This window comes from Nyctibius grandis, chromosome Z, assembly GCF_013368605.1.
Source record: "Nyctibius grandis isolate bNycGra1 chromosome Z, bNycGra1.pri, whole genome shotgun sequence".
NCBI lineage: Eukaryota > Metazoa > Chordata > Aves > Nyctibiiformes > Nyctibiidae > Nyctibius > Nyctibius grandis.
This window is the reverse complement of record NC_090695.1, coordinates 59,855,518-59,977,413: the sequence shown is the minus strand read 5'-3', so window position 1 is coordinate 59,977,413 and position 121,896 is coordinate 59,855,518. Positions and strand designations below refer to the sequence as shown.

General features: G+C 44.9%; 2 protein-coding genes across 5 annotated transcripts; one reads left to right on the top strand and one right to left on the bottom strand.

The window, feature by feature from the left end:
* Positions 1 to 1,014: 1,014 nt before the first annotated feature.
* ABCA1 (ATP binding cassette subfamily A member 1) lies at positions 1,015 to 98,400 on the top strand. 4 transcript variants are annotated; one of them, XM_068424121.1, is made up of 50 exons: positions 1,015 to 1,199; positions 17,368 to 17,514; positions 23,070 to 23,163; positions 26,883 to 27,024; positions 27,847 to 27,968; positions 47,921 to 48,042; positions 52,156 to 52,347; positions 59,642 to 59,728; positions 64,260 to 64,500; positions 65,091 to 65,230; positions 65,930 to 66,046; positions 68,796 to 68,984; positions 69,866 to 70,071; positions 70,164 to 70,340; positions 70,945 to 71,167; positions 71,524 to 71,745; positions 72,355 to 72,559; positions 73,106 to 73,219; positions 73,682 to 73,853; positions 74,406 to 74,537; positions 75,068 to 75,207; positions 76,245 to 76,382; positions 76,927 to 77,147; positions 77,616 to 77,688; positions 78,229 to 78,431; positions 79,475 to 79,523; positions 80,441 to 80,554; positions 80,910 to 81,058; positions 81,526 to 81,650; positions 82,047 to 82,145; positions 83,342 to 83,531; positions 83,683 to 83,777; positions 84,186 to 84,218; positions 84,805 to 84,910; positions 85,604 to 85,678; positions 86,102 to 86,271; positions 87,184 to 87,361; positions 87,915 to 88,030; positions 88,119 to 88,263; positions 89,522 to 89,645; positions 90,270 to 90,399; positions 90,532 to 90,652; positions 90,833 to 90,895; positions 91,368 to 91,474; positions 91,900 to 92,041; positions 93,329 to 93,463; positions 94,220 to 94,323; positions 94,451 to 94,543; positions 94,723 to 94,966; positions 95,151 to 98,400. In XM_068424121.1, the coding sequence occupies exons 2-50, from the start codon at positions 17,449 to 17,451 to the stop codon at positions 95,289 to 95,291; spliced, it is 6,786 nt and encodes a 2,261-aa protein (XP_068280222.1). In that variant the 5' UTR covers positions 1,015 to 1,199; positions 17,368 to 17,448; the 3' UTR covers positions 95,292 to 98,400. The 4 variants fall into 4 exon arrangements, 3 of the variants coding, with proteins under 3 accessions (XP_068280222.1, XP_068280221.1, XP_068280223.1); XM_068424120.1 differs by having other exon boundaries at positions 80,907 to 81,058; XM_068424122.1 differs by lacking the exons at positions 1,015 to 1,199; positions 17,368 to 17,514 and adding an exon at positions 23,733 to 23,920 and having other exon boundaries at positions 23,092 to 23,163; positions 80,907 to 81,058.
* Positions 98,401 to 100,689: 2,289 nt separating this feature from the next.
* NIPSNAP3A (nipsnap homolog 3A) lies at positions 100,690 to 107,505 on the bottom strand. The gene is made up of 6 exons (XM_068423637.1): positions 107,431 to 107,505; positions 105,433 to 105,640; positions 103,332 to 103,493; positions 101,629 to 101,778; positions 101,162 to 101,248; positions 100,690 to 101,052 (listed from the first exon to the last, which is right to left on the bottom strand). Exons 1-6 carry the CDS (start codon positions 107,503 to 107,505, stop codon positions 100,976 to 100,978), a joined length of 759 nt encoding a protein of 252 aa, XP_068279738.1. The 3' UTR covers positions 100,690 to 100,975.
* Positions 107,506 to 121,896: the final 14,391 nt, after the last annotated feature.

Genomic DNA, 121,896 nt, shown 5'->3' with positions numbered 1-121,896 from the left:
AAAAATTTGGAAGGGGTTGTGTGATGGGTGATGTTTCTAGGGGAGGAGCCCTTTTGGCAGGACAAGGAGCTGTGACACTCTCAGCCATCTGAGAATTTAATAATTGCCAAGATCAATAACACAGGCCATTTCTCAGGTAGCTAAAACACGCCATCATTTATGGATTTTGTGTTTGCAGCAAGTCAAGTTAGGCCCTGGGAAGCTTTAAAAATAAATTGAGGAGGGTGTTGTGTTTTTTTTTTAAAGTTTGTGAATGGTTGTCAATTTCTGCAAGAACTGGCTCAACTGAATTAGTCCTTATTTATAGGTAAGTATCAAAGCATTAGCTTTCACAGTTCCTTGCCTTTTCCTTACCGTAAGTGACATGGGGGACAAATTCTGGTCCCGTTGAAGTTGGTGATTATCGATTGATTCCTGCTGGGCCAGCGCTCTCGGTACACTCAGCAGCCGGACAGGTGAGGGTGTCTCCGTGCCCAGCTTGTGCCGGCTCCGCTCTGAAGATGCAGGGGGCGGAGCAGGCGTGGAGCTGAGGGCGGTGGGAGCGCAGTGGCTTCGCAGGTAACTCAGTGCCCGGCTTTCTGCTCTGTCTGCCCGCGGTCCTCAGGAAGGGCTGGCCGGGGGACAGGCGTGGGGGGCTGGCGTGCTTCTCACGCACCAGGGAGCGCGGAGTTCCTCAAAAAGCAAGGCAGCTAGCCCACGGCACCCGTGTCCCGCCGCGGGGGGCCGAGGAGGACGTGCACAGCGCCGCAGCTTGTTTTTGGCTGCAATGTGCACGCCCACATGCAAATCGCCGCGTCCCCGCCGCCCCCCCCCCCCAAAACAGCAGCGGCTGCAAGGGGAAAGGGGGGAAAAAAGGAGAGGGAGGAAGGAGAGAGGAAAAAGAAAAAGGGGAAGAGGAAAAAGAAAAAGGGAAAGAGGAAAAAGAGAAGGGAAAAAGGAGGGAGGACGCCAGAGGAGTGGGGAAGGGGAAAAGAAGGCTCCTGGGCGGCCCCGTCCGTGGAAGGGGCGGGCGCCCCCGCCGCGGGCAGCTCCGCGCCGCCCTATAAGAGGCGCGGCGGGGCGCGGACACACGGCAGCGGGAGTGAGGACGGCGCAGGGTTAAGCGGCACAGCGGTAATCGCGGAGCGGAGTAGACGCGGCGGCTCGGCTCGGCTCCCCGCGGCTCCCCGCGGGACCGACGGCGACCGCCGGCCGGGGAGGTAGGCAGCAGCGGGGAGGACGCGCCGCGGGCAGCTGTCGGGGGAGGCTTCCCCACACGTCCCCGCTCTTCCAGCAGCAGGCAGCGAGAAGAAGCGAGAGGGGGGGAAAAAAAAAAAGTGTGTTTTTTTTTTGTTTTGTTTTGGATTGGTTTTGTTTCCCGGCGTGCTGCCGCTCGCTGTGCCCAGTGTGTCCGGAGCGTGGCTCGGAGGATGGCTTGCGGGTGATCGGGAAGGGGCTAGTAGTGGGGCTTTTTTTGGTGTGTGGTTTTTTTTTTTTTTAATAATTATTTTATTTTAGCTTATCCTGAGTGAGGCGACTCTGACTTGGTAGCACTCGCGTAGGGTGGCTCACCTTACCGCCGCCTCTTCCAGCCCTGGTGGGTGCTTGAAAATAACGGGAGAGTTTTCATCCCCTACACTCCTATGGGAATCCTATGAAGTCGTGTGGGGAGAGGGGAGGGCTTTGGGATGAGGGGGAGTGTAAAAATAAAAGATCGATCCGGCCGCTTTTCTGGTGTGCAGGATGTTCAGCTGCGTGCAGCAAATCCTGGTTCTGCGTGCGGGGCTGCTGCGATACAGCCTGTCGTCAGTCTGTCACGAAATACTGCTGGAGATGCGCGGCTGCCCAGATGCTTAAAATGTATCGGGAGAGATATTCCAATCATAAATTAAAAGTTCATGTTAAGCAGTGTTTCTTGTCTGTTTTAAACATGAACCAGGAGCGCCCCCCCCCCCCCCCTCCCCGTGTCCGTGTCGTCCCGTCCCCCGTCCCCCCCCCCCGCCCCGCTGTTGGGCTTGGAGATTTTAAGGTTGTACAAATAACTTACTTGGAGGATCAAAGCTGATCTTTGGTGTGCTGGAATAGACCTTACTGAAGCCAGAGGGATGTGAACATGCGCTTACATACTTGTGTTAAACTGAAGCTTAAAGAGAAGTTGGACTTCTTGAAAGTTACTGATATGGATTAACACATTAAAATTCAGTTTGTAGAGGCCTTTGAAAATGAGTTGGTGCTTGTACAGCAGAGAACAGCCATGTCTTGGGGAGGTTCCATTAACAACAGATGGCCAAGCTTGCTGTTGAAAGGCTTTTGTAATTGAGCAGTCTCACTCAGTTTTGAAAGGGGGGCATGGTAGTAAAAATGCAGTGCAAGTGCTTTTTTGTGCTTGGCCCTTGTGGCACAGCTTGCCCCCCTGACAAGTGGGAATGGCAATGTGTGCTGAGGCTTTCCCATAACGCAGATCAGTGTGTGATTCTGTGATGCCCCTGCAGGGTCTTAAGCTAAATGGGTGCTACCTGGGACTCTGCAGTGTGTTACTGGTGTATCGGATACAAATCCTGTTGGTGGTCTTCACAGTTCCTTGTGCAAGTTTGAATTTTAATGTATGTAAGTGTGGTGTGGTACAGTCTGTGTCTGGACAAAGGAGGGCAGGAGTCTGACGCCTTTACTCGTGACGTGGAGCACCTTGTTTCTCATGTAATCATAATTTGGTAGGGTGGATTATGGTAAGAATTGGAAGTCAGCTCTTTACAAAGTGTGGGTTGAAGTTTGGTAGCATGGAACACAAGTGGGGCATGGTAGAATTTAAGCTGAACTTTTTAAATTGAGAATGCCTAGCTTTAAAAAATAATAAAAACTGATGCTTTTTAATGTTCACTGTAGGTGTTTTGAGGAGATATCTGCTGGCCTCTGGGTTGCAAGAGATCACAATTGCTGTCATCTGGGGTTAGAGAGTAATAATCAAGCAGCTAGCCCCTGTTCACAGTAACTTTCCCCTGATAAGTTGCTGATGAAGCACATTTGGCCATATAATACTTAAGTGAAAGAAACACACAGGGTGCAGCTATGTGGAAGATCTTGGCATTTGCAGGAGTAATGGTAATCTTTTGAATTTCAGTTCCAAATTTCCTCTGAATACAGCTGTGTAACAGTGCAAGCAGGTATGTTGAAAGTTGCTTAATGGTTTCTTCACCCAGCGAGGCTGAGGCGTGTTTATAAATCGCTTTGCCACAGGCAGCTGCTGGCAAACCTTTTTTGTAACCCTAAATTTGTTATCAAAAATGAGTGTAGCTCAATGCTATTGGTGTAAGCAGAGACTTGGTCTGGCACCAAATTCGACATCTACCATCATGGTGTGGATAAGAGCGACTCTTGGTGAAATGCTGAACTACAGAAAATGAAATGCCATGAGTTTAAAAGAAGGTCAGTAAAATTTTTTTGGCCTTTGTTTCTGGAGTAGCCTTTTCTCTATAGCATTTCCTGGTCTGAATGTCCCCCTGGCTGTGTGAGGGTAAAACAGCCTGCTGGGATTCAGAAATAAGCCTCAGTGGCTTGAGGAGAGCAGCTCTGGACCTTCTGTGCAGATTCTGGGCTGGAGCATGCAATGTCTCATGCATTAATCAAATGTAATATCCACAAATCAGAAAGCAAGTCTTCCCTTGCCTTCATCTCTGCAAGCCTGTTGTCTCACCAGTGAGCTCACCTGGCAGAGTTAGACCCACACAGAGCAGGAGGAGGATCAGTCCTGAACTCATCCATCTGTGGCCAAACGTGATCAGCTCTGCTAGTGCTTATCACGTGCATTGCACCATGCAGGCACAGTGTTTCTTAGGGTGTGGTTTCTTCAGAACTTGAGTCCAGACTAATTGAAGGTTGCTAGTAAACTAGTAATGGACCTGCTTCATTTTCCCCGAAGTGCCTGTTCTTTTTCTCTCCTTGTCCAGTTCATCCTCCTTGCTGGTGCCAGAGTTCAGCAACCCAGGATGAGTAAGTGAGAATGAACTCTCTTCTTTTTGCATGGTGGGTTTTTTTTTTTGACAGCCTGTGTTCAGAGTCTTCTCATGGCTTTGAGCACTTGTGCCAGCACAAAGATGATGACAGGAGCAGAGCAGAAAGGGAACCAGACTACCACTTTGTCTGAGTAACCTTGGAGCAAGCACCCTTGGTGTTTCTAGAGGTCTCCTACACTGGGCAACACACCAAATCCTGCAGTAAGTCCGGAGGCCATGGCTGACCAAACACCAGTGTGTTTCCATTAGGCTGGTCATTCTTGACTCCTGCTGCGACAGAGGCTGGAGTCAGAACCTACCGTTTAGTAAAATACATTTTATATCTGTGACATATTTTCCTTGTTCATCTGAGGCAGCTAGGACTCTACCCACTTTCTCCAGGTAGAAATTCGCTCTCTTTGAGATTGTCTCGTGTTTATGCTGGCTGAGGATTTGAATTCTGAATGCTTGAAATTTTCTGTGTAGTTAACCAGCACACACATCTGCAGTTACTCATATTAAGAGCATAGATTAAAAATACTATGGTGAGACTCTACTTGCAGTGTTCAAAAGGTGATCACCACAAAAAGTTAAAATATTTCATGTTCTGTAGCTACATGTATTGTATTTCTATTGGTCATACAAAAGTCTTATGGAGCAGCTCAGAAGAATTACCATGATGGGAACTACTGACTGGAGTACCCTGTTCTCTATTTTTTGGTCTGTTTCTCTATAATAGGTGGCAGCAAAGCTAGCCCTGTCTTTCTTAGCATTTGTCATTGGGGAAAAAACAAGTGAGCTTGCCTCAAGGATGTAGAGCGAGACGGAGTAGGATGGAAAACTGTTGATGCAGCTTTCCTGACACAACAGGCTAACACTGTAGGAAAAATGGGAGCATTCAGATCTTTACTCACTGGGTTATTAGTGAAAAAGCTTGATCACAGATTACAAGAATCACACAGTTTGAATGGCATAAGTATCTGTATACAAGCTGACCTTTTTCCTCTTCCGTTGTTTTCTGGAGGAGTGTTGCTTAGCAGAGCTCTATCTAATGCGGTAAGAGATTGGTTGGTGTTATGCAACTTTGTTAGGGAACAATTGATGTTAGACAGAAAAAGGAGAGCAAAAGAGCCTTTCCAAGACTGTTCTGATTTGGGCTACATAGCAAGGTCATTCTGTGGGAAAGAGCAAAGAAAGTCAGAGCCTCTGACTGCACAGTTCAGAGATCGTTCTGGAGGTCTGGTTTCCTTTTTAGCAAATGGCAGGCAGGGCTGCATGGAAGATAGAAGTGGCCGAAACCTGTTACCACCTGTATTTGCTTGGCTCCCTGAAACAGTCTGCAGTTGTGCTATCCCATTTACAAGTGAATGGTTGTTAACTGGGAGCAGGAAAGCAAACTGTGCAACTAATATTCATTAGCATTCTTGATTGTAAGCTTAGTAAAGGCCAAAATTAAGCCACGTGTAAGGTCTCAGAGCAGCAGTGGTGGTAGTGTAGGTGACAAGATCAGGACCAGGGACCAGGAGAACCTGGCTCCCAGCATCTGTGCCCATCTTCTTGTGGTGACTTGCCCCTGTTTCCTCTTAACCTGCTTTCACCATTGTTACGACAATGAGATGACAAAAGTTTATACTCTTCATGGTAGAAGTGAAAATGGTTTTTTTTTTCTCACCTGCGACAGGTAATACATTTTTAAAGACTGCAGGCTGTGTTACTAGTTTCAGCAACCTGAGTTTAAGTCCCAGGGTTTCAGATGTATGTTCTGTTTTTCCAGGTGAATTTTTGTGCCTTCAAAAGAAACAGGCAAATTACCATGCACGTTCTTTTGTCTGAGAGCTGTTCTCATGGGGAATATACTGATATTCTAGGGATCTGTTGATGGCTTTTTTTCCCCTCTTCCGCATATTGTAATTATGCTCCCATACCAAGAGTTTGGCTATTGCTGCCAGTTAAAGCAGAGTCAGGACCAAATTTGAATGTATTAAAAAAAACCCAAACCTCTCCTCATCCAAACAATAAAGCAGCACCAACCTTTTCTGAGTGTAGATGCACGGGCATTTCATTCTGGAGCAGTACTGGAGTCAAGAGTTGAAAGTCTACTCCTCTAAATGAAACATTCCTTTTTAATAAAGTAAATAGATCCTTCATTTGTATTTTTGTTTTACCAATGGGCAGTGTGCTTTTTATCTAATTTCTTTGTTTTAAAGTAGTCTAGATACTTTCATTTTTCTTTACCCTATTAAATCAGAGTGGCAATTCTTGCTGCTTTGTTTCTCAGCTATCTCAAACCTATATTTAAATATTCATCCCTAGAGCAAGCAACAGGAGTTTTTCTTCCGTCTTTGGAGATATCTGAACCCACTTCCTTCTAGCAAACTTGATACCATCACCTATACAGTATATGTTTCCATATTTCTTCAGATCCTGTTTTCCCAGGTTATTTTTTTGTTCCCCTGATCGCCATGTCTTCCAGAGCTTCATTCCCAGTTCTTGTGACATGCTTTTAATATTCTACACCACTACATCTGTCTTCCCAATTGTATTTATGTATCAAACCAGACATAACTGCAGTCAACTGGACTGTCTGTGGGAGTATGCTTTTACTCCAGTGGAACTTTCTCAGTGAGCACCATTAAGGATATCCTAAGCTTAACAAAAAAAAATGCATGCTTTGAATCCTATATCCATTAAAAACTTAGAAAACTTTTGTTTACATTTCTCTCTTCCAAGCTTATTGCTTTTCCTTTTGGCATTGCATGCCACTTCTGCATGTACCCGAAGTGTTTTCTGTTCTGAGTCATTTGATTGAAATTGAGCAGACCACAGCTCTTCACCTCGGTGCGTGGTCACTTGAAACTACTGGAGAAGACTTAACGAAGCTCTGTCCTGAATCCTTCTGCATAATGAGATGCGTCTTAGGACATGAACAAATTTTGTGATCCTTGTCTGTTTTAGGTCTGTGCGTGATGTTAAAATAGGCATATGTTAGCCTGCTTTGGATGTCTGTTAACTGTCATGCTGACCCTAAGAATTGAAGCTTTGGTATGGGTTATACAGCTGGAGCTAAAGAACATACAGTGTGTGGATCAACTGTTTCCTCTGTGGATCAGGCAGAGCGGGGAAGGTTGGCACATGCTTTCTGGCAGCACTCGCGGCTAGCTGCCCTGCGCCGCACCTGCCACCGCAGGCACGTGGGCTTCCTTCTTATCGTGTGTGCCAATAATTTTCATACTCTTCTATGAACAACTTTAGAGATAAGTGGTTATTGAACTCTGTATCAGTTGCCAGGAATGATCAGAAATTAATTCCGCTTCATAGCTGAAGCTCACTGCTTTCAGAAGTACTTGGACATCTGTTTGTCACTTCAGTGAATTACTAGCTTCCAAATCCATACAGTTAGATGGTAGCCATGTGGGAGCAGAGGTCTTCTTGTGGGCCTGTCTGTTGTAGGCTTTAAAGGATCAAACTCTGCTCAAGCTGACAATGGCTGCTGAATACTGCATTTGCTAGCTTGTTGCTTTTTTTTGACAATGCCATTTCCTTTCATTGTGCTAGAGGCCTTTTCTTGGCTGATGTTTTTCTGCATAGTTCAGGGATATCTTTTTGTTTCATCTGTTGTTACTTACACCTGTGCCACAGATATCAGTGCTGTTGTGTAGATATCAAGCTTGACAGACAGCTTATTCTTTATGCCAGTGAATCCCAAAGGCACCATTTGGATGTTTTCTACAGTATAAGCCATGTTGTGTTCTGCTCTGTACTCAACACATGCACTGCCTTATAGCATGATGGTCCCAAATGGTAAAGATCAAGCAGAAAATAATGGCAAAGTTTCTTTGGATGTTATAGGGCAGGCATACACCTCCAACTGCAGTTTAATCTTGTACTGGGCATAGTTTGTGTCCTTGTCTTCTCCTAAGATGGAGAGGAAGCTACAAAAACAAGATGTAGGAGAAGATGTTCCCTTCCAAAAAAAAATGCTTACGAACATGATGGCAAAGCTGCAAGGCTTGGTAACTTTGCTCAGTGGGAGATACAAGCACCGCGGCGATGCTCTAGCCACTCTGCAGTAGGACTGTGTAGCACCTACCCGTGTTACGCTTTGTTAAACCAGATCTGTGGCTCCTTTGTCTAAAGTGATTCAGTGATCAGAATATGCTGTGGAAGGGGTGCTCATCAAAAGTGTTTCTGGTCTAACACCCTCTGAGCTCTTGCATTTCTTTTCATAGAAGTTGATGAGGCTGATGACTTTCTTGGGGGAGCCCTGTCTTCCTTCTACCCCGGAGGCTGCGGCCAAGCAGAAGAGCACCTTTTGCAATGTGAAATGCTTTACCCCTTTTCCTAGTTGCAAAGATAACGTCCTTAAACAGGATGCGTTGTCAGCTGGAAAAAGTAACAGTGGGCTGTGTAACAGCTTTTTGCAGACTGTGTAGGGATGATACTATAGTTCCTCAGAGATCAAAGCTTAATGGCATGAATTGAGCTCAAATGTTGCAATTATTATTTTATCAGGGTCTTTTATTATTTCTAGATTTCACTAGAGGAGAGCTCATTCTTTGAGAGCCAAAAAAAAATCTGCTAATATGGACTATGGATTTTTGGACATTGGCCGTGATAAAGCAGATCAGTTTTGGTGTTTGCTTTTGCCAGAGAATGGCCTAGATTTTGGCTTTTTTTTGTTGTATGGGGAAAGTAGAGGACGTTCAGTGTAATGTTGAAAGCTGAAATGCTTCACGTATTTCACAACCTTCCAGTGGAAGCTGGGTTTTTTTGTAAAATAGATTACTGCATTTCATCTTGAGTGTTATACTTGACATTTAAGCAGTTCCTCTTGCTGCAGTGCATGTCACAGGCTCATGCACGTGCCTTTCTTTGGGTCAGTCCAGCTGTGGTGCATGCAAGCATGACTTCATTGCATTGGAGCTGCGCTTGTTTTCACCAGCAAGCCTTTTGAGCATGCTAGAAGTAACAAGAACCAGTTGTTGTGGTCATTTGGGTAGGCAGATGTTGCTCCCCTGGGACAGGTTTTCAGAACAGCTTTTGGCATGTTGTGTCACAAGGGAAGCTTGTAAAACAACACCTGTTTCTGAAAACGCAGCTTTGTGTAGATGTCTGAGGAGGCACTCAGGGCTTTGGAAAACATAGTCCAGTTCCTATAATGGAGTACTCTGTAAGCTAGTGCTTGACTCCATGGGAAGCTGTCCCATATGGTTTATTTCCTCATTGGTAGGGATGGGCACACCTGTGGTGCAGAAATGCATCTGAGGAGTTCGGCTTTGACAGAAGAGGGAAGACAGATACCCTGAAGAGTTCAGGGCCAGGGATTTCAGTGCTCATTATGTTAGTTCTGGGCCCAGTCTTTCAAAATGATCATCTGCTTAGCTGTTCATAGTGGAGCATTCAGAAAGGCTCAGCATGTAATAATATAGTGACTTTAGAAAAATCCATTTGCTCAGTGCTAGTGCTGAGGCTAGATACCTTTAGAAACCCCTTGTCATTTTGCCTAAATATTTGGGAAGCCAGATTTCTGCCCCTAACATCCTATTAACACTAGTTCCAACTCTTGCCAGAGCAAGGTCCAGGCTCCCTTCTCTGTGTTGTACCTAGTGCAGCAGGCAGAACCCGGTATTGGGCTGGGGTTATGTCACTGATAGTTTGAATAGCAGCAGTTACAGCAGGTCGTGAATAGGTGTTTTCTTGTCAACTTGTGCTAAAAGAAGTCCTTTTCCACTGGTTGTCTCCAGTCTTCTCTGACATTGGGCCCCCTTAGACAGCAAGGGAAAGTAACTTATTCAGTGTTTGTAGCTGTGTGCATGCTGCCTTAAGGACTCTGTGGATGGGTGAGATGCTTTGTGTCTCAGTTTGCTCTGGACCAGGTCACTAGAGGGGTTCCATGAGAATGTTTCATCATTCATGAGAATGAATGATTTCATCAGTTTCATGAGAACTGCCACCCAAATATTGTTGTTTGTGGTCCTAATTAAATTCTTACCTGCTGACCCAGAAGTGCTCCAGCCACACTGTTAGTAACAAGGAGTTGGTGTAAACCCTGTGATGTGACCTGGGTGATTTTGAAGAGGGAAGCACTTCTCACTGAGTGAATTTCCAGATGGAAGAGGGAAAGTGTCCAATATTCATTTGGCAAATGGGACAGAAATGGAAGTCCTCTGTGGGGAGGTTACGAAAGACTTGCTTTTAGTGCCTGTGTAGCTCCACTGATAATCCTGTGTCCCAGGCAGCAGGCTGTAGGTTCAAAGCTCATACCTCCGCTGCTGATCCTGCGTTGCTTGTGATTGCTGCAGAGTCCAGCAGTGCTTAAACCAGGAGACAGGCGCGTGGGATCTGGTGGTTATATTCTCATCTCTGCGTTTGCTTTGCTTGTGGCCCCAGGTGAGTTGCTTGAACTATCTTTGCTGCTAACACTTTTCATGGCACCTTTTTGTAACTTAATTAGGGCTCTTTGGGTTAAAAGATTACTTTAAAAGAGCAATACTGTTATTCTTATAAAAGAATCATTGTTTGGGTGGCAGTTTCCCTCTTTCTTAGAGCTCCAGTAGGTGTCATAAGTTTTTTGACTTCTTGAAAGTTTGAGAGATGGGAATGTCAGACTTGCTCCTACGGGTTTTTCAGGCTTTGTGTGAGTTGTTTTGATCACAGAGTGGACGTTACTCCTGATTCTTTATGCACTGGCTGTTTCTGCTGTGGATATTATCTCCAATTAGATCTCTAGCAGCAGGATAAAAAATTGATTGCATTTGTCCACAGCTGCTCTTTATCTAGCCTAACCTCAGGAGATTTGGGATTAATGCTGTTTTTCCTCCTCGTTTGGTCTTGTTTGAAGTTGCATAGATGCAGAGTGCTTTTCCCTTTCTGTGAATTGTTGAAGTTATGGTGAAGGTGTTCTCCAAATACTTGTGCCTTGAGAACCTCTTAACAGCCTTGCACAGTTGCAGGTTGCACAAAGTGGATGTAGTTGTGTAAGTCACTTGGTTTTAGCTACTATGCTGGAAGAAGAGAAATCCTACTGCTCTGCAGAGAAGTGGCCAAGATGCTAAACCTTGATTTGGGAGATGTGGATTTAATTTAATTCTGGACTCTTGGCTTAATCTGCACCTCTGTTACCCAAATGCCCATCCAGGCCACTGATTCTCTGATAGTTTGTCTTGTCTGAGTCAAAACATCAGTTCATGAGGCAGACACTTCTGTTGTGCCTTGGTGTTCACCGACCTCATAGGGACCTGCGCTCAACTGAGGGCACATGGACCACTGGGGGACTTTGGCCTTGGATCTGAGCTTTGCAGAGTTGACATGGCTCATGGTATTACTTGTGCCACAAAATGCAGCCTGACACTGCCTGAAGGAAATGAAATGTTGAGACATTTCTCAGCATTCCCAAAGAGGACTATATTTCTGCTGAAATCTGGTGTTTGTGCTTCAGTTGCCTCTTTTCTTCCGAAGTGTGTCTTGATACATACATAGGCAAAAGCTATTGGAGTTAAGCAGATGTACAATTTTTTGTCTGAGGCAGAAAGCATAAAGCGCTATACCATGTCAGCTTGTGGGAGAGGCACAGCACTGGCTCTAGTAGTTCAAACCCATGCGGAGTCCACCATATGCCTTTTTGCCCCCTCATAAGGGTGTCATCTCTAGCTATTAGATTGGTGCTCTCCCTGGCTGCTTGATCTGTGGAGAGCTGCCAGTGGTGGTAGCTTTTGTGATGTGGAAATCTGACCGAGAGAACAGGACAGAGGCCACTCACTGAGTTCATGGAGGAACCTTCATCAGCTAGTAAAAGCTTTTAGCTCTGCTGACCAGGACTGGGTTTAAGTCCTTGCTGGAGACATAAAGGGTCTATAGCCCATTGCCAGAATCCTGAAATGTTCCAGTCTCGTAAGGTTTGATAAGTTTGCTTTGTTCCCTGTCTAGCTAGTGATTTCTTTTCTAGGGGAAAGATTTTTTCGCCCCCAAAAGAAAGCAAACAGCTGCATTGTTTGCAGAAAGCTGCTTTTGAAGGCTGTTTTATGTTTGCTTAGTACAGACACCAGGCATGGGGGTGGGGAACTGATTCTCTGCCACTTGAGCTTTTTTCCTCTTTCAGTCTACAGCTGTAAAAATACATGGCTTTGCATTTAAGATAGTTTGGGTCTGGAGACTCTTGGCATACCAGCTAATGGACTTTTCAACAGGCATTCTATTTCCAGGTAGTGGGTAGTAGTGATCTAGAAAGAAAGGGTTGGTCAAAGTATGGGTGTCACTGTCAGCATTTTCAGAGATTGCACTGTAACCTAACTTTCTCTTAAGAGGAGTTTTCTGAATTGCACGTTGAGGTGGAATTGCAGCCCTATAGGTCTGGAGGCCATGCAAGGTTTCTGCTGGGGGTGGGGGTGGGGGAGGGGTCGGGGGGGCGGAATGTCATGTGCAGGGAGTCTTCTGCAAAGGCAGACCATGGGATAAGTGTGTGGACCCTGTGCATTAATTGTACTGGTGGGTGTTGTGGTTGCTGGTCTGAATGAGTAGAGAAGGTCCTGACCTGGTGTTAGAACTTTGTGAAGAGTGAAGCAGGAACCCCAGGCCAGATCAGAAGGTATGTGTAAATTGCTCTGCACGTCCTACCCTCCTCTGATGTCCACTGATTCTGCAGGCTGAAGAAGCTTTTCTGGAATTGTAAGGGTAAACTTCTCCCTAGGAAGAGACTGGAGAAACTCTGTCAAAAGATGTGGGGGAGTATTTGGATGTCTTTGTTACTTGATCTCTCCTGTGTGTTTTTTGTCTGGAATTGGAAAAACTTGAGATATCTAACAAATAGCACGTTAAGTGTGCACAAGTCTGAGTGGCATGTTGGTAGAGCATGCAGGGACCTCTGTGTACTGGATCCCCACCATTTGTTTCCTGGCTAAATACAAAATGTTGTCTTAATCCTTACTTTTTCTTGTCTGGCTGGTTAACTGCATGCTTATTGCTGTATCTGTTTGCATAGGGCATATGCCTGGATTCAGGATGTGATTCAAAACACACATTGCTTGCTCAATTATCAGACAGACCCTTCTGGTGATACCTGTTTATTTGTGGTAAGGTGGCAGCTTGAGTTTGCACTGGAGTTACTAGGCAGCTGCCAGGTGTACCCCAAAGTTGCAGGCCATTTGACTCTCCCTTGGTGTGCTCCATGTGGTCGAAGTTGTGCTGTTGTGTTGCATGCATGGGTGAAGAGGTGGAGAAACACTGAAGCAGAGCTAGACAAAAATAGATTTCTGAGTGATGAAGAGAAGTAAGCCTCATGCCTCTAGGCTCAAAACTGCTATATGTTGGTACCTACCTGTACTGGAAAACTCGCAGTGTTCACACAATGAAAAGACTGGATGTGTAAATTGGATGTCTTACACAAAGACCTTTCCACAGCTAGGTTGCACTATTTGTTGCAGTTGAGGGAATTCTTCCTACTTTCACAGAGTAAGTGCTTTATAAAAGCAGGAGATTGCACTTTAAAAAGGTGAGTCCAGGAGTCCAGTATTGGCAGGTATAAATCCCCATTCACTTCAGCAGAGCTGTGGTACTTTACATCACAGAAAACTTGAGCTATGGTGATGAATTCACGCAGCTTTTCTTCTTCTAGACAGAAACAGTCTTGCTGCTTTAGATGGTTCTGGGTAAGTGTCAGGAGTGACCATTGATACCTACTGTTGGCTCGCAACATTTTACTTAGGTGAGGCACAAAAGCCTGCATTGGAAGCTAGCTGGTATTTGTGTGTTTTAGCACTGCAGAGCTAAATGGCAAATTGGATTTCCCAGCTGTGTTGAACTTCTCAGGCTGGTCTGAAGTGGAAATACGGATGGACTTCAGCTCCAGCTGAGCTGGGAGTGTTGGGTCTGTCAGTTCTCTGCATCTCTAGCTTACAATTCTTGCCTCTTGTCAGCTGGAAGAACATCTGAAAGGGTGCTAACCCATTTTCCTCTGAGATTCTTAGTGTGCAGAACATTTTCTGATGCATTCATAATTCAAGTGGACCTAGTTAACTTGTATCAGCAGTGAACCAAATATGTCAGCCTCTGTGGATCAAAATCAGAGGCAGCTCTAGGCATCAACAAACCTGTTACCTAGTCTGTAACAAATACTGGGGCAGAATACATCTTCAAAGCAGTCACCCTGGCATGGCTGGAAGAATAACTGGGCACACTTCAGGTTCAAATTTGGTGCTCTTGGTGAATGATCCAGTGTTAGGCTCTGTTCCCTAGTTTAATGTAGGGACTTTACTGGTAGTGCCTACATCTGGGCCAGGTTTTCCAGTCTTCAGGTACAGTCCTTACAAATCAGTATTTTTACTTCGTTTGAAACATGTATCCAGGCAAACTGGCCTTATTTGAAGGCCAGCATATTTGCTTTGTTTCCAGTAAAGTTTAGATGGACTCCAGAGAGCTGGAGTACAAGCAGTTGGCCACAGCTGAGTCCTCCTGACTGCACAGGCTTCTGCTGATCAGCTGAGATGTGTTAAATTATCAGGTATGTGCCCTTATCTCACTACAGTTTGCTGGTGCAATGTGAACTGTACAACCTCTACAATGAAGTATTTCTGTGTTCTGCATCCTGTGGACTGACTGCAATTGCGAGGGACCAATGTCTGGATTTTCACTGGTGTGGGTTAAACCAGCTACCCTGTGATTAGCTCAAACATCCCACAGACTGCTTCAAATTTTATTCTGCCTTTGTGCAGGGTATTAAGGCACAGGAGCTAGTTTTATTTCCATTGATGAGCATGCCAAAGGCCTCTTTGGGTCTCCCTGGGATCCTTCCTGTGTTCTTCCTATGGTACTTTATATTTGTGGATTTTGGTCTTTATCTGTAATTGCTGGAAAGCATTGGAAAGTAGCTTGTTGCAGAGAGTTGACATTGTTGTAGAAGGGGGAATATGGAGTGGGTACTCTGAACACCCTTCTGAAGATAAAATCTGTTGCATAACTACTAGCGATTGTAGAAGGTTGTGCAGTCCCTTCCTGTCCTCTACTTCCGTCTGCCAAGCTTGTGCTGTGGCTGCAGGATTGGACTCAGGCAGAAAGGCTTATGTCGTGGGGCACACTAGAGACCACAGCAAAGCAGATGGAGGGCTGTGACCCACAGACCAGTATCCTTGCAGAAAAATGCTTGAAAAGAGCAATTCTGCTAGTGTTCTGTGAAGGATTTTTGCACCACATTGGTTACGGAGCACCGGTGCACTATGTGAGTAGCAATCCAGATTGCTCGGTAGGGCGAGTAAAAGCAGTGTTGCCAAATCCCCTGAATCCTGAGCAGAAATGGGTCAGTGAAGGGGTACAAAGGAGGGGTGATAATATTCCTTGCTTAGTTTCTTCTCTGGGTCACTTGTTAATTATATCTTTAAATGTGTAATCTTGATACACAGAGGAGATGCTGCAAAGCTCCTCTGTATCCAAGCCTGTAAGCAAAGGTGTGCTTTGAGTCCGTGAGCCTGCATGCACAGTCCTCAGCAGCCAGGGCTTGTCCTTTGAGATTGTCCACACAGGGCAGGTTTTTTCCCTTCTGTGAATGCGCTATTAGCCTGTCAAGTGCCTCACTCTGAGCATGTCTGGGAATTCGCTATCTACTAGCCAGATGTGCATGCAGATGGAATGTGTTAGGGTCAGGGTACTCCAACCAGCAGGAAGCTCTGGGCAGGGGAGGAAGGCTCTCCTGTCACATCAGTTGGGCATCCCTCTGTGAAGATGAGCATCTGCATTGGTTATGTCAGTGAATTACGGCATCACCTAGCAGAAGTTGATGAGCCCATGCTGATGGTATGCTCAGCTGCCTGTGTACTGGCATGAGGTTCAATTTGTAGGTTTTTGTAGGCATCTGTTATTGTTCGTTGTTTCCCTGTACTGGCATTAAGAAGCACTGCTGTCCAGTTGTGATACTACAGTGTAATTATCTGTAGAACTCGGCATAATGGGTTTAATTGTTTTTGTTAGTCACGTTAGGGAAATTTTTTTGTAACACAGACCTATATTATTAGTGACAAGTTTTTAATATGCAAGTCATTGTAATAATGGAATTTATTTTTGGATCAGACTTAAAGGCCACAAGTGTTCATTAACTCAAACCTGACATCCAGAATTGCCATTTATAATCTAGTCTACGCTGGTGTAGGACTGGTCACAGCATTTCCTGAGGAAGTCTTGTGTTCCTAGCACACTTATGGATTTTGGAAGCCTTTACAATGCAGTTTGCAATCAGGCGTGCAACTCTGAATCATTGGGCTAGGGTACTGGTATGTAGGACACTAGAATCAAAAACATGTGTGTTCCCAGCTTAACAGATGTTGGAGAGAATGATTGTCTCACTGTGTTTGAATAGGCTGCTCGCTGTCTGGTTAACACTGAGGCTGTCAACAGAGTGTATTTGAGTACATAAATCAGAACTAATTTGATGTGGATTATGTAAATTCCTGTGTAGACGCATACTTAGAATGAAAATACTCTTAATATGAAGTGTCTTTAACTCAAAAGTAAATTACGCTATGCCAAATTAATTCTGGAAAAAAAGGTTTAATGAACTTTAATGTACTATACGCTCACCTTTCCATTTGATTGAGTCTTCCCAGAAGTCTGTGTGTACCCAAGCCTATACCATGCTATTATCAATAGCCACCAAAGAGACAAATGTGTTTTTCAACCCTTTATACTTTCTCATACTCTCACAAGGTACATACTGAATGCAACCAATTCACAACAGTGTTGGAGGCCAGGTGGTTGCAAGACCTGACACTGACTCAACAGTTGTTTCCCATTCACTTTATCCAAATATGAATGCCTGCAGGGTCATTCTTAGTCACTTACCTTCAAGGAAATGATGTTTCTCCCTTGCTGGTTAAGTGCATAGCATTTTCTCCTACAAGCGGTAGTCTTGACTGGACTTCAAAAGAAGGGCTTTCCTAATTTGGCAGCAGTCTTCTCGCCATTATGAAAGTAAATATGAAAAGGAGCTTTTTTTTTTTTTTTAAAAAAAAAAAGGTTGAATTGTACAGTTCAGTCTCATTCGGGGGTCTCTAAATCAGCTTTCAAAGCCTATGATTTTTTTCCCCTTTCTGAGTTTTTCTTGCTCTTGGAATGTTTGGGCAGGAAGGAGGAAGATTGTTGCCCTGCGCGTATTGCATTCTTTTGTGCCTTGGAGCTCTGAGGTAAGAGACAGTGAGTCTAAATCTGAGCTTACTGAGACCCACAAGACTTGGCTGGAGTGCATGGGGTAAGAAGGCAGTGATGGGGAGTACCATGGAGGGCTGCGGGGTTACATGGGGTCACAGAGTGTAGCCTCTGCCTTTCCCTGTCTTGTTGCCTTTTCTGTTCTGCCTGACATGCTTTTTCCTTTTGACTAGTTTTTTTTTTTTCTCTTTGTGTTTTTTTTTTTTTTTTCTAGTTAATGCCCAGCCACAGCGTCTCTGCTGTGTACTGCTACTGCTGCTGCACAAAGGGAGCTCCTAGGCTTTTCTGAAGGAAGATGGCTTTCTGGACACAGCTGGGATTGCTGCTATGGAAGAACTTCACCTACAGAAGAAGACAGACTGTAAGTATTAGCCGAAGGCTTTTTGAGGTCTAAATTGTAGCTTTGTGGCTTAATTTTCGAGCAAAACAGGGAAAAATCCTGTGTCTTGATGTTTTATGTCTAGTGGTCCCTGGCAGAGCAACTGGTCTGCCTTTGGAAAGACCTGATTCAAATTGAAGAGAGTGGTGCATGGACAGAAACCAGAGGGCTTGGAGGTGCTGAAGACTTCTATCCTGAATCCCAGTGTGAGAGAGTGTCAGAATACCAAAACACTCATGTCGGACCAGGCAGAGAGGGTGCATGACTGCTGTGTGCAGCAAGGATGATGTAAATTGAAAACCTGTGCTACGATCTGCTCCACTCTGCAGGTGGTCTAAAAGCTTTTTCAATTCTGCAAGCTGCAACAGCAGCAATAAAATTCTGCCATTTCCTAATGCCAGAAGTGGTGGAGGCAATAGCAGGCATCTTCAGTCTCTTTAATACAAGCCTGTTGTGTAACTGTACAACAGGAGGTGTAGTTCAAGTGACAGGCATGAGACTTGTTCTCACATCAGCATGGAGACAAATCCAGGCAACTGCTCTTTTTCTACTGAGGTGGATTCTGATTAGTTTCAGTACTAGCCTTGCCATCTGTTAGCAGTGGGAGGATGTACCTGTTCAGGTAGATACTATGCAACGAGAGTTTCTCCTTGTGGTGACAAAGACACAGGAGTATGAATCCAGTACGGTGTTCTTAAGGTTTTTCTGCCTTTACATTAATGAGACCTCACAGGACGCTATAACTCCTGCAGACAGCTAAAAGCCAGAGAAAACATGCTATTTCCCCTCCAGGGATTTTGGGAATAACTGTGTTGGACAAGAGAATGTCCTATTCAACAAGCCTGTGCAGAAGATCTGTCCTGTTAGATCTGACCTTGAGGAGGTATGAGTAGGGAATGTGAAGGGAACATGAGTTACTGAGGTGGTGAGTGGAAAGTGGTCTCTCTGATAAGCTTTCTGAACCCTGCAAATGTCAGGGTGCTTGCCAGCTGGCTGGGGCTGGTAGTTTTAGAAACTCGGAGTCACAAGGGAGGAGAGGCTATCATATTCACCACTGGAGATGGAGACAGTCTCTGAAGTCTTTGCTCAGGTGTTTGAGGCTTGTTTTCATAGGACTTGTGTCCAGTGAATTCAGAGCTGGAATTAGTCCATTCTTAAATAAAACCAGACAAAGGGGGCTCATGGCATCTTTTGACTGTTCCTCTGTACCACTGTGGTTACAGAGCTGCCAGTGATGGCAGGAATTTCTGTGATTTGTATGTTTTTGTCCTTACTCCAGGAGCGTTATCTCCCAGGACAGGAGTGCTCAGCTGAGAGGCTGTGGGCTATGTCACTCACAAGGAGTGAGGCTGTCTGCTCTCTGAATGTATGGGCCAGCATCCTGACCTTGTGAACAACCTCATAATTTAGAAAGGTGTTGCAGTGGAGCTGGGGAAGGTAGTCTAAAAACTGACTACAGATCCTAAAAAAGATAGGCTGTTCTCAGCTGTTGCCTGTGTAACCTAGGCTCTTAGAGCTGAAAACAAGTCTTTTTCTCGCTTGCCACTCTTGATCTCTCCCAAAATGGCTTTGGTAACTAGGGGAACTCCAGGACACTGATGGATCCTCTGGAGCAATGCTTAAACTGGTTAAACTGGGAGATTTCAGAGGAGTTGAGTTTTACACTGAAGATTTTTTGTCAGGGCCTTCTGAAATTAATGCATCAGGTTTGAAGCTTACTTGAAGAGGTCTGAGTCTAGCATGACATGTCCTGTCAAGGTAGCTATAGGCTAGCTGGCTGGGCAGAAGAGGTGCATTCAGATCCTTTGATGATGCCACAAAAAACGCAGTAGGCTAGGCATGTGTCAGTGAAAAAGACCTTCCTGCTTGTACTTCTGTCATGATCTTGGATCTGCTCAGCTATTTCTTTGTACCTTCTGGCAGCTTCTGCATTGGCTTCCCATCAAGTAGTCCAAAGGGCATGAGACTGCTCATAGTCTGTTCCACACCAATATTATTAGTCAGTTCACAATGAAGGTCTGTTTTTGTGGGGTTCCTATATCTCTCGGGTTTTCTTCATTAACAGTTCCCATTTGGGCTTTACCTGAAGTCAGGAGGGGAAGACCACTTAACAGAAAATGGCAGAAAAGTAGCAAGAGCGTCTCACCACGCTGTTATCACGGCTGCACAGTCATTCATCTATTTGCTTCAGTGTTAGGAGACCAGTGTCCTTGAGCTGGGTGTGGTGATGACTCTCTGTTACTTGTACTTACTGAAGATGTAGCCCAGAAATAGTTTGATCCTTACTCTTCTTCCCAAAAGACGTGTGTGTTAGCCTTTGCTTCCTACTGAACCCTCTCCTCGGCTGCTGCGAGTTTGGGCTGTGTTGTGAAAGCTGGGTTCAAAGCTCAGCCTGACGTGTGCAATTCAAGCGTTACTTTGTACTGGATGACTTCCAACAGCACTGGAGTGGGGGGAAGGAGTTCACAGGGGGAGAGGAGGGAAGAAAAACCGTGTTCAGGGGTCACTGTTTGAAAACATTTCTCCCTCCCTGCTGTCTTGCAAATGAGGAGACACCTCAGACTCGCATGGAGAGACTGGTCAGGTGCTGGTAGCTCCCTGCATTGAAACTGGACTGTAAATGTGGGGAGCATGGTTGACAGTGAGATGGGGTGATAGTTTGGTTAGTTCTTCCTTAACACATTTCCTGTTGACACAGTGTAGATCTCAATATTTAATGGTATCCTGCATCATTGGCCAACTGCTATAAATTGTGCATGCTTTGGGGACTAGCCCCAGTAAAATTAGGAGCAGTTTGTTCTGGGCCAAGTGCTGCCTCTGAATTCACCTGCTGTGTGCAAATGGGATGTTGTTCCTTCAGCTCCAGATGGAGCAGGGGTGGCAGAGGGGGTTGGAGGTTTGAAGCTTCATTTCACTGTTTAGTAGGCTGGTCTAGTAGTTGCAGCACAGAAGTGAGTGAGGAGACTTGATTTTTTCAGTATCTACTTAGTATGAACCTTAGTGAGACATGTCCCCTTTAATGTCTCTGTGTCCTTCTCTGCAAAGTCCATAGCGGATGACAAGTGCTGTCATGGGAATGTCAGGAGGCAGTGTGGGAAGGAACCTACTGACCTTCAGGAGCAAAAGGAATAGAATTCAATTTTTGTTGAACAGCACAAGAGGCTGGCCAGGGAGTCCAGCCTCACTATTGAAATGCCACTGATGCATTGAGCTTGACCCCATGCAAGTCTCTGGTGCAGTGGTTGCCAGCTGCGTCTCACTAAGTAGCATTTCAGTGGCTGCCATGATGCAGCAGTCTTCAGTTATAAAGGTGCAGCTTAGTCCAAGGTGCATCCTTCCGTTCTCTGTCCTCCCTGAGCCTGTCAATCTGCAAAGTTAGACATGTTATATGTGCAGAGGCATACAGCACTGTGCATGCAGCCCTCCTGCGGTTACCTTTGTGATTGTGTAATTAACCATAATTGGGCATGCAAAAGAGGAGCTGTGTGTGCAGGTGGCCAGGCTCCTCCTTCAACAGGGCTGTTCAAGCACTACCATCCACCCCAGTGTGGGACAGCTGGGGCTGATGTTTCTTTGAGCAAGCCAGGACTTGCTCTCAAGGGCAGCGTTTTCTCTCTGATTCTGTAGCAGTCACAGGGCTGTAAGAGGCTATCTGTGCACCTTGGTCACCCTAAGAAGCCTCCATAAGCCCAGCTAACATTGCTCTATCCACAAGCTGCGTAGTAGCAGTTGCTTGGGGTGCATGCGCCTTGCCTCCCATCGGGGTGGCAGAGGGCCGTGATGTGTGCCAGGGCATGGCCATTGATGCTGGATTGTCCTGGTTTCACAGGTACCTTTCCATCAAGAGGAGGAAAAGTCCTTCTGCGCCATCCTGGCAGCAGCTCTCAGAGGATCTTGAAAAGGGAAGAGGTAGACAAGTCGTCTAGTGTCCTAGCTCTGACCATCTATGACCTCTGGGAGCCAGACCACTGTATAATGCAGAAGGCAGCAGGCTGTCACTGTTACTGGCTGTCTGTGTGCTGTCACTACATTGTTTGTTGTAAAAACAGAGACCAAAGATAGTGAGGCATCTTCCTGGCACCTTTGTTAGTGTGGTCTCAGTGGAGTTTATCCAGTAGTCATACAGTATGTGCTTGAAAATAATGCGTGGGAAACAAACTCATCCCGCAGAGCCTGATTCTGTTACCAGAAGTGCCTGTGAGACTCTGATGCTCAATTTTCATGTCTTTTGGATAGGGTTGCCATTTGGTTGGGTGTCAACCGTTAAGGGTATCTGTGAAGAGCCATCCTAGATGGTTTCCTCTGCTGGATCAAGTGGCATTTGTTTTAATGCACAGTTTTTACAGTGTGAGATTCTTTTGAGGTGCAGTAGTCAACCAGAAGTCTCACCTCAAAGTTTACCTGGAGTGTGTCGTGCTGAGTGTCCAGAGTGTAATTTTAGCTGTTAATGGTGTAACCTGGGAAAACACGTTTGTGGGGATTCTCTCTCCCAGTGGGGCTCAGGTCTTACCCTGTCTGTCTTGTAGTAAGAATGATGTAGACATTAGAAAAGATAGGATTTTCTAGGAAAGAAAAGGAAAAGATTTCTCTTTACATTCCGGTTTCCCTCTCCCAAGGGAGGAAAAACGTAAGTAGCAGCATAAAAAGATTTCAGTAAACCGGTCTCATGGGTTACTTAAAATGCATGTTTAGGCCACCTTTCTGGAGTGGGAAGGGAGGAGTGTGGCTGGTGAAGCTCAGGGCTGGGAAACCTCAGCTTGTGTCTCAGAAGTTCTAGGCTGTAGTGATGCTTTGTCCACATGCTTCTGTGAGATGTAGCACATCTCAGCAGATTTTTCTGTGCTTCAATTCCCTGTTTAAAAAATGCTTTACGCTTAATAGCAGGCCTTTCTTGTATTCTAGTCTAGTCCCTCTAAATAACTGAGTGCTTTATACCTTTACTGCCTGTCTGTAAGTACCCTGGACCAGTGGGTGCCTGCCATTGGAAGCAAATGTACATTAGAACAAAACAATAACTAGATATGAACTTGATCTTAGCAGCTCTGCTTTCCTGATGCCAATATACTTTTGCAGCAGTGAAACTGAAAGATTTGGGATTGCTGTGTGACAGCACAATTTCCATGCCCAGTGTGTTAGGGTAGAAGCTCAGTGGTTTACTATGAGAATGGGATGCAAGTACTTCCCACTACCTCTAAAAAATGAGGCCAAAAATTCAACTCATTGCTGGGAAGATTTATTGGGAGGTTTCTTTCAGTCGGGGGATGAAAAGAACTATAAAAAGAAGTCAGAAATAGCCCCTAAGCATATCCAGTTTAGTCCTGTAACTGGCACATATCAAGGAGAAAAGCCTGTAATTCTTTGCAGATTATCCTCTGAAGCTGGAGGAACAAACTTCTTGGTCCTGGAATGCATAGGCAAAGTGAAGTGAGGCAGTGCTTGCAAAACTGTCCTGGGTTACAAGTGGATTGTACTGGAACCTCTCTTCTGTCCTGTATTTTGAATATGATTTCTTAATACTTTGTCTTTATTGTTTCCAGTTCCAGCTGCTGATCGAAGTTACCTGGCCTCTGTTTATCTTCTTCATCCTGATCTCTGTAAGACTTTCATATCCGCCCTACGAGCAGCATGAATGTAAGTACCAAACAGAGCAGCTGCACCCAGAATGGCTGTTGTTTCATGGTTAGAAGGTAATAATGCAGCTGGTAAGATGCAGGGAGCAGGGGCAGTAGTTGCATATTTTGGTCAGAAATCTTCAGGGAAGTTTCAATGACTCCTTTCCTTCTACCTTGAGAACTGCAGTGTGTTCTTACATGTTAATGTTGCTCCAGGACTGTACACTGCAGCTGTTTTTCTTGCTGCTTGTCCGTTTTTGCATTTATAATGTATTAGTCAAGAGTTTGGTATGAAGCGTGACAAGTCTGCAAAACGCACACAGAACCCAAGTCTTATTTCTCATCCCTGATCTATATGTGACTTAGCATAAAATGAAAGCAGTGTTCAGATCTGTAGGAAAGCAGTCTCATTTTCAGGCAGTAATGTGGGTTAATGTATCACATAAGGAGCACAAGAGCAATTCCATTCCTTCTAATCATAGACAGCTCTGTATTCGGTAGGTTCAGCAGTCATACATCTGTTGTGGAAAACTATTCTGCTTTTCCTTTTATATCCTAAATGGGCACATTTCTGCTTTTCTTTCAAAGGAAGCTTATTCTTGCTCTGCAAATGACAGTGTTTAGGCCTCTGTGTTGGTTGCCATTTGATTTAGGAATCGTGACTTGTTTATTAGCGATATGCTTCATCTTACTGTGATTGGTGACAGCCTCATACTGCAATTAGCTGACTGTGGAAGAGCTCTTCATTTATCTTTCCTTTGCCTGATTACTGCAGGGTAAGTGGTTAAAGGTCAGCACAACATGATTCTGGATGGCACTCTGAAGTGTTTCATTCTTAAAACGGGGAAAGAACTAGCTCTCACAGCACTTACCCTGTGGTTCTTTGCAGTGGCTGGGGCATTTTATGCTGCTTGCTAGGCTTTCAAGCTAGCAAGGATCCTTTCAAAGCTGAAGTGTTAATGTCTGCAGTTTGCCATTACGCTTCAGATACTGCTGGTCCCATGTACAGCTTAACGTGCTTTCTACAGTGCTTGGCGGTTTAGCTGAAGCGTCCTTAAATTAAATCTCATCCTTTGCTGCATGGCATTTAAGTTGCGTTTTCTGACTGAGTGTTACAGTGGCGTTAGAAGAGGTACCTGTAATATGGACATAAAGTTGAAGAGAAGCAATAAGCAGTCTACTCATCTGGTGTAAATAACTAGCAGCCTCAATGATAATTCATTCCAGCTGTGGCAGTGCTGTATATAAACTGAAGCCTAGCAAGAGCTGCCTTTTCATAGAGCTGTTTAGATTGGGCTTGTTAGTCATTAGCCTCCTTGTAAATCCTTTGCTCTGGCTCCCTGGTGTCACAAGCAGAGTTTTCAGTCTTTCACCTACAGCCCTTTTTCTTTCCCATTTATGTTGACTGATGTTGTTTTGTCTGCCTTCTCCCTATGTTGTCATCAGGAATTGTAGAGTGTAGAGCATCTGGTAACTTTTTAATTCACTTTTTATGGTTAATTCCTCTCCATTTTTCTAAAAGCTTCTGAGAACAGGTAACTAAATTATTTAAATCTGGATTGGTCTCATTGAACATTCACTCATGTGCTGACGGATATGGATGTGTTCTATAGTGGAACATGTTTTGCTGAACTGTGAACAGAGATAGAAAGAAAGAAACCTTGAGTTCCTGGTGAACTCTGTGGCAACCTTGTGGATGCCTTGAGGGAAACAGGATTATTATCTGTAGCGGCAGTGCTGTATGCTGTTATGAAATGACTGGCAGGTAATGCCTGATGATAGCAGTAACAGAGCTGCATCCAAGTGCTTTGTAGCCTCCACATAGCCTCAGTATTTTAATAGTATAGTTTTTTTTCAACAAAGAGGTAAGATTTTCAGTTCTGTCTTCCTGTTTGAGGAAGACAAGAAGAAACAAGGACTGGGCTGTTTCTGTGATCAGACTTCCCAGTCAGGATTTTTTTTCCTAGCAGCTTGGCCTGTTGTGAGGAACCTTTTTCTGAAAACATGGAGGAAAATTTTGCTTGCTCTTAAATGATAGTTAAATGGCTTGCACCAGACCGGACAGAGGAGACGTCTTAGATTGCTATTGAGCAAGACTACTGACTTCAGTCTTGTAGAGCTTGATTTTCTTTTCTGTTCCTGTGACCCTTTAAGGTATTCAAAATGTATTTTATTTGGGGAAAAAAAATCTGACAAAAAGTGACTTTAATCTCTCCTGAAAAGCTAGATGTTTGCAGCAGTGTCACTGAAAATGGTGTGCTGTTATACTGTGTTTTCTGTGTAACTCAGCTAACTTAAAACTGGCTCATTCCTGCTTTACCCTTTGAGAAACTGCTGTTACATGCATCACTGTGTGTAAAAAAAGTTATCATTAATTCTTGTGCTCCCTTCCTCTTTTCATATGGCTTTTAATAGTTTCTTTGAGTTCTTAGCCATGTAAAATAAAAGGCATGGAAGGGAGAGAAAGTGCTTCTCTGAGAAGTTTTAGGAAAATAATCGGAAAGTCTCAGCATTTTTCCTGTTCCCCCCCACCCCCAAGCCCCTCTGCCAAGAAGATGAAAAACCAAAATGAAACAAGCCAGACAGCTCAGGTAAATAGCTTTTCTATTTTTGAAAGAGAACTAGGAACAAAGAGTCCCCTGGGTACTGGAAACAATGAACCTTCGGTTCTTTCACCTTTCTTCTGAACAGAGTCCTTGGCTTTCTCCAGGGAGGGCTGATAAGCTCCCAGTCTTTCTTCAGCCACCTACATTAACCAGCCTTGCTATACTTTGGCAGCTTTGACCTCTCTTCCTCCTTGGGGTTTGGTATCTCCATCACAGCTGTGGAGGTAGGGAGCTAGCCCACTGTGCTATTGCAGGCACGCTGTGTGGGCAAGGTGGGCACCAGAGGTCAAAGCCTTGAGTAGCTGTGAGAGGTATTGAGGAAAGGATGTAACTTCCCTCCCTGCTCTCCTGCTTAGCATGGGGGTGAGGAAGTGAGTTTGTTTGCAGAAAGCAGCCTGACGGCGTGTTTAATTTGCAGGATTATGTGAGGGAAGCTTTTCTTCCCCCATCTTTGGATGGTAAGGGATTTGCAAGTGTCAGAGTGGCGTACCAGTGGAGATCTGCCATGGGTAGTTTGTTACTGCTTTAGCACTTCACCAGAATGCAGAACATAAACAGGATGTGAACTCTGGGCTAAGTATTAAGTAGGTATTTAGTAGCCGGAGTTAGACTTCAGCGATAAGATTTGAAATATGGCAGCAGATGCCTAAATGTTTTAGGAACTCTGAAGTTTTAAGACTGTCTGGAAATCAAGCCAATATGGGAGAGTGATGTCAAAGTTATCGCAGGGAAACCACTGTAGACACCCACTCCACAACTGCTGACCCTTTGCTTGGTGTTTACGGTGCCTGTAATTGAGGTGTGAGGCTTCGGAGTTGCCTGCTGGTGGGCATTCCTCAGCAAGAAGTACTGTATCCTCGTCAGCATGGCCAAAAACAATGGTTCAAAGATGAGAGTAGCAAAGAGCCTCTCCTACAGGCTTAACAAGGTGTACTTTTTATGTGGAGGAGGCCAGAGTCATGTGGAGAACTTAAGATGAGCTCACCTCTTCTTAATGTTGGCTGTTCTGCACTCTCATAAGCGATTTGGGGCCGTAACCAGCGCTGGATTAGCATTGCCCTCCAAATGTGATGCTATGTAGCAGTAGCTTGTATCTTGTGTCTGTCTCCTAACTCTTGTGTTTCTGTTCTAGGTCACTTCCCAAACAAAGCTATGCCTTCAGCAGGAACCTTGCCATGGATACAGGGGATCATCTGTAATGCCAACAACCCTTGTTTCCGCTACCCAACTCCTGGGGAATCCCCTGGTATTGTTGGAAACTTCAATGCCTCCATGTGAGTCTACCTGCTTTTTCGTCATCTCTGTTCTTGGGGAAACATGTGGAAAAGGGGTATTTGGAAGTTGCAAGCTGGTTGGGTAACCCTGCACTATCGAGGGTTTTGCTGTTTCTGCTGCCGCTGAAGTAGCAAGCTCTCCACTTACCAAGTTCAGAGGGGCTAGCAGAGAGCTGGTAGGTGTGCAGTATCCCTGAGTCCAAGCAGCTGAAGCTCTTGGTGAATGAAAAGCTCTGCCTGGGCAAGGACTTGAGTCTGTTCTCTTATCGGTTGCTCAGAATTTGGTCCACAAAAAGGCAAGGTGTAAGCTTTTTTTCAGGGAGCCTCTTTTTCTGCTTAAGGAACCCCTGAGATGGACAGTGTAGAGTGAAAGGCAGGTGAAGAGGCCAGCTTCCTTATACTGTGCCCTGCTTGCCACATTTGTACTGTCAGGCCAGTTAGACTTAATGCAGAGTAAAATGTGTCTGCAAACTGGAGAAGCATTTGAAAAGGAGCAAGGGCATATTTAAATTATTGAGCTTCTAAGAGGAAGCATTTTACAGGCATCAGGAGGCCCTTTCCATCCCAGTCTTAAATAACCGCTTTCAAATGCATGACGGTTCCCAGTGTAACTTTGTTTGACCTTGCGTTAGCAGCCATCTCTTATTAGGCTCCTTGGATTGTCCCGGGGTGGTGACTGAAGAAAGGGCTCATTGTACTGGAGAGGGCCGTGGCATAACTGAAAGTGACTGAAGTTTGGAATTGGGATGTAAAACTGTATCTGTGGATGCTGGCTCACAGAGCTGATGACTGCTGCTTGTTGTTGTGTTTTCCCGTCACCAGTGTTTCCCGCCTGTTCTCAGATGCCAAGAGGTTACTCTTGTACAGCCAACAGGACACGAGTATAAAGGATGTCCAGAAGGTCCTGGGAAAACTGCACAAGTTGGGAAACTCCTCTGGCTCAGGTAACGGCACGGTAGAAAGAGCCTCCTGCATCTGGCATTTCTGATCTGGCTAATTCTGCATGTGTATAAATTTCTCAAATGTACCATAATGGGAAGGTGCATGGTTATAACTTACAGCTCATCAAACCCTTTCCAATCGTGCAGAAGTATCTTAAGCCTCTTCTATATCAGAGCTTTGTGTGCTCTTTAGCTTCTTTGGTGAAAGAGAAAGGGGATGGCCTGTACTGCCAAGAATAGCAGCTGGTTTGGATGTCAAATTACAGTCCTCAGCCCACTGAAGTCAGTTAAAATGCTGACTTTCTCAAAGGAGTCTAAGTAGTGTGTGTTTTTGGAAAGCACTAGTTATTTTGCTATTTTGTCAGTGGAGCAGTGAATGCAATATGGCTACAATTTAGTGCTCTACCCCCTAAGCTCCAGAGGGAAGTGTGCTGGAAGGAAGGAGATGAGGAAAAATTGATGTTGGCCTCCAGTTTACAAACTGAAAGCTGATTATTATCTGACAGTGAAGTCTCCACTTCCCTTCTTGTTGGTGTTTTTTTTTTTTCTGTTGTTTCCTTGTGACTGACCTGTGTAGGATACTTCATCCTCTGTTATTGTCTGGCAGGATTTCAAATGGCAGGGTCCAAAAGAAAGTATTTTGTCTTGGGGGCTCGCACAGGCCCATTTGCTGTGAAAACTGAGAATCCTTCCATTTTTAGCTAGTGCAGGAAGGTCTGGTGTGTCTTCCTCTCCCATGCAGATGAATAAGTGAGTAGTGTGAGATGACGTGGGAAGCTTGCAGCAGAGCTGGGACATGAAACAGCTCTGCCTGGTCTCAGGAAACTGGCAGGTCTCTCATTGTTGCTAGGTTTCTCTTGCATGGCAACTTTGTTAGAGTTCTTTTGGGTACTCCTCTCTGAAAGGTTATTTCTCTTGGCTGCTGTATTAGTGCTGCATGCTTCTGTTGGAAGTGATGGAAAGTAATGGTTTAGAAAGAAGTACGTCAGGGAAATAAAGCAGGGAACACAGCCATTGAGTGTCTTCACCTACAGCCCCTGTCCAGGCACGTGGAGCTCTTTGAATGTGGATATTTTAGTGTTTTGTGAAAGCTGTCCCTCGTTTTACAGTTGTGGTTCTTCATAGCTCTCCATTTGTGTGGCTCAGGCAGGCTCCAGAAAAAAATATCTGACCTGGTGTGATGTGAATAGTTTCATGTCTGGTGTGTCGTAAGCATACTTGTAAAGCAGAGGTGGTGTTTTTGCATCCTTTCCTATGTTGCTCAGAACATTGAAGGTCACTTTAAATTAATCATCTGTATTGTTAGTGACAGGTTGGCAGGTATGTTGTGGCTGTATGTACAAACATGAACTGTGCAAGGGATTGGTCTTGGATATAAAACCCTCCTCTTTCCCCTTCAGGGCTGTGTAGAATCCTGATGTGATCAGATCTGCAGGTGTTACTGTGGTCTACTGACTTTCAGTATTAATTATTTGACACTTGTCTTCGTGTATAAGGGATGCCCTTCCTTGCTGGGCTCAATAACCATATCTTCAGGCTCTTTTTACTCTGAGAACTGGTAAGTGACATCGTCATGCTTTTACCTGATGCTGCAGCAGTTGACTATTTCTCAAGGACAGATTTAATACTGTTTTTAATGGAGCATTTCAAACCCTAGTTTGACTTGGTGGTCTTGTGGGAACAAGCACTCTCTGTCAGAATGACGGATGCTGCTGTTACTGGGTTTTACACTGTGTGCCCACAGTAGTATCTGCAACTTAACTTCCAAAGAGAGTAGATACTGGTGTTTTGTATTGAAACATGCAGTGAACATCAGACATGGGCATTTACAAGAAAACTATCAAAGCCATAAGCTGAAGCTGCCACTGCTGGGAAGGTTTGAGGAGGAGGAGTGATTCCAAGCAGCATTTCACGTAGGAAGCATTGTACAAGTCGAAAGTCAGAAGGCTCAGGTTTCCCTATACTATAAAGGCTAGCGGACTTACTGCAAAAATAAGCCTCAGACCAGTCATGAAAGATCATGTTTCAATAATAAAATATTTCAAATGTGTAATAAGAAATCAAGCTTCTGTGTCATTAGAATGACAAGACTGCCCATTGTTGGTAGGGCTTGTAGGGAACAAAGCCTGTTTGTCCTCATGATGTGCTCATTTACAAAGCCTCCAGCTTGGGGGTCCCTACTGCCTACTCCTTGGCTACCTGATTCATTCTCTGACAGCATGCATAAAACAGCATCCTCTAATGTTACAAGTACTTGTGTTTTTTTGCTTAGCAGTGCTTAGATCCCTGTGCAAGGAAGGGAACTACAGGTCAACCCTTCAGCTGCTGTTGACAATGAGGTGTGAGATGCTTAAATCCTTTCCTCTCTAGGGCATTTCCTCCAGTGACTCTGGGCACCTAAGAAGACAGTAGGAGTGGATGTCAAGATGTAAGCACACCTCCAAACCTGAAAGCACTGCCTTTATAGATGTATTTCCCCAATTAGCAGGAGGGCTTATTACCTGATGAGCTAATAATTGAAAACATTTGTAATATTTCCTCTGTTACAGCTCTGGCCTGGATCTGAAGCCATGTGAATCAGAGAGAAGCAGTTTTGTGGCTCATGTTTCCCCAGTGGGAGTGACTGTATGCTCCCTACTATGTGATGTGGGCTCTGCTGAGGTTTCTACAGCTCCCTTATCCTCTGTCACACTGGTGTGCTGTCCTGCTTCCACCCATGCTTCCCACTGCTGTCTGATGGCTTTGAAACAGGCTTTAGGAGGTGATCTTCCATTATTACCATACAAATTGGAGCTGTGGTGTAGATCTTGTTCTAATGCTAGTCATGCAGAGCATGCATGTCTGTTTTTGGCTTCAGACATTTGAATCTGTTTAGAAAGCAGCTGCCAAAGTTCTTTCACTTCAAACTTCTTTAAAACAGCCATCACAAGTTAATGTTCAAGGTGGGACTTAGTGCTGTCTGATCTGAAATTAGGCACTGCTGAACCTTGGGGAAGGGAGACTTGCTTAAGATGGCAGGGTGCTTACACAGGTGCCTGCAAGTCTGCGTCTGGGTTACAGACAAGGTAGGACACTAAGATTTTGTTCAGGCAGTGCTGTGTGCTCATGCCAACAGGCTTTGTATCTTCTGTTCTTCGAGGAGTTCAAGGAGTGGCTCCTGATCTCTGCTGCTCTGAGCTATGGCAGAGAGAGGGGAAGGTGTGATCATTAGGGGACAGCCCAGCCTTGCTTCACGTAGCAGCTTTTCTGGTCAGGATGAAGCACTAGCTGGTGACGTGAGGGAGTTCAGCGCAGGCAGCTGTTGTGCTGTATGGGCACTGCTATTCTGTGGCCATTTTCAGCAAGCCCTGAGCAGTGAAATCTGTGTGCAGGCACACACATACCTCAATACAATCAATTTTGCAGGTAGGTGCCAGGTGCCTTCTCCTTCCCAGCACTTGTTACATCTCTGTCCAGCAGTGTCACCAAGGTCTTCAACACTCATGATAAGGCAGAGTACAAATCAGAACAGAGAGTCAAAGACCTTAGTGACGGCACTTTGAAGAGCATGACATGGCTGCTGGGATTGCCACCTGCAAAGGTTTGGCTCACTGCTTGCAGGTACTGCCTTTGTAACTGGCCTCAATGCCATATTAGCAGAGGATAAAGTGTTCGCAAGAAATAAGCTTTCTTTCTCTTTTGAAAGGTGGAGATACAGCTTGCTGTTGGCTCTGAGACGTGCTTTGTTTCTTCTTTCTCTCTGCAGAGCTCCCAGATACTTTATTTTGCAGTGCCATAGGGTAATAAGTCAACGGGTAAAATTAAAGCTACCTTCTTCGGTTGTTGCTAACAGTTGCACATATAAGCCAGTCTAGCTGGTATTTACTTCATTGCTCTTAGTTTTCAGTGAACCCAAAGGGTATATTTCTATTTTCTTGAAACCAACCCAACTAAACAAAAATGGAGCAATGGCAGAGGGAAACAAACATCACCTGAGAATTGCATCACATCTCAGGCTATTATTCAACACATGCCCTGCCTTTCCCAGTTGTTTGCTGGATTAGTATTGTTCACGGTCTAGGAGGAGCATCGTCTGGGTGGCATCCTCTGCTGATGCTGCACCCTGCTGCTCAGACAGATGTTGGGACCAAAGGAGTTGACAGCCTGTCTGGTCAGTGCTAATAGTGCTACTTCTATTTGAACAGGTAAAGGGTGATAGAGGGCTTGGGCTGAAGAGCGAGCAGCCTTGGGAGAGGCTTTCTGGTGGTGTGTGTCCTGCTGTATGATTGTCAGGGTGCTTACTGTCAGGGGAACAGGATGCTGTATATTATCTGCTAGATGATGTTAAGGTGATAGCTAACCTCCTTCTCAATGTCTTCTCCTTAACAAAAGCGAGCTCATGCTCTCAAGCTAAATATTTGAATTGATTCTTATACATGCCTATGTCTCCCTAATTAAGCTGGTTTTCTCCTTGACTTCCCTTGGGTAGGATCCTAGCAAGAACCAGTCAGGTTAGAATGAGGACTAACAAACCATATGTTCAGGTGGCCTTCACCCTCAGAAACACCTGCAGACACCAACTGGGGCAGGGTGGTATTCCTGCCATTGCATGGTTGCATGTAAATACATGACTGGGTTCTCTGGTACTGCCATCCATAGTGAGGCACAAGTCCTTGCTTTCCTTTAGGCCAGGGAAAATGTCACCAAAAACACTGCCCTGTAGTGTCAGTAGAGAGAGATTGACTTGTAGGGGCAGCTAAGAAGGCTGCTTTACCTTTGATGTGTTTCCAGTAGGGGTTACTTTGCCTTAGCTCTTGGCAGAACTCCCCAGGGCATTCCTGGCCACTGCTGCCTCCCAGCCCAAAGCATCCAGACGGGAAGGGGAGCCTGGGACTGTGTACGAACTGGTGTAATTACTGCTTTGGCCGGGTGCAGTCTGTTGGGATGCAGCAAGTGGAACAAGCTGCCCATACTGGGTGCTTGGGTTGCACAAAGGGTTTTGCAGTGTGCCATGTTGATCAGGCAGTTAGGAGATTCAGCTACACATGGCAGTTTTCCCACATTTGCCTAATTAACCTTTTGTTTAAATCAGTGGGTCTCTGAGCAGGCACAGAGCTGAGTGTCCTTAGATTTACTCTTTTTTTCCACGTGTAAGTGAATAGGCATTGTGAAGGCAACTGTAGATCTATTGGAAAAATCTTTCCAAAACATTGTTAGAAGGGCACTTGTAAGTCTCTTACTACAGATTTTATTAGTGAGGTGGCATGTAATTCAGCATGTATGTGCTGAATTACACATTTGCACAGTTACCGCTTTCCATAGTCTACTTCTTTCCTTAATATTTTGAAGCTAAAGATGAGATAAAGTAATAAAATGTTGACAGAGGTTTAGGCACAAAGGGCTACTGCAGCATTAAATCTGTTACCGGGAAAATCACACTTGCTTCCCATGGGGCTGTCCATGAACTTCCAGAGGTTTCTTTGTCTGCAGGAGCATTACATGACTGTGCTTAAGAGGTTGAGATGTGTAAACAGATACAGCATAACGTGCATCGCTGTCTTCTGATTCTGCAGCACTGGACTTCGGTGCCTGGTTTTGGTCTGAACTTCCCTTCTGCGGAGATGCTTTTGAAGTGAGAGGTTTAGAGTTATGCCAGCATGGATTCTAGGTAGAAGGAGTATGTGTGGATGTGGGAGGAAGAAACTGAAATACCTTTGAAAGTGGAATTCAAAAAACACATTCAGTTTTTTGTTAAATCTGGCCTTGCTGTAGTGTCTGCACTACAGTAGGTGACAGGAGCTTGAAAAAAACATATCTGAGGATCCTGTCACAGAAGACTGTATGAACCCTGTTAAAAACACATGAGGAGAATCACAAGCATGTCAGCATTGGTCTTTATTGACGAAGGACTGCATTGGCTATTTGGTTAAAGACCGGCTAACCTGATGATGCCAGCTAATGGTTTGACTGTGTGCAGGGAAGCCAACAGTGCCCATATTTACAAGTAGCAACACCAGCTATTCCAACAGATACCAAATTACTGTACCTTAAAGGCACTGTCTTTATCTTGCTGTTAACTTGTCAAGATAAAGAGATAATGATAAAGAAAACAAGAATTGTTCACTGTGCCTGTCACAGTTGTGAGTAATACCAGCATGTGCTGCAGAAGCAGGACAGTATTAAGTTCTGGGTGCTTTCTTTAGTCTTCTAAAACTCTTCAGCCTGGTCTGTCAACACTGGCTTTTATTCTGAACCAGCAAATAAAATGGAGAATGTTAAATAAACAATTACACCTTTCACACTCTGCTATTGTCTCCCTCTTTTTGCATGCAACCTTATCAGCAAAGCTTGCTAATACCAGCATTATGTGACTGAAAAGTTATGCTCAGTATTAAGTTCAACTTGCATTTATTTTCTGTGTTTTCCACTCTGACACAATTTCTGAATTTGTTCTCGGTGACTTCTGATCTCTGAATCTCAAACTGCCTGATTTGTGGAAGATTGCATTTGGTTTATTTAAGCTGCAGTCTGAGGTTGGTTGAGAGAGCAGGATAGAGACTTTTCACATTGAGCTTGGTGTTAGTAGTGAAATTTGTACTGCTGCCATCTGGTGAAAAGTTAAGCTTTCTCGGGGGGATTCCTGTGGGGCTGAGATCTCATGAGCGTGGCTGTTACGAAATTGACACAGCTGGAAAAAGTCCTGTCCACATCTGCGTCGGACTTGGTACTGAGGCTGAAGTGCCTAATTTGGATCTGACCTCCTGTATCTCTCAAGTTAATATTCAGCTTTGGAGCATTCTTTAGTAATAATACATTACTTCTTCAGTGTGCGTTACAAACAGTTATTACCTCATTTTTACAGCATTCCTGTGAGCTAAATAAACAGCTGCCAAGGAACTGGAGCTCTCATTCTGAAACACAGTAGGATGTGGCAGTTTTCAGTGTAGTCAGGATGCAACAAAAGGTGATGGCTTTGAAATGCTCTGATGTTGAATCAAAGTTCATTTTTACCCAGGCAAGAGGATGAAGCACTGCTTTACCAAAGTTTTTGAAAATCCATGAAAGTTCAATTTTTGTAGGCAGCATTTTTCATGGGAAACAGATGCTGTTCTGTTTAAACATTCTGGTCGTAAAATAAGTGAGTGTAAATGCCAGGATACTGACTAAAAATCAAATAACATATTCTACCTCCTGTTACTAAATTTCTTTGCAGCTTCACCAAACTGCAGCATTCTTCACTTCCAACCATGCGTGTTTTTTCAATGTTGTCATATTTTATCAAGTAGTAGTTGTGCCTTGTTTGAGATGAATTTTAGTTAGGGTTACAGGTTTTATGCTTGTATCATACTTTACCTGTGTTTGGTTTCCAAAATTGTGGAGACATCCTTTGAAATTAAATGCAAAAGCTGCAGAATTAAATAATATACATATTAAAAATCAACTGATTATTAATAATTGAGTTTGTTAAAACTACATTTGTTTATGCCTGTGTGATATGAGAGCCTCAGCTGCTGATGAAAAATTGATGTAGCTCTGAAAATTTAGTGGAATCTGGCTCATCTATTAGCGGAAGATCTTGCCCTAGCTTTTTTTTTTTGTGCTGACCTGGCAGCCCTAAGCTGTATGTGAAGGAGATTCAGGCTGATCTGTGACACGTCCTCTGTAAACAGCTGACGTTTCCTTCCCCTTCTAATTTAGTTTTAGTTTTAAGGATGGTGCAATAAAAGACCATTTTAAGGGATTTTAAATAAAGACCCTTTCCTGTGGGATGTGTTTTTCCTCCCTGAACCTTTCTGTTCTTCTAAAGGTATCTTTTTAGAGGCAAATACTACCTGAGGTACTTCTTGGATGCATTTTTGGTTGACACTGGCAGAAGGTTTGCGTGACTACAGACAGCTAGAACTTAATAAGCATAACCTATTATATCTCAGCAGGTCCTTTCCTTGTAGTTCTCCATCTATTTTAGCAAGAGCAGCTGAAACATAACTGGACCATATCTGAGGCGCTGACTGAGCACACATGCCAGAAGGGGATTTGCTGATGGGGCAAAGACAGCTTACTGCAAAGATAGCAATACTTCAAGTCTGAGTGCTTGTTCTGCCTTGTGCCAACCAGCTGGTTAGGAAGGCACCAGCTGCTGTCTGCCCAACAAAATGCTACTTCAGAACAGTAGGAAAAAAAAGTGCTTTGACACTTGAGGCAAGATGTGGACATGAAAACACATTGTCCCAACAACTTCCCTCATAACAAAGGCACAGCTGTGTGATGACCTGGTCGGCAACCAGCAGATATCCTTGCTCACCTGTGCTATTACTGTACTCTGTTCACATACTTGTCCACTGCCCAGCAGCTGGGGAAAAGTGTTATGTAAAGCCAGAGAACAGAAATCAAGACAACAGAGGTAGCTCTTTAAGATCACAAGTGTCTTCACCTATGTGGTCCATTTCCTTTCTTTTCATGTTATCTCTTGCTGCTACCTGAAGAAAGTACAAAGAATTTTACCAGAGCATACATATAAATAATGCAAAAGACCTCTCCAGCAATATAAGCTCAGTTTTCTTCAGGTAACTGCTTTGGGACTCTGGTACACAGGACCAGGTTCCTAAAGCAAAAAGAGGCATTGCTCTTTTCTGTGTCTGCTAGTGACGTTCCTGTCCTTGGTATAAAATACAGTGGACACTGGTGTTGGTGCAAGGTACTCCAAGCTACTTTCAGTCAGGAAGTTATGTCAGTAGTGAAGGAAAGGAATGGTTAGTATATTGCTAGTCCAGAAGGACACCAAATTGAAGGATAAGCTCCTCAGAGTATCAAGGTAGGGTGTGCTTGGGAGCATCCTGGTGTGAACAGCAGTGTAGTGTCGCCCTTGGGATACAAGAGATGATATCTAGCCAAGATTTCATGGGGATTTGGGAAATCTGTACTAAGCACACCCTTTTCAATCTTTCCCAAAGACAGAGAAACTTATTTTAACTATCTCGAAGTGCTGTTGCTCAACAGTCTGATTTATACTAGTGAAGAGGCTGAGCGGTTGCAAAGGTTTCCCTAAACTGGTCAGAGAGAAGATAATCTCTTGTTTCAGTGCTGAAGTTTGAGGGGGTTTTTTTCCTTCTTTCAGACTTGAGTCTCAAAAGCAAAACCAAACTACGTTATGGATAACTTTCCAGTGTCCAACTAAATTGAAACATATAGAGCAGTCATGAGCAATTGAAATAGTGTAGATAAAGGTATGTTCTCAGCGTAAGGAGGCAGTGTGCCTGCTTAAACTAATTGAACTATAATGATTCTTACCCTTGTTAATCTTCAGCATTTTTTTGCTACCTTTTGAATTGGATTGACCCTTTGTTCTGGAGGTGGCTTCTGCTGTTGTGTGGTAGATGAGGGGCATTAGGACTTGGCACTAAATCCAGAAGTGACATGCCTTCCTGAACGTAGGGGAAGCAAGAGCCACTGGGATCTGCTGACTGCAGGCTCGGTATCTTGTTAAACTTTAAAAGAAGTCTGATGTGAGTCAGGTTCCCTGAGTCTGTGATGAGTGAGAGGAAGGGTGTTTTGTGGGGGAAGCCTTTCAAACTGGATTGCTAGTGCTTGCTTACATAGCCAGCTCATGAAAACCCTTCTGCTGTTACTAATGGTCATTTCATTAAATTATTCAGTCCTGCTTTTTCCTGTGACCTGATTTTCCACTGAATTTAAGGTCACTTGCCCAAGTACAAGGAATTCTGGACTGGGTCCTCCTTGGTCATGGCTCATACTTTCAACTTCTGTTTAGCTCCATGCTTTTTAACAGCATAATGTCATTCCTTGTATGCTTACACCAGTGTTTGCCATTAGAAAAGTGGTGTGTGTCTGGATGTGACTATAGCGTTCATTTTCCAGTGTGTCTTTATTGATTTTTTTTTTTAATGTATTTTACCGTATCTGAGTTGATGGTTTGAAACATCTAAAATCTGCATATTATCTAGGGCATAATGTTCCTAGTGCAGTCAAAATCAATGTGATTTTTTTAACAGCAAACCTTTATCTTCTGCCTCTTTAAATGCACTTATCTTTTTCTGAGCTGGATTTGACCTTGAGACCTTCTCCACAACCTCTTCCAGCCCTAAATGTGTTCTAAATACCACTCGTGAAAATGATTTTGTTGTAATAATGAAGTATTATATCTGGTCACATCTGAGGTCTGTCATCTCTGTGGCTGACAAACCAATTCAAAGTCTGAGAGATTTGCCGTTTGTCCTCATTTTGTGAAAATTAGCAGAACTTTCAGCCAGTTATAACTGCCATGCAGTTTGGAGCTCTGCTTGGGATTTGCTGCTTAAACCATAACAGTGAAGATACTTAGGATGTTTCCTTTAAGCCTGCTTCATTTTTTATCACTGTTAGAAGCCCCAACAAATTTTTTTTTTTTTTCTAATTTTTCATTGGCAAGCTGTATTTCACAGTTGTCTCTGCGGATAAGAGAATTTGGCTTGCAGCAGGGGAAGAGGTGAGAACGTCTCTTCCATGGTGTTACACAGGGCCCAGGGAGGTGATTGGGTGAGTCCCTTCGTAGGCAGAAGCTCTGCAAGCCATGTTTGCTGGCAGGACTGCTGGTGACTAGCCTGTGGCTTTCACTTCTGTGTCTTGTATCTTCGCTTTCTGATGCGGAGTCTTTCTGTTGGCATGTTTGTCATGCAGGAGGGGGTCTGATGGCATCTGGGACTTAAGGTACTAGCCAAGGAGATGTATGAGCCTTGTGTTTGTTCCTGACTTTCCATGCAGGTTGAAGGTGGGATCTCAGCTGGCTTAGATGGGCTCTGCATCCCTGAAGCCGACATACTCTCAGTAAAGGCTAGCCGAGGATTGGTCTCTCGTATGTGCACCCATACACCGTGTCAGCTGTGCTCATGTGAGTGCTGGCTGCTATTTTTAAAGCTCTTATAAGCAAAAATGGTCACTTGTAGAGGAATGGAGATGGTCCCAGTGCCTGCAGGCCCATGATGAGAGGGAAGACATGGGCCTGTTGCACAACATTTCCCTTTCTCCGGGGAGAAATCCTAGCTGCTGGAGGTGGACAACAGGCTCCTCTCTACCCATATCACCATTTCATGTAAGCTGTGATTGAGTGGGTGCTCACTTGGGTATTATTTAGTGTCTGGAGAGGCAGTGCTGTTACATGTCTGACGGACACAAAGCAGAGAGCTGTAGCCTACCACAAAAAACAGGCCAAGCTGTGGCTGCGGAAGGAACAGCACTTTGACTGCGAGCAAATTAGGCTTGTGTTTTCACACTAGCTGATCCTGCACAACAGGCCTGCTGAGCTGCTTGTTTTCTTGTCAGCAAATCAGGGTATGGCCATCCAGGTTGTTCAGAGGACGGTTTTAGCTCCTGTCAGTATCAGCAGGGATACAGGCAGCTCTGAGAGCCATTTCCACCACATGGGGAAGAGTGCCTTATAGGAAAAGGGAAATGAAAACATCGTAATTGCTTGAAAAAAATATTTTGAAAATGATATTTTATCATGTTGTTCAAAGTTAGGAATATAGCGAGGGCAGATGAAAATTTGCCAGCTTGCCAAGCCCAGCACTGGGCAGTCTGAAAGGTTTGCTTTTCACATTGTAGATCTGGGTCATTGGCTCAGTAGGGTACAACACTGTAACAGGCTTCAACATAGAATCATAGAATGGTTTGGGTTGGAAGGGGCCTTTTAAAGGTCACCTAGTCCAATCCCCCTGCAATAAGCAGGGACATCTTCAACTAGATCAGGTTTCTCAGAGCCCAGTCCAACCTGACTTTGAATGTTTCCAGGGATGAGGCACCTGCCACCTCTCTGGGCAACCTGTTCCAGTGTTTCACTGTCCTCATAGTAAAAAATTTCTTTCTTGTGTCTAGTCTGAATCTACCCTCTTTTAGTTTAAAACCGTTACCCCTTGTCATATAGCTACAGGCCCTACTAAAAAGTCTGCCGCATCTCTCTTATAAGACCCCTTTCAGTACTGAAAGGCCACAATAAGGTCTCCCCAGAGCCTTCTCTTCTCCAGGCTGAACAGCCCCAACTCTCTCAGCCTCCTCCTCACAGGAGATAATTTTTGCGGCCCTCCTCTGTCTTTCCTGTGCTGATGACCCCAGAGCTGGATGCAGTACTCCAGGTGGGGTCTCACCAGAGCAGAGTAGCGGGGGAGAATCACTTCCCTCGACCTGCTGACCGCACTTCTTTTGATGCAGCCCAGGATATGGTTGACCTTCTGGGCTGCGCGTGCACATTGCCGGCTCATGTCCAGTTTTTCATCCACCAGCTCCCCCAAGCCCTTCTCCACGGGCTGTTCTCAATCCCTTCATCCCCCAGCCTGTATCAATACCAGAGGTTGCCCAGACCCAGGTGCAGGACCTTGCACTTCGCCTTGTTCAGCCTCATGAGGTTCACATGGGACCACTTCTCAAGCTTGTCCAGGTCCCTCTGGATGGCATCCTGTCCCTCAGGCATGTCAACTGCAACACTCCGCTTGGTGTCATCTGCAGACTTGCTGAGGGTGTATTCAATTCCACTGTCTGTGTCATTAATGAAGATGTTAAACAGTACTGGCCCAAATATGGACCCCTAAGGGACACCATTTGCCACCAGACTCCATCTGGACATTGAGCTGTTGACCACTACCCTCTGGATGTGACCATCCAGCCAGTTCCTCATCCACCGAACAGTCCACCCATCAAATCTGTATCTCTCTAATTTAGAGAGAAGGAAGTTGTGGGGGACCGTGTCAAAGGCCTTACAGAAGTCCAGATAGACAACATCCATATCTCTTCCCTTGTCCACTGGTGTAGTCAATCCATCATAGAAGGCCACTAGGTTGGTCAGGCAAGACTTGCCCTTGGTGAAGCCATGCTGGCTGTCTCAAATCACCTCCCTGTCCTCCATGTGCCTTAGCATAGCTTGTAGGAGGATCTGTTCTGTGATCTTCCCAGGCACAGAGGTGAGGCTGACAGGTCAGTAGTTCTCAGAGCCCTCTTTTCTACCCTTTTTAAAAATGTGTGCAACGTGTCCCTTTTTACAGTCATCAAGGACTTCACCTGACTGCCATGCCTTTTCAAATAGCATGGAGAGTGGCCTGACAGTTGCATCAGCCAATTTGCTGAGGACTCTGGAATGCATCTTGTCAGATCACATAGACTTATGTGTGTTAGGTTCCTCAGGTGGTCATGAACCTGATATTCTATTATGGTGGGAGGGACTTTGCTCCCCCAGTACCCATCTTGTGGTCCATCCACTCAAGAGGTGGGGAAAGAGAGATTGCCAGTGAAGACTGAGGCAAAGAAGTTGAGTACCTCAGCCTTCTCCTCATCTGTTATTACCAGTTTGCCAGTCATGTTCATTGGGGAGGTACGCTTTCTTTGACCTTCCTTTTCTAGCTGACATACCTATAGAAGCTCTTATTATTCTTTGTATCTCTTGCCAAGTTCAGCTCTAGCTGCACCTTGGCCTTCCTGACCCCATCCATACACAACCAGGTAGAGTCCCTGTACTCTTCCCAGGATACCTGTCCCTGCTTCCACTGTCTGTGCATTTCTTTCTTGCCCTTTAGTTTGACCTGCAGGTCTCCACTCATCCGTGCTGGTCTCTTACCTTCCTTTCCTGATTTCTTACACCTAGGGATTGACAGCTCTTGAGCTCTATGGAAAGCATCCTTAAAGATCTGCCCGCTCTGTTCTGCTCCCTTGGCCCTGAGGGCAGTTTCCCAGGGGGTCCTATTGACTAACTCCTTGATCAGCTGGAAGTTTGCTTTCCTAAAATTCAGGGTCCTGACTTTATTCTTCACCTGATCCATACCCCTCAGGACTGCAAACTCCACCAGCGCATGACCACTGCAGCCCAGGAGAGATTGCTGTTTTTCCTCTAGATGATTGTCAGTTCAGAAGTCCTTCAGTCTTTGGTTCCGCTGTTGAACTTGTTTGAAAGCCCATTTTTGTCTTTATGGGAAGTAGCTTTGGACCTCTTTTGTCTGTAAATCAGAGTCATGGGTAACGAGCATGAAAATCAGTTGAACTGTTCAAGTGCACCCTTCGTGTGTTCCTGAGGAATACTTCCCAGATACTTTACTGAAAAATTAATACAAAATTGTGATGTGTGAGGTAATTCTGCAGCAGCACTTGGTTTTCCTGTCCTGGTCCTCTCACTGTGTGAGGGTTTGCTGAATGCTAAGGCAAGTTTCTAGCCAGAGTCCTCATGGTGGTCACATGCACTACCGGTAAATGCTTTTGAGTGCTGGAGCTGGAGCTCCAGCTCTTGGTCTCAGCTCCAGCCCTTTCATGTGCTTGTGTCTTGCAAAAACAGGTGAAGCAGGCCTGTGTGACCAGGGAGCCTTGTGACCTTGACCTCTGGTCATGCCTGGGTGCTGTGGAGTGGTGTTGCTCAGGCTTGACAGTCAGCTGTGCGATCAGGCTGGTGTGGGTGAGTTACTGCCCTCATGTGAGAGCGCTGCGGAGGTTCCACACACCCACCCACCTTGCTGTAAAAGTATGGTTTTACCTGAGTGGGGAACCGGGAGCCATGAATCTGAACTCTTTGTGCTCACTTTCAGCTCTTCCTTGCTCTGCTCCTTCTGTTAACTGGTGGAGACAGGTGCCTCTGACTGCATTGTGCTGGGAACCCACTTACCACTCATCTCTTTTGGGCACTTACAGAATCCTGCTGACTCCAAAGAACAAAGCTAAAGCTTCTCATGCCCTGTCCTGTCTCACTATTTCACCTTGCTTTGATGCCTCAATAATGCTGTTATAGAAATGGTTGGGTTGCCCTATGAGCAGTCTCTGTGATGAGAAATAAAGGGTCATAATTTAATACCAGCTTTTCTGTTGCCTTGATGCTTGGCTGTGGGGAACACAGGCTTAACCAAAGACTAGTAAATCCTCCAACCACAATGGCTATACAGAAAATAACATAATTGTTTTCTGCCTTGACTGTTCCATCAGTAGAGACTGAAATACCCTGAAGATAAATAGTAGTGTTTGTAGAGGGGACACACTGCCCTGCTTTCCTCTTAGCTTCTGACTTAAATGATGGCATGAATCCCCTTCTCCCCCTTCCTTTACCCAGTGCTTTCTAGGGATTTATGGCATGTGAAGCTGGGAAGTAAACAGTAGATCCGCCTGTCACATTGTTTTCACTGAGCTTGTTATTTTTAAACTGGCTGAAAATCTGGTTTATTGTAGATTGTGGGCACAAACCCTTTGGGCACAAACCCCACAAATTGAAGTCAGACCTGGTGAGCTTTGTACTCTACGGTGTATTGAGATATGTTGAAATACCACTTGTGTGCCTTTTATTTTTAGAAGGCAGTGTTCAGGATATGAAAAATGTAGCCACAGTTTCCGTGGGGTTTTGTTTTTGTACCCTATTGTTTCATTTCACCATTAAGCTTCTGCAGGAAGGTATGAGCCCTCTGTGCTTCCAAGTGAAGCCAGAAAGAACGGGAGAAAAGTTTTAAGAGGAGAACAGTCTCCTGTAACCTGTCCCCACAGGCTTTCTTGTCCTGCTTGTCTGTAGATCTTCCCAGTATTGCTGGAAATGGTCACTGCTTACTGTAGAACCTCTCACGGTCATACTTGTAGTAAGATCAGCAAATTAAAACTGGTTCCTGGCTGTGTGTTCTCTTGTTCTTTCCTGCATTGAGTCACCTTTTGAGCTTGTGAGAGTAACTGGGTATGTGATTCCAGAATGAGGACACTAGAAACTTCTGGCTGTAGAGAATGTATGGACCATGGACACTTTCTTCACTGCACAGTGCTTCAGTTCTGATTTGCGTGGAATTGAAACCCCACATAGCAGTGACTTGGTATTTTTTGTAATGAACATTTTTTGTTCTGCTGTTCAATTTAACCAATAATGTAGCAAGTGTGCAGGTTCTTTTTTTTCTTTGCTAATTCATGTGGATGTCTTTAGCCCCTTGATTAGATTTTTTTTTTTTTCTGTTGTCACAACGATTTGATTCTCAAGCAAGGAATGACCAGCCTAGCTCTGTGCTCGGGCATGAAGGTGCTGGAAAAGGTTGAGCTGTCAGGAAGCTGCAAATCTTAAAAAGATTTAAAACAGCATTTCAGTTCTGTAGGAGATGCTCTGCAATCTGAAAATCATGATTTCTGGTTTCCATGCCCAGAATTAAGCCCGCAGTGTCAGTTTGAACTGCGTGGAAATGAAGGACAGCCATGCCTTTCATGAAGTCAGTATCCATGAAATGCTGCCATGTGCGATTGTCTCATCCTGACCTGTGACTTCAGAGAGGAAGGGTGGTTTGTGGTTAAGGCACAAGACTGCCAGCTCCGGGAGCTCTCAGTTCTGCTGGAGGCTTCCTTATGTGATTGTAGGGAGGACCTTTCTCCCTGCCCCACCTGGGAAATGGACTTCTCCTGCTTGTTTCCTGTGGATGGGGACTGTCTCCTGCTTTGTTGCTGTACAGTGCCCAAGTGGAGCTAGGCAGAATAAAAAGCATTTCTGACCCACTGGGCCTGCTGGTGGTGGGGGATAATATGCAAGGTTTATAAGCCTGTGTACATTCTCTGCTGTTCTGTTCCTCTCTTGGGGTCAAGACTGAAACTGTAAAAGTAGTCTACCATGAGGACAAGCTACCTCAGTATTTCTTCTGTAGACATGCGTCCCATCGCTGAATCACAGAGATGGTTTACATTAAATCTGACTGTTTTTGAGCATGGTGGCTCAGTCTGACCTCAGGTTCATCTCCACATTTGTGCCTGGGGCTTGTCTTGGTTCCTGGGACCTGAGGTTTTGACCAGGAAGCTGTACCATGTGGTGGTGGTGAAGGGGAGCCTGTGGGACTGCGGCTTCCCTGGTTTTCTGTTTAAGATGAAGGGGAGAGGGGAGGAGAGGCTGCACATCCACGTCAACAAAAGTACATGGAGGGACTTTTCTCTGATGTGCCGTCTGGATGCTGCAGCTGCATTGCTCTCTGCCAGCCAGCTTGCCATAGTTGACCATACCAATGCTTTTGGTCAGTCTCAAGTGTGAGAAGAGATCTGCGAGTTTAATCACATTTGAGCTGGGCTTACTTTGCCTCACGTTTTTTGAGTAATTTGATAGTGCGTCTGAGCTTTTATGGCAGGAAAATATTGCAGTAGTTGGCCTCTGGTTGTGAAATGTGTTTTTCCATTCCAAATGTTTGCGTTATTAGGTGAGCTTGGTATTAGTCTTCAAAAGACTTGCTTGTTTCTTTTGTTTTTTATTTTTGGAGGAGTTCTTTTAGCTAAAGCTCTCTGATTTCCTTAGACACTAGTGGGCAAGCAGTTGTGGAGGAGAATGGCTGTTTTCAAGAGGAAACCTCGATTAAGTCTCATCTTTTTTCAAGTATCTAGGGCAGGAATTTCAACTGATTGCAGTGTTCAGTGCTTCTCTGTGGTTTCACGTGTAACTCATTATGCCTGCCTCCATCATTGAGGGGGATTGCGTGAGACACTGAGCCACAAGTGCTGGAAGTAGGACCAGAGCGGGTGGGGAAGAAAATGCATGGTAAGAAAGGCTGTCTTTTTGCTTGGGGTGTTGCAGCAGGACCATGGTGTTGGGATTTGGTCCCTTGGTCTCACAGAGCTTCCATGTGTGGTCTTGGGCGGCTAAGGGTTATGACTAGTGAGCATGGGTTCATGCCAAGTTGGCTGGAAGCCAAGCATTGTCCCACAAGCAGTTTTGGTAACATCACGTGTTGGTAACTTTAAGTTCTGTTCCCTTCGTATTTTCCTCCAAACGATGATGAAAACTCCTTCAGATGTTTGTAAGAGTTGCCTTGGAAGGCAGCTTCCATTTTCAGCAAATTCTAGTGCTGAGCAAGTCTGGAAATGCTCCTCATGACAAAAAGGCAGGGGAGAAATGCCCTGTTAATACTGGACTGGTTAATTTCTGCCATGGAAGATGGCAGGCTCTTTGTTACTCCCTGTCACGATCACCGACAGGCCAGCAGGAATCCCATTGTAGTTCAGGTTGCTTTCCTGCAATTACCTATAGAATATGTCCTTGACCAAGAAAATTCTGCTTCTGCATGGCAAAAAACCCTCAAACCAAACCCACAAACAAAAAAGCCTAGGCAAACTGAAAAGCAAAGCAACAATGAGGAAACAGAGAAAAATAGGAGAATTATTGCTTGGTTACGTTTTTTTAAAAGGTGTATGGCTCCTCGTTTAAGAGGAGCTTGAAAAATATTTCACTGGGGACAGACTAAATGAAAAATCTTGCAAATATCTGATTTCTGCATGTCAGTGTGCTTTCAGCCAGCTACCCCTTTGTGCATCTGAGTTTCTGAACTGTTGATGATCTCACCAAAAAATAAACCAGCTGCGGAAGTGTTTAGGGAGTTCAGTGTGTTTAGGAAGTAGCCAAGGAATCAGGGTGGGGGAAATTTTTCCTGCAGTTGCAGTGAAGCGGGGTTCTTTAGCCTCCGCTGGGAAGAAAAGGACGTTTTTATGTTATTGCAGGAGCTGACCCTTTTCCCAGCCTTTCTCCTGTCTGGGAGAGGTGACGGCGGTTGGTTTCGGTGATGGGGTGCAGCAGGGCATTTGCACGGCATGATCAAAACCAGAGTATCGCTGAGTGAGTGGTCTCGCTGGAGGGGGGAGAGGAGGGCGAGGGAGAAGCTTTCGTCCTGAAGTAACCTCCGCGTCGCCTCGGTGGAGGGTGGTGATTACTCTTGCGCGCGGAACAAAAAGGCGACAGGGAATTTGTAACTGGATATGTAGACGAGAGAGCAATGACCGTCAGTAACCCCCGCGTGCTTCGCTTAGTGCCGCAATTGCAAAGCGCGTGGCTTCCTCCCCTGGCCGGCCGCCCTGCCGGGCACAGGCCCCGCGAGCAGAAGTGGCACCCGGACCGGCAGCACATGGTGGACATTGCACGCCGAGCTAAGCAAAAAACACAAAAGAGGAAAAAAAAAATATTCTGTTACTGCTGTTCCTTATAGGAGGGGGAAGATACAAACTCTTGGGGCTCCCTTGTGTTACTTTCCCTTTAGAACTCATTGTTTTCCAGTGTTTGCTGTGGGCTGCGGCATCCTCTCTTCCTAGAGTAGAAAAAGCAGCATGACACTTAGCTGGTTGACTTGATTTATCCTGAAAGTCTTCACCCGAGTAAATTCCATTGAGACCTGCTCTCTCAGCTCTGCCTGGCGTAGCTGCTTTCCTCATCACTGCTTATTTAAGCATAGTAAAGATAGACTTGTTCTCTCCCTCTCTCAAAAAAACTCCAACTCCAAAACATGTCGTGAGAGTCAGTTGCTTAAGCTCCAGGTTTGTGAACTTTATTAGTGTACATGGATTATAATTTCCAGATGGTTCCCTTGTGCTGTGACGGAGATACAGATTTGTTTTAAAGCCATGAGCTGGAACACCAATGGCTTCATAAGGTAAAGCTTTTGGGAAAGAAAATGGAATTAAAAAGCATTTGCAGAAATTTTGCCAACTCATTGCTTCCTAAATCTGCCTGCGAGTCTGTGTCGTATCTATGTGTCTGCATATGTCAGACTTAAAAATATTTTATGATGGAGTACATCTACTATTAACATAAATACAGGCTAGTAAATCCCTCAGTGGTCCACGCACCAGCTCAGTCCCGTGTTCAGTAACAACACAGGGATTAAGTGAAGCTGAGTCTTCGTGTAAGGCTAACCTTGGAGTATGTTTCATCCCAGAAAAAGGGAGCAATTTGGTCTGCATTGCTGCTTCTGTGTATGTATGTGCAAATTGGGCTGAAGTAATGATGTTAAAGGGAGTTGTTTTTAAAGGTTCTTCCTTTTTTTTTTTTTTGAGATCGAGACATCATGGATTGATACCTCTGAAAGATGCCAAGTTTCAGAGCACTTTGCCAGCAGCTCCTGTTTTCCCTTTGTGCTATTGTTTTGTAATTCTCTCTCCTCCATTTGTCAGCGTTGCTTTTCCTGTTCAGAGCTCTCACATGAGTTTCCTTTTGGCTTTGCCCTGACCAGAATGTTGCTTGTTTTGTCACTTTCCAGACTTGAAACTTCGGGATTTCCTGGTTGACAATGAGACGCTCTCAGATTTCCTCCATCATAATGTATCCATGCCATCAGCTGCAGTAGAGGAGCTACTGGATGCAGAGGTCAACCTCCAGCAGGTGAAGAGCACTTTCAACCACTAACATAGTGCTTGTCTATTGTTTGTTTAACCATACTGCCAAGATCCACAGTGCAGGACCGCTCTGTGCTAGATGTAGTACAAACACAGAGGAAAATGTAATCCCTGCTTCTCTCTTCCCTCTTGCCCTCAATTTACTGTCTTACTTGGTTGTGAACTGTAAAAGGACTTTGAAACCCACATGCAAATGTGTTGATCTGCATAAGAAAACAGCCTAGTACCCTTCAGGCTAAATCAAATTTCTTCTTTACTTTTTTTTTTACCAAAGTAAAACGTTAATTAGGTTGCTAGCAGTGTTCAAACTGTTCTGCTTTGATGAGAAAAAAAAATGGGGTGGGTGGTTGGTCACTCAGCATGGACTGGAAGAGGGTTTCTGGGTGTTGCTCTGGCTTAGATTCGTGTGCAGTAGGAGGAGGCATGCTTTTCGGCCTGTGGCCAGCTCTTCAAGACAGTAAACTTGGACATTATGTGGTACAAGAGAGTCCTGATCTCAGATGAAACTCTTGAGTGCTGCCATGATTGTCTTCATAAACATAGGCAGTGGTGGCAGTGGGCTGGAGCCTCTGTCCTGGGCTGGCTATCTGCCATTGTCAAGCTCGGAACATGTTTTTTCTAGGCTGGATGAATTAGTCCACCTTCTGCATCCTTTCTAATGCTGAAGTCAGAACTGATTGCTTCAGACGTCAAAAGAAGACCTGTGGTTCTCTTAAGGTGGTACAAAAGGTGATGTGCAAAAGGAGGAGGAAATTGATTCTGCTTCCCAGCTCCAGATCAGATCTTTTCTTTGAAGTGGAGTTGATTAATAGTCCTTTCAGACTTTGTTTTCATGTAGTTACAGATGCTGTCCCCCTTTGCACACTTTTCCCATTCTTCAGTGAATTCTGTCAAGCCATCTGTTTCAGTGCAGTCTGATAGTTAATCCTACAGGTTAAGGATATGTTCTACTAGAAAAAGTAAAGTGGAAAATAAATTCTTACCCATTTTAAGCTGCAAGTTTTATTTTACTTGAAACTAATTTGCCTGAAATTTCATGCTAGATTAAAACAGAATCATACTATGGATGGTTCTGCAAGGATAACCAGAAGGCGTCAGCAACAACAACATAGTAATTTTCCCTAAGCTGATAGAAAGGCAGAAGGATTTTGAAGGAGTCAGAAAAACTATGTCTGACCTTATGTCATGTGACTACCATGTTAAATCGGTTGTATGTAGCAAAGCCAGTGGAAGGAGACAAAAAGTTTAGCTTTTATCTACGTAACGTATCTGAATGGTGGTGAAGGGGTAACCAGTTAGCTAGTTCTTGCTTGAATGCTTTAAGCTTTGTTCTTGTTTGTGGACATCTTGTGCTGTTTCTGCCAGGACACTGGGAGTGATTTTGTTTAGTCTTAACAGCAGTTTGTGCTTTGGGATGGCAGGAAGGGCTAATCTAAGCAGCAGGGCAGTAGGCTGCAGAGGAGGGCACTGGCCCACCAAATCTTTCTCCAAGTACTTTTCTAATACAGATGATAACTGAGAGGCAGAGCTCTCTCTTTCTGCAGGATGACTTTGTCTAACTTGAAAAATAGACCCCTTTGATTTTGCTGGAGATCTGACCTCACTACTGAGCTGCATAGTGACTGAAATATTAATAGGCAATAGTTGTGTGGTCTCTGACTGTATGAGTGGGTCACAGCTTCATTCACAGGGTCATATAGAAGGCCTATTCAGAGCATGCAAACCTCTCACAGCAAATACAGCTTTCCCATGCAGTCCGTTAGTGTGCCATGGTTGTTCAGCAAGCCCAAAAGTTATCATTTGCAAGCAAGTAGGGAACTGAGATCACCAAGGAGATGAGACTGTTGGTCACTAGTGTTACTGTAGTGACAGTACTCCAACCTGCCAAGCAGGGTCATGTATCAAGCATACCGAGTACAGTGCCAATACCTAAAAATGGCCAACGTCTTGTCTTGATGGGCACATTGCTTCCTGAGGCTGGGAGGTTCAACCTGTGTTTCTCTGACTGTAGCAGGCATGCTCAGGAAGGTGTGGGGTTCGGAAGGAGCCTGGATCAGCAGTGGATCTGATCAAGCCTTGGATGCTGCTGTTTTCCAGCGTGGCCACACAGCTATAATATGGCTTCAGGGGGACACAGTGAGTTCCTGGGCTGGGGCTGCAGCATGACCCGTTGAATGGCAGTGAGAAGTAAATAGTAATGGCCAGGGTGTATGCTCCCTGGAACAAATTGCCCTGTTTTGTACAGCAAGGACAGTCCTAGGAGAGAACTATGCGACCTGTGAGCACAAAATAGCCACCTGTGACTGCTTTCAGACATAAGCCTGGCGTTTTGAGGGTCCTTGGGAGACTTAACCTGTCATTTAGAATATATTTGCCAGTTGAAGACGCCATGGTTTCACATTACCTGAAATACTTGCAGAGAATTGGCTTTATGCGAGAGGGTGTTTTAGTTTGGGCAGTAGGCAGAGCCTTTATTCTAGGGTTACATGCTATGGACCTCAGTGTGTTTGGAAAGATGAGCTTTTCTCCAAAAGACCTTAAAATCTGAGTGAAGATGATGGACAGACACAGGGGATGGTGGAAGGATTGTTCACCCTCACTTTTTTGTGTGAGCACCAAGGCACTGGCAGACACTGGTTTTCTGTATGTCCACCCAGGGATGCTGCTTTAGACTGATCTCAGGTCTCCTGAGTGTCATTGCAGTGCCACAGGAATATCCCCTTTTCAGCATGGCTACAGTGGTGGTAGTATCTCTGCTGGCAAAAACCCCACCCAAACTTTTTCAAAAGGCGGGCCTTTTTGATGTGAGAGCTATCCCATTTATTTGGCTGAGTGTACATCAAGGAAACACACCCTATCTTTGGTATATGCATGCAGGCTAAAGTTAAAGGTTTGCACAAGTGTTGCATTATAAATCTCTTCCTTCTCCTATCAGTTGCATCTGCTTGTTTTCTGAACACAGTGAGCTTTTTCCCCCCAGATTATTGATGTCCTTTTGTTTTTGAAAGATGAGAAAATTTTCAAACTTACCAGCGTGATTCAGGAACCATTAACTCTTCTGGGATGTAGATCAATTGTCTAGTTGTTGCTGGAGATTGGGCAATGCATGTTTAGTATTACAAAAGAACAGAAAAAAGAAATGAAGTATAAAGCTGTTGTTCACTGTACATTTACAATAAAATTGTTGCCTCCATCTAGCCCCAAGGCAAACAAAACATTCTTTCCAACAGAAGACTCTGGATTTTCCTTGTGTTTATCACCTTTATGAAGTCTGCACCTGTTTGACATGTACCTGTTCGTTGTTCAGCAAACCTAAATCCTGTACTGACCTTATCAAAAAGAAACTACCCCATCAGGTCTGAAAGGGACTGGTGATAATTCAGAGGGATTTATGCATTTCTTTCATGAATAAGGTGGTTGCTTGTGGATTAGGGAACTTTATTGACAAGCAAACCATCACCTTAAGTAAAATATGCCTGTGAAAGGAGACTCTGGGATCTTATCTCTTCTTTGTTGCAGCCAGTAAGGTAATTTTTTTTCCACTGATACAGTATCTGCCCCAAAACACTGCAAAACATTTCTCTCAGCGGTTAATAAAAAGATACTTCAGAGCTAAGGGAGAAGGTGATCCTGATCCAGAACAGCACAGAAAATGTTTCTGGGAGATATATCTAAGGAGTCTGGGACATAGGTCTTTTGCCCTTCACATACATTTGCCAGACTTATGTCTGGTCACAAGCCTTGTTTTGTCTCTGTGGCTCAGTTCCCAGAAGACTGAAGATTGGGCAATGCTTGTACCCTTGACTGAAAGAAATGACTGCTGTGGAGGACGGGATCACTGCTGCTCTGTGCATGTGTGTGGAAAAGTGGAGAGAGATGTGCCTCTCCCAGGACTTCTCCCCCACGTACTCAGCAGGGAAACGTGTTTTTCCTGGAACTGAGTTGCACATGGGTCAGGGCCATGCAGCTTGTAGAGAAAAATGCCCTCTTACCTCTATCTGAAAATGTTATGAATAGTTAGTTTTGTCTAGCTGATAACCAGTTTTGTGCTATGAAGCTTACATGAAGGGAGACTTAAATGCCTTCCCCACTTTTCCAGGTCATTGTGTCTGGTTACCGAATGCGACTGCGAGATCTATGCAATAGCTCAACACTATCTGAATTTCTTACAATCCAAAATCAGACGGTGGCCATGGACTCTGAAGCCTTCATTTGCACCTTGCCAAAGGAAAAACTCCATGCAGCTGAACAAGCCTTCCGTGCTAACCTGAATCCTTTCAAGCCCCTTCAGGTGAGTCTGCTGGTGCTGCCTGTGAGAGGCTATCATCATTGACACTGTGACATTTTCTAGGGTTTTCAATCTAGGAACTCATCCCTGCATTTCCAGAGTGAACTGTTCATTGGCAGTAAGAAAGAAGACAGATGGTCTTATCACTGGAGTATGAACAACGTGGTTTCTTCCTGCCGTTCTTACCCTTCCTGTTGCAGTGTGTTACTTGCAGAGCATAAATGTGTGTGGGCCGCAGCTCAGTTTGTCAAGAGGAAAGTATTTATGCTGCATAGTAACAAACAGGTTTTTGGTTCTCCCTGTGTTTTGGTCAGAAGTTGTGTCTTTGCTGGAATGAGCCCAGATGTTAGACCGGCCCATGCTGAGTGCTAAAACCATCACCCTCTGCCCTTACCATGAGGCCACTGAGTGCAGAAGTTTCTAGTTGGTGGCAAGCCACAACCTTTGAGCAGGTTTAATTCATACAAAGAGGAAGCAAATTTTGAAGCCCTGTTTGAAAGACTGACCAATTAAATGAGTTTTGAAGCAAGAGTTCATTGAAATTCAGAAAATATATTATTTAAGGGGTGATTGGAGACTGGAGCAGACTTAGCTGTTTATCTAGGAAACCCCAGTGATGCCTTGTTATAGGTCTGCAATATCTGGTAAAATACAAAAGTCTGAGGAAGTTAGTGCTGGAAAAATCAGTAGAGAGCAGAAAGGACCACAGAACCCACTCTGTTACCCACTAAAACAAACACTGTATTGTCTGCTGTGGAAGAAGTAAACACTTTGGCTGTGTGAGTTGCCAGATTTGATGAGCCTTTCAGGACAGAAAGTCATGTACCACTTGCTTGGCTTTGTCCCCAGTCAAAGAGGGTCATTATCAAGTACAGGGATCATATTACTCTTCTGCACAGTAGATAGTGGTCAGCTACTTCTCTCCACAGCTCATCTTCTGTTTTCCACATGTCCTCCATCTGCATTTTTTCTTTCCTGCTGTAAGAGCAAGATAATCGTAAGTGTTAAGAGGTGAGGTAACAGCACTTAAATTGTCCCCATAACAAAGATGGGCTGTTTGAAAAGGAGTGGCTATAAGCAGTTTCTTGTGTTCAGTTAGATCTATATGCATTCATTTACTTTAAATCATTCAGAGATGCTAGAATTTTGGGGACTGAAGGGGATGAAAATTGGCAGCAATGCTAGAACTCAGTATCGTTCTTCTGGGTCCTCTGGAGACAGAGTCTTGCTTTTCTTGTTTATGGAAGTCTCCACAAATTAGCTGACAGAAGCAGCTTCTGAGTGTACCTGTGTTGTTACTTCTATGTTATTTGGTGAAAGAAAGCAGTAATAAGCCACTCTGTGCCACTTGGCAACAGCAAAGTAGATTAAGATATTATGTGCAATTTTGGGGGACTTCTGAGAAGCTGGCTCGTGATCTTGTCTGCAGAGGGGAAAAAAGCTTGAGTCCAAAAGCCAGCAATTCTAAACCTACTGCTTATTGTACACTGTCTTGTAAAGGTCCACAGTTTTCCTCAGAAAGATGTCACAGGCTATCCTCTATTACAGCACAGGCTGCTGTAATGCATCAATGAATGAAATAAAAAACAATTGGTTTCAATGTGGCCAGGCAAAATTAATAAATTAACTCTAGGATCATGACCAGCACATTTGAAACACTGTCTTTAAAGGCTAAAATGTGCTTTGACCTGCAGTAACATCTTAGAACAAAGAGGGAACTTTCTGTTGGTTAACAAAGGAGGCTGTTGACTAATAGCTTAACATTAAAGGCGCTGTGGGTCAAATCTTGGACATGCACACTGAAGCTAGCATGCACCGTATCTACTACAGAGCCTGTAAACCAATGCCAACATTTTTCCCAGAGTTTTATTTTTAATTTTTTTGCTTAATCCCCTTGATGTGCTTAACAGCATGGCATTTCAGTGAGTAAAAGTAAGGGCCAAATCAAGTGCAGGTACGAGAGCAATTCAGAGGTTTTTGGCTCATGTAATGTGACCTGGGCTCCACTGGTTGCAGCATTCTGTGATTTATGGAGGCGCAGCATCTTAATATGACTAGGTCAATACAAGTGGGGTGAAAAGGACTTGCAGGTGTGTGCAAACACTGTGTAAATTCAACACCAAGGGCTTGAATAGTAAAACAGGAGGTCTTGGCACTCAAGTATGTGGGCACTAGAGTGGCTATAGCTTCTTGAACTATCTTAATCCACAAGACTCAGACCAGCATCCACCTGCTTCTTCCTGCCCCTGTGCATTCCTGTTTGTTGTTCCCTCTGCAAGATGATGCAGTGAATTGCATCACAGAATTGATCCATATTAAAAGTGACTGACCTGATTGTGTGCTAACACAAAACATTTGTGCTGAAAAATGAAGGGGAGGGTGCAAGACTTGAGAACCCAGTGGTCAGGGCATGTGTGTGGGGCTGAGATCCCTATGTCAACACCTGCTTCTGCCAGCTTAAAGTGCATGTGCATTTGCAGCCTGAGGAAAATGATAAAGTGTTCTTTCTGGGTAACTCACAACAAAACAGTAATTATTAGCAAATTATGTACAGGGCACAGTTTTAAAAAGGAAATTAAAGTGCATGCATACTGAAATGCATAAGCTCTAAATATCACAGCACTGTTAAGGGAGTTTTTTTTAAAAAGGAAGACAAAAAAATAAACAATTCTCTTTACATAAGCTCATCTGTTATATCCGGAGCACCTTGAGTGTTGCCCAAAGTGGAAGAGTACAGTTAAGACAAAGAAGGACTAGTAGTTATAATTTTGCAGTAGGATTTTTAGCTCTGCCACTGATCCTTTGTACGACTTAATTTAGCCTGCTCTGTAGGGTGAGAAAACAGAGCCAAGCACATAGAAGCATGGTGGAGAGGTTAAAGTGTGTCTCCTTGTTGTTTCTTATGTAAGAACCTATTTGGGGTGGGCTGTTTGGATCAAAACTCGAGAGAATCTCTGGGAGTGATCACACTGTGCCAAGGCGAAGGATCAGCTTTCCTTCTTGACTGAGTATTCACTCCACTAGAAACAACAAGTGTTTCAAAAAGTCAAATTCCCTTTTCCCGGAGCCACATCTTAATCCTCATCCATTCTCTGAAGCCTTTTGGCCGACAGTAAGTACTGTGGGGCATAGGACATCTTATACAAGCCCCTTGTGGACACATCTTCTCTTCTTGAGATTTGCCTTGCACAGGGTATAGTCAGTGAGACACTGAGGCAGGAGAAGTGGTTTGAGAACAACAGTGAAACAGTATGTCTAATTGCGCTCACACAAATTTCCTTTTTAGCTTTCTCCTTGCTAGGCAAGCAGTTGTCCCATGGAAGAACTGCACTGTTTGGGAAAGGTTACAGGCACCCCTGGTTAGCAAAAGCAAAGGCAGTAAGTTAGAGGTGTCCCACTGGACTGGTGTTGTGATGGCTGGGGATTGTCTTATATCATAAAAATACCTGTTCTGGGACAGGTGCAAATCTCCCCAGTTTTGAAAATGATTTGGGGGGAAGGTTAAATGACAAAGACAATACAAATTGGTCCTGTGGGATTTCATCTCTTCAGCGCTGCCTAAGAAGGGGTTTGCCACACTCACTTCCAGTGGTGTGGGTCTGTAATAAGCCATAAATGTGTTGTGGCTTCTGTACTATAGTGGTCCTTGAAAGAGTGTGGGTGAGCACATGAAAATCGCGTTGTTTTTTCTACCTTCTTAATACAGGTGGTATTTTGTCATATGGTTAGCATGAACTAAGCATTGAATAATAAATGCATTCCAGCTGAAAACTGATTTTTAGAAAAGGTCTCTTAATGTAAATACATGTTGCAACTGCACTTGTGGCTTTCCTTGCTCTTTTGAGAGTGTTTTCAGGCAAGCACAATGATACCATGCTTTTAAGCAGCTGTACTTTGGGACTTCCACTCCCAGGAAACAAAAGCAAGAAGCTTAAAGCATGTGATTTTTCTGCAAAGTTCAGTGTAAAGTTGTAATAACTATTTCAAGCAAACGTGGCAGAGTGTTCTCATTAAGCAGAAAATTAGCTGTATGATGCAGACAGTGGCTGAATTTTGTTATGACCTCCCAACACTTCAAACATGTGCCTTCTCCTGCATGTTAAAGAGTTGTGCATCCCCTTCTAGCAGGAGCTGACAGGTGGACTGATTCAAGGCTTGCCTTGACTGTGCAGTCAACTCTAGTCACCTCAAGTATTTGTCTCTGTTTAAAGTCTCGCGGCATGCACGTACAAGCACACAGAGTCCACTCAGTGCAGTCTGTACCTCACGAGAATTATGATGTTGGCTGCCCCAAAAGACAAGTCTAAATGAAGGCATGACTTGCAAGCCAGTAACGCAGTAATTGTACGGGGCAGTTCTGTTCAAAACCTGCCAGAACTTTGTCTTTCCACAGTGTGCCTACACAGGACAGGTGATGTTTTTGCTGCATTTCACTGGAAGATGAGTCCTTGCCCCTGCCCAAGGTGTAGTGCAGGCACCTACTAAAGACACTTATAGTGGGACCAACCTTACTGGAACTGCCCTGAATCTAGAGGGCTCTTATGAATGTAATGAACTGCTTTACTTAATGAGCCACTGCAAAGAGTTATTTTCCAGGGAAATTCATGACATGCTTATCTGTACAAAGACAACTGGCCACTTGTGACTGATTTTTGTTATTGTCTCGGGAGATACGACTTGTGAGAGGCTCCCTGAGTGGGCTATAGGCTGCAAATGGTGGTGGTAAAGAAAGCAAAATTCCCTCAATAGCAATGGCACCATTGCAAGTTCTGGTGAGAAATGAACTTGGAGTGCTGTGAATTTGTTAGGGAAGAAAGGTCAGGGTGGTGGGGTGTGAAAGGATAGGTGGGTTCTCCTCGCTTTTCAGGGTAAGGCTTGCAAGCTTCTTCAATCACCTAAGACTTGCGTACTGGGTCAGACCAAAGTCCTGTTCAGCTCGGTGTCCCCTGAGTGCTAATCCAGCAGTGGCCCATAATGGAGGCATGTGAAAGAATGCAGTCATGGGGTGAGTGTATAGTAACATTTCCTCAATCTAATGTCCTGTTCTTTAGTAGCTTGCAACTCAGACTTTCTCAGCTGCTGCCGGGATCTTTGTGTTTAATAGCACTTGATAAGCTTTTTTTTTTTTCTTTAATGAATTCTTCTAAGCCTTTCTCAAACCCACATTAACTTTCTGTACCTTCAGCATTGCATAGTATCTACAGAATTTCTCCATTTTGACTAAATTGCGTGTGCAGCAGCTCCTTCGGTTTGTTTTAAACTGATCTTTTCACTAGAAGCCCTCTAGTCCTGTATGATGAAATGCACTGAGCAATCATCCTGTGTTCCTATTCTCTATCCCACTTGTAATTCTACAGACTTCTGTTGTAACCTCTATTTGTCACTACAGGTCCCATTGGAAGAACTGTGGTCTGTTGTTCTTTCTTCAGAAGCCATTCTTATCTTGAATCATACTAGTGGCCTTTTTCTGTATTTGTGTTCCTTCAGAGATGGAGGACACAAAATTTCACATAGTACTTGAGAACCAGGATTGCACTGTGGGTTTATATTGATGTTAATCTGTTTTATCACTGTAATTCCAAGATCTCCCTTTCTGAGTGGCAGTAGCTAGTTCAGAAACATCAAAGTGTATCTTAAGGTAGAACTGTCTTTGCCCTGTGTACTTTATTTTGCAGCACTGAATTTCATCTGGCACTTTATAACAGAGTGTCAGCATGAGGCCTTTCACTAATCCTTTGCAACTGGGTTTTGACTTTTCACTGTTTTGAATCAATTAGTATCATCAGAAAACTCTTCCTCATCCACCCTGTCCCTGAATCACCTCTGAATACAGTGAACATCACAAATCTGTGTAGAGCTTGATGAGGTGTATGGAGCTGAACAAGCACATCTACTGTTATGCATGAACCTGAGAGTTTCTACCTTGTCTTGTTGCTGAAGTGGTAGTGCAGCTGTGTAGCTTTGATATTTTCTGACTATATTCTTTAAATATGTCTTGAAGGTCTTAGCCTATGGGGAGTTTGAATTGCTTTTCTTTTAGCCCTAATGATGTGTTTTGGTTTATCCAAACCTTAAGGACTGTGTTTAGTAGAACTCCATAGAAGTTACAGAGACCTTTCCCTGAATTTGCAACTGCCTTTGGAGCAGGCACTAACTATGCACTCAGAAAAGTTAGCTGGGTCTTAAATGCACTGGCAGATGAGTGGAACGGTGCCCGTTTACACCAGCTGGCACTGACCAGGTCTTATCACCCTACAGCAAATCAGCTAGAACATCTGAAAGCCTCCAGACTTTGCTTCCAGAAATGACTCCAGGAAAGATGTGAAAATTAAAAGCTTCAGGCCAAACGATGTGTGCTAAAATCAAGGGCCTTGGCTGTTCCTCTGTGTGTCACAATGCTGTAACTTTAGCATGCTTTCAAATGCTGCAACATGTAGCTGCTAACGTGAAATCTTAGGAAATTATTTTAATCTTCATTCCCTTGAAAGAAGAATTGTCCAAATGTTTCCCGTGTGAGATATTCCAGATATGTGGACAGAAGGGAAAAAGAACACTGCAAACCAAAACGCAGGCCCACCAGTTACATGTAGAGCAACTGGAAACAAGTCGTTGTCTTCAGTGTGACTCCCTGCCTGGAGCAAATAGTTTCCTGAAAGCTATGCCTTCCACTTCTGGAAACCTGTCAGTCTTTCTCTTGCGATGATGGTGAATGTCAGCTGCTTCATGGAAGCTCGTTGTTTTAAAATATACCCTTGGTTTAGATAAAAAAATGTCAAGGCCTGATGGGAGGACTTAAGTGGTGAAGATGATGTACACTGCAGCAGTTGTTCTCCATATCTGAGCTGCTACCTGTGTGGAGTCCCACTGAAAGTTTGTGTCTACCAACTGGTCTTTTCCTCCCTTGTGTAGACTTTTCATTCCCTTCCTAGCACTGACTTGCAGGATTTCAGGTCTGTCCACATGCTGTCCTGTAGGCTGTGCTTGTTTTGTGACCTGGAATGCAAGCCATCCTTTGCACTGTAAGTGTACGTGCATGCATTAATCATTTTATTGGGATGGTTCTGGTTATGGCATCTGCATACCTAACCTGTGAGGAAGGAAAAGGGTGTCCCCATTGCATTGTGGGGCACTGCAGCCCAGGGTGTTTTAAGCTCACGGTTGCACAGAATGCCAGTTCTGTCTTCCCCATCAAGCACTTTGCCATGTAAACAGTCCTTACTACTGTTCTTTACAAGAATGTTTACAAGTTTATTTTCTTTGTTTGTGACTTCTAGTTTCCTTTTCTCTCTTCCTGCAGAGACGAATTTCTTTCAATTCCTCGTTGCATGATCTGTCAGAAACTGTGGAAGCTTTGAGAGAGAGCCTTGGGAAGCTTCTTAAAGAGGTAAGGAGCACCTTCGTGTCAGGAGAACACATCACCGTGGTTGCTGTCTTAGCCTGCAATCGAGTATAAGAAGCACAAGTCTCCTTGGTGCAACTCAATGTAAAATCCCTGGCTTGTTTTGAAACTTCCCTCCCATCCTACAGCCATTCTCCCAGCATGAGTAGAGGCAGCAAACACTTTGCAACCCTTTGGCACTTTGAGTTACAGACACCATAGGAGTTGGATCAGATATGTGGCTAAAGGTTGGGTGCTCATGGGAGGATCAGGAATTAAGACGTTTTCCATGGGATTTGCCTTCTCAGCAGTGGCACAACTGTTGGGCTTGCAATACATCTCCTGACTAGTGGTGCCTTGCAAACTTCATGTGGAGGTTTGCCTCTTTTCTAGCTTTTTTCACTCAGTTGCCAGCCATGTTAGTGTTGTTACTTGGTTGTATCTACAGGTCTCTGCGTGCCGTGAGGGTATGGCATGTGGAAGAGGTGTTGTGGCTGCTGTGATCTAAATTAGTAGCTATAGTCTACTGTTTGCTTTCTGTCTATCTAGCTTTTTGGGGCAGAGATTGTTTTCCCATCTTTGTGGGGCACTCAGTGCAATGGCATCTCAATACTGGCTGAAGGACTCTGGCAAAACATAAATAGTGATTTGCAGAGACAAAGTGACATTCTAGAGACTTGAAGTATTTGTTTTTGCAGGTGAAACGATGGATTAAGGAAAAAGCCCTGCATGTCTAGCGTGAGTCAGAAGTCCAAAACCGGGGGGTTTTTGTGAGCCAGAAACTTACCTTAGTTGCTTTTTGGCTGGCTCTGACTTTGAAGTGCTGCTACTAGGCAAAAACATTCTCTCTCTGAAGCAGAAATCGCAACCATCTAAACTAAACAATGCCTCCTCCTCCCCTTCGCCAGTCTTCCGCGTTTGCATCAGAGCAAGAGAACTCAGAGCCGTGACCGGCAGTAACCTCCTAGAGCATGCACAAGAGCGGGTCACTTCAGGTTAGCATGCGCTCCACTCCCGCGGAGGGGCGGCTGCCGGGAGCCAGCGCCATGCCAGCCAACAATTCCTGGCACGCATCCCTCCCCGAGTCCCACAGCCTGCCGCCGAGCCCCGTGTACAGTGAAATTAAAGATGATTCCCGGATCAGCCTCAGCTAAGACCGTGGCAGAGCTCTTGCTGCTAGCAGGGAGGCTGCCCTTCAGAGTTCGGTTACAGCTGTTTCCCCTTACGTCACCTAAGCTCGCCTTTTTTTCTGGTCTGGGATAAAAATAATTGAAACCATGTGATATTCAGTTTGCTGATGTGGCCGAAAATGTCCCAGGGTAATGTGTCTTTTGCTTGGCAGCTGTTTTGGGGTAGGAGTACCTTTAATTCTGCCCTATTGCTGTGCAAACAAAGGCAGCTTTTTCCTCTGTGTACAGCATGAACTGCTCCAGATGGCTTGACCGAAAGTTACTTATTGTCTGGCAGGCTGATTTCTGTGTGAAAAGGAGGGACTTGCTCCCTTGTTTCGAAGGGCAGCAGCTTGAGGGGGTGGAGAGAACTATTGTTTGTGCCATGTCTAGGAGCCTTTCTAGCAAGGAATTTTAATTAGAGAATGGCCTGAACAAAGTATTTATCTCTGAGTATGGGGATTGATTGGATCTGTGTCCCTGGGCTCTTTAAATCAACCTAGGAGGGCAGATTAAACACCGAGAGCAAGGGCAATTATTAAGAAACACTTAAAAGAGAGACAGGTCTGATGTCTGAGAGAAAAAATAGCTCAGTAACCCTTCAGACGTGAGATACTTGCTTCCAGTGAGGTGAACAGAGCAGCTCTGCATGTCAGTTGTAAAGTTCCTGGTGCCAAAGATGAAACAAAGCTCCTTGTTCAAATTGTTTTAAAATTATGTGTAAAAATTTATTTGCTAATGCAGTCCGTCTGCAAAACGGATAACACCTCATACATTCATGGGAATTAGCTGCGGTTCCTTTGCTCATGTTAGGGAGTTTGATACTTCAGCAAAAAGTCAACTGCTTTAGCTAAGGAAGAATCAGCTGTTTTACCTGAGGTACCAAAAACTCCCTGAGGGGTCCCTTTGAATTGGACCCTCAAACTTTCACACCTGAAATGCAGCCTTGGCCTTTTGGGTGAGGAATCATCAAATCCCAAAATCCACATGAGCATATATAACCAACAAAAGCTGTTGTGTGACATTTTTTTCATTCATGTCCCATGATGCTAATGTCCTGTCAGTCACCCTGAACCTGTGGAGCCAGATTGAGTGGCACCAGGGTGCAGACAAAGGCAGTAGTGAGGAAATGAAGGTACACTTGAAGCAGTCACTCTGGACACGTGTACTGAATCCCCAGGCTTTAGCTGTTCTCACAGCTGTCTTCCATCATATCACAGTGTCATGTGTTTTCAAGCAGCTAAAAATAGAGGCTCCTTGTGTATGTGACACACAGTAGCTGTTGTTTAGCATCAAGAATTTTTGTCCAGATGTTGGCACATCAAAGCACACCCAGCGCTACAGATGAACAGAAAGGGTCAGGTTTGCCTCCCAGTGTAAGGACACAGACTCCCTGTGTGCTTTCCTTGGGTGAATTTGGATTGAACTCTTCCAGCATACCATCGCTTTCTACATTGTTGCTGGCTGGCTTTGCCAGCTCTCTTAGACTTTAATTATCTGCGTTTTATTTAAACAAAGGTGACAAAACCAATACACAGCGAGCAAAACTTGCAGATGGTCTTCGACTGTTATTGTCTCTGAAAACAAGGTAGTTTGGCCACAGCATCTAAAGTTGTTTCTGAGATGCAGCTGATGAGCTGTTCCAAATAGGTGTCTCAGCAGCTCCCCTTGCCCTTATTAGTGCATGTTGCTGTTCTGGGCAGCACAGCAAGAACATAGAAGTTAATGTCACCTGATTTTTCAGTAGCAGTCAAGAAATGAGATCGAATGCTAGAAAAGATATAAAAAGGGATAGAGAACCAGCTGTAAGATGTTACCATGATGCTATATAAAACCATGGATTGCCCCTCTGTTTGATATGGAATACAGATCTAGGCTCTTCCTCCCCAAAAAGGGGTAGCAGAACTGGAAAAAGTTCCGAGAAGGGCAATTAGGACATTTAGAAGTGGAATGACTTTCACACAAGGAACAAGGGAGTAGTCTGGGGCTTGTCATATTGGAAAAGAGATGAGTTTGGGATATGACAGAGGTCTATAGAGTTGAGTGGCTCAGAAAAAAGAGATAGGGATTGAATGTTCACTGTCTCTTCTAGTGTAAATAACATGGCATCAAATGGAGCTAACCATAGCTATGTTAAGGAGAGGGGAGAAGAAGTTCTTTCCAGTGATGTGTTGGATGTTAAATACTTATGGATGTTCGAAACTCTATGAGTTTGCCATGGAAGAAATTCATGGAGAGTTAGGAAATAGAAGTTCCCTGAGCTGAAAATAAATGGAAGCTGGAAGTTTACTTGGGCGAAGTATCCTGCGTTCTTGCCCTTGCCTTATTTTTTTCCTAACATCCACTTACTGTCACCATCATAGAGGTTACTGAAATAAACAGTCTTCTAGTCTGTGTGGACACACCTCCGCTGATGTTCTTACATCTCCAGACAGAGAGTCTGAGAGCAATGATGGAGTGTAGTGTGAAACCAGTGCTCATGGAAGCGCATTTCTTTTTCCATTGTGGTGAGCTTGGTCATGCCTCTTGAGTACAGTGACATTAATGCAATGAGTGTCTGAGGCTGAGCACCTGGTGCTTTTGTTCATGACCTATTGCTTATGCTAGGCAAATGAGTCTGGAGGTACCAATCGTCCAAGTCAGTTGCGTGTTGTCACCTTGAGCCTGCTGTCAGGCTGGCTGGGCAGGAGAAGGCTCCTTGCTGTGGCCGGCTGCATGCACAGCTCATGCTGTGATCAGGCTGCAGCTGGGCTTGTTTTCAAGGGGTTTCTGGGAATGCTCTTGACAATGGGGCAGGGAGGTGCTGGGGCAGGGGTAAGCGATACTCATCCAGGAGATCAAACTGGCTGCCTGGTGTAAATCAGTGGAGGCTTCCTGACCTTGGTGGAATTGTGCCAGGTGACACTGCTGGGGCCTGCAGCTTGTCCAGCCTGTGTCCTGTGAGCTGCACTCACTTTGTGGTGTTCCTTACTCCCTCTTCTGACTCAATGCACCCCACTCCACATGGCATTAGGGGACTCCACTGGAATGTAAGCCATTGTGCAACCGGGAGGAGAAGCAGCTTCCACGTGAGAGGGCAGGGCGGGCAGGAGCCACCCACAGCACTGGAGGAAAAAACTTAAAAGAGTAAAGAGCTTGGCAAGGGCACATTCCTTGTGCATGCACAGAAGAGACTTCCCTCTATGTTCTTGCACTGTGGCGGGGGAAAACATGCTTTCCCTGGTCTTTACTGTTGAAGTTGCATTCAAGGCGATTCTCATCTGTTCAAAAACAGATGTATGATTTGATGGAGAGTGGCAAGATCCTCTCCTCTTGCTAATCCTGTTCCTATCCCTGCTTCCACTCTCTTCTCCCACCTCCCCCTCCAGTTGCTGAGCATGAAGAGCTGGAGTGACATGAGGCAAGAGGTGATGTTCCTGACCAATGTGAATGCCTCAAACTCCTCTACACAGATCTACCAGGCTGTGTCGCGCATTGTGTGCGGCCATCCAGAAGGTGGAGGGCTCAAAATTAAATCCCTCAACTGGTATGAGGATAACAACTACAAAGCACTGTTTGGAGGCAACAGCACTGAAGACGATGTAACGAACTTCTATGATAACTCCACAAGTAAGTGTAACCGTGGCATGGCCTAAGGTCCCATCTACTTCATGGGTGTCATTGCTAGCGTTTCCCAAACTTCCACAGATGAAAGCAGGGGGTCCTGAGGGACAGCATACCTACCACTGTTTCAGAAAGGCATGCACTTGCTGCCTCCTGCACATGCCTTTAAGGCCAGCAAGGATATTGACATGCAAGGGATTCCCAAGGGCCTTGTGCAGAGTCCACAGAAGACTTCGTAGTGGATCTCCTTCAGAGGGAGAGGGAGCAGAGTCATATGCAGCCTTTGGAAATCTGTCCTTCTCTAGACAAATTTTGCTAGTGCCATGCACTAACAGTAGCGAGAGTGGTGCAGAACTAACAGTGTGGCTCTTAATGCTGGAGGCTACCTGGGTGCTCCGTGTTTGCTGGGCAGATCGTGGAGACTTGGACTGAAAGGGGCTTTTTGTGAAGCTTTGCAGTAGAGGAGGGTTTTTGTTGTCTGACAAATGCTGTGCTTTCAGCTGTGACTGTCCTTAAAGCCCACACAAGTGGAGCATATGCCTTCTGCAATTGTCATCGTGCTGTGCAGCCGCTCACCCTTGTCCTCTCCTCCTCAGCACCCTACTGCAATGAGCTGATGAAGAGCCTGGAATCCAGCCCGCTTTCCAGGATTATCTGGAGGGCTTTGAAACCCTTGCTGATTGGGAAGATCTTGTACACTCCAGACACACCAGCCATAAGGAAGGTCATGACTGAGGTAACTCTAGCCCTGTCCTCTGATATGTAGAATGAGGTGTGTCCTCTGGTTGTGCAGCTTAGCTGCTCTGTGTTAAACTGGGCCCAAACACAAGCCTAGAAAGGATTGCCTGCAAAGCACAGCCTCCCTAGTCTCTCACCTCCCATGCCCTTGCTGTTGAAGGCCCAAGGAGAAAAGGCCAGGCCGAACTCTTTTTCTAGACTTGGCTGGAAGCTTTCCTGGTGATGCCTTTTGATTATCCACAGGCTTTGCATCTCTGATGTGGGATGTGGGAGTGGGGAAGACCTTGGTAAGCCTTCAGGTGTCCTTCCTCTCCTCCGCTGCTGGTTGGTCAGCAGATTCTTGATCATTTCCGATTGTGGTTTACCTAATGTTTTCTCTAATTCCCCAGGCTCCCTCAGAAAGACTCTTCTAGCATATGGGGAGGGTCTGCCTCTGTGTGCACTTAATCTCCAAGGCAGAGTCATTCTCTACCAAGCCTTGAAAGGCAGTGCTCAGCCACAGGCATCCACACTCCCTGTTGTTCTTTTCCTTCCAAGTGCACTTGATTTTCCCTATTCTGGTCCTTGCAGAAGCTGAGCTGCTGTTCGAATATAAGCAGCACTCAATACTTTGCTTGACGGGTCAATGCACCCTCTCAGCCCACAGTGGATCTCTGCCAGCTTTTGGAAATAACCTTTCTCTCCTCTTTGCCAACAGGTGAACAGGACATTCCAGGAGCTGGGTGTGTTCCGTGACCTCGGGGGGATGTGGGAGGAGATAAGCCCAAAGATTTGGACGTTTATGGAAAGCAGTCAGGAAATGGATCTCGTTCGGGTCAGTATGCTGTCCTTGCCAGAACCACCACTGGTATCTTCTGCAATAAGCTATGAAATATTTATTTTAGATGGTGCTTCAGCGCTGAGCTGAGCAGATAAATAGTATGGGTGGGACCCCTTCTTGAAACACAATGTGATTGTACCAATCTTGTATTATGCTTGGCATTCCTTCCTTCAAGTAACAACCTGCTGCAAGCAGGAGCAGTGCGTGTTTTAACACCAGTTTCTAATCTGCCTCTGTGGGGCAATGGGCTGTTTCTTCCACAGTGTTGCCCTAATGGGGTATGAATATCTGGCTTGGGGTATTTTGGTAAACTGGGGACCTGTGGGGTTGGTGACATGTTCAGCTCCCTGTGCAGTGCACTTCTCCACAAGAGTGCTCTCATGGTAGCAGCAGAGTGAGCGGTCATACACCTGCATCGGATCCTGGGAGGTGCCAGGTAGCCTCAGGCCCCATTTAGTACAGTAGGAATTGAATGGTTATCATGCTAGAGCTGAACCTAGATGCCTGGCAGTAATCTGGCACAAATCTTGTAAAAACTTAATTTGGAGTTGCATGGTACGCTTAATTTAGTAATACTTGGGTGCTCGTGGGAGAAGAGCAAACATCACCCTGCAGCTGATGGGTACATAATGTGCCATGCATACTAGACCGTGAAGAAGGGGCTGGGAGTCTTGTTTGGATTTGACATGGTTTCTGCTAGCCTGTTGGCTCCCTGTAGCGATGTGCCAGATGTTAGACCTGCATTACCGGGGTATTATCTACTTAAGTGGCTTAGTTCACTGTTGCTTCCCTCAGGTGCAGTTCCGAGGGGTGGATCTTTGAACCCTGTGCTGATGTCTTTGGAAGCACAGTGATCTAAACCTGTGATCGTGCAACAGAGGAACACTTGTAGAGTAGCTTTTCCAGCTGTCTTTGCACGGCAGCTGGTTGTGTGTCATAGTGCAGCTGTTATACAGAGACTTCCCCAGGTCTTCTAAGCCTTGAAGTTCATTCATTGTTTACTGCAGTGTAATGCTCTGCTGAATAGTCTCTGACCTGCTCTGTTGCACTTCCCCATCAACATGACATACTAGAGGGACAGAGATCACTTCCATCATTTCTGGGTCTCTGTTGGCTTAATGAAAGTTAGTTCTGTAGATGCTGGTACCAGGAAGGTGAGAATTGGGGCCACCAATTGTAAATGGAACCGTTCGCTGCAGAGAGTGCAGACAGGAAGTCAAGGTTTGGATATTGGTTTGCAGTTGTGTCCTTTGAAAAGTTGAATGTTGCTGCATTTTTTTTTTTTAAATGAACCCTGGGCTGTTCTGGTTTTGTATTTTATGCTTCTTGTTAACCTTGCTGGCTCTGGTAGTTAGTTCTTGATCTTCCTGACAGTCTGGTCTCCTCCTCTGTATTGGCACGGTAGCAGGGGTTCATTTGTTGTCACCTGTTGCAGTTCACACAAGCAGAAGTACTTCACTGTCAGTGCCTGGGCAGCTCCAAGGCAGCATCCCATTCAGTTTAGAGGTGCAGCATGGATTGCTTGCACATGAGTACACTGAAACATACTCGTTTGTGGCTGCTTTCACAGGGGAGATCAGTCCTTTGCTGTTTGTTAACCACTGAGGCTGCCATGCTGCTGGGTGACTGATCATCACCTGCCAGCTCTCTGGGTTGTGCAGTCTGTTTGGCATACTGCTTCCTGCGGAAGGAGAGAAAAGTGCTTTGCTTGCCCATCTCTGGCACTTCCAGCCTGATGCTAATGCAGCTGCTAACCTTAGGGGGGACAACATGTGCCCCTGGAGTTAAGGAGCTTTAGTGTTGCTGCTGAGCGTGATGAGGCTGAGCCCCTTCCCTCCAGGCACGGTGCCCTTCCTGCTGGGGAGGGTTTTTGCAGTTTTCTCTCTTGTGCAGGGTTGTTTTGTTTTGTTTTGTTTTTTTTTTCTTGCCTGCTTCAGTTCAGCTGTGTCCTTTACAATTAATGCTCCCCTCCTGCTTGCCCTCATATTGTCTGCCCAGAGGACTGGTTTGTGCTTCAATGCCAGGTGCTTCTACCTGGACAACACTTGCATGGGGTGTTAGGCATACACGTAGTGGGGCAATAGCCTGTCCTCAGAAAGCTAACAGTTAAACCAGGTGAAAAAAAGCACTGTCCCAGACAGGAGAACAGAGGCAGGACATCATGGCTGTACAGGGCTGCTTCAGCCAGCCCTGGTGGCGCAATAGCAAAATATGTGAGAAAAGCTACTCGGCCTCTGGTGCTGGTATTTCCGCTCAGCACTATGACAGTTCAGCCTCCAGCCGTGCCACAGCCCCTCTCCATCCCAGCCGGGAGCAGAGCTTTGTTCAGGGGAGGTGGGCAGAGCTTGGCAACTGACACCAGCCGTATGTGTTTCTCCTGAACACACTCTTCCCCTGCTTTGCTGGTGCAAGACATGGTTTGCATGTGCAGGGTGCAGAGCTGTGCATGGCTCTCTGCTGCCCTCTCCTTGGGAAACGGGGTGGCAGGACATGGAGGCAGACAGCCAGCCTGCAAAGCACACACAAAGCACACAAAAATGGTGTAGCTATACCGGGGGAAGGCACATCCTTTGCAATGGGAGGAAGGACCCCACCGTGTAGATCTTCTAAGTACAGCAGAGGACCTCTCCCTGCACGTTTTAAAAAGGTATTTTCCTTGGTAGTACTATTTTTCATGATGAGAGAGAAGATCTAACATTAATTCTCAACAACTATTTCTCCTTTGAAAACAAAATATCCGCAGACGCTGCTGAAAGGCAAAGCTCTTTGGGACCTGCACTTGCCGGCTTCCAACTGGACAGTGGAGGACGTTGCCCGTTTCCTGTCAAACCGTCCAGAGGACTTTGAGACAGCAAATGGCTCAACATATACCTGGGTGGATGCCTTCAATGAGACAGACCGGGCTATCCAGACCATCTCCCGCTTCATGGAGGTGAGATCCTGCTAGTGTGGGCAAGGAGCTGGGGGAGGGAAGCAGCTTGGTGTGTCCCTCCACTCACATGGTGGTGTGTCCCTGGAAAGGAAAGATAGATGTTCCTCAGTCCGTTTTCTGTAAATGACCAGGCTTTACCAGTGCTGAGTGCACAGCACGTTAGAAAATGTCATTTATTCAGGTACCTAAATATAGATGTAGGAACCTAACTGTAGGCCTTGCTCTTGAAGCTCTCACTTTGGCCGTTGCATGTGGTTTCTCACCCTGTTGTTACTGGGCGACTGAGAGCTGCTGCCTGCTTTGGCAGTGTAACAGCTCATATTTCTGGGGTTTTAGCTGGGGACTATGGTGAAGGTAACAGCTGCTTTAAGCTGAGGAAGACATGGAGAATAATGAAATTTGTTCTACTTGTTATGTGGTCATCTTGGCAGATGGGTGCAAACAGAAACAGACCTTGGCTTGTCAGAGGCCTGGTCCAAAGCCTTTGGTCTCTCTGCTGATTTTTAGAGGCTTTGAAGCAGACGTAGTTTATTGATAACAGAGAAAATAAAACTAACTATGGAAATTGATGCTTGGATGAGATCCTATAGCTACTATTACAATGCCACCTAACCTCTTGTCCAGAAAGTACTTTTGCTGGGTCATTTCTCAGTGATATATGTTTGACTGGCAAGTGACCATCAAGCAGGAGAAAAATGACATCTCTAGCAACTTGTGGGACTACTATGAGCCATTGCAAAGTAGTCCAGTGCTGCAGCCTTTTCTTGGGCGTGGCTTTACCATTGCAGAGTTCTTCTTTTTGCTCCCTCCTAAACGTAAACAAAGTACGTTGTGGTTTGGTAGCTTTTCCTGTGAACACTTCCAAATCTGTCCCTGTCTAGTGTGTCAACTTGGACAAACTGGAGCCTGTGGCTACAGAAGTCCGGCTTATAAACAAGTCGTTGGAGCTTCTGGATGAAAGGAGGTTCTGGGCTGGCATAGTCTTCACTGAAATAGCTCCTAACAGCATAGAGCTTCCTCAACATGTGAAATACAAGATACGCATGGACATTGATAATGTGGAAAGGACCAACAAGATCAAGGACGGGTAAGTCCTGACATGCTGCCTTATGAACAGTTTCTTATGGGGGATGCAGTGATGAGGATTTCTAATGGAAAGGTCTTGTTCCCTCGGTGCAGGTACTGGGATCCTGGTCCCCGTGCTGATCCCTTTGAGGACATGCGCTATGTTTGGGGAGGCTTTGCCTACCTACAGGATGTGGTGGAACAGGCCATCATTAGGGTGCAGACAGGCGTGGAGAAGAAGACAGGAGTTTATGTGCAGCAGATGCCTTATCCGTGTTATGTGGATGACATGTATGTATGCAGGCTGCTTTGAAATCTCCCAGGAGGATTGTGGCTTGGGAGGCCTGGGCTCTTGTCACTCCTTGGGCATGGTTTACGTCCCTACTATTAGTGGGGGAGCGATCTCCTTAGTCTTCCTAATCCATGGAATTAGGGCACCTGCATGGAGGATTTATGATATGGAATGACTTGCAAGAGTCCTTCCCAGGAGAAGGACTGTCTGTACAGGACTTTCACATACCAAGTGCATTCCTGATATGTGCCCATATTCCCAAACCCGAAATATGCAAAATAGCACTGGGGAAAAAGCACTCTCCAGGGGAGAGTGGAAAAAGGATCGTTGAGAGCAGTCCCCAGGAAGGGCGGGTTGCTGCACCCCCTCTTCCACTGAGTGACAGTTGCAACTCCAGCTCCCACTCTGGGCTGGTGATGTGCTCTAGACCCATCAGCCTCACCCCATGGTGAGACACTGATCCTGTGTCATGCTCTGCATGTGGGTTGCTTTGTGCAGTGAAGCCTTAGCTGTCGCCATGCTCTGCTAGTCCTTGAGTGGTACCTGAAGTTGCACTGATGTTTCTCACTCTGTTCTCCTGGCTCCTTTTCTTCCTTCTTTCAGATTTCTACGTGTCATGAGCCGCTCCATGCCTCTCTTCATGACTCTAGCCTGGATCTACTCAGTGGCTGTGATAATTAAGGGTATTGTGTATGAGAAGGAAGCACGGCTGAAGGAGACTATGAGGATTATGGGTCTTGACAACGGCATCCTTTGGCTAAGCTGGTTCATTAGCAGTCTTATCCCTCTCCTGATGAGTGCAGGCCTGCTAGTACTGATCCTTAAGGTGAGTTGACTGGTTTGGTCTGTGGCAGCAGAATCTAGAGCCTTGAGAGCCTGCTAAGCAGTGGTCTGCACTGATACACTGGGGAGGAGTTAGTGAGTATGGGTTGACCAGCAGCTTCTTGGGAACAGGGTTTTGGAACAAAGCAGGGCTGAGTGGCTGAAAACAGTGTGAGGGACTGTAGTAGATTTGGTGCTGTTGAAAAGGCGCCTCTGGTACTGCCCCACTTCTGGGAAGGCTATTGTACAGATTGCTGCCAGCCCAGCCTTCCCTGAGCTGCAGCTCTGCAGACCTGCTTGTTCTAGAGCCACCTTGGAGAGCCCTTTCAAAGCCTGATGCACTTCTTGTTTTCCTGCCAGATGGGGAATCTGCTGCCCTACAGTGACCCTAGTGTGGTATTTGTTTTCCTCTCGATCTTCGGTGTTGTGACCATCCTCCAGTGCTTCCTCATCAGCACTGTGTTCTCCAGGGCCAACCTGGCAGCTGCCTGTGGGGGCATTGTCTATTTCACGCTGTACCTGCCTTATGTGCTGTGTGTTGCCTGGCAGGACTATGTCAGCTTCCCACTCAAGATCTTTGCGGTGAGTCTTTAGGAAACTGCCCTGGGTACTGGGCCTCCACCAGCACGGCATTCAGCAGCTCTCTGTCTGGACACTGATAACAAGGTGGGGAGGTGGCAATGGGATAATAATTTTCCAGTGTAAGAGGCTATCAGGGCTGGGCTTGGTGAAGAGGTTGACTGAACCTGCTAGGAGCTGCTGCGAGGGTTTTGTTGGCTTTGGTAGTAGAAGTAATTCAGCCAGACTAAGCTGCCTTGATCTCTATATGCTGTGATGCTATACCACCAGATATGCAGGCTGAAGGAGCCAGCTGTCTTTCCTCTGCACAGCACTTCCTACCTGTCTGGAGAGGGTAGCTGTTAGTGGTCTCTTCCCTCACATGAGAGTCCAAAGAGCAAGGGGAAAGAATTCTGGGTGGTGGTCCAGCAGAGACGTGAGGCATTGCTTGCTTGTTGGAACCAAGACAGAGTCTGCCACTCCCTCTGTGCAAATACAGTTATACTGCTTGGACCTTTGACTTTTCCTATAAAGTTTCTGGACCATGTCCCTTAGCCTTGTGCTAGACCTGAGCTGCCCAGTTGGAGAACAGCTGTGAAAAACTGAATGCATGTTCATGCCTCCCATTTGCAGAGCCTGCTGTCTCCAGTAGCCTTTGGCTTTGGTTGTGAGTACTTTGCACTGTTTGAGGAGCAGGGAGTTGGTGTTCAGTGGGACAACTTCTTTGAGAGCCCATTGGAAGAAGATGGCTTTAGCATCACCACGTCTGCTGTCATGATGTTGTTCGACACCTTCCTGTACGGAGTCATGACCTGGTACATTGAGTCCGTCTTCCCAGGTGAGGTCTGCTTCTGAGGGAAGATCATGTCTTCACACTTTGTATTGATCCTTTCACCCTACTCATTTGCCAAGGTGCAAATTGGGCCTATTTTTAAGCAGAGCTGCAGAAAGGTCATGGAGGAAAACCACAGACCAACATCACAGTAAGGCTGTTGCTGCTAATAGCAGGGACTGTTGCCCAGCATAGATACTGTGCCCCATTTTGGTGATGGCTGAGCTAGTCCTAGAAGCTTTGCTGCACTTCAGCTATTCCCTTCTCTGAACTGCTAAGTACACAGACTTTGCTGCAGGGGAGGAGTTGAGAGTATCGGCAATGTGGCTGCTTAGCACCTTCCAGCACAGGGCTTTTAACTCTAAAGTGACGTTTGGGAAAGAGATGTCTCTTACCCTAAAGTCTGGCAGTGTCTTTGTCACAAAAGATCCTTTCTTAGTCCTGCCTAACTTAGAGGCTTACTGGGGGTGGACTACTACCTTTATTGTCCTGAAAGCTAGTATGAGAAAAGGGACAGATGCAGTCAGGCTCATGTAATGATTTTCTCTTTAGGCCAGTACGGGATTCCCAGGCCCTGGTACTTTCCTTTCACAAAATCGTATTGGTTTGGTGAGGAACCACAGGACAGGCAGCACCCCCATCCTGACCAGAAGGGACCTTCAGAAGGTAAGTGCTGGACACAAAGCCTTTCCGCAGTGAAGTGTTACAGTCTGCCTTTTTGAAAGGAGAGTCCAAGAACAGCAGGAATAGCATGGCTAAGGTGAAATTGGTCCATCCCCTTTTTTATCACAGTTTGGGTATGCTGATCAGGTGCGTGTATCCAGATAAACCCAAGGTACTTTGCCCATTTGAGTTGCAGGTAGGTGCTCCAGCCTCATGAGTTCAGAATTCCTCCCATTTTTGCTGACCCTGGTGACACTGGAGATCTCCAACTCCCAGATGTGCCCAGTAGAGAGAAAAGAGCTAAGGGACAACTTCTGTGGAAGGTTCCTGTCCCTGAGGAAGAAATATGGTCTCTTCTTCATATAGCTCATTTCTCCCTGGATCTCCACAGACTGGGGGGAATGGGATGTTTGTTATAACTCACACACAGTTATCTCTCTCCCTACTTGCTCTGTTTTCTTCCAGTTTGCAAGGAGGAAGAGCCTATGCATCTGAGCCTTGGTGTTTCCATCCAGAACCTGGTCAAGGTTTATCGTGATGGCAAGAAGGTTGCTGTAGATGGTCTCACACTGAACTTCTATGAAGGACAAATCACCTCCTTTCTGGGACATAATGGAGCAGGGAAAACCACTACCATGTGAGAACAAAATAATGCTTTAAGACGGTGGGAGAAATGACTCTGAATACTGTGGTTCCTATCAATATGATAGAGGTAGCTGTACGACTGCAATGTGCAAGCTGGTGCAGACTAGAGTGTTCCACTGATTTCAGTGGAGCTGATTTACCCTGCTTGTGCAGCTGCCTCAGAAGATGAACAGATACAAGGGACTGAAACTGGTGGTTGTTCAGGCGGAGGCTGTGCCAAATGAATTTGCTGGCAGCTCTTTTTAGTAATGCCATATGTGATTCTGACTTACCAGGGTAAGGAAATGAGTTGCAACTGAAAGGATGAGAAGCTTTTAGAGGAAAAATATTTCCTCCAAGCAGAGTCATGTGGGTGCGCTTTGATCACTGTTAAAACCATTGGAGCTGATTTTTCTTTTATCCGTTAGTGGGACGTTTCTCAGACTACTTTCCTGATGTGGGAGTTCCTCAGGGCTTCCACCCACTCTTCATTCATCCATCCTAGCATATGCAGCAGCCATTTCCTAGTGGTGGAACTTGCTTATCTATTGTGTTTGTTGTTCAGGTCCATCTTGACTGGCTTGTTCCCCCCAACCTCCGGTACAGCCTTCATCCTGGGAAAAGATATCCGCTCTGAGCTCAGCACCATCAGGCAGAACCTGGGTGTCTGTCCGCAACACAATGTGCTGTTTGACTTGTGAGTAGCATCTTCAAGATGCAGGGCTGGTGTTATCCCATAGATGTCTGGGTCCTTTAGGAGGCAGTAGTGTGCTTTCAGCTAGGGACGGTCCTATCTTTATTTGTGTGCATGGTGTGAGACAGCAGGGTGGTGTGAGATTGGTACAAGGACGTTCTGTTCATTAGCACGTTCGTACATGCTTGTGAATTATCAGCACGAGCCTACACTTTCATCTTTCGTCCCTCTTTAAACAAACGTACACCATTAAACTTAAGTAGGCCAGATGTTTCCCCAGTGCCTATGATTTGGGATGTTTGGGGTACTCTGTCAAGCACCCTTGAAGGAGGATTATTTACATTGGTGCTGAATAGCCACACCCTGAAATCAGGCCCAAGCTGAGCACACACAGTCTGTAGCTCCTTCCTGAAACCTTGACCTTAAAAGATATTTTCCCAAGCAAACAAACATGCTTGCTGTAATGTTAAGGCAAGGGATGAATCCCAGCATGGTGTTATCAGATGTGCCCTGAGCCTGGTTCTGTTCCCTAGATTGACTGTGGAGGAGCACATCTGGTTCTATGCACGGCTCAAAGGGCTGCCAGAAAAGAAGGTGAAAGAGGAGATGGAGCAGATGGCAATGGATGTTGGTTTGCCTCACAAACTGAAAGCTAGGACAAGCAAACTCTCTGGTAGGTTCAGCTGCTTTTACATTTCTCAACTGCTTCCTCAGCCCCAGAAAGACTCTCTTGAGTTTCACAGAGGCTGCATCATGAACCTTGGTTGGATCGTCCAGTTAAATATAGACTGCCACACAATTAAGCACTTAAGGAAATAAGTTATTTATTTAGTACCTAATCAGTATATCTTTGTAAACATAACAATCGTATACTATCTTATGCTATCTAATGGCCATAACAAGTCACTTGCTTTCTCTGAATATTTTGTACTTGATTCCATCATGACGTAGTCGAGCTACATGTGATATGTGTTCTCCAAATGCTTACTAATATGTTTGGGTTTTATGGGCTTAGGTGAGAGTGGCTGAGACCATAATTTCCAAGTCCGTTGCTGTTTGTAAACCATATGTGCATTTCTTATGTTGACTTCTGCTTGTTCAGTTGGCATCCTGGAGCATCCTTCCCCTTTGTTCAGGAACAGCAGGATTCCTGCATCAGTCTGTACCAGATAGTTGCGGGACAGAGACTCCTTTGTTTCTGACTCAACTGTCAGCACAGACTGTGCATTTGACCTTGGGAAGGGAGAGCAGACAGCCACAGGTTGGCTTTAGTATTGAAGAGTGTAATATAATTCCTTGCTGCTGCCTCGGGCACACTTCCACAGGAGAGTTGTCTCTTGGGGATCTATTTCTGCACCTCAAGCTCTGAAGAACTGTGCTTCAGATCCTCAAATATGGTTAGGCCTCCAAGCTGGTGACTTGCTACTGCAGGTGTTGAGATAGTATGATTCACTTATGGAAGGGTTTGCAAGGTGTGGTTTCCTGCAGTAGGAGGAGAGTTGGACTCACTGAGGGAAGACCATCAGATGAATTATCCCCTGTCCTGAAGGTGATGGGACCCTGAAGGCCTGGAACCGTAGCAGTGCGTGGTCTTCTCAGTATGCAATTCTGCATTCTCCCTGAGAGCGCATTATCCACTGTGCTGCAGCTATTGCTGTTCCCCTCATCTCTGCCTCAGCCTGAACACCACTTCCTTTTTGTGCCTGTCAGGTGGCATGCAGAGGAAGCTCTCAGTTGCCTTAGCCTTTGTTGGTGGCTCCAAGGTTGTCATTCTAGATGAGCCTACAGCTGGGGTGGATCCTTATTCTCGCAGAGGGATTTGGGAGTTGCTCCTGAAGTATCGGCAAGGTATGTGGTCTTTTTCTCTACTCTCAATGAATGTGTCATAGAAAGCAAGAGAAAATCAATCTGATAAATGACTGTTCCCAAAACAGCAACGTGGCTTTGCAAATCTGTTGTTGCTTGCATGGAGGAAGGAACAAAGACCATGCAGGACAAAGGTGTTCTAATCTCTCATCTGTCCTCCTTTCTCATCCTATTTGTGTCAGAGCTCATGAACAAAGTTCCTCAGTGGGTTGTGAGGGCAGTTAAAGTCAGAAATTCACCCTTGGTGTGCAGCAGTGTCCTGTTCTGCTCTGTGTAACCAGCCTTGCTGACACGAAATCAACCTGCCTTTGCTGAGCGTGACAAGGGCCTGCAGATAGTGGGGAGAATAAACACATGGCAGCAGTTTTGAACCTTTTCCATACTGCTAGCCTTGTTCAAGGGAGCCTGGACTTGCAGCATCAACTTCCCAGCCAACTTCATGGCAAGATCCAGATGATTGTGGCTTTGGCTTGGGAACACGGGTATGGTTGGCGTACCAGCAGTATCTTCCCTTGCTTTCTTCCAGGCCGCACTATCATTCTCTCCACGCATCACATGGATGAGGCAGACATTCTGGGGGACCGGATTGCCATCATTTCTCATGGCAAGCTCTGCTGTGTTGGCTCTTCTCTCTTCCTGAAGAACCAGCTGGGAACAGGCTATTATTTGACCCTGGTCAAGAAGGATGTGGATTCCTCTCTGAGCTCCTGCCGAAACAGCAGCAGCACAGTATCCTATCTGAAAAAGGTACAGCTGACCCCTCCTGCTCATGTGCATTCTTCCTTCATGAAATCTTAGGCTTATGGGAAGCAGCAGCTAAGGTTTTACATGGATTCTCAAAGAGAAAAAAATCCCTTACTCTTCGAAAGAAGTGTTACTTGCTTTTATCCATGCTATGCCAGATCATGTCTGGTTAAACTGTTGCATGGGACGTACATCTCCATTATAGTTTCTTTCAAGGCTGGTGATCCAAAGCTGATCGGAGAAATACAGAATAGATGAAGTGCACACTTTGTAACACTCACTTCTACAACTGTGACCTCTCGCTTTTATTTCAACCTTTTGCAGTGCTATGTCACCATTACTTTCTGACTCCCCTGAGGAGTATCCAGCATGTTGCAGCATCTGGTTGGAGTTACCTAGAGTGTAGCATCCGGTGGGCCTCTTTTTGATTTAACAGCAGGAAACAATGGTTGTCTTTTCTTTTGTGACCAGGATGACAGTGTCTCCCAGAGCAGCTCTGATGCTGGCCTTGGCAGTGACCATGAAAGTGACACATTGACAATAGGTGAGGCTTGGAAAAGAACATAAGATTCAGTCCCAGTGCTGATATTGCTCTGTCTTTGACCTTGGACAACAACCTTAACCATGTGCCCCTGTGTAGCTACAGTCTTGAGACAATTATTAAATTCACAGAGATGGTATTTTTAAATCCATAAATATTGGAACGTTTTTCTTTAGTGAGCCATTCTGGGTTCAAACTGTCCTGAGATTTAATAACCAAAGATTATATAGTTGCTAGGTCTGTTAGCAATATGTAGTGCTTGCTGGTGAACCGTACATCAGTGACTTGCAAGGCTGCCAGCAGCATGTAAAATCTCTCCCAGATTCTGCAAATAGAAAGAATAGCCAGGCTTGGGTCCAGGGCTTCCTTCAAGCTTGTGTTGAATGTAAAAAGAAACCAGATTTTCCATGGAAATGAGCTGCTTTCCAGAGATGTCCCATTTTCTCTGCTTTCCTTCCGGCAAGGTTTTTCAGACTGAGCTCTTCTTTCCACATAATGAGAAGTAACAAGATGAAAACTGTCTTTTCCTTTTGGTTCTTCTAGATGTGTCTGCAATTTCAAATCTCATTACAAAACATGTTCCTGAGGCTAGGCTGGTGGAGGACATTGGCCACGAATTAACCTATGTCTTGCCATACAAGGCTGCTAAAGAGGGAGCTTTTGTGGAGCTGTTCCATGAAATTGATGACCGTCTCTCTGATCTTGGCATTTCCAGCTATGGGATTTCTGAAACCACCCTGGAGGAAGTGAGTGAGATGAAGATTCTCTTTTTGACTTATACTAGGCAAAATTAGTCATAGCAGAAACAAGAATGAGACGGAGTCTTGTCTCTTCCTGTAAACATATATTGTGGAACATGGCAGCTTTGCATTCCTCTCCAAAATGGATCGTTTTCTGCCCTGTTTAAGTGTATACTCATAGAAGCGTGCATTAAAAACTGAAATGTAGTACAGTCAAGCATAGACAGGTCCTTTGTACTCAGTCGCACTTTGCTGAGATGTCATGAAAAGGTTGGCCGCCAATTTTGCTTCTAATGACTGTGTAGACACCTTTGAGGTATTTTTAGGGATGATTTGTGCTGCATTTAACTGAAAACATACATTTTAGTACTGGAGACCGTACTTTACAGAAACCACTTAGACATATGCTCGTCAGGGATGTTTTTAGGGTTTGTTCCTTGTGGCTGTGTTCCAACTGACAGGTCTCCCTTTCTTTTGTCATAGAGGTGTCATGCACTTTATCCAGTGTTTGTCGTCTTTTTCTTTTTTTTTTTCTTTTTTAAATAATATAAGGGAAACTGAAACCATGGTGTTGTCACTTATTGAGGTTGTCCTCTAGGTCCTCCCACAGCTATGAAGGCCTTGGCTGCTGTCTGCAATTTGAAAATGAATGTGTTCTGGTTTAGGAGAGTCCATGGGACAAGCTCCCCAAAGGTGCCTATTCAAGCACGAGCAGGAGTGTGAGCACTGTCAGACTAGGAGGAAGATGAGATTCCCCAAATTTAGTAACTAGGTCTTTATCTGAGACATAGGAAAGAGCTTGTATTTGAGACGAGCTGAGAACTTAAATTGGAAAGGAGGAATGGCTGGTATGTGGTTACAGGCTGGCTCCTGGAAGCTGGATGGAAGCCACAAAATCCGTGTCCCCATCATGCAGGGGATAAACCCTGTATCCTCCTCTTCTCGTGCTGCATCTGCCAGTCTTGTGCTCTCTCTCAGCATCTCCTGAAGCATTCCCCACAATAGCACTCCTGTTTTAGTTTTCACTGACACTTACTATTGCTTTTCAGATCTTCCTGAAAGTGGCTGATGATAGCGGTGTGGATGCAGAAACCTCAGGTGGGCGTAGTTGTCTCCTACAGTGTTGAAGGGGACTTCAGGGGAGGTACCCTTTCTTTACGGTATTTGTGCTGTTCAAGCACAAGGCTGACTAAGCCTAGATATTTCAGGAGTAAAATCTCGGTGCAGGGCTTAGCTCCCAGGGGAATAAAGGGTCTAGTGGGTATCTCAAATGAGGAGTGTTCCTGGTCTCAGCAGCCTTGGGTAAGTGAGTGACCTTTGTGTATGGCAGCATGTCCAGCTATACAGTGACACATAGCAAGGTGTGACAAGCCCTGTTTCAGACTGAACTGGAATTCTGCTGTGCTAATATTTTTTATGACCTAAAATAGCTGTTCTTCATATACTTAATGCATGCTTTTATATACTGTTAACTTCTATTAACTCAGTGGTAGCATGTTTATTTTCTAATAGCAGAGAGTTTCTTGTGTTTGAGTGTATTGTGAACTACTTGACTGACACTGTTGTCTACTCTGAGGAACAGTAAAAACTCTTGACAGGGTCAGACCGCAGTAGGGACCAAATGACTTTCTGAGAGCAGCTCACTGCACTAAGTGCTTCTGCCAGCATTTCCTGATAAACTAGTCCTAGCAAATTGCACTGGAGTCATGCATATTAAGTGAGAATTTCTTACAGTGAGAGCAGCCTGCAGTTTCCATGGCTAAATGAAAAAAAAAGTGTCCAGTGCACTAGAAGAAGCTTCCAGGACAGCACACAAAAAATAGTGCGTAAAACATGTGACGCTTGCAGAGTGACAGTCTTGGTTTTACTTTTACTGCACTGGAGACACTCCAGATCAGCTCCTTAGTTTGCAAATGGAAAACATGTAAAATGAAAATGATACTGCTTTGTTTTTTCTGGGGCTGACTGGAGATAAACTGAAGTAGTTCAGCTAATCATAACTGCATTATTTTCAGATGGGACATTGCCAGCCAGAAGGAACAGGCGTGTGTTTGGAGACAGACAGAGCTGCCTTCGTCCATTCACAGAAGATGATGCATTTGAACCTAATGATTCAGACATAGATCCAGGTATTGCTGGGGCTCAAGCCCGTTTTCTTTTTGTGGACAGTCTTTCATACTATAAATACTACAGATCAGAAGGCTGAGACAGCCAAAGTAGTGGTGGTTTATTTGCCTTTGGGAATAGTGGACAGTATGGTATCCACAGCCTGCTCGATCCTCCGGAGCATCAAGGCTCAGAGAGATAAGAGTGAAGATGCATTCATGTGAATTTCTGTTACTATCCTTGCTCACCACTCTTTTCTTTTTTTTTTTGGTGAGTGAGAGTAGTTGCTCCAGCTGTCACCCTGTGTCTCCAACACAGAAGTGCCCAGAGAACATCTCTGTGAGCTTTTGAATGAGGGTCATTTCTTCTTGCTAGCAGAATCCAGAGAGACAGACCTTCTCAGTGGCATGGATGGGAAAGGATCCTACCAGATGAAGGGCTGGAAGCTTACCCGGCAGCAGTTCATGGCTCTGTTGTGGAAGAGGCTGCTTATTGCCAAGAGAAGCCAGAAGGGCTTCTTTGCTCAGGTGAGAGCACCCAACATGTTCAGGGTCCCTCAGCAGGGACAGCTCTGGACCATGCATTGTATTCAGAGTTGAAAGGTGGGCAGAAAACCTCAAGGGAATATAGATAACCAAAACTGGTCTTCCCTGTACATCTGAGCAAAAGGGTGCCTGTGCAAGTGAAAGGAGTTACATGATAACCAAGCGGTTGCAGTATTCTTGCACGGCAAGGGTACAACTGAGATTCAAATCCTGATGTGGCCTTGAGAGCAGTATTTGGAGGCTGAATCCTCTGCATCACAAGTGAGTGCCCTGACTGAATGCCAGAATAGGTTTTGTATTGGTGTCTAGCAGTGTCTTGGTGTAAACAGCAAAGACCTTCCTAGGAAACTTTGAAAAAGTTTTGATCCGTTAAGTAACTCATATGTAGCTCCTGATGCCTCTGGGAACATTCACTTTAAAAAGGGCTTGCTCTTTCCTTGCAATTTCAGATTGTGCTGCCAGCTGTCTTTGTGTGTATTGCTCTCATGTTCAGCCTGATCGTTCCTCCCTTTGGGAAGTATCCCAGCCTGGAATTACAGCCCTGGATGTATGATGAGCAGTACACTTTTATTAGGTATGTTTCTTGTGGCCTAAGAATGGTGCTAAATCCTACAATTCTATTCTTCTCTGCAAACGTCAGATACTGCGTTCCTTACCAGGTTGTTTAAATTTGTTTAGCTCAAAAGCACATTTTAAGAGTCCTGGTATTTTCTTTTTAGGCCTTTAAATGCCAACTCTAACTACTGGCAAGGCCATATCCATTTCTGAATGGTGCTATACTCTAGTAATACTATGCACAAAGAGCATGAGTGTATGTGTGCTCCTAGGCCAAGCATTCTTCAAAGGGAAATCTCCACCCATATCCTTTTTCTGAGCTCTTTCACTGTGCTCTCAGCCTTGTTCTGCTGCTGCTTTTGCTGTGTGTCTGTTATCCCACTGGCCTGATAGTGTTTCTCTGCTGTACCCATAGCAATGATGCTCCAGAAGATGAAGGCACTCAGACGCTTTTGGATGCCCTTCTCAATAAGCCTGGTTTTGGGACACGCTGTATGCAGGGACACTCCATCCCGTAAGTAGAACTCTGGGCTGGGAAGAGGAAGCCCATCTCCAGCTTCCAGTCACCCAGTAGATGTAGCCGGCATTAGGAAGTGATAGTCATGCATGGCCAGAGTAGGATTTAAGGCAAAAGAGTTGCAATTACATTCAGTTTTTCTGCTGAGGACCTTTTAGACAGTTACCAACCTTCAGCATGGTGAGGGAATGAGGTTTGAGTGCAAGTCCTTAGTGACAGAGATGGAAAGGAGACAGTAGTCTCTCCCTCAGATTACTGTTTGGCCCTGAACATGGAAAAGTACCTAGTCATGTTGCTCTATGTGGTCATCTGTAGCTATTCCCATTCCACAATCCTCTGTTTCTAGCTGCACTAGAAACCTAGGTTAGCACGCCCACAAACACCAGCAGAAAGAGTGGAGAGCCAGACAGCATTGGTGATCTGTCCTGGCTCTGCCACTGACTAGCTGCATGGCCTTGGGCAAATCACTGAAGATGCAGGCTGCGAGTGCAGAAGGGGTGGGTATACAGAGTCTGGGATGGCGTGTCTCTAGCCTAGAAGAACTGCAGGTCACGTTCACGGGATGATGGAGAGGGGTCAAGGGGCCCTATATGCTGGCCAGTGGTGGAAAGTAATCTGAATCCTGCAAAACAGACACAGGCGCTGGGTTACTCTGCCCATGGGGTGTGGGGAGGAGGCTGCCCACTGATGCTGCCTTGGGGAAGAGCAGTATTTTGGTGCCTCAAAGACACAAATGTCATTCAAGAAATAGCTGTCTGCCATGATCTTAGAATATCTCAAGTTGGAGGAGACCCATAGGGATAATAGAGTCCAACTCCATGCTCCTTGCAGGACTATTTAAAATTAAACCATATGACTGAGAGCATCGTCCAGACACTCCTTGAACTCTGGATGCTGTGCATGCTGGAACTGACTGAAATAAAGCACTCGGGTGCTGCAGAGTGAATGAGAATAAGGGAATGTCTGGCACTACTCACTGTTGGCAAACCTCAGTCTCTTTGGCACTGGGATCTGTTAGAAGCTGCAGAGCGTGCTCTGTTGCTCTGAGCTGTTTTTCTCAGTGAGGTCAGACTCTTTGAAAAACAGCCTGCCTCTTCTGGGGACTGTGGTATCTGTTACTTAAATGGCTTGTAAGCAAAGGCCATCGTTGTTGTTTTAAAAACTGCATTTGTCTTGCCTCTTTCCTGACACAGAGACACTCCTTGCACCATGGGGCAGAGGGAATGGACCACCACTTCAGTCCCAGACTCAGTCCTGGACATCTTCTTGAAAGGCAACTGGAGCATGGAGAACCCTTCCCCATCTTGCGAGTGCAGCAATGAGAAGATCAAGAAGATGCTGCCTGTGTGCCCCCCTGGTGCAGGCGGGCTGCCACCCCCACAGGTAGGAGGGAGGTCAGGGGTGCTGCGATGAGGGGTGCTCCTGGAGAGCAGAGCGACTGGGTGTGATTTTTGTGTGCAGCACTGCACACAGTTTGGCTCAGCATTTGTGTTTTCTGATGGGCTTTTATCTCTGTTTTCCCCGGTGATGCCAGCGCGAGCAAGACACTGCTGACATCCTCCAGAATCTGACGGGCCGCAATATATCAGACTACCTAGTGAAGACCTATGCGCAGATCATTGGGAAAAGGTAGCTGTTGAACACACCCTCTCTCTTCCCTCCCCACCAAATGCTGCTTGCTGGATGGGGGATGCTGCACAGATCAGGCGAAGAGGCCTGGGCAACCCAAACTCTTCAGCAGTGGGCCAGACCCGCTCGGCTCCTTAGACTGTCCTGATCCACAGCTCAAGTGGTGTTTCTGCTTTATTAGTGATGCTGTGGCAGCTCTGAGGGGGCTGTCCTGAGCCTTGTAGGCAGAGCATGGGGAAAGTCTGTGCACCAACCCGAGGGATTACGCTGAAGAGAAGTGGTAGAATATATGCCAGATGTGAAGGGCTGTTTCACTCTTTTCCCTGGCCATGTGCCTGCAGCACTGGTACATCTGTCTCTCTCCTTTTTTCACGTATTATACATGGGCTTTCTTTTCTGTCTCTACAGCTTAAAGAATAAGATCTGGGTGAATGAGTTCAGGTGAGTTACTGCCTTTTCTCTAGCTTGTATGTGTCCACTAACCCTTGAGCACTGGGTTGAGCACTGTCTTAAGCAGGTCAGACCCACTCTGCTGTGCAGGTTTTTTTTATATGACTCAAACTGCCAGATGTTGAGGGAGCATGTTTAAGGATAAACTGGGACAACCCCAGAGCACATCACTGGAAAGCATGCCTGCCTTATGTGGAGAGCAGTATTGGCTTGAAAAGATTTGCAGGACAAGCCTACTGATACTCCATCCCAGGAGGTGCTATTCTTCCAAGGAAGGGAAGCAGGGAGATGTCCCGCTTTGCCTGCACTGGCAGCAGAGGATGGCTGTATTCGTTAAATGGAACAGCACACTGAGCAGTTGTAAGATGGGTATTTAACCCCAGAAGCAAAGAGTAGGAGACATCATGGCTAAGCAGCAGTGTAGGAGGATCAAAGTCATCCCTTCATGTAAGAGTGGAGACACTTGCCTTGGATATAGTGCAGGAAGAGGAGGCATCTGGGGAGGGAGGAGGAGTGGCATTTTCTGGAGGTCAGTGAGTAATCAGGTGTTAGTATTACTTTCTGTCTGAACTTTCAGGTATGGCGGCTTTTCTGTGGGAGCCAGCAGTTCACTTATGCTTCGTCCAAGCCATGAAGTCACTGATGCCATTAAACAGGTGAAGAAAATCTTGGAGCTAGCACAGGTGAGCAGCAGTCCTCCATAAACCCAGGATGCGCTAACATCAGAGTCCTGTTACTTGAGGGATGACTTGGAAGCCATAAAATGAGGAGCATGTGTATGCTAGCGGTGTACCTTGGCTTCTCCCTATTGCCTCTGAGCTGAGGTCTCCCAGGGTGGTGTCTGGGAACAGCAGAAGGCTTGGAGACATGCTTAGCTGAGGTTTATGCAGCCGACATTGCTGATGTGGGTTCTACCCAACACCAGTTGCAAGCCAGTGGGGATTACAAACACCTCTGAGTGTTTTGTGGCAGGACAGGGCAGACTGTCTCAGGGAATTAACAAGTGGTTGCCATTTCCTTCAAAACCCCGGTAGAGCCCTACTGTGCTGAGTCTGTCTTGGCTCAGAAGAGAATTTGGGCCACTGCTTTCTTCTGAGACTGTGTGGGCTGCAATGTCTCTGAAGGTTGCCTGCAACCTTGGTAAACACTCTTGCTGGGGAAAAAAGGCCGATCTCTCTTACCGGTGGGACTGCAGAAAGGAAAACGGGAGGAAAGTGCAGTTTCTCAGCCTTACCAGCTCTGGCTTGGTTGATACAGGCTGCAGAATGGAAAGAAAGCTGTCAGAGCTGTGAAAAACATAGTGACCCGCACTGGACTCCAGGACGTGAATAAAGGTGTTCTCAGAGGGGAACTAACTATCTCTTCACTGTTTGCAGGGGAGTTCTGGAGATCGGTTTCTCAACAGCTTGTCAAGTTTCATGAAAGGCCTGGATACAAAGAACAACGTGAAGGTAAATTAACCAGTCCTCACTGCTGTGTCTGCTATTGGAAGCTCTGGTAACCTGGAGTTACTTTTAGTTAGCAAAGTCCCATCAGTTTGCCTTGGACAAGTGTGCAGACCAGAGCTCTCTGTATTTCATAGTGGAGCAAATGCAGCTTGTCTTCTTACGTGGGTTTCCCCAAAATATGTTTCTCCCCTGGAGTCTAGGCCTAAGACGCAGAAGGAGTTCAGTGCTGGATCATTGCTAGCTTCCAGCAGCCTCTTGTGGTTATTGATCAAACTGTATGTTCTGTCCGTGAGCAAACTTAGCTGGAAGGATGTGGAAAGAAATTATATGCCCTCAAGAAAGGAAGGGGTGTTCTGCAGGGTTCAGGAGTCTGTTGGGTAGCTGAAGTACCTGGTGCCTTTCTGATGCTGATGTGATCTCTTGCAGGTGTGGTTCAACAACAAGGGCTGGCATGCCATCGCCTCCTTCCTGAACGTGATCAACAACGCCATCCTTCGGGCCAACCTGCAACAGGGCAAAAACCCTAGTGCTTACGGGATCACTGCCTTCAATCACCCACTCAACCTCACCAAGCAGCAGCTCTCTGAAGTGGCCCTGTAAGTCCTGACGTGAACGCAGATGGGCTTGTGCTCATCAGCTGTTGATTACTGGAAACAGGCAACGTGGGAGGTGTTAGCCTTACTGGTGGACACTCACTGGCCTGTGGCGTTTAGGCTCTAATGTACTGGCCTTATTTTCTGTGGTCTGGGCAAGTGGCAACGTGCTGTTGAGCACTTGCTGTTGAACAGCACTGCTGTTCAAGCTTTCTACGTCTGAGTCGCTGGAAGCTGCAGTTTCTAAGAACCAGACCTTCTGCTTCTTGGGAAATTTCTCTTAGCCGTATCTCCAGAAAGGCAGCTCACCATGAATATGGTCATTATTTTGTCCCAAGGTGCCACCATTTTACTAGGAACCATTGACTGATCCTGTTCAGTTTTGCCCACTGTCTCAGCCTGGGGGGTACACAGTAATGTACAGGGCTTACTCCACTGAGGAACTGACGAGTCCACTACTACCACAACCAGAGTCAGGACTCATGAGCTGTCTGCAGATACATCCTTCAAATCTTAGAGCAGCAGCAGATGATAGTCAGATACTTCTGAACTTTAAAACAACACAAAAAAAAAAAGACAAACCACCAATAACCCCAATAAATGCTTTAAGTGGGAAACAAAGTGGTGGTGATAAGGAAGGCAGAAAGCAGTCTGTTATGCTGAAGTTACCAACCAGTCTCCAGGTTGTGGTGCTGTCCTTGAGATGCCAACAGGCTGTGTATGTTCTCTTTGTTACATGGCTGGAAAAAAACCTGTGCAGTTAAGACACCCTGGTGTGGTCATCTTTTACCCTGCAAAACAAGGACAGCAGAAGGAGAAACAGTTTCTGCACTGTCCTCTATGAGCTGCCTCATTTCATCTCAAAGGAGCCAGCACAAGCATACAAACACTTTGCTCTCTCCTTTTTTTGTCCAGGATGACCACCTCTGTGGATGTCCTAGTCTCCATCTGTGTGATTTTTGCGATGTCCTTTGTTCCTGCCAGCTTTGTGGTTTTCCTTATCCAAGAACGTGTCAGCAAGGCTAAACACTTGCAGTTCATCAGTGGTGTGAAGCCTGTGATCTACTGGCTGGCCAACTTTGTCTGGGATATGGTAAGGGCTTTGTGACTCTGCTAAACTGTCCTCCATTCTGTGTTTGCAGGGTGTCCGTTGCACTGAAGTGCAAAGTGCAGTTGGGGCCAGTGGGCATCACATCAATTCAGTGAATAACAACTGTGCCTGTGACTTCTGTGTTTACTCTCTTGGGGTGGTGGTTCACCTCAGTGGGACAAGAACACTGAACCCACTGAGGATGGGAGGGCAACCATAAGCTCAATCATCAGCATTTATTATGTCACTTTAAAATACCTGCCCCAGAATGTTTGCTTGTGTAGCCCCTTGTTCTGCTCTGTTCAAAGCAGGTTTTTTCAACCAGTGGTGTCCAGAACCTCTCAGAGTCTCTTTACTACTTCTAGAGGGGCCAAGAAATGTAAATTCATGTGTTCTACATTGTAGTTCACACATGTGACACTCCTAAGAGTCTCCCATTGGAAACAGCTTTGGGAGCACTGAAGAGTGTTGAAAACCATTTGTTCAGAGCAGAAAGGCACCTTTCATTTTTTTATCATCTGGAAACAAATCTAAAGCCATATTTTTCGCCTTCCAGTGCAACTACATTGTTCCAGCCACACTAGTCATCATCATCTTCATCTGCTTCCAGCAGAAGTCCTATGTATCCTCCTCCAACTTGCCTGTGCTGGCTCTCCTTCTGTTTCTCTATGGGTAAGGGTTTTCTCATCAGAAGGATGACTGGGAAGGCTCTTAGACTCACAAGGTGCTTACCTGATGTTGCTGCCTTTCCTCTTGCCAGGTGGTCCATCACCCCTCTCATGTATCCAGCCTCCTTCGTGTTCAAAATCCCCAGCACAGCATATGTTGTACTGACCAGCGTGAACCTGTTCATTGGCATCAATGGTAGTGTGGCCACCTTTGTCCTGGAGCTCTTCACCAACAATGTATGTTTCTCCAGAAGCTGCTCACTGTCTTGTGCTTTTATGATCTAGTTTCTTGTTGGTGCCATGTTGCCTTTAGCAACCAGTTGTCCAGAGAGGCTAGCCCCCAGTCTGTACCCATTAGCTGCTGCAGCGGTTTGAACACAGGTTCTGGTGCAAATGGGTTAAAGCCCACTTCAGCAATGTTCACAGAATAGTTAGGGTGGGAAGGAAGCTCTTGAGATTGTCTAGTACAACTGCTGAGCAGGGTCAGCTAAAGCAAGTTGCTCAGGGCCATCAGGTTTTGAACATTTCCAGAGATGGAGACTCCACAGTCTCTCTGGGCAACCTCTTCCAGTTCTCAAGCACCTTTACAGTAAAAAAAAATACATTTTCTTCTGTTCAAATGGAATTTCCTGTAAGTTCTTCATAGGGGGCAGTTGCTGTCTACTACAGGACATTTCAAGCACTCAAGCATTCAGTTGCCCTCATTTTTGCCTCCTGTGGTACATACCTCTCTAACTGTATTGGGAACTTAACCTCACTTCAGTTTTTCCAAAGCCATATGCCTACTGGGGAAGGTGGAAGTTCCTCTCATGCCTGTATGCAACACAAGATGACTTAACAGGCCCCATCTGACCCTCACTGATGTGAAGTGTTCCTTGTGGGAGGAGGTTGAGGCGACCCTGTGGGAGTTACCTGTTGATTGTACCACTGCCTGTGGGCATGAGAAGGCAGTCCTTGGTGATGGTCACTTTCATTACAAGACCCATTTTAGGTCAGTAAAAACATGTCCATGCTTGAAGATAAGTGCCTGGCAGAAGAAGAACAACTTCTCAGGTTGTCCTCAGTGCAACCCGTGGGCTAAGCCAAATGGAAGACAGCAAAGGAAAAGGCTTAGAGCCTCCAGTCTGGGATAGGGAGGGGCTACCCATAGCCTCTAAGATAACCAGTCTGTGCAAGCACAAGTTTCCTGTCTTCTCAACCTGTAGCCTTTCGTCACGTTATCATTTACAGACACTGCCTTTTAGAGGGTGAGCATTTGGAGGAATCTCTCCTTCAGTGCAGTTTGCTTGTATTAATAGCATCTTGAGCAATGCAACAACACTCACTGTCCTGAGGAGCCATGGCTCTTGGGAGAGTATTTCTAATCTGTAGATTTTTGTGGGGTTGCAGTGTTGGGGGAGGGACGGGTTAATCACAACATGGGTCACACTTGGCAGGTAGTGGCTGCTTTCTGCTCAGATGGCTGCTCACTGGCACTTGATTTTTGTTTTAACAGAAGCTAAACAACATCAATGACATCCTGAAGTCTGTCTTCCTCATCTTCCCCCACTTCTGCCTGGGGCGGGGACTCATTGACATGGTGAAAAACCAGGCCATGGCTGATGCTCTGGAGAGGTTTGGTAAGTGAAATTGTGTATCCCAGGGACAGTGTCCTGAAGTGAACAGAGAAAGCTCAAGTCTGCTCCGGATGAGCATCCTTTGCTCCTCTGACTTTCCGTGAACTGAAAGTGCATGATTTACGGAACAGATCTGATCAAAACTGACAAGTCTTCCCAGCTGTCCTCTTCAGGTTGTTAATGAGGACTGAAGGGGGCCTAGCAGATAGATCCCCAGAGTTTTGAGTTATTAGAGGCATTAAATAAAAATGCATAAAGCCAACTGTATGGAGAGGATCATTAGGCCAAGTGTAAGGAGCAGCTGAGATTCTGGAAAGCTGGATATATTTTTTGAGATACAGATGCCAGGCCTGGGTCACAGTATTTCTGTGCTTCACTAACTGTTCGGGAAGGTGGGCTAGCTCTTCTTTGGCAGACTGAATTTTTTGGGCCCGAGTCCCAACTTTACTAGAATAAGAAATGTGCATGCAGCCACAACTGGCCCCTTCTGTGGTCTGTCCCTTCCCTCCTCCCTCTGGCTGCTCTCAAGTTGCCCAGTGCCCAACTTGGTGAGCTCTGCAGGAAGAAATGCTAGCCCATTCATGTTGCTCCAGAAAGGTGACTGTGCTCTTCATCTGATTTTGACAGGAGAGGATCGTTTTGTGTCCCCTCTGTCATGGGACCTGGTGGGAAGGAACCTCTTTGCCATGGCAGTAGAGGGTGTTGTCTTCTTCCTCATCACAGTGCTCATCCAGTACAGGTTCTTCATCAAACCCAGGTAGGTTGTCTGCTCCACTTCACCACTGCAGGCAGGTGAAGTTTTCATTGGTGTCCCCCATGAAGGGGGGAGAATATTAACTATGGAGGCCCTATCATCTTCTGCTACAACTTGTCATGTTGCTCTCTGCAGGCCTGTCTACGCCAAGTTGCCTCCTGTGAATGATGAAGATGAAGACGTAACCAGAGAGAGACAGAGGATAATCAGCGGAGGAGGACAGAGTGACATCTTGGAAATCAAGGAGCTAACCAAGGTGACAGAAAAGTTCTGTATTCCTAAGACTTGGCACAACACCATGCAGTTCACCAGAAGCCTCATTCAGTGGAATTTAGTGGGATCAAAACCGGAGCCTGTCTGGATTGTTGAATATGTATAATTATAGTTCTAATTGTAGTTCTCTTTGACATTGTCCTTTACATTCTTCTGATTTCAGATTTACAGAATGAAGCGAAAGCCAGCAGTTGATAGGATATGTGTTGGAATCCCCCCTGGAGAGGTAAGCTTATCTGTCAAATTCATTGTTTTGCTAGTACTGCAGTATTTAAAAGCAACAGGTAGCAAAGGGTAGGGTAAGATCAGAAACAGATGATGTTCAAATTACATCAAAGGAAATTGCCTGAAAGTTGAAGCAGTTTCTGATTCTGTCTCTCTCTGCCTTTAAAGAAGATGCTGAACTCTCAGTGTCTGGGACCAGAGGCTAAACTCTGGTATCCTCCAAGGTTTGGCACAGATAAAACACTGTGGTGGCACTGCACCAAGGTGACACCACAGTTCGTTCATTTTCCCAGCCTGAAGATCTATATTTAAAATGAAAGTCCAGAAGATTTTTTCTGAAAATGGCACTGAAGGCTCCCTCCAGCTGTCCTGAGGGTCAAGTTTGCTTCCTCTCGTGTTGTCCGTGTTGAAAATGATGCAGCTGATTCTTGTTTTCGAATACACTGTGCTCATTTGCTCTTTTGTATCCCCAGTGTTTTGGACTCCTGGGAGTAAATGGTGCTGGCAAGTCATCCACTTTTAAGATGCTAACTGGTGATACAGATGTGACAGGAGGAGAAGCTTTCCTCAGAGGAAACAGGTGAGAGACCATCTTTCCTCTGCTTTGTGTCAGAGCAGTTCCTTTGCTGCTTTCTCCCCCAGCTTTCACAGCCTTTGTTCCACTTCCAGCAAGTCTAAACTCTGCACCAGTTTTCCCTTTTTCAACTCCTGGCATCTGTTCCAGCCTTTCGAGTCTGGTAAAGTACTTCAGCGCCTTAGGAAAATTGATCTAGTCTGGTAGTCACTTATGAATACCTGCCCTCTCATGTTTAAATGTCATAGTTAAAAAAAAAGAAGGGAGAAGACAGGGAGAGAGAAGAAGAATTTGGCCAAGATGGACTTCTAGGATCCTGTATTTTTGTTAGTTCAGTGATTCCAAAGCTACTGTTTCACTTGCCTTGTTATAACACCTAAAATAGCAGTGTGCAGTTGTGAAATCCTAACAAAGGGGTTTTTCTTTCACAGTATCTTGTCCAACATCCAAGAAGTCCATCAGAACATGGGCTACTGCCCACAGTTCGATGCTGTTAATGAACTGCTGACAGGGCGAGAGCATTTGGAGTTCTTTGCGCTCCTGAGGGGTGTTCCAGAGAAAGAAGTCTGCAAGGTAAACGAAACACCATAGGACCCACCCCCGTGACCAACTGTTCCTGCTTGCGTGCACCCTCCCTGCAACACATGCAATGCCATGATGTGAAGCTGCTGAAGATACTGTACAGTGAAATCTGCCTCCCTTTTCTTCCAGGGCAAACCAGAGTTGGTGTGGTTTTTCAGTGCTGCCTAGAAAAGTGTACTACATGGAAGGGGAGATACTTTGGGTCCTGCATTCTCACAGTGGATGCACTTCTCCACTGAATGGCTTCTTTCCTTTAAGAGTTTAAGGGCTGCGGAGCTGCAGGTCATGCAGAACCTCACCTGCTGTCAAGAGTTAATTGTACAAAGTCCCAGGGAGCAAGCACCCTACAGCTTAACAGAAACCTCATGCTGGCTGTTACATCTTTCCAGTTGATCACATTCATCATTAAAGTGCTGCTATTTCAGCATTCAGACATGGGGTTACACTAACAGTCTTTAGGCAGTTAATGACAGCTGCCAGTACCATACAGCACCCTTCTCAGTGCTGTTCACTTAAAAGCAGTTTTCACTGTATGTGTCCTGGGTGCTGCAGAACAGGCACTGCTGTAGGTAGGAAGATGACATCTGTACCCAGTACTCTGTATAGGGCCAGATCTGGTGCCTTAGTGGTATGTCCAGGTAGCTCAAATCCCTCTTTGAGAGTAGTAATGATGGTGAAAACTGCAAACTCCTTCGAAGGCTGCTGATGAGTTCCTCTGTGTGATGTTCCCACCAGCCCCGTGTAAAAAGGGACACAGTTTTGGGTATGATCCGAGTAGTAGCTGAATCTCGTCTCCCTAACACTTCTTAGTCCCCAGGGCAACAATGTCTGCCTATTGGCACCGGTATTAATACTCCTGAATAACAAACCAGATCCTCCCCATCTGTCTGAAGGTCTAGGATGTGCCACAGTGGGATTGCTGTGTGTCAGTAGTGACCATGTCCCTGCTGCAAGCCCACAGCAACTGAAAAGCTATCTAAAGCCAGTGCTGTGAAGAGCACTACACCGGTGGTTAATGTAGCTCGGCTGATGGTGAACTTCTGCTCACTGGTAAATAAGCTGCAGCCATTTGATTTTCTGGCCTCCCAGGGGCAGGATTGCATGTATCCTGATCTAGAGGTGAACAGGGTGTTTCAAAACCCGTATCCGTGCCACATTAGATCCTCAGATGAGTGGCCCTTCTCAAAAATGTTTTGAAAGTCAAAGCTCATAAGGAATATCTCATTGTGTAGATGTTGTTGTGCTTGACTCAAGAGGGTGTTGTGCTGTCTCTTGTAGGTTGGCGAGTGGGCAATTCGGAAACTGGGCCTTGTGAAATATGGAGAAAAATATGCTGGGAATTACAGTGGAGGGAACAGGCGCAAGCTCTCCACAGCCATTGCCCTCATTGGAGGGCCACCTGTGGTGTTCCTGGTGAGTCTGCAACCTTTGCTCATGAACGTTTTCCTTGGAAAATAGAAAAATCAGGTCCAAATGAAGACTAGATATTTCACGGCCAACTAATGTTTAAATACATCATTAGTCACTTAAATGTGAGCAAAGAGCACATGGAAAGAAAGATGCCCTATTTAAATGTAGGTGCAAACTATAACGTGCCTCTAGGCTTCTATTTATTAAAAATCACTGGGGAAGTGGGGATCTCGAATGATGCCAGACTGCCAGCTGTGTAGCATCTTCACCGCCTTATACTGCTGCAAAGATTTCTATACCTGCAAAAAAATAACAGCCTTCCTGCTGGACACAAGCAAATCTTACTGTGCAGGAGAATCGGTCCTGTATTTTTAATAAGTCAATGAAAATTGGAAATACATATTTTACGACTCTTTACATTAAAATTGAGGACAAACCGTAGGATTACTAAAGTTCATAGTGCAGGAGAAAGTAGTCTAGTGCTCTATTTAAACAATCTGATTGACTTTAACTTGTTTTAGAACTGGGTATTTCAACATGTTATAATTGCAGAATAAGCAATACTTCTCAGTTCTGAAAAAATATGTTTGCTAATTTAGAATTTGGAGCATAAATTATTTTTCTTATTTTGGAAAAAGAGTCAAAGTTACTGTTTTTCTTTTCCAGTACGCATAATCAGAATGGACAGGTCATTTCAGAGATGAGGTATTTGTCAGTAGAATGTAACAGCATAACCCGGTTTTTGTATATATTTTGCAGGATGAGCCAACAACAGGGATGGATCCCAAAGCACGTCGTTTCTTGTGGAACTGTGCTCTGAGTGTAATCAAAGAGGGGAGATCAGTGGTGCTCACATCTCACAGGCAAGTAGCAGCCCAATTGTATCATGCCTTGGCTTTTGCATCCACCAGGGCTGGATGCTAAACTTTGTTTGGCTGCTCTGCCCTTCCCTCCTGCTTGCAGTGCTAATGAAGTTTCTTCTGCCTACAGCATGGAAGAATGTGAAGCCCTGTGCACTCGAATGGCAATCATGGTCAATGGGCGATTCAGGTGTCTGGGCAGTGTCCAGCATCTAAAGAACAGGTAGCTATTTTCTTTTCACTTACACCACAGAGTTGTCTGCGTTTTTAGGGAGATAGTGAGACTTAATTCCTCATGCAGCATTCCGACTGCTATTCTGCCTATGGGAAATGCTGCTGGATTTTAAGCTGCACTTCTGTTTCAAAGCCACTTAACTCCTGTGCTGGCCATCTTGTTTATAGGTTTGGAGATGGTTACACCATAGTGGTGAGAATTGCAGGGGCAAACCCAGACCTGAAGCCTGTTGAGGAGTTCTTTGGGCATGCCTTCCCTGGAAGTGTCCTGAAGGAAAAGCATCGGAATATGCTACAGTACCAGCTTCCCTCTTCACCATCCTCCCTGGCCAGAATATTCAGTATTCTCTCCCAAAACAAAAAGAGACTCCACATAGAAGACTACTCCGTTTCTCAGACCACACTTGACCAAGTAAGTTTTTAGTAGCCTGTCTGCCAAAAGCTTATTGATGCAGAGATAGAAATAAATCCACCAGTTTACTGGACCTATCTTCTAAAGGCATTTCAGCAAAGTAGAGTACTGAATCCCAGTGTATAAAATGCCCTGAATTAATGAAAAGCCAGGGTAATGTGTGACATGGCCTTTTTTCTTGTAGGTATTTGTAAATTTTGCTAAGGACCAAAGCGACGACGACCACACGAAGGACCTGTCATTGCACAAAAACCAGACTGTGGTAGACATTGCAATCCTTAATTCCTTCCTGCAAGATGAGAAGGTAAAAGAAAGTTGTGTATGAGCTGATTTCAGCAAAGGAATTATGAGCAGAATGCGAACTTCCTTTCCCTGGGATAGGATAGTCCGGAAGAAGCTAGAGGAAGAGAAACTGGACACTCTACTGATAACCATTCAATGCAATGCAATTCAATGCAATGAAAACAAAATTCCTTTACAGGGGCAGTGCCTCATGGAGTCGTCTTGTACTGTTCTCAAGTGAAAGACTTGAACTTAGCTCGTTACAGTATAACTCTGAAGCTGTGGTAAAGCACCCACCAGATGCTGTGGGCTTTCAGCCATACTGTATCTTGTCCTGTACAGTATGTTTTTACTAGGGTTGCAAAAATAGTTCATTGAGGAGTCATGGCCAGTGGTTATTTATAGATATTTTAGGCATGCATGTTTTAGTTTTTAAAACAATCACGTCAGGAGTGGGAATTTCCTGGTGCTACATCCATTGCTGGCAATGAATGCACCAAGACAGTCAGTGGTAAGAAAAGTCAACACCAGTGTTGTAGCCTTAAGTTGTGAAAACTTACCTGGCCAGCTGCTTTTCCTAGACTGGTGTAGGTCAGTTGGTGACAAATCTGGGGCCACAAAGCAGTACTGTGCAGATGGGATAGCAAGAGACGAGCCATTGTATCCATGCATCTCCATCAGTAAGTGGTGATACACAGAACTGTGAACCCTGCAAATGCACAGGATTGCCCCACCAGCATCGCAACCGATAACATGCTCTGACTAGGTTTTTATGTAGTTAAGTACTCTCCTGCTCCTTTGAGGTACTGCAGCAGCTGCATGAACACCTAGTAGGAGGAAGTGGGTGAGAAGCAGACCTAGGGTTTGGACCACAGCAGCAAACTCAGTAGTTGTACAAGCTGCTAATGCCAAGAGCAAATTCTAAATCATGAGATGTCACTCAGATATGTAATATCTGCTCTTTAACCCCTGCTTTGCACCAGAAAGGTACCCATCATCGGAAGTTACTGCTTAGCACAAGCATGTTGCCATTTCTGGCTTTGCCAGATAAAACTAGAAATGAGATGTAGATTTTTTTGAACAGTATTATTTATGAGTTTAAATAGGTAGGTAGCATAATTAGGGATTGAAAGTGCTTTCAGTTGATCCTTGTAGCTATGGTATTTCTTTACATTATGCCTGCAATGCTGTGCTCTCATTCTATCCATTCAGCAATAGATAAGTTCATGATCTGACCAAATTCCAGACTCTAGCAATCAGCCGCTATCTGCAATTACTGCAAGTTGTTCACCTAAAATTTTCCCATTTGGAAACTGGTATAACATTAGATTGATATGTAAGTTTCTGCTTCTGTTGTGCAGTGTAGTTTCAGTCATTAGGTGATCCCTAACTGGAAGATACACCTTTATTATACAAGTGACAAACGGCTTCAGTAAAAATCCCCTTCAAAAACAAGGTAGTTCAAAGTAGTAGTGCTACAGCACAGTCAATAATTTTTAAGGTTTTACAAAGCCAGAATAATATTAGAGGGGATATTATATGGTAAGAACAACCAATTCTTGTTCACATTGTACAACAGTCATGGGAGAGTATGCTTTCATTAATACACTTACGGGCCCCTCTGTCTTGCTTTTACGTTCAGAAATAGGTTTAGTAATGTGGTTTGAACCCAAGCGCAGTTCCTGGGCTATTCCTGTCATGCCTCCGCCTTAAATACCTGTATGGGTTCTGCACTAGTTCTTGATGCTACTCCGCCATGAATCAATCATGGACCATTTTCTTCTGTGAATGCCCATAGCAGCCCAACAAACAGTGAAGAGGCTGGCATGAGCCTGAAGAAGGTTGATTATGTATTTCCAGGTATACTTGGTAACACTGACCAATTCAGCATTTTTAGTGCACAGTTAAATATTTAGCACAAGTTCCCAGTCCCTGCTGTGTCCTGCCTTGGGATAAAGTAAGAGCTTACTACATGCTCTGCTGAAGTGCCTTTTTCATACTATTTTTTTTTATCTGTATAATATATTGCTGAGGGGATTGAGAAAGGAGTGTAATGGGGATTGGTATACCTCACTTAAAAGATGCTTTGTTATTACCATTATGGAGTCACCCTATGGGGATGAGTTACAGGGTGGTGAATAGACCAGACTTCCAGGTGCAGAAAAATTACTGAACAGCTGAGCTACAGCCATGACTTCTCTAGAACAGGCTGCAGGTATTTTACGGTATCATTGAAACAAATAGCATGTATTGATGGCTTACCACTGCTAAAAATGACTATTACAAATCAGCATTAAGTCACTGAAGTGAAGGGCTTAAGTTTTGCACTGCACCAAACTAGTGCATGTAAAACTAGAATGAGTTCTAGGAGGATTCAGATTTGGTCCTGAAAGGGCGGTGGTTTGCTCTTTGTAACTGCTCATGTAAATGACGAATTTAGCAGGAAACGAGAGTCACATCATAATCCTCTTTCCTTAGCTCACCAAAAAGAGATTCTTGATTCCTGTTGCCCTGTGACTCTCATGCTCATACAGTCTGCTATCTGTGACAAAATACTACGGTAAACATGGATATTAACTGAACTGTTTCACAGCTCTGATCTGTCTTGCTTGTACTGAACAGACAGCATAATGCAACATTCACACACAGACTTGTCATGGAGCAGGTTCAGACAGCCACTAATTTTCTAAGTGTGTGTTGGGGAAAAATCACTCTAGAGTCACATACAGTATATGACCACTCTTGATAATGAAACTGCACTGAGGTGTTAACTTATTTTAAACTTTATTACTATTGACATGTTGCATCCCTCTTTGTAGTACATCTGTACTGCAGTACAGAGTTGTTCTATTTTCCCCATGATTAAACCACCACTTTGTGCTTATCTTTCCCTCCTGAATTATAGTTGGTCCTTCATTCCAAGCACTTTATGCTGTCTGTAATGGGATCTATTTTTGCACTGGAATATGTTAACTTTGCAAAAATCTAGAGAGATTTCACAACTGAGAGATTTCTAAGTTAAATCCTTAAATGGACATTTTCATTAAAAGAAAAAGTATATATATTTGTATTTGCTAATAACTGTTATGTGAAGTATTAAAAGGCACTCTAATGGCCTTGTATTAAGTAAAAAATAAAGCTGTATGGCACCATTCGTCTTGTAAGTGTCATTTTTGCATAAGCTCTTTTGAGGAGTGCTGTTAGCAGCTCTTGTTTTGCCAGGTTTTGTTTTGTTGTGGACTTTGATGCATAATGTACAAGCAAGTTCCAGCATATCTACAAATTAGCATGGGGCACATACTGTTTTCAGGTAAGTGAGGTGGTGCAAGATTTGAAGGGCAACTGCTACTTTAAGCTTCTAAAGTTAGTAAATAAAAAGGTCTCCCAGCAAATCCTGAAAAAAGTGATCTGTAACTGTCAAATCCAGCTGCAGAGCATAACAAACTTACCTGGATCTTTAAATCCCAAGTCAGGTACCTGCCTCTGAATATTTTCATTACAGAGATGTGGCAAGTTGGAACTATTGATAATTGTTGTTCCTCCTTGCTAAAAATACCCTATACCTGTTTTCACTGACAAAGCAAAATGTTATGTTTGAGTACAAAGAATCTGAAATACCCTAAACTTAGCTAATCCTTAGCTAACATCAAATTAAAGGAAGATCACTCAAGTTAATACTAGGTTGATTTTGAACAGCAGTTTACAAATGAAAGCGGAATAATGGTCCGGTTGCTCAAAGGAAAACTGACTTTAAATTTTGCCTTATATTGCACCTAGTCCTACTGTCAACTGGTTAAGTTCCAGAATCCAACCAATTCTTGAAGTTACACTTATCAGGAAAAGTCATCCTAAGATAAGAAGCCCATTAAAATTTCCTGGGCTTTCTGTTTTAATCTAGTGTCCAGCTGGTTGCTTTGGGTAATGTGCTTGATTTACCAGCCTCTTGTCAGAAAATAACAAACTTCGGAATAAAGCACACCTCTAACATCCTTGACTATTCTTTACTCTCAATGCTGGTGACAAACAGTTTTAGTAAAAAAAATTATACTGTTTTTAGTAACCTCTCTTTTTATTCCACTAAACATAAACTTAATTTTTGCATTCATGGTGGCGGGGGGGGAGGGGGGTGGTCCTATTAATTCCCTGTCCCATTTTTCAGCCCAGGTTTTCGTTATTAAAAGTCCTTTTAGTTAACTGCCATAAGGCAACATTCTGAATCAACCTTGTAGTGATGGTTTATCAGCCATTTATACCTTAAAAAGTTGATCTGTAAAATACAAGACAGTGGTCTCTGAAGTAGTGCTTGTTCCACCCTGAGAATGTTAAAGATGGCTCTTATTGGAGGGAGGAGAGTATGAGAACTTGGGTATAGGAGTTGGGAGCTGTTAAGACTCCCTTACTACAGCAGCTGGATCCCATCCATGCACCTTGGACATAACCATAATTGCCTACAGCTGTTTTTTAGTGCTTTCTATGAGATCTTAATGGACTTTACAGAAGCAATCATCATCGTTGGGCAGACTGCACAAAGATACTTCAGTAGAGATGTGAAATCAATTGCTCATTGCGGGTCAGTGACTAACCTGTGGAAAAGCCTCCCACGTGCTCTGCCAGTTAGTGACTTTTAAATTGCAGAAGAGGGTGCTCTGTACCACTGTACACAAAACACAAGTTTGACTTCTCAGCCCACGTGCCCTCTGCCTTGCTGCTGTTCATTCGAGCTTACTGGCTCTAAAGCATTATCAAGACTATTGTTGACCAAAACGCAAGACCTGCCGCATGCTGTACTTGGAGAATGGGGTTTATCATTTCACAATTTAAAAAGAGTAAGAGCTTGAGTTGTAATCACTAAAAAGTCATGCTTTATCCAAATTTGGCTTTTAACAGTCTGGGAAAAAATATTTCAAAGAATGTAAGCACATGTAGGTCAGCTGAGATTTGACTACACAGTTGAACAAGAAGGGCTAATCTAGTTTCAGCACCCTAAACAAATATTAAAATAGCAAAGGTGAAGCTTTATGTGTGTAATCCCCAGTTTTGAGGAAGTGTTTACTGAACAAAAAAGGAAAGGGCTGAAGTGAACTATAACAAGATGGTGAATAAATGCTCTTCTCATGGCACAGTTCATCTGGACCCAGTACCTGACCAGCTGCACTGCAGCACCTCCTAGGGGCAATTCCAGCCACACGGATGTTTTACATTGCTCAGAATTAATACAAAGCATCCCAATTGATTAAAACATAACTGGGTAACAGATATGTGGGGGCATTTCTTCTTACACCAGTATGCAATAGTCAAGATGTGATACTTACAAGAATTACCAAATATGTTATAAAAACGATAGAGCTCAGGGCTGGTAATGTTGGAAAAGAGCAGTTGACTTACTAGATTTGATAAGTTACCTAGTGATGCAGAAAAGCATTAAGAACTGAGGGGTTAAAATAAAAGATAGGGGAAGTGTGGTTCACGCCGTAAGTGATACAGCTTGAGTTCTTTTTCCTGGGGATGTAGAACCATGACCATAAATATCTGTTTAGTACTTGCCATCAGGGTACAAAATTTTACTGATTTACATCATTGCTAGTGATCAGCATTTTGCATCCATTTATTGTAAATTGAAGAACAGTTGGGTCAGTTCATGAGGGTATGTCACTCCATGGGCTGGCACTTGCTGCCAGCACCTCCATCTTGTCCTTTCTGCCATCAGTTACATCCTTTAGAAGAAGGTTACTTCAGTGGTGAGCATTGCAAAGGAATCAGGAGCATATTTTGCTGGGACTCCAAGAATCTGACACTGTCCCGCACTGAAATTAAATACATATCTAATTAAGACAGTTACCAATGAGAAATAATACTTTTCTCACCATGCGTGCAGGTAACACTAGTGAGTTCTCCAGATCCATCATCTCTTACCAGCTGCTACCACTCTGGCATCTTCATGGGCACTGTGCCTTCCCACTGCCCGGTGATCTGGGCTCTCGTTCCACCACATAACGTGGACTGAGAAAGTACAAATAAAATCAGCTGAATACTGTTATGCTGCAATACAACATGTACTGTAAGTCCTAGCAGTCTGCTTTCACCTGTTAGATGCCTTGCAGTTAAGAGAAACAATTCTCCAGGCAAGTGGTGGGATGATCTTTTGCTGAGCTTTTAGAAGGTTTGACTTAAACATCAGATCTGAGAGTCTTTTAGATAGCAGCACCTGGCTTAAGCCTATAACTAGGTACACAAAGCTGGGTTCAAGGACTGTTTACAGGACTTTGGTGATCCAGACGAACATTTTCATCAAGCCAGCCAATCCTGATGGAGGACAAGGGCTTGCCCCTCTGCCTCCGCCCCCTCCCACACCAAACTCTGTATCAGAAGTTGAGCAGTACCTGTGTTAAGTAAGCCATACTCTGTGTGGAAAACACCGATCAGCTTGGTGTAGCCTGTGTTGACGTGAGCATTGATTGCAGCTTGAAACGCTTCGCCCCACAATGCTGGCCCACCAGGCTTCATCTGGAAAGTAACCCATTCATAGACTCCTGGAAGAAAAGGCAAAGATGACCTCAAGGAAGGAAATACAAATTAATATGCCCGTTCTCAAACGGTGTGTCATGGCCACAACATACTTACTGTGAAACCAGTACTGCAATTTCCTGCCATTTGGGATCAGCAGGACATGAAACTGCTCCTTCAACCCAGCAGGCACAACACCTCACAGCATCTAGGGGCTCACAAGAGCGCATGCAAGCAGCTTGCTAACTGGAGCTAGTTCAAGTGCTAATATAAGTACAGGGACCCTGAGGAACAGAAGACTTCACACAAAGCCTAGCTTAGCAATTTTCAGTGTTGCCTGGAAGTTTGGGGAGAGTCAGACTACTTTGCGGAAATCACAAATACTCATACATGTTTGTGGGATTTGAATGGCTGACTGAACAATGCAAGATGGCCTTTTCTAAGTCTGTCAATGGTTTCTGGCATTGAAGTGGTTTATGACATTATAAACCCCTTTGACTCCTGGCAATTGGTCACAGCAAGCTCTGAAGGCATAACCAACAGACCAGGACTAGCTCAGCATCTCTGCTCTGCCAATCAGTTTCCCTTGTTTGTAGACAACTGGCATGATTTGCTGAAAAACTCCAGTCCTGCTACAAGACATGTTATCTGTCTCCTTTCCGTTCAGGTAGTTAGTCTAGATCACAATTGCTGACACTTTAGTAGAAAGCTAGACACTTGCCATATGGCAATGTATATCTGGTCTCATTCTCCAGCAACGGGCTAGAGATAAACTAAAAAGGGAATGAAGCGTTTGAAAAGTCAGCTCTCCAGTTTTAAGAGATAACTGGACTGCTTTCAGATTCAATTGTAACAGCATAAAATTCAGAATCGCGGGGAAATAAAGAACAAAGATTATTCTACGTACGTACGCACATGCTGAGGGCTAAAGCAAGCTCTGTTTGATGTCCATCCATGCAACAAAGTCTGCAAATGTTCATAAACTGGGGAACAGTCAATACTATTAACACCACATTTGCTACAGTGAGAATTAAAATACATCAGGACAGGACATCTACACCTAATCTATGATTGTTACAAAGTACGCTTGACTTGCACGTATCTTTAAAAAGTAGGGATTGTTTTTGTTTTTTCTTAAAACTATTATGTGAAAGAAGCAGTAGCAGCAAAGCAAATTGTTCTCTTTCACAGATGTTTTTCTCTTTTATCAGTCATTGCCTTTAGTGTCTCCAGGAAATGCCCTCTCACTGATGGATGGACAAAACAACCCCAGGATGACTGCTCTGACCCCTACTACAGCATTGCCATTTCGCATGTTCATTTAGGCAATTCCCACACCTCTTTACAACCTTAATGATCGGGCTCTAGTCAGTTACTGGGGTAAGTTAGTGTAAAATGCTTCTTGAAAACTTTGTCCCTCATCTGTGTTATGTCATCTTTCTCGCATGGGTGTATGTACATTCATTTGTTACATAAAGGCTTATAAAACCATGTAATACCTGGTTTAAACTTTAAGCTATTTTTTTGTTAGCCCATCAGCACCAGCAGCTTTAATCAGCAAAAGAGAAGATAAGCTCACCTCCTTCTTTTGGAGGCTTCCCAAGTTGACACCAGGGTACCAGATAAGCAACCTCATTGTGCTGCTTTTCTATCAAGGCGAGAGCTGGGGAGAGGAATTTTCCCTGCCAGTCTCTGTCATTGGCTAGTGCACGCCGGACTGCTGTTCTGTGGGCAAAATTATCTGTAAGAAAGGAAAGAAAAAAAACACTATGAAAAAAATGCACTTAATGTCACATCAGACCAAATCAAAATGTATAACTACAAGGAGGCAAGCTGCACTTACGTTCATTTCAAATTGATATTTTTAAACAGTGTATTAGCTCAAAGCAGATGTAGTAAGTTTCCTTTAAATTCTGCAAAAGCTTTTGCTTTAGCTCTCAGATTTAAATGGTTTCAAGCCAAATGAAATTTTCCAATAAAGTTTATAAAAAAGTTAAAATACATTAAGCGATGTTACTGTTAAGGAAGATTCATATATGGCATCCACAGGGACTACTGGATGTGGCAACAGTTATCGACGATAAGGAGATTTGGAGAAAGCACAGTGGATAAATGAAGTGGAAACGAAAATTCAGAAGGAATATTAGCCTACCAAGAGAAAATTAAGAAAAACATTAATTTTGGCTTACATAAAATGACATTAAAATTACAAGTGTAGAAGTAATGTTTGTTTGTTCAGCTACATAAAAATGTATTAAATGCCCGAAATCTAAACCTTTTCTTCTTTTATTTTTTTTTTAATTGAAAACAAACTCACTGAGTTAAGGGTGACCAAATTTCAATTGGTTAAGCTGCAGTGGCATCTTAAGCAGTATGTTTATGCAGACAGCTTTCAATAATACAAGAGAAAAATCCAGCGTTTGAGAATAGGAAGAACCTTGAGCAATATCTGTATCTTGGGACCAAGAGAAAATAATTTTTAACTACTAAAAAGATATAATCAGGGGTCTGATGAATCAAGGAGAAAGGATGTTGCACCTCACACATGTAGAACACCATCAGGAAACAAATAAAAATTGTAGGTTTTTCCTTAATTTTCCATTTTAAAAGTTTCTCACAGATTATTAATAATGTTTTTTTTTTTTCCTGAGACAGAACAAAGCTAAAAAGTTCTGAGAAGCAGGACAATTTATTAACCATAGATGCACGTAAACTCACAATATTCCTGTTGACAGACGGCTGGTCACTTCACCCCTCCAGGACAAAAGGGGTGATTCTTTATTCCGAACATGCTTATTTCAATGGGCAGACCGAGGACTTCAGAAACAAAATTCTCTGTCTCAGCATACATATATACCCTGGGCTGCAGCAGGTATACAAAGAAACGATGACATCAGTGTGCTTTCCCACCTCTCCATAACCCAAGTATCAAGTTCCCTTGGACTCCACAAAGAGCACAGCCAGCACATCTAGTTATTTGCGTAATTGTAGGTTTTCTTGGCTCACCAGCACCTTCCAGGTCAGCAGCGACTCCAACAACATAAAAAGTCAATTATAGTGCAGGAAGCCTGTTGCTACCAAGGCTGAAGCAGCAACGAAATGCTTCATGCGCTTGGGAAGTCAGGGCTGGTGGATTGGCTTCCCACCTTGGCACAGTCCAGCCACAGAAGGTGTTTAAGCATGTGAACTGCGTGCTCGTCTGTTTTAGGGGACTGACTGTTACACTGAACTAAAATTTGAAAACAATTATACATGCATATAAACATACACAGACTGCATACAGACTGTCTGCACTTACATGTATTGTCTTATTAAGGAGGTCTCAACCTTCTCCATCCATTTTGAAATTCTGAAGACATTTGTGCTTCACAAACTGGCCTTCTATTAAAAAAAACTTACCATGAACAAAGCACTCTGCCACAGTGCCTCTATTACACCTGTTTTGAGCAGAGATCGCTGTTTGAGAACAGTTGCAAGTCTCTCACCCCAATACGTCAAAATTGTCCTGACAGTCCCTGCAGTGTTCTTTTCAGTAATCAGTATAGGAACAAATTTTTTTTGGACGCTTTCTTACAGTAAGAGCAACAAATAAAAGCCGGGTAAGCACTCTCCTTGCCGTCTTGCCTAGGAGACAGGGAGCACATAAAGAGCAGAGCAGCGCGAATGGATGCTGAGCATACCGTACTTCCAAATGTGGACAACCTTATTCATCGCTCCCAGCTCCGCAGACCAGAATCCCACCAGCTCCGAGTGAGCTGTGCGAAGGTGCAGGTACTTGTTGGCCATTTCCACAAACTCCTTCATCTTCGATGGCTTAATATCATATGTGCGAATTTCATAGAAAATGCTATTATTTTGTCCGGGCCCCGTAGCAAGGGATGCAAGTACCTGAGAGAAGATGTTAAGAAAAATAACTAAAACTAATTCTCAAACCAGAAAACAATGTTCTGCCTAATTTCTAGACTTTTTAAACAGTGAGACGCTATAGATGTGGGTTTTTTTTACTGGGGGCTGGGAGAGGGAGTACTTCTTGATCTCCACTACAAAAGCATCTCGTGACTTTTTCTTTGGAAATAGTTCCCATGTGCATTACTTGCTGCAATTCCTTTTTGCAGTGCAACAGACCGTGACGTGTCTTTTATTTGTCACACTCAACTGTTTAATTATTAGCTCATAACAAAGCAGGATTTTCCTCTTCTCATACCCCTTCCTCAGGAAGCCAGCAGAAGGATGCAAAAAGTCAAAGCAATAAAAAGAGGGTTGGCTAAACACATTATTCAAAGGCAAGGCTGACAATGCCACGGAAGCAGAGGCAACATCAACATCGGCCTGCATTGCCCTTACCCGACCAATTCACACTACTGCAATATGTTTTCTAATTACAATCTTACATCAGTATTAGCTAATTACATCTTATTGGCAAAAGAAGAAGATACCAATGCCTGGGAAAAGACTGATTCCTTCCAGTGCAAGGCTGCTAAGGTCTGCAGCCTTGCCCTTCACTGGCTGCTTCCCAAAGGCTGGTCAAGGACAGTTTTTCTATTCATATAACACAAAACCCTCCATAAGCCCCAGAATATGCTTACTTTTGCAACTGGCTCAATAACCTGGAATGTGCTACTCACCTCTCAAATAAAACTAGAAAAATTGAGGCCAAACCAAATCTCTGGCCTTAGCCCGTATTTGCACAGAGGTGGCTGCAGGATAGATTTTGGACATGACTTATTTCACAAGCACCAGCAGGCTTGCACACCATACAGCTCAAGCCACAAAATACACATGGCCAAGACCAAAGGTCCCGTTTCCTAATGACCCTTTGAAGTATAGCTCACCTAGTTTTGGTTCCCATGCGTCACGGCTTCTTTCAGCATTTACAGTTTCTAAATCCCCACAGGATCCCGAACGAACAGTAACCCTACACTTATGGTGAGCAACCATGACAGATGCCAGCTGTCAGCGACCCATCCAACACCAAATTTCATAGAATCATAGAATGGTTTGGGTTGGAAGGGACCTTAAAGATCATCTAGTTCCAACCCCCCTGCCACAGGCAGGGACACCTTTCCACTAGACCAGGTTGCTCAAAGCCCCATCCAGCCTGGCCTTAAACACTGCCAGGGAGGCAGCAGCCACAGCTTCTCTGGGCAACCTGTTAACCTGTCTCACCACCCTCACAGGTAAGAATTTCCTCCTAATACCTAATCTGAATTTCTGCAGGAAAAGAGAAGCCTGGGCCTTTTCTGCCACTCAAGCAAACACTGGACGGCAGCTGGACCAGCTCTCCCGTCCGAGGAACACGTCACACCACTCTGGAGAAGACGCGGGGCCGACACTCAGTACGAGGCGTGCCCGTGCTTGCAAACACGCCCGTTAACGAGGATGTCGCGACAACGACTGCCCCGCCCCGGCGCGGGGAAGACCGCGGGCGGGACCGCCGGGCACCGCCCGCCCCAAACCCCACCCCCGCCCCGCCCCAAACCCCGCCCCCGCCCACCCTAAGCCCGCCCCCTTCGCAATACGCCTCGCCCGCACACCCGCCCAAGAGCCGCACCCCGCCCACCTGAGCCCCGCCCCCGCAGGCCCGAACCCCGCCCCCTCGCCGCCCCGCCCCCGCGGCTCGCGCCATCAGGCCCTCCTGCAGCCGCCGTACTCGGCCCCGGCAGCGCCCCGGCCCTTACCGGAGGGCGGGCCCGCACCCCGGCCAGGCGGGCGGCGGCGGCGAGGGGCTGGCGGAGCGCCCCCAGGGGCAGCATGGCGAGCGGCAGGCCGGGCGGAGGCGAACGCAGCGGCCCGCCGTCAGTTGCGTGGAAAGCGGGCGGCCTTTGGGCGGGGCGGGGAGGGCGGGGCGGCGGGCCCTCCCCCGTCGGGGCGGCCGGTGGGCGGCCGTTGGGGCGGCTTCGGCAGCCCGGCCCGCTGCGTGGGTCAGCAGTGAACTGAACCGCCGGGAAAGGTGTCTAGTTCTCGTTTTTCATTCCGCTGGAGTGTGAGGGGTGGGCGGGTGGGTGGATGAGCACACGGATGAGAAGAAGTGCTCCTTCAAGTTACCAGGCTTCAGTGCCTGAAATGTGGTATCTCTGTCTCTGCCCGAGTGCCTGAATACAATAAAAAAGTATCCTGATTGCCTGGGAGACCTGGGACTCTTTGACCCCCACAGGTTGCCCTGGGGCAAATCACTCAGTAAATCACCCGCCCTCCAGCATTTGCAGGATCAAACTTCAAATTGTACGGATACAAGTCCTCCACCCGCCGTCCTCCTCCAGAAGAAAGCCCTGTGGCTTTTTCTGTAGCATTCTTTTGGGTAAATCCAAGCTTTGTGCCAACCAATGCCACCCCATTACAGCTGTATGCACAACTGCATAGTTCTTAACCACCATATGGTTACCCGGCGGGTGGGATCTTGTGATGGCTGAGACTGTATGCCTTTGCGGAATTAAATACTGACCAAAACAAACGTAAAGGTAAAATTCCCATTGGTGTCAGGGCATTCAGTGTTTTACCCGTGGGAGACAAATCCGCTCCTAGCAAAGGGTGGTTTATGGAAGACTACCTAAATTAACAAGGCAATATCTTTCATGATTCTTCCTAATAGGGGCAGCACATTCCTCCCTCCACCCCAAGTAACTGATTTTGAGGGCCTCCACATGGAATTGAGAGATGACAGATTTGTGCCTATGGAGCTTTCATGCTTTTTCTCACATTTACGGACAATTTTTCTCTTTATTAAAGACAAGCCCAGGAAGAAAGATTCTCTAAATAATTAAAATGAGATAGAAAAAGGAGTTCTAACAAACACATTCAATGAGTGGTGTGGAAAAAACAAAGCATCTGCACTGCATATATGTTATATGTTCATTTGCAAGTGTTATTCTCGGTTACATTTTTTGTATCAGAAGAACTGAGCATGATACATGCTAAAGTGTTTTTGCAATGTGGCATGAATAATTCTCATAGTTTCTACAGCAGAAGCACACATGGAGTGTGATTACTGATGCAGTTATTGCTGGTTTAAGACTGATTTAATGTGTGGGGTTTTTTTCACTTATGAACAAATTGTATTTCAGCTGAAGGCAGGGAATGAGATGGCTACTCTAGACATTCTTATTAGCCATGTTGTGCTGGAATATTCCTTCACATTTTTGAAAGCATTTATTTTTATTTTTTGAGCTATTTTTGAGCATTCCTTTCTCATCGGGAATGATCACACAAGCCAGGATTTGAATTGAGTAGCCATAAAAAGCAGGCTTTGTTCTTGCTAACCTGAATAGTCAAGAAGCTGCTTTGTTTTGGACTTGATCTTAAAGGTCTTCTCCAACCAAAATGATTCTATGATTCTGTGATTTTATATTTCTTTTGTGTAGTCAGGGAATAGAAAAGTGAACGTGATTTTCATATTTGAGCAAAAAGGTTCAGCACAGTGCAGAGCTAAAATGTACAGCAAACTTCAGTGGAACACAGTGAAGGCCTGAAATGATTCCCTGAAACAATTAAGCAAATGATTTTATACTGCAAGTAAATTTGAGAAAACTGCTTATTAGTGCAGCTAAGGAAGTGGCTAAGATAAAATTCGTTGAGAAGGCTGTTCTTTCAGCCCTGCATTTTTGCCTGGAACTTGTATTCACCATACCCCCTGGTAGTTTCTCATTCATATTCTTCTGAAAGTCCGGAGGTATGTTCCTCTCTCCACATGGATGTGGCAGAGCCAGTGGTGAAGTGAGAGGGATTGTATCTCCAACTCTTGTCTGCCACTCGCAGGTCTGTCTGTCAATACACATGATGGCAAACAGGAGCTGTGCTTCGTAGACTAAATTTCACAACTCACAGATGGTATTGGACATCTGGAAATGACAGTGTTGATCTTGTAGAAGAAATAATAGTGGATAATATCTGTTACAAATGCTTTTTGATGGGAAGTTTTAATTTGGTAGTGAATTAATGAATCAAATGAAATTTTCAATTTATGCAGCTGTGACTGCCAGAAGTGCCCGAGTTGAAGTGGTTTATTAAGAACTTTTGTTACTGATGGAAGTCAAAGCTCCATAGAGGCAAAATACAAGAAGGCAATTTGTGTGCGTTAGTGCATTTATGTGTTGTACTCCCTGCATGCAACATTTTAATCAATTTTCATTTTCCCATGGAACAGGAAACACTTTTTATCTGATCTGCATGTGACTTGTGAATGTAGGCAAGCATTGGATAGGATTTGTTTATTTCATTTGTACTCTTAAGTGGATATGGAGATAATGAAAGAAAAGTAACCATCTGTACTGAAAGACTTAAGACTTTAAAGAGCAGCTTAAACTTCATATGTGATGTTTGCTTAAACACAGAGAAAGTGACTCAGAATTTTGGAAAATGAGAAAGCACGGTACCTGCTCCTTTGCTAGGGGCGATGTTCCCACTTGTGAATCACAGCTTTCAGCTTCCTACTGCATGAAGGGCAACACAGGGAAATTTCCTTCTATTTCTCCATAAAGCCTTCAGTTTAAATTCCTTCCTCAGAAAGGCAATTTTCAAAAGCAGAGGAGGGTGTAACTCACCACTCATTTTCAACGTCAGTAAGTTTTACGTTACATAGTGCAGTGCCATCGGTAGGCTTGAGAAAGGCATGCAACGAGCTTGTTTAGTGTGTAATATACGGGGTTTCCACTGTTACGTTTTCACAGATCCCTTATGCTGAGTGCTACCCTTCCTCTCCCTAGTTCTGCTGCTGGGTGAGCAAGCAACAAGGGGTTTCCTGGTTTGCACACAAGGCAACATTCCTGAACGTAATGCAGCCTCTTGGTATGTTCCCAGTGAGCCAGAACATGTAAATGTCCTCTGGTTTCCATTCTCTCAGCTGTTCCATATGAAAATCTGAATAAGAGCTTATCAAACTCAGTATGTTCTTCCCTGTTTTTCCTAGCCAATTTGCATTCCTCATCTCATGAAAACAATCTGCATTGTATATAAATATTTAGTGCACGGCACTGATGAGAATACCTACAAGAACCAGTGTCATCTCTGTGTTTTCAAGTGGCAAGAGTCACGCTAGTGTTCTTTGTACTCGGGTCCTGAGGACGTGCTTGAACCAGAGGCATGTTCAGGTGCCCTACCAGGCAGTGAATGAGCATTGAGAAAGCTGGTTTCATGTTTTCGCTTTGCTGGAGAAGGCAGTGGGAGAACAACACAGCACTACATCTCTCCAGGAAGCAGGTCTGTGCCATCCACTCCAGATTTATCCGCTCCCCAGTCGAATACGTGCTGATGTTTGATGCAGTCCCTGACCACAGCAGGGTGGACTCCATCAGCTGTCTTGGCCTGGCTGAGAGACCTCGGCCTCTCAGAGCTGCACAGCAAGAAGATGAAGGGCAGAGCAGGCACGTATGGCTATCTGGAAGGGAATTAGAGAGCTGCTTCATACTGCTGGATTTTTAAAAACATTTAGGCCTGATGTCTGATGTCATGACGCCTTGTGTCATTGTTTATATCAGCACTAGGAGGAGATAAATTTTACTGTATCAAACGTTCTCCATTCATCTTGCAAGTAGCTGTAGCACAAACTGTGTAACAGGCCACTACGTCTGTTTGAATTAAGTTCAAAAGAAAACATTCAGATGTGTTGCCTGTTCTTTTTTAGAAGATGTGTTTCTTAGAAGCTTGGTGAGTGGATTTTTCCTTTTTTTTTTTCCTGGGAAAACTTTAATAGTTTATTGATTCCAGAAGAAGGGACATGTCAAAGATAACATACAAACTGAAATCCTCCAGTCATTTTTGTATAGTAAAATGGTTTTATTCCAAGCCTCTGATTTAAAAAAGAAATCTTTCCTATCAACAGGCCATAAATATGCTATTTAAAGTACTTAAAGACTGTATTAATTGCTTCTGCTTATTACTTGGCCACTGTAATTGCAGTTGTTCCTCACAATATCAACGTGGGCTTTGTGAATGGTATTTTTAAAATTTGAGAGTGAAATATTCCTTTTAGTCAATCCCTTCTTAGTTAATTGGGCAAAAAATGAATGCTCTGCTTGCGTGTTTTCACAGGCGGGGTGACATAAGGTAGCTTCTGCCACTGTGGGTATTTCAAGCACGATGCAGCTGAGAACTGGGAGGTCTCTGCTACAAAGAGCATGGAAAGGAGACAACATGAGTATGCAGATGAAAGTTTACAGGAGGAAGGCCTAGCTGGGTTGACTTTTCACTTCACAGGTGCTAGCTAGCTCAATTAACATTTTCCCCAATAAAATTAAGACCTGAAAGGATGCTGATAAAATACCCAGATCCTCTTTCCTAAGTTAAAATTGTCTACAGCCTTCTCTTATTTGCTTCTCTTTTCTGCATACAATAAGCTCTCTTCTGGAGGTGCAGAGTAAGATTTTCTCTAGGATTTAGTCAATGTTGCACTTGTGTTCTAAACCCAAGTATTGCTTTAAGCCAGGCTCTAACTTCTCTAGTATGAAAGCAGGTAAAGCCAGGTGCAGAGGTCAGTCTCTCAGGGCCACCCCACCATTCCTTGGCCAGGTATTTTATGGGTCTTCTACTTGGTCTTCTACACACAGACTTGGACACGTTTAACTTGGAGAAATCCAGGATGATTTCAGCTGACAATGGAACAATATTGTGCCTCCTAACCTGTCTGAGGCCTTATGTGATGGAGGAGGTTAGCACAAGTACCCATTGCATCACATTTGTATGAAGGAAGATGGAGTCCAACACAAGACAACTACCTGAGGAAAGCACCTTCTTACCTTGCAGTCCCATGCCAAGCCCAGCCCAGAGGGGGAGAAAAGACATGGTCCTGGGCGGGCATAAGAGAGGGGGGAGGCTAATAGGGGGACCCCTTTCATTTCTTGGGTGGTTTCTTTTACCCTCTTCCACCTTGGATCCAAGATGAATGCAAGCAGGCCACTCTCAGATGAATGCATCCCCTCACGTTGTCTCATTGCTGTGCTTGTGCCAGTGGGAAGTCCTGACTGACCAGCTAGCCCCTTTTCCCCATGCTACCCTGCTGAGCCGGAGCCCAGCATCGCCCAATGTGGAAGGAGAGCATTGCTGATTTAACGTGGGCCTGGTTAACCTGGGTGGAGAACCATCAATGCTGGCGCATACTAAGCATGTAATTTTTAGGTATTCTGTTCTTTATCTCTTTATCTGTGACCCACTGTAATACCAGTAATACTACTTATGACAATGACCCACACAGCCTGCAGCGAAAGTCCCAATGGCTGTGTTAATGAAAGGAACTCCGTGACGGCTGTGCTTGGCCTCCTTGGGGTTAGAGGCAGCAAGTCTTGTTGCTCTTCTCTTGTGAGCAAGCTCCTCTGCCCTAATTCAGCGCCTGAGTTTAAGTCCTGGAGGACTTTTTCATCAATGAAAAGCTTAAAATAATGAGTGAGACTCCTAAGCAAGGCTGAGTTATGAATTCCAGTAACTCAAGTCTCCTAATTACTGATGCATTGTGTAGATAAACATCTCTTTCCTGTAGAAAAACAGTCTTTTCCCACTTGCCTGGAAAAGTTGTTCCCTCTTCCAGTCTCCATAAATAACCTCTTTCAAGGCTTCCTTTGCCTGCAGTTGCATTGAAATGAGTACTGATAATAGGCCTCTGTTTCTTCCTTAGTTACTCTTCCCTCAAGCCCTAGAAAACTTGCTTTTCTTGGTACTGCAGGATGAGAAGTTCCCTTGTCATACAATGTCTCCTGCCAAAATTGAGGAGGTACTGCTGCTCTTTAGGGTAATGAGCTGCAGGCCTGTGCTAATCACACAAGGGAAATTTGCAGCAGTTCTTGTCAGCTACCTCTGCATCTGCCTGGCATGGTGTCTTCACCATCTTGGTCCTTCCAATCTGAATCCTGGTGCAATGAGCACAGCTGAAGGCTGGACTGCTTCATCTGCCTGTGAGTGAGGTATGGTTAGCACAGGTTGAATGTGCTGAGAAGGGCATAGCTCAGTTAAATAAACCGATGGGCTAAGAAGATGGAGGCTGGGAGCAGAACAGACAAGTTCTACCACCGTACTCCTCAAAGCAATCCCTAAAGTGGTACTAGGCAGCAAGAGCTGTGAGATACACCTCAGCACTCCTGCTACCACACAGGAGTGACTGTAGACTGTAGCACCTGAATAAACTGCAGGTAGACAGATATGAATTGAGTGGATGTGAAATGTGAAGAATGTTTGCAAGTGGGCTTGGCTCACCTGGAGATTGTAACCTACATCGATCCCACTCCCTTTTACAAAAAAATACAGGCTTCTTTTTGATTGCTTACATCTAACCATGTAGGACTCATTCTTTCAGTAAAGAGTAAAAACAAGCAATGTTGCTGTCTTTTAATATGCCCACACTATTTCAGAAAATGGTCTGAAACAGTGCTCTCTGTGATTGTTATTGCAGAGAGATGTCTCTTATAATTTAATCTATTAAAACTAGAACAAAGCAAATTCTTGTCTTTTTAAGTCAGGAAGCCTATAAAACTCCGTACGAAGCTTTGATACAGAGTCTTGTGGCCAGTACAACTAAAGGAAGGTGATTGTGTAGAAAGTTCCAGTCTGGAGGAAAAGTCTTATCGGTAAGCATTTGAGTGATTCCATGTGGATCTCTCCTGCAGTGACACAAAAATGAAAAGACCAGCCTGAACCAGAAAGCATTCTGGTACTCATAATCATCTTCTAGCGAGGAGGAATACACCTACTGTAGAAAGAATCTTTCCAGCAGGCTCAAACGGCTTGATACTAGGAAACCCGGGAGTCACAGCAATGTTAGGTAGCTTGGTTTAATCATTCACTTGGAGAGCTTCAAATATCAATACTTACCCATGGAATTCCTGGTATTCTGAAGTCCTGCACTTCCCCACATTTACTTGGAAGCTACTGGTATCCCAGCAGTTTGATGTAGTCACTCTCGAAGAACTTTGATTTTTAAAGACACCTGTAGTATTTCAGAACAAAATTTTTAAAATAACTTCTAAGAGAGAACACCTATCTACATGGAAACCTGTCAGAACAGTGAGCTCTGCCACCAGACTTTGCAACATCTGCACAATCTCCAATTTTCTATTACCTTGATTGTGCTATGCTAAGTTAAGCAAATTGTTATTTCTAGACCTGTCTGACGAGTGAAGGAACTGTGAACTTGGATTCAATTTGCCTAGGACCAGGGTGGCAGCAGCAGAACTTGGGTTTGAATCTAGGTATTTCTAGCTCCAGGTCCCAAAAATATATGGTCTGTAAGACTGGAACATTTTCTTCATGCTTGGTGACAGGTACCTGCAGTAATCATTGCTCAGGTCTAATGAGAAGGGAGACTGTTGCATTTTTGCTTTATCCAGCAGGTAGCCCTATCTCAATACAAACAAGTTACACAGGCAGCAGGACTTAAAAGGAAGGCTGAACAAAAGCCAGCGTTGTTCTAATTTAGAGAAGAGGTGACTTGGGGGTCATATGATCCTTTTTCGTGTAATTAAAGAGTACTTCAGGAGAGAAAGGCGTAATCTGTTCTCTCTGTCCGTGGTGGATAAGATAAAAGCAGCGGGCTGAAATTACAGGAAGGGAAATTTAGATTAGATGTTTTCCACTTGTTAAGATAGTGAAACATTTGAAAAGATTGCCTGGGAGAAAGTAGGATATCCAGGCCTGGAAATAATAGGGATGGTTAAATGGTGTTCATGCATTCACACAGCAGGTATGGGCTAGGTTAGCATTTTTAACCTGTGGAATATGGACCACAGAGTTACAGTCCGTGAGACATGCAGGGTCCATGCAGTGTGAAAGGGCAATGGGAAAACAATTTCAAGAAACCCCTCAGTCCGCAGTCAGCAGGGATGTGGCAGATCTCTGCCCTCTGCTGTAAGTTTTGACATGTTGGGGGCAAAACCAGTAAAAATACCATTTTGTAGAATGGTAACACTTTGACCAAATGCTGAGTAATGTACTCGTGCATCACCATCCCCGCTAATCACCATCAAGTTCTGAAATGCTAGATGGCTTGTAGCCTTTTCTTTCCTGATTAAAGAAAGACAGCTGAGACATTTTTGACTACCTGACTTTCTGGGATCCCCCCAGACATCTTGTCTAAGATAATGTCAATTTCTGAGAGAAAGTAACTCGTATTTATACGCGGAGATTTTTACAGTGTGTTGATAACAAGCAGCTTCTGCCAAGAGCCGGTCCTTTCTCACTGCAAGCCCACAGGAGCCTTCTACATTTTGAGTGACTACCAAAACCACCAGGGATGCCTCAGGATTAAACACTGCAATGCAGCTCTGCCCATTTTATGCCACAAAGAAGTTCTTTGTGGCATAGACTCAGGAAAGGGTGGACAATTGTGAATGCCGTGTCATAACTTGGTTCAGCTGTTTTCTTTGTGACTCCTCCTCTGTCTGGGATGTCGAGGCAGCAAGCTGGGTATTTACCAAAGAGTTGCCCTTTGGTAACCAGGAGCTCTTCCCTCTACCAGCAAAGAAAATGAAGGACTCCTCTAGTTAGAACTGGCAGAATTTCAGAGGGACCAGCTGTGTTGTTGGTATTGAATCACCAAGACAACTATGGCCTTGTTTGCCTGCTAGCAGGGCACATGAATCACGAGGAACTTCTACCAATGGTAACAAAAAGTACAATGCTTTGTTAAGTCTCCGTTCCTGCGGATTCACTCTTTTGGCTCTACCTCATGCACTCCTATCAGTGTTTCCCATCTCCCGTTTGTGTCCTGGTGGATACCTCTGACAGGTAAAAAAAGTGCCTAGATGAGCGGACCACTTGCTGATGCTAACTGCTGCCCAAAGGGATGTGCTTCTCCCTGTCTTTCCCTCAGAACAAGCATTAATAAAGCGCTGTTTTCCATTAACCTAATTTTCCCTGAGAACTCTGTCCTACTTTTGTTTGAAACTAGCTAACTGGTTCAAAAGGTATTATGGGAAACAGATAGATGAACAAACAGATAACAGGTAGCATAACCCCGTAAGTTCTTGTTTTCTTAGAAAACCAGGCTGCAACGAGCACTGTTTAATCAAATTGTTGCTGCCCGTGAGTTGGTCAAGTCAGGGACTCAAGAGAAAGCCTGTGCCTCAAAAACCAGGGGGCCAAATCCAGCAGACTCCTTGGGGGGACACACTGAATATAAAATCCCTGCCCAGGTTGGTCCCATTGAATGCTCATTGATCCAATGTTCAGCCCTGCTCCCAGTACTGTTTCAGCAGACTGTAGGCACAGGAGATAAAGACACCTTGGTGGCTGAAGGATGGGGCTGAGTTCAAAAGGACTGGGGTTGGTCCCCATCTATGATGGTGCCTTCTTTTCGGAGTAGAGGGAGAAGATAAGGCAATGGGTTGAAGGATATGGCAAGGGGGGGAACTGCAGAATCTCAGTACAAAGTACTGCTTTCCAAGACACCTTTATTAGCCTCCTTGTCATGTGATTCATAGCAAAACATCAGCTTTTAAAACAACATCACTCGGATTGAAATGGGAACTTTTTGGGTAAGGAGCAATGCTTAGAAAGCATTCTGCACATTTTGGTATCTCCCACAGGGTAAAGAGTAGTTATATTAATACTCTTAGGTGGTCTGTACTGTACCTTATTTACTGCAATATGCTCTGGTCTTTGAAAGCATTCCACTGTGTTCATCTTCCGGATGGCTTTCATTCTCCAGTCCACTCCAAGGATATGAGTTTCCCCCACAGCTGTCCAGTCTGTCACTGCAATATCATTTGAATTGCATATGCCATTCCCTAAGGATGATTCCAATGCATGTGGGGAGTTTTCGACTGGTGGCTTGTCTTGCCATCTTTAGAGAAGATCTTGGTGCCTTGAGATCCATTAATCGTAGACAATAGGTTGTGTGGTGTGCATACTACCATCTCACAGACCTTCTGTGGGCTCTGATCTATAGGAAAACCCATGCTTATGGTGGCCATTAAGCAGATGATGTCGATCTGTTCACTTCCACTACCTTCCTCTACCAGATCTCCAAGTAAATTGCTGGAGTCTATGCCCAACCCCTGCCAATTCTTGTAAAGTATCCCTTGGATCCCAGAAATCTGACCTTATTAGATTCAAGCATGGCTTTCTAAAGAGAAAAAAGAAAGGATCTTTGGCAATCTCTTTTTGCCAGGTTGCCTCAGTGCACACCGCACAATGCTTCTTTTCATGTGTTTGAATGGTTTATAGCCAGAAGAGACCCTTGGTGAGGTACCTGCAAATCCTCAGGCTGCATCAAGTGTATCTTGATACAAAGATTGCCTTTGCTATGTTCAAGTCACGTTCAAAAATGCATTCCCTGCAGGAAATGCAGGGAGGATGCAGGAAATGCAAAAAGGATTCCTGTCATGCCACCAGATGATATGGTGGCTTTGTGTCATTGTAAGCTTGCAGTATTTGTTTTCTTTGGAGATCAAAGCCATTATTTAAGCGAGTTATTTTAGCAATAATCACATTCCCATTATGGGAAGTAGAAGGGTTTTCCACTGTTCTCTTGTCTGTTTCTAACCTCCAGTTCAAACCCATCTTTCTCCCATAGGTATGTCTAAAGAACTGCTGCATGAGGAGTTCTTTGGAAAAGCTGGACCCTCATATTTTACCTACAGGAAACACTGATCTTTTGTTGGTATCAGGGGAGCTGCTAACACATCGTTAATTACTGACTTGCAAGAAGAGGCAAAAATCACCCATACAACTCAGATCCCTTCAAACTCAAATCCAAGATGTGAGTCATGTTTATTAATCTGAGGTCACTGATTGAAAGGTGTTCCCCATTCAACAGGAGGAAGGAGGGACAAACCTGAGTGCCTCAGAATATCATTCTCTTCTTTTTCCACCCAGTTCCAACATCTCAAGCTCAGGCAACCCAGGGAAATTCAGGCCCTCCTTGAGGGCTTAGTTCAGCAAAGCTCACTCCTGAGACAGCTGGGCTGACTGGCTATTTTGTGGCCTCTTCAGATGTGGTAAATGCTCTGGAGCTTATGCTTCAGCACTGTTCTTGACCAGCGTCTGAAAATGTGAATGTGAATCTGAGATATTTGGGTCCCAGTTTTATAAAACAGTTGTGTACCTGCCTAATTTCATGTATGTGACTATCTCCAGTGGGACTGAACCATGTGTTTAGTAGGGACTGAGAGGCACCAAGCTGAAAGACATCTGGTTTATTGCCATGCAAAGAGCAGCCTTTTCATATTGACTGTAACGCTCACTTGCATCTGTGGTTTGATCATGTCATTTAACTTCTCTACTTCAGTTGTTTCGTCTGAGAGGTCAGACTGCTAGGGTTTGCCTTTTTGACAGATGATGTAGGAGGATTAATTCATGAGTGTGCGCCCTGGACTTCAGAGAAGTCTGTCAGTATTAAAAACTATAATTAAGAATTGTTTGTCCTGCACTTGAAAACACTTGCACAACAGCCTTATCCTGAGCAGAGCTGACTGTTTGCCACTACTGCTTGAAGCAGTGAAGGTTGGATGTGCTCAGTAGGATCAGAATCAGACTGAAAATTTACTTTTAAGACAGCCATTGGAAATCCAAAGTTTGGGAAGAACCTAAAGCTTTTAGAACCAAGGGAGACTCCAAAGGCCAAAGCAGCCAGTGATAGCTTTCCACCGACTCCAGCAGGCTTTGAACAAAGCTTATATCTCCCACAATTGTCTCAGATAGTTATCACTTCATCACCATACATACCTCTTCATCTTCTGCTTCTCTCAGAAAACGAATCCAGCAAGTTCTTCAAGCCAGGAGATGAGTCTTTCTGACATCAAGAAAAGGGAAGAAAACAGGATGTTGCTTCTGCACCAGCTACCAAAAATCTAGCATCCTAATTTAAAAATATAATTGGAACTGAACTGTGAAGGACTGGAACACTTACTTGTGGGAGTGAGCAGCTTTTTCCCTTGGGCTGAATTTGGACTTGGATTTGATCTTTAGATAGCTGTGGAGTTGTAAAGCTAATTTGATGGAGTTGTAAAAAGTCACTATGATGCTGAAGGAAAAAAAAATTAAAGATTTCGGAAATAGAATAAAGCAGGATTTTTGAATTTGAGGGAGTCAGGAGCAGCACATTGGTTTCACCTGTAGACACGGGATCCACATGGAGATGGTGAGTGATAGGGAGGGGGAAATGACAGGCAATGCCCACCAACGCTCTTGGTTGTTCAGCTAAAATGCACTTTGCAGGAGATTGGATCTCCATGCTAGAGTATTGTATTGTCCATTTCATGCCTTCTGCATTCCTGGTGAGGATTTCCTGGAAGCAAGGGAAAGCAAAGAGACAGAAGCTGTATAGCCTGCTAGCCTGGCTTTTAGTACAGTTGTCTGGGGTGCAGAGGAAGATGTATGGAAATGGTGAAAACTAATGCTGAGGGCTATAGCACAGGAGCAGGCAGGAGCTGTTTTATCCAGTTGCTGATGGAACAGTAAGGCTGAGGTAAAGGGTAGGAGGAGCAAAGGTGATAGCAGCAATTCATTTGGGGGAAAAATGTAGGAAAAAACCTGAAATGGAAAACGATGCTTCTTGGCTAGAGCATTCTTGTCTGCACAGAGTAGGCCTGGCTAGATGCGGCATTTGGCACAACTTCCAGATGGTGGGCAGGAATGAGAGTGGGGTGGGTGGGAACTTCCTACAGCTTTCCTCCTGCTTCAGGTAATGTTGAATATCGAGTCTGTGTGCCCATCTCACTGACGGAAGGTTGGTGTCTGGCCAGGGGCAGGGTGGGAATGACCAATTAGATGGGGAAAGAGCAATAATAAGAAGATAAATGATTGTTGGGGAGGTAGGGAACATGAGACTGGGGATGTACGGCAGTGTGGCTAGGACCCTTCCCCGAGGGGGCAGCAGTGGTATACAGCAGGACGGCAGGGGACTGAGAGCTCCTGTGTTGGGGTCTGGGTTTGAGTGCTGTAAGAGGCCAGGGCTGTGAGGAGCAAGAGGTGGGGCTAGTTGTGATGAAGTGGAGTGGTACATGACAGTGTGGAAATTCAAAGGATGCATGCTGAGGCTGACATTTCAGGAGGGGGGAGAGAGAGAGAGGAAAAGTTTGAAAGGAGGTCTAGGGTCCTGCTTTGGAGAAGAGCAGGGAACTGTAGGAGATTTACACAAGAAGAGAGGACAGGAGTCTTCCCTGGGTAGCCTGTTTTCTACCCACAGCTTCAGTGGGTAACACCAGGCATACACTCCCTGTCACCTGATGCAAAGCTATGCCTCCCTCCTTGCTCTGTCCTCCCAGGCACCTTCAGGCTCATGCTCTCCTAGGGCTTTCCATCTCTTCAGATCACCCTTCAAGGCTGATGTTAGCCCAGAAGGTTGTCCAGTCGCCTTGTGTGGCAGCCTGCCCCAAGAAAAGAGCTACAGAAGGAGAAAACGCCATCCTGCCCCATGCCTGGCAATATAGCCCTCTGCACTGCAAACCACAGCTGTTACCGTGGTGCTACACCCAGAGAGTGGCTATCTCTGGTGTCACGCTCCAGCCAGACACACCGTACCTCCAGCTCGAGTCTTTTTCAGCTTCGGCTCCTGTTTTCTGCTGTGGGAATGAACGGTGCCTTCCTTTGTTTAGAAAATCTGCCAAGACACCTGCCTGCTGAGACCTTCCACTTCCGACCAAAGTCGGTATCAATCTGTTCATGTCGGCTGGGCTTGCTCTGTCCCAGTGAAATGTACTTAATTGCTGTCATTTAACCTTGCACCTGTCATTTGTGAGTGATGTGTGCTCATCACCTAGGAAGAGCTGGGGAGGGATATGGATGTGCCTGGCCGTTTCCAGCTGTTTGTTGTCCACACCTGTTGCAGCTGTGTTTAAGTAGAGGAAGCAGATCTTGTTAGTACTTTTCTTCTCAGCGGTGTTGATTCCCTCTTTGGCTGCAGCATTTCAGTCAGTGGCTGCTGTACCAATGTACCAGAGTTGCAGGCCGTAACGATCTTGTTTTGGGGAGGACAGTAGGATGATGTGCCTTCCGTTTGCCTGACTGAAGGCTGCTTGTTGCATGTAAGAGCAGTCATAGTTATAGCTGCAGCAGTCTTCCTCTGACTCGGGTTTTCCAGATACTGGTAGTGCTGTAAAAAGCTACTATTTACCTTACCAAAAAAAAAAAAGCCATTGAATAAATGTTCCCTTCCCCTCATGTCTCACTGGCTTGGTATCTGGTGTGCAGTCTCAGTCCAGTATGGACCATCTGTAGCAGGAGAAAGA

Excerpts from the sequence above, each read along its gene's own strand:
- ABCA1 (XM_068424120.1), top strand. The coding sequence starts at position 17,449 with ATGGCTTTCTGGACACAGCTGGGATTGCTGCTATGGAAGAACTTCACC. Across the intron at positions 72,560-73,105 it reads CATTGAGTCCGTCTTCCCAG|GCCAGTACGGGATTCCCAGG; the intron begins GTGAGGTCTGCT and ends TTTTCTCTTTAG. Across the intron at positions 81,059-81,525 it reads AGAAGGGCTTCTTTGCTCAG|ATTGTGCTGCCAGCTGTCTT; the intron begins GTGAGAGCACCC and ends TTGCAATTTCAG.
- NIPSNAP3A (XM_068423637.1), bottom strand. The coding sequence starts at position 107,505 with ATGCTGCCCCTGGGGGCGCTCCGCCAGCCCCTCGCCGCCGCCGCCCGC. Across the intron at positions 105,641-107,430 it reads GGGTGCGGGCCCGCCCTCCG|GTACTTGCATCCCTTGCTAC; the intron begins GTAAGGGCCGGG and ends ATCTTCTCTCAG. Across the intron at positions 101,779-103,331 it reads GAAGCCTCCAAAAGAAGGAG|GAGTCTATGAATGGGTTACT; the intron begins GTGAGCTTATCT and ends CTTTTCTTCCAG.